Source organism: Chrysemys picta, chromosome 12 (assembly GCF_011386835.1).
Source record: "Chrysemys picta bellii isolate R12L10 chromosome 12, ASM1138683v2, whole genome shotgun sequence".
Lineage (NCBI taxonomy): Eukaryota > Metazoa > Chordata > Testudines > Emydidae > Chrysemys > Chrysemys picta.
Window position 1 is genome coordinate 8869249 of NC_088802.1, and position 110740 is coordinate 8979988.

Below are 110740 nucleotides of genomic sequence, written 5' to 3' on the forward strand. Positions count from 1 at the left end.
CCAATCAAGAAACACTTAATGGACAATGGATCTTGGAAGGCTCCAATCCACATAAGAAGTCTACATGAGGACGTTCAAGGTAGTATGTGAACCATGCATGCTACCTGTAAGTTCTGAGTCATGCATGGACATGTGACTTGCCCATGTGACTCCAAAACTCCATCTTGTAGCTGGTATTCTACACGGGGGGAGGGAGGGGTGTCCACCCACAAGAGAAAATCTATTTAAACCCCTGGGAGATCCCTCCATTTTGTCTTCAGCTGGCTCAAGAGATAGCCTGTTCACCCCCAAGGATACCTGAGAGAAACTGGAACAAAGGACAGTATCTACAGGGGGTGTGAGTGATTGCTGGACCCAGACTAGAAGAAGGCTAGTCTGTAAAAGAAGCTTACTGGAACATTTCTGAGGGTGAGGTTTCATCTGTAATCACTTTCTTACTGTATTAGGCATAGGCTTGTATGTTTTATTTTGTTTGGTAATTTACTTTGTTCTGTCGGTCATTACTTGGAACCACTTAAATCCTACTTTTTGTATTTAATAAAATCACCTTCTACTTATTAATTAACCCAGAGTATGTATTAATGCTGGGGAGGGGGTGCAAACAGCTGTGCATATCTCTGTCAGTGCTATAGAGGGTGAACATTATATGAGTTTACCCCGCATAAGCTTTACACAGGGTAAAATGGATTTATTTGGGGTTTGGACCCCATTGGGAGTTGTGTTAGAGACAGGAACACTTCTTAAGCCGTTTTCAGTTAAGCCTGCAGCTTTTGGGGGACGTGGTTCAGACCTGGGTCTGTGTTTGCAGCAGGCAAGCGTGTCTGGCTCAAACAAGGCAAGTTTCTGGAGTCCCAAGCTGGCAGGGAAAACAGGTTAGAAGTAGTCTCAGCACATCAGTTGGCAGTTCCTAAGAGATTTTCTGTGATACAACCCATCACACATAGCCCTAAAACCCTGACACCTTAGCACCCTGCCCATAACGCTAACCCTAACACCTTCATTCTATGCCCATAACCCTCCCTATATCAGAGCCTTATCCTCCTCCCCTGGTGGCATGACAGCAGTCCTCTCTATCTGGATAGTGTCCTCAGCCTTGGAAGTCTCCATATGAATACTGTCAATGAATTCCTCGTGTGCACAGATGCTCCTCAGCCTACCCACCTCCTCCTGTAGCTCTCCCACCTGCTTCCTGAGAAAGTCCACCGGCAGACGCCTCTCACACTGGATGGTCCCCCCACAGCCTGGCTTTCTGTGAGGGGGAAAATGCAGGCCACAGTCTCTGCAAATCCAGCCAGGATCTGGGTAGAGTTATCTGTGGTTAGGCTGTCTGTCTGGATACAGGCACAGGTGGAGGAGACAGGAGCAGTGTTGGCACTGGCGATGTGGCCCTTCCTAACCATAACAATTATATTATGACTTCCCTCCAAGGTCAGCCCTACTCGCTCATTAATCACACAAGGGGAGGGTGATCCCAAGGCTGATTGAGGATGATCAAGGGAACAAAGGCTCAAACTGTCCCCAAACACACAATCCTAATTGACCCTGTAACTGAAATAACCTGAAAGAAAAACACAAACAGGCAAACAAACTCACTCACCCCAAGGTTAGTACTCGCACCTTGTTCGTTCAGCAGGGGATCTCCTTCGCCTTCTCTCAAACTCCCCTGTTGGCGGTCCCCTTCTTGGGGTCCAGGTTGTTTCCAGCATAGGTGGGGGTGGAGAAAGGCCCCCTCATGCTGCAGCTGTTCCTTATGTTAGACCCTTGGCCCATGTGCCTGGTAGGCACTAGCACAGGCATGTCCTGGTGGGCTTTGCTGAGTCACTGTGCACAAGCAGCCCCCAAGTCACAGTGATCGAGCTGTTCCCACTGTGTGGTGCTTGCATAGTTGAGTCATACAGTGGATTAATGGGTGGTCAACACCCACCCGGGCAGGGGTTTTTGTGTGTCACTAGCAAAATTATAGCGTATTTTAGTAACAACCATACAGCACAATCTCATAACTTTATACACACTAGTGATACCCATATTTGGACAGAACAAGGGATTTCAGCGGATCGTGACCGTTCATATACCATGCTTTGTATGAAACATCACAACCATGTATGAATGATGACTATGGGGGTTCCAGGGTGTCGGTCTGAGGTACGGTGTGTCACACGCTCCCCAAAGCGCTTACCCTGAGCCCTACCACTGAGACCCCAAATGTATCCCCAACCCTAACCCCCCCCCACTGCTAGTGCCTGAATCCTATCCCTTAATCCTGTCCCGCAACCCATACACTGACACCTAATTGTAACCCTATTATTCTTCTTATCCCATGACCCTACCACCTCACCCAGCCTCCCACCCTCTTGTCCTGCCCCCTTCTACATGCTGCCCCATCCCCACTAATGCTTACCAAGAACCCCACTATTTTACCCCACACCCAGTCCTACTCTATAAGCCTGTTGCCTCTCCTGTAACCCCAACTGCATCACCCTAACCCTGAACTTAACAGTTCCAGCCATCCAACCACTTAACTCTAACAACCAACCAGAACTGCCGAACTCCAGTTATTGACCCTAACACCCTAATTATAACTCTGCTCCCCAAATCTGACCACCTGACCCTAACTCTTAAACTTTTAACCTTTAAACTTACCCCTAGCCACCCTACCTTACAAGACTGTTGCCTCTCCTGCAGGCATAACCATCCTACCCTAATCCAGAACTTAACGGTTCCAGCCAACTCCATCACCCTAATACTTAACCCTAACACCCAATGGGACCTGGAACCCCTGAGCTCCAATTCCCAACCCTAACACCCTATTTATAACGTGGCTCCCCAGATCTGACTACCTGACTCTAACTCTTAAACCTGTAACCCTTAAACCTACTCCTAATCACCCTGACCCTCAGCTCTCCTCACAACCACAGCTGGCTTCAGACCCCAGATTTTAGGTCTGAGCCAACCCGAAGCCCAACCCCACTTCTTTCCTTGCCTATCCAGATTGTAAACCCAGCACGGCCTGGCCCAGCCCACCTGCAAAGTGCCACTCACCCTGCCAGAACAGGAGAAATAATAATAGATACAGCAGTTAACGATGGAAGAAATGATGGTTCAATGCTTCTTCAACTGAGCTCTGAGTTGATCTGAGAGAACTGAGCCATGGGGAATGCTGGAAGTTGGGATCTGGGTGGCTTGCCTTTCCAGGGGATGGCCGTTCTGCAAGAGTTGTGCCAATCTCATGTGCTCTAGGGGTCTGTGCTACCAGCCCTGGTTACTGGGACAATGATTAGGTGGTTGAACATGGGCCTTTTCCCCTCTACGGGACACTAGATCTGATGTGAGGAGGGGGAGGGAAGGGGGAACCAGCTGGTTCAGGGGATGGGGAAATGGACATGGGGGCCTTTACGCTCTTGAGGGCTCTGATTCCAGATTTTGTCATTCCCATCAGTGTGCACTGAGTTGTGGAGGCTCAGACCAAGCCCCAGGTGGGCCAGAGCCCCTGTCCCAAACTCCACCAGCCGCTGAGCAGGGAGGCTGAGGGATGATTGGACTACAGAGTCCCTGCCCCTCAGAGGGGATCTGTGCAGGGATGGGGGTCATGGGGAGGGGGTGCTGTGTGCATGTGGAGCACTCTCCCTATCCCTATACCCACTTAGCCTCCTCCCCATACCCTGCCAGCTGGCTGAGAAAACATCTGTCTCTGAGGCTTGTATTGTATAATGGCCCACAAATGTCATCAATAAACCACCAATTTCCTTAGACTCCCTGGTGTGTACTCTTCTTCCTCACAGTCCACTGAGCACCATCAAGGAGGGGATTGGGGCTAGTGGGTTAGAGCACAGAGGGTGGGGGTCAGGATTCCTGGGTTCTCTCCCAAGGACTGGGAGGGGAGTGGTCTCTAGTGGTTAGAGCAGAGGGGGGCTGGGAGTTAGGACTCCTGGGTGTTATCACTTGTCTGGGGATGAGAGGGGGGTCTAAGGGTTAGAGATGTGTGAGCTGGAAGTCAAGCCGCCTGGGTTCTATCTCAGACCTTGGAGGGCATTGAGGTCTAATTGGTTAGACTGGGGAGGCTGGGAGTCAGGACTCCTGGGTTCCATATCTTTGGGTGCAGAGTGTGATCTCTACACTTTGTCATTTGCCTCTTCAAACACCAGAGCAGCATGTCTTTGTTCCCCATTATCTCAACACAACTCCCATTGTGCCCACTCTCTCCTGCTCAGGAGCAGCTAATCAACCTCACACACCAGGGTTCTGTCTCCTGACTGAATATGCTTTAATGCACTGGGGATGGAGGAATTGCTGAGGGAGGGTCAATCCATGGATTCCCAGCTGGTTCATTAGCAGGATCCTCGTGAATGAATCGCAGGCACTAACAGGAACGGGATCCTGTGGTGTGCAGGGAGGGTTCGATTGTAATTGCTCAGCTCTTCATTCACGACCCCCCGGGCTGGGCACGTCTGCTCCTGTGGGACACACAGCGAGTGGGGTTAACAGCAGCGGGGATGAGCTCAGACTAGGCGGGGGTTGGTCTACTTGTAAACAGGAGGGGAGACCTGCAGGGGAAACCAGGTGCTGCACAGGCTCAGTATGGGACGCTCACCCCTTACGGTCAGTGCTAATCTCCATGCACTGGGGGTGCTTTTTTGCAAAGAGCGGCATGGGGGGGGCAGGAGAGGGCTGTCCTCCCACATTTAGTGCCCCCCAGTGCTGTATTCTAGCAGTAGGGAATGCTGTTCTGCTGGAGTTCCCATGTTTCCAGCATCTGTAACCCCAGGGTCCAACATGCAAGGTTCTGTTCTGCCTTCCATAAGAAGCCCCCTGGCACACAGGATTCCCAGTGGCTATTGGCTTCTCCTTGAATCCCTGTCTTACACAGTTACTCAGAAGCTGCATCCCTCCCAAGAGCCAGCTGCATGTCATTCTTTCACTGCTGCCTTTCCCTTCCGTGTCATTACAGGCCACTTACCCTCAGCCCAGAGGGTCCTTCCCTCAATCCCCACCTCCCTACTGGGAATCCCTCTGTCTGAGCTCATTCCTCCTCCCCTGAAATGGGGGCTACATGGGGAGACCTTGGAGAGGAAGCATGGTTGTCATCCTCCTACCCAGCAACAGAAGATGGGGTAGAACCTGGGGCTGCCCCAGAGCAGATGGGATCTGGAGTTCCCAGGATATGCAAGTTCTACCCCAGACAGGAGAATGGAGCATCTCTTGGAGACCAGAAGCTCCCATGGAAATGGGAATGTGAGCTGGGATCTTTTGCTTCTAGAGGGGAGCCATCTCCAATCCAGCCCAAGGGTGGCTGAGAGGGGTGGGGAGAGACGGGGCCTTTCCCCTCTAGGGCTGCCATCCTCTCATCCCGCTGATGCTCACCTGGGGCCTTTGGTTTCTCTGACAGCAGTGATGCCAAGAATTCACAGCACGAGGCAGGTGATGCTTTCTCAGCTTCGGGTGGCTTCAGGCTGAGGCGCTCAAAGTTCTGCTTTGCGGGATCGTAGGTGGGCCACAGCTGCTCACTGCCCTCCCCCACCATGGGTTTCCTGCATGGAAAATGAACATGCCCCACTAAGGTTAGTACTGTGGCTTGGTGGGGACAGGAACCTGCCCCAACTGGTGTCTAACATCCCAGATGCAGGGATGATTATGAGCCAACTTGAAAAGTTTGGCCTCTTTCCAAAATGGCTGCCATCCCATGTTGCTGCAAATGAGAGTGAAGCCAGAGGCTGCCCTCAGTTAAGATGGGTGCTGCCTCCCGGTCTTTTCATATGGGGTGATGCTACAGGTTGCCCTTTATAAACACGGCCACTTTGTTCCATTCTTCTCCATGAGATTAAAGCCACAGGCGGCCCTAAGTAATAATGGCTGCCATTGGCCTGTGACCCTTTATAAAATGAGACTTCCCCAGGGAAGATGGCCACTGTTTTCCATTGTTTGCAATGGGACTGAAGCCAGGCTTCCCTCAGAGAAGATGGGCATCCTTTGTGCTTGCAGACAGGAAAGGGCAGTGTGGGGAGCAGAGCAACATGCGGGGTGAAGGGGGCATGGATAGGGAATGTGGGTGCATAGATAGGAGGATCTGAACTGGAAGGGAGTGTCAAGTTTTGCTCTTACTTAAGATGGTGTCTCTCACTTGTCCTTTCAACTAGGATGCTGCCCTTGCAAAAAATGGCCATCATATCTCACTGTGATCAAGGAGACTGAAGCCACAAGCTGCCCTGAGTCAGCTGCCATTTGCCTATAGCCCTTGCACATGGCAGCCAGGTTGTCCCTAGGCCAGATGGCCACCACCCACCATTGTTCTTAAGGAGGCAGAAGCCACAGGCTGCCCTCAAGGAAGATGGCCTCCCTGAACATGAAGACTGGCAACTAGCAGGGACGTTGCCTGTAGGAAAGATGTTGGAGGCAGCCTGCTGGTAGCTGTAATTTGCAGACCTCCCAGGTGCTCTATGCAGTGCCCAAAGCGGCACAGTCAGGGATTTCCCCATGTTTGATGCTCACAGCCTGTGTCACATTGGTTGTGGGACTGCGGGGATGTGAACAGGGTCTGTGTGAGAACACATGGGGGAGGGGTGAGAGAGTGGCCCTCCTTAGAGTCATAGATTCCAGGACCAGAAGAGACCATTGTGATCATCTAGTATAACCTCCTGTATAACACAAGCCACAGGAGTTCCCAAAATAATTCCTAGATCAGTGGTTCTCAAATTTGTTCCGCCGCTTGTGCAGGGAAAGCCCCTGGCGAGCCGGGCTGGTTTGTTTACCTGCCGCATCCGCAGGTTCGGGTGATTGTGGTTCCCAGTGCCCGCTGTTTGCTGCTCCAGGCCAATGGGAGCTGCTGGAAGTGGCACGGGCCAAGGGACATGTTTTTTCCCCAGATTTATTTATTGAACGCTTCTGCCTTTTCTGCATTACCATTTCCATCTAGTAATGGACCAATTCTATTGTGAGGATTCTTTTTGTTCCTAATATCATCAAAGAACCCCTTATTGTCCTAAATGCTGCTGGCCATAGATTTCGCCATGTGCCTCTTTGCTTCCCTTATCAATTTTCTACAGTTCCTAATGTCTGATTTATACTCATTACTATAAACTTCTCCTTTCTTCCATTTGTGGTATATTATGTTTTTGTTTTTCACAGCTGCCATCCCTTCCCTAATCTGGGAAGAAATTAGCCCACGCTGGGTGATTAGGACCAGAATGGGGAATATTGAAGAGGATTTTTTTGGGGGGTTGCTTGCTTATTTTTGTTGCAAGGGATCATGTCTTTTTATCTATGCTCTACTGTATGCTTAACAGTTACATTGCCACAGTTTTCTTAAGCAGAGACTGCCACAGCTATGCTGACCTAGTCCATAGGAAAGCTGTATTTATGTTGATGGAAAGATGCTTTTGTCAATGTAGCTCCCGTTTTTGGGGAAGGTGATTCTTCCCAACTACTGAAGCAACCCCGTTTGCTGCTGCAGGCTGTACTGACATGATGAGCTGACGTAGCCAGGCCTGTATAGTGTTTGTAGCATAAACATCCCCTGAGTTTGTGTGGCAGGGCTGGGAAAGGGCAGGCAGAGCTTTGAGATCATTCACTACTAGCTGAAAACCTTGTTTCCTTGAATGAGAGTGGGTGTGTTCATAGGACCAGTGACATCCTGATGTGGGAAGAAGGGAATTATCCCTAACCTTTAACCAGGGGGCTCGGATTATATGTCCCTGAAATAAGTTCAGCTCTAGGTCAGGGGCTTCACCCAAATAGATTATCAGTTTTTCAAAGAGACCCCTTCTTTGCCATGGCATTGAGCCGGGTGTTCCTGGATGTTGCGGACACCTGGCCAAAGAGTTACAGTTGCTCCCATGGTCTGGATCGGGGAGACAAGAGGATTGTGGGGGATTTCCTTACCCGCTCCAGGTGTACACTGCAAAGTAATGCATTGCCCTGCGGCTCAGCGCTACCTCAGCCTCTGTGTGGTTGGATCCTACCACGGATGCCAGGGTCCCGAACTCATAGGGCATCTCAGAGCCCTGTGGCACCTCCATCCATTCAGGTGCAGACAAGCCGCTGCTACGGTGGGCGAAGTGGTAGGCGTACACGGGATTTCCAGCCTCTGTCTGAAGGAAATACATTCTGCTGCAGTTATGCCTTTCACCCACCAGGGGCTGCTGTGCCACCAAAACAGAGAGCAGCCAGTCCCGGGCCAGCCCCAGCTGTGGATAGGGAGGAGAAGAGGTTGCCTTCCACACAGTACCATGCTGGTGGGTCCAGGTCGGAAGGCACAGGATATGGGGGGGAGGGGTGGACAGTGAGGGGCACATGAGGCTGCTGGGGGGGGTCACAGAGTGGGGTTCATAAGGGCTAGTGGGGGGACTGATTGGGGGTCTGAAACACATGGGGACATGGGGCAGAGAGGGGCTGAGGGGGAGTGCAGGGCAACCTGGGGACAGGGGCAGGAGGGTGCAGGGACACATGGAGGAAGGGGGTGGTTGAGTGGAAGCACAGGGCCACATGTGGAAGGGGTGGCTGAGTGGAGGTAGAAGAACACACGGGTGTGTGTGTGTGTAGGTCCACATGGGGACAGTGGCAGATGTGCCTGACTGAATGAGAGAGGCTATGGGTCAGCCAGGGTCTGCCTGGGAGAGGCTCCCTAACAATCCCTCCCTGCCCCCCAAAAAACCTGGTCTATACTTCTCCCACCCACACCCAACAACCCTCCAAGTTCACACCCAGTCTCCTTCCCAGCAATTACTTCCCTCTCCCTCTGACCTCCGTGACCCCTGACTCCCCCAAGCCTTTGCACTGCTTCTGAGGGGGCTGAGAAATACATCTCTGTATTGTAGTGTAAATGAATTATTACTCAGAGTTGTGTATTAATATGCCTAGTAAGGAATAGATTTGTCAAAAAACATTTCCTGAATCTCTTTTGTTGTCTGTATTGCTACATACATACCTGCCTTCAGGTATTTTGAAAGAAATTACCAAAATAATTGAAACAGGTGTGATTATATTGTGTTATTTTGCCAAATAAAATTTGCAGAATTTTAAAATATTTTGCACTGAATTATTAGTTTTTTGGTGCAGAATTTTTAATTTTTGGTGCAGAATTCCCCAGGAGTAAAGGGGAGAGCACCCCCCAGTGAGCCTCCCCCCACTCACTGCAGCACAGCGCCCCCAACAGCATGCTAGGGTATTGGGGTTAGCACTGACTTCGAGGGGAGAGCACCTCCTACCGAGCCCTGCTCCCTACCACCTAGTGCCTCCTAGCACCAGGCTGGGACATTTGGGTCAGCATTGACTGCAAAGGGAGAGGACCTCCTATTGAGTGTCCCCATTCCTTCTGAACAGTGCCCTTTAGTGCCCTGCTGGGGCATGGAGAACAGCACCGACTGTCAGGGAACAGCGTCCCTTCATGTAGCATCTGCAGACTTTTGGAGGTTTCCATTTGAAATTCTGCCCATGCTGCAACCTTCTTAGCTTGTGAGAACTGCTCCAGGCGAGATCCTGGTTCTGACATTATGTGGTTGAATTATGATCATTGTTGACAGCTCTGGAAATGTTCGTTCCTCTTGAGGGATGGGTCTGAAATTGCCCTAAGGTCCCTGGGTTCCTTCTCATAGTCACTCGGCACTAGGGTTTTGTTATTTCTAGTTGCCACCGTTGGTCACAGTTGACCTAAGTTGCGTGAGTCACGAAGAAAGCTGAGCACACATTACTTAGTCTTGGCAAAACTCAATGTTTATTTCTTTATAATTTTGAGTGATATTATTCATGTTCATTTTAAGCCCTTTCTTCAATATTTATTCATTTAAACTTTAGGGAAAGGTGGGGATGGGTCAGACAGTTATTTAATGTCAGTTTAGCTCGAAAAAGACTAAGTTCAAGTTTTATAAACTGTTACAACACAAATTGTTAACATCACATCTCAAAAGATACAAAGTAAATAGCTTTAAACAAAACTCTACTATGTTTCCAAGCAGCATTTTCCTTACTTTGCCCATCTGTACATTTCAATTATTACTGATGGAAATATTTTTTGTCACTTTGTGCATGCTCAGTGAAATCGATGTTTAGCAACTTTTATCGATATATTTGAACCCTTCCAAGCCTAATATCACTGCACTACCTTGAGGATAGATATCTGGGGTAACAACAGGGGAGAGAAACTTCTGCTGGGTGGGACTGAGGGGAATCGGCAGTGCTGTGGGATGAAGGGAGCCCAGAGCTGGGATAGCAGCGACATGGGGGGAGGAGGGGGGTCAAGATTGAGGGGAATTGGCAGAGCTGTGGGGAGTGGGGGGAGCTGAGGGCTGTGAGGGGATAGCAGGGGGCTGCGGGTCTGGAGTGAGTAGATATTAGGTGAGTTATTTCCTGGGGCTAATTTACTTTATCCCCATCCCTTTTCCTGAGGAAAGGTTAAAAACACGGGGCATTTTTATTCTTGAGAAGTGAAGACTGAGGGGGAACCCAATAACAGTCTTCCAATATGGTCAGGGCTGTTATAAAGAGGACAGTGACCAATTGTTCTCCATGTCCACTGAAGGTAGGACAAGGAGTAATGGGCTTAATCTGCAGCAAGGGTGTTTAGGTTAGATAATGGGAAAAACTTTCCATCTCTAGGAGTAGTTAAGTTCTGGAATAGGTTTCCAAAGGCCAGCCTGGAGTCCCTGTCTTTGGAAGTTTTTAAAAATAAGTTGGACGAACACCTATCAGGAATGGTCTAGGTTCACTTGGTCCTGCCACAGTGCAGGGGCCTGCACTCGATGACTTCTCAAGGTCCCTTCCAGCCCCACATTTTTATAAGTCTATGATTAACCCATTCTGGATCAGAACCCTTTTAAACACCAATAAGGACCCAGAAAAATCAGTTCTGAAGGTGTGCAAGGGACCAAAAGGATCCACATAAGACAACCAACTTAGAATAACACTATGCCACAGGAAATCTCTTCCAACCCTAACTTCAAGTTCCCGTTCTGGGCAATAAGCACCTTTGTTGATAGACTGGCACAGAACGCTCGGTTCCAAAGAGACACCAGACCAAAATGATACACAAAATACAACAAACTGAGAATAACTCTATGCCATAGAAAACTGCTTCTGAACATGCCGTCAATTGCCTGTCCCTGTGAATAAACAGCTTTATTGATAAAATCGCCAAGGGCGCACTGTTCTGAAGTGGTACAGAGGGCAAAAATGATACACATAACACACTAAGAATGACACTATCCTGCAGAAAATCTCTTCCAATCCCACCCAGAAGTGCCCATTTCCAGCTCTAAACCGCGTTGTGAATAAGCCTTCAGAACCGAGCATTCTGGGTGGTTTTATTAATAAGGCTATTTACGGAGCGGAGCACTTTATTGAAGGTGGGTTCTGCAGAGGTTTTTTGTAGTACGGAGTTGTTCTCAGAAAGGTGTATTATGTCTATCTTTTTAGTCACTAGAGGCTCTTTGGAACCGAGTATCCATGTCGGTATTATCAATAAAGCTATTATAGCCTGGCGTCAGCAAGTGAAGGTGTTTAGAAGAGGTTTTCTGTAGCGTAGCATTGTTCTCAGTTAGTTGTGCTGTGTGTGTTATTCTGGTCTCCTGAGTGGCTTCAGAACCAAGTGCTCTGCGTCTTTTTGGTGTTAAAATGGTTCTGTCCCAGAACGGGTCAAGGACAGCAAGTTATACGTCTGTTCTCTTTAGTAAACTATTGTTCTTGAGTGTCCCTATCAGTAGGTGCTGGGTTTTGCACCAATTTTATTGGTTAAAATGCCACTCTGGCTCATTCCGACTTTTCCACGGTCAACAAGGAAAGCGCCAGCAGCTTGTTTGGATCAACAGGAGAACAAACACGATGGGGATAAATGAAATTAGCCACAGGGAAAATGCCAGCAGACATCTACTCATTCCTGAACTGGAGCCCACTGCTATCCCAATGCTAAGATACCCCAACTGCCCACAGCTCTATTGATGATGTTCAATCCCCACCCACAGCCCCCTGCTATCCCTGACCTGGGCTCTTCTCCCACAGCTCTGCTAGTGCCCCTCAGTCATGACCTCCAGCCCTCTGCTATACTAGCCCTGTGCTCCCCCCTTTAGCAACTCTGCTGGTGCCCCTAAATCCCACCCTGCATCACCCCCCTCCCTGCTGCTACTCCAGATATCTATGCTAAATCTCTTGTAGTGTTATTAGGCTTTCAAGGATTAGAATATATTGGCAAATATTGCTAAACATTGGTTTCACTGTGCATGCACAACTGGATGAAAACATATTTCCATCAATAATAATTGAGATTTACAGATAGGTGAAGTAAGGAATATGCTGTTTACTTTGTATCTTTTGAGTTTTATTAGATTCTGAAATGTTACATTTTTGTATCTCACCTGTCATTAAATAACTGTCTGCCCCCCAAGCCCCATAATTTCACAGAACGGTGAAAATTTAAATTTATAAAAATTGAAAAACAATCTTAAAAATGAACATTGATATTACCCACCTGAAATTATAGAGCAACAAACATTGAGTTCTGCCAAGCCTAAGTAATATTTACTCAGTGTTCTGATGTAACTCTCCCAACTTAGGTCAATTGCGACCAATGTTGGCAACTAGAAATAACAAAACCTCTCTTGGCAAGTGAGTATGAGAAGAAACCCAGGGCCCTTAGGGCAATTTCAAATCCATCCCCCGAGAGGAATGAACATTACCCGAGCTGTCAATAATGATCTTGACCCAACCACATGTTCTCAGAGCCGGGATCTCTCACAAGCACAGCTGGTTCTGGCAAGGGCAGGATGTCTAAACGAGACCTCAGAAGGTCAGCAGGTGCTACCGGGGGCAAGGTAGGGGGGAAGTCTCACCTGACAGTCAGTGCTTATTCTGATACCCCAATGATGAATAAAGGGGCTCTGTGGTACAGGCAGCAGGGTGGGAATCTCAGTAGGGGGCAGTCTTCCCTGGCAGTGAGTCCTGGTTCGAAAGCCCTAGTGTGGTGCTAGGGATTGTTGTGCTGCAGGGAGTGGGGTGGGAGCTCACTAGGGGGTGCTCCCCTTGCAGTCATTGCAGACCCCAATGCCCCACTCTGTCATTGTACATCCCCTGGCACTTTCTCTCCTCAGTGAGGTATGAACCCTGTTTTCCTGGCAAAATATCACCTTCAGCAAGTCTATTCTTCCCCCTCCTCTAAAATCCACTGGTGCTTTGTTTGGACACAGGATCCTTCTGCAATGAAAGTTTTTGAGACATTGGGATGAACCAGTATGGGTGCTGTAGGAAGGGTAAGTTTCAGCTGATTGAATGCATGCTGGGCCTCAGGAGACCAATGGAACTGGGCATTTTTCTGGAGGAGAGTGGTCAATTTCAATTTGTTTTGAAAAGTTCAGGATAAATCATTGATAAAAGTTGGCAAATACCAGGAAGTGTTGCAGGTCGCATACTCTCTGGGGGGGGGGGGAGGAGGGGGGAAGGGTGGAGGGGCCGTGGCGGGTCAGCCAATCTTGGAAAGCTTGGGTCCATATGGATCCTTTCTGCAGATAAGATGAAGCTCAAGAACTCTGGGGAGGCCTGATTAAAAGCACACTTGCTAGCTTGGTGTAAAGGCCATGTTACCATAAGTCATTGGTCCCCAATGCGGTGCCCGCGGGCGCCATGGCACCTGCTGGGGCATCTATGTGCACCCACCTACTGACAAGGGAGCGCCCCGCCGCTGAGGAGCCCAGCCACCGGACAAGCAGCCGCCGAAATGCCGCTGAGAAGCGGCACCGCCAAGAAGCATCGCCACCGAAATGCCGCTGCTTCTCAGCGGCATTTTGGCAGCGACGCTTCTTGGCATTGCTGCTTCTCGGTGGCATTTCGGCGGCTAGTCGTCTGGTGCCCACCACACTGAAAGGTTGGGGACCACTGCCGTAAGTATTCCAGGACCATTCGGACATGAGCAGGGTAGTCGGAGAAAATCAATATGTTGTCTAGGTAGACTACTACATACTGGTCCAATATCTCTCAGGACATATTGTTTATGAAGTGTTGGAAAGTGGCCGGGGCATTGGTCAACCCAAAAGGCATTACGAGATATTCATAGTGTCCATAGAATATTTGGAAGGCAATCTTCCCACTTGTACCCTTCCCTGATTTGCACAAGGTTTTATGCCTGCCAGAGGGCCAACTAATTGAAAATACAGACATCCCCCATGTGATCCAGCAACTCAGGAATTGGGGTAGTGGGTAACAATTCTTGATAGTTCTCTGATTCAATGCATGGTAATCAATGCTGAGTTTGGGACTGCCTTCTTTTTTCTTGCCAAAAAGTCTTGTTGTGCCAGCTGGTGAGATTGACTTGTGGATGAACCCTTGGGCCACGTTCTACTGCAGGTACTTCTGGAGTGCTGTGAGCTCGTATTCTGACATGGCATATGTTCTTCTAAAGTGTATTTTTCCTCCCAGATGCAGTTCTTTTGGGCACTCATAGTCCTGGTGTGGAGATGGAGTTTCCACATTCTTTTTTCCAAAAAGACCAGTGTAGTCTTGGCATTTGCAGGGGAATCATAGAATATCAGGGTTGGAAGGGATCTCAGGAGGTCATCTAGTCCAACCCCCTGCTCAAATCAGGACTAATCCCCAGACAGATTTTTGCCGCAGATCCCTAAATGGCCCCTTCAGGGATTGAACTCACAACCTTGGGTTTAGTATGTCAATGCTCAAGCCACTGAGCTATCCCTCCCCCGAAGTTCAGATGTAGTTTCATCAGAAGGTTTTGCCTGGATAGCTGCTCCCATCTGATGTTTTTTACGTCCAGATGCTGGCACACTAGCCCTGGGTTACCAACTGTTCTGATGAGAAGCAGGCTTCCTGTGCTTGCCACCAAATGAACAGATTGTGGAGGACCAGCTATGAGATGCCGAGGATGAGGGGAAAGTGTGGTGAATGGATCACACCTAATTGTAACATTTCTGTGTGCCCGTGAATCATGGCCTCCAGGGGAGCTTTTTCTTCCGTTCCTGGACCAGAAGACAAGGGGGAACATTCAATAGTCTCTATATGGTCAGGAGTGGCCTTGGGTTGCAGGGGAATCTGCAGAATCTGGGCTGCCTCTGCATTGATGAAGCTGTTTGCTGTCCTCGAGACAGTGAGGGCTGATAAGGTGGGATTTTGCAGGGACACCCCGGCTATGTGAAACTGGATGTTCACCTGCAAGTGGGGATCTCTCGAGCGGGGCTCTGGATGAGTTCCAGTCAAGATCAAAGTGTGGGGGAGTTCTTTTCCTTAGAGCCCAGAGCTGGGATTGCAGAATGTGTGAGTAAGGATTGAGGGCTGCTGTGGGCAGCCCAGGGCTGTCAGGGGATAGCCGGGAGCTGTGGCTCAGGAGTGAGTAGGTGTTAGGTGAGGTTTTTCTGAGGCGAATTTGATTTATTTCCATCCTGTTTGTTTTCCTGTTGGTCCAAATAAGCTACTGGCTCTTTCTCTGTATGATCACCCTCTGGGAAGTTCCTGCCTACTGGGTTCCCAGGCCTCAGAACTGGATCTGACACTTCCGGGTGCTATTTACACCGGGAAGCTGTTGTCTCTTTGTGCTGGGGAATTGTGTCTCCCTAGCTCAGCGTCGGCTAGTGACCTGGAGAAGCCCAGCATGGCCTGGGCTCTGCTCCTCACAGCCGCTGGCCTGCTGTGCTTCGTACTGGGGGGAAAAGTCTTGGGGAGGGGTGGCACCACTCAGCCCATACAGAGTCTCGGGGACAGCTTTGGCTGGCTCGGCCCCTGGGGCTGGGAGGGGGATTCTGCTGCAGCAAGTACCACACAGGGCTGAGCTGGCTGCAGGAGGCACAAAGGAGGGGGCTGTGCGCAGATGGGCACCACCTCTCTCCCTCCCCGCATATCTCTATCTCCCCCCATCTCGTCCATCTCTCTGATTCCCCTTTCATGTGCATTTGGACCCTATGGCAGAGGGCTGGCAGTGCAGGGAATGCACCATCACAATCCCCCAGGTTGGCTCTGTGCCAAAGGGGGAAACCTGCACAGCCAAGGAGGGCCAGATCTGCACCATCATCACAGTCATTCAGTGTGAGTCTGAGACACCCCCATCCTTCCACCCTATGGGCCTTCATTTACACACAAACTCCCATGGTCATCACATCAGCAGGGAGAGAACCCAGGACCTTTGGCACCACAGCAGAGAGCTGTCACTTGGACTGAAGAGATAGCTCTGTTAGCTGGCAGCTGTGGTAGGCCTGTTATCTGATAGGGGACCACTGCTAGAGGACGTGTGTGTGTGTGTGTGTGTGTGTGCGCGCGCGCAATGCCCATTCCAGTCGCTAGCAGGGGAATTACACTGAACTCATGCATCAGTCCCCATTCCAGCCCTGCACTATCACACCGTGTTTCGGTTGGATGGTAGGAGGATGCCTCTGCCCCGATGTGACGTTGGCCAGGATATAATCTGGACTGGTGAATAGCTGTGTACGGTGGTTTTTGCACTGCTTTGCTGTGTAAGCTTCCACTCCTGGTCTGCTCACACACAGCCTCCAGCATGTAAATTAAACCTAGTTTTAGCATGTGAGTGGTATGGCCAGCCACTCATGAATTACACTGCAGAACAACACCTGCAAATTCCCTGTCCTAGACTTTCTCCCAGGAATGTACATCTTGTACGGTCCTGTCCTCTCCTGGAAAATACAAGCTCCTATAAAGTCTGTCATTTTATGAAAAGAGAATGATGTGCACAAATCCTGTTATCTCAAATGGAATTTCCCAAACTCTTCAATCCAAACATTCTGCTTTCGATAAAACAGTAAAATAAGTTTATTAACTACAGAAAGATCAATTTTCAGTGACCCAAGAAAATAAGAAAATAAAAGCAAAACACAACTAATGCCCTACTTAACAAGCTAAGTGAATTCAAAGCTCAAAGCTCGCTCACCAGTCTTCCTGGCTGAATCTCTTTCAGTCAGGATCTCTGCCCCAGTCTAGTGCTGCTTCCTTTGTTCTCCAGGTGTTGATGCCAAGGATAGAGAGAAAGGGAGTGATGACTTTGGACAGTTCCTCTCCTTTCTTATAGTTCCTTCTCTTCTTTGTGAGTCAACTCCAGCTAAGGGTCAGGAGGCAGGAAGTCTGTGTGGATGGGAACCCCCAACCTGTTTCTTTCTCAAGATGTAGATTTTTCGCCAACACCCTCTTTCCAGCCAAAGAATGGCAATTTTATGACTGCTCTCTAGATTTAGAATATGTTTTAGTAACATCATACGGTAGGATCTTATAACATTACATACAGTGTTGCCACATATTTTACCAGGACAACAATGATAAGAAAATTATGAGTTTTTAAATGACACCTCATAAGAACATAAGAACAGCCATAGTGGATCAGACCAAAGGTCCATCTAGCCCAGTATCCTGTCTTCCGACTGTGGCCAATGCCAGATGCCCCAGAGGGAATGAACAGAACAGGGAATCATCAAGTGATCCATCCCCTGTCACCCATTCCCAGCTTCTGGCAAACAGAGGCTAGGGAGACCATCCCTGCCCATCCTGGCTAATAGCCACTGATGGACCTGTCCTCCATGAACTTATCTAGTTCTTTTTTGAACCCTGTTATAGTCACAAGGCATACTTTGTACACGATTTATCATAGTCCTATGAAAGGGGTAAACATAAGAGTACGTAGTGTCACAGCGGGGTCCCAGGGTGGCAGGTGCCCTGGGTGTCTCATCCAGATTATTTTAGAACAGGTGATGCTGTGTAGATGAATATTGGTGGATGGATTAAGGTTAGGGTTGAGGTTAGAGGTGGAGCTGGTGGCAAGGCAAGTAGCCGGTTCAGGGCTGGGCCGTCTAGGAGATATTGTCAATGCCTGGGACTGAATTTGTCCGTGCCACCTCTGCAACTGGCTGTGTGCACTACAGCCACCTGTGCTGCACATTTCAGGGAGTGATGGAGTCTTACATGATGATGCAAAGTTATGGCTCCAACACTGTCTATAACCCCAATTACTGCAGGAACAAGAATTTCTGCAACAAAATGCCTTTTTCGCACAGGAGCCCCCAATGCCTCAGCTCACGTCCCAGCACTGACACATTAACCCTATGCCCATAGCCATAACCCTAATACTGATACCTTAACCCTATGCCCATAGCCCTAACCCTAATACTGACATCTTAACCCTATGCCTATAGCCCTAACCCCAACACTAACATTGTAACCTTATGTCCATACCCCTAACCCTAGCACTCACCTTAACCCTATGCCCATAACCCTAACCCTAATTCTGGCACCTTAACCCTATCCCCATAGCCCTGATACTGAAACTGTAACACTGCCCCGGTAGCTTTAACAGTTATACTCCATCCATACCCCTTACAATACAAACCTATCCTTAACCCACCCCACGGCTAGTGCCCGAATCCTATCGCTTGATCCTGTCCCTCAACCCTTATACTAACACCTTAAGTCTCACCCTAGTATGCGCCTCTTATACAATAACCTATGACCCTATTACCTTACCCAACGTCCCAGCCCTCTCCCTCTGGGTGTGAGGCTGGGAACAGACATGCTGGGGTTATGCAGCAGGAATATGCTGCTGAGAGAAGAGCTGAGAACAGGAACACTTGATGCACAGTCTGAGAAATGGGGGGCTGGAAGGAGCCCCCCAAAGTCATCCACTCCAGCAGCTCCCTGCACTGAGGCAGGGCCTAGTAAACCTAGACCTCCCAGCCAAGGGTTTGTCCAACCTAGCCTTAAGCACCCACATAGCCCAGCCTCTCCAGTGCTGGGAAGAGGGACGGGAACGACGGTGGCATGGAGGGAGGGAGCAGCTCACATATTTTGTCACTGGCTGTGTTCATCTCCCTGGGGTGAGGACATCTCACTGAGATGCTAATGCCAGCGCACACCTGTCTGAGCCTGCTACACTTTCCACATCCTCCCGTGCTGAGGAGTTGTGCCTAGCAGAGACGTGGCTGCTGGTTAATTTCATACAGTGGGATAGCGGAGCTCTGTAGTGGCCCTGGAGAGGGTAGAGAATTGGACTCAGTGGCCCTGTGATCTGTCCTTTCCTTGGCCATGCTTCTGCTGGCTGATGCTGGGTCAATCATGTCCCCTTTCTGTGCGACAATGGGGCAGGACGAGCACACCGCCTGGGAGAAGGAAAGCTCGAATTTCAAAAAAGAAGGTCAGGCCGGGTGGCTAGTTTGCAATAGTTATGTCAATCCCACATGCTCTAGGGGTCTGCACCACCAGCTCCAGCTTCCAGGACAATGATTAGGTGGTGGGATATGGCCCTTTCCCCCTAGGGGCGGCTGGTCCTGACTCAGCCCCAGAATGAGTCGGGGACTGGCTGGCTCAGGGCAAGGGGAAAGAGATATGGGACCTTTACCCTGTGGGGGGCTCTGGTTCCAGATTTTGTCATTCCCATCAGTGCGCAGTGAGTTGTGGAGGCTCAGCCTGTTGCCCCAGAATTTGACATTCCTGCGTGTACCCCAGAATTTTATAGTACTGCAGTCAGCCCCTCTTGTGTGTTCAACCACTGCCAGCTGAAAATGAAACATCCCATAGCTAGGAAAATCTTAGGCCTTTGTGAGGCAAGGCTAAAGAACTGCATGCTTGCAGTTTGCTAATCCGAACGGGAGGATGGGACAGAAATTTAACGGATTATAAGTATGGAAGAGAGTGAGTGAAGAATTCCTTGGCTGTAAGTGCCCTGGCATATGGTTGTTAGGACTAGAAATACTAGAAATGTTTTGAGATAACGAGTAGTTTGTTGAAATGAGAATTGGTGATGTAGTAGAGGTTACTATGCTGACCCTCTAGGGGTCACTGGCTCCGTGCTTTCTTTAAAGTTAGCTACAAAAGATTAGACAAAAGGATTTGCTTTGGAGCAGTCTGAGGAAGTTTTCTCTGGGCAAGGACCTGATGTCTAAGCTAAGCTCTCCAGCAGTAAGAAGGAAGAGAGCGCCTGCCGGAAGCCTGGCTGCTGATTCCACCAAATCATTTCATCACGCTAGGTAAATATAAATGTTTTGAAATGCTCTAAACCTTTTGGGGTGTGTGTGTGTGTGTGTGTGTGTGCGCACACTCCTGCTTGTGTCAATTACCCCTAGATGAGCTGTGCTCCCACTGATTTATTCCTGAAACCACCTGGAAAGAAACAGGTAAGTTACCACGGCTTTGGGTTCTGAGAAACAGAGCGTAACAAGCCCAGCCCCCCAGGTGGGCAGGTGCCCCATCCCAAACTTCGCCAGTCCTAGAGCAGGTGGGCTGAGAGCTGATTGGACCACATATTCCCGGCTCCACAGAAGGGATCTGTGCAGGGATGTGGGTTGTGGGGACGGGGCACTGTGTGCGTGTGGGGAGCTCTCCCTGTGCCTCCTCTCCTCCCCATCTGGGGGGGCAATTGTCATCTGCGCTGCCAGCTAGCTGGTTATAAATCTGTCTCTGTTGCCTGTATCCTATAATTGCCAATTTCCCGACACTTCCTGGTACATATGGCTCTTCCTCACTGACCACTCGCTACGGGGGGCAGGCGGTGGAGTGGATTAGAGCAGGGGGCTTGGAGCCAGGACTCCTGGGTTGTAGCCCAGCTCGGAGAGGGGAGTGGGGTCTAGTGCGTTAGAGGGGGGCGGTCGGGCAGTCTGGACTCCTGGGTTCTCATTTGGGCTCTGGATACACCGTGTGATCTGTAGGCTTTGTCATCTGCCTCTTCAAACCCCAGAGCATCATTTACCTCCCCGTATAACATTTGTTCTCCGTTATCTCACCACTTAACTTCCACACACACCCAAGACACTCACACACACTCTCTCTGTCCCCCCTACTCAGGAGCAGCTAATCAACCTCACAGACCAGGATATTTTCTACACACTAAATATGCTTTAATGCACTGGAGGTGGAGGAGTTGCAGAGGGAGGGCCAATCCGTGGGTTCCCAGGAGGTTTATTAGCAGGATCCTTGTTACTGAATGAGCAGGCGCTATCGGGCACTGGATGCTCTTGGCTGCAGGGAGGGTTTCTTCAGGGGATTGTAATTGCTCAGCTCTTCATTCACAGCCCCCCGGGCTGGTCACGTCCGGACTCTGCTTCTGCGGAACACACAGCAAGTGAGGTTAAGAGCAGCGGGGATGAGCTCAGACTATGCAGTGACTGGTCTAGTTGCAAATGGGAAGGGAGACTTGCAGGGGAAACCAGGCGCTGCACAGCTTCAGTGTGGGGTGCTCTCCCCTTATGGTCAGTGCTAATCCCTGTGCACAGGGGGCGCTTTGCTGCAAAGAGCAGCATGGGGGGCTCAGCAGGAGACTATCCCCGCAGTCAGTGCTTTCCCCCTCCCCCGACAGTGCTATATTCTAGCAGTTGGGGATGCTGTGCTGGTGGAGTTCCCGTGTTTCGTAGCATCTGTGACTGCCGGTGTCCAACGTGCAAGGCTCTGTTCTGCGACCCATAAGAGGTCCCCTGGCACATAGGATTAGCAGTGGCTACTGGATTCTCCTTCGCTCCCTGTGCTACACAGTGACACAGAGGCTGCGCCCCTCCACAGAGCCAGTTGTGTTTCTTTCTTTCATTGCCTCTTTTCTCTTCAGTGACATTACAGGCCACCTGCCCCCAGTTCCCTCTGTCACTGGATCCATTCCTCCATTCCCACTCACCCTGCTGGGAATCCCTCTCTGAGCTCAAGCCCCCTTGGCTGGAATGGGGGCACTTGGGGTTGGGCGGGTACAGGAAACACGGGCGTCATCATCCTACCCAGTGAAGATGGGTCAGAACCTGTGGCTCCCTGCAGCAGATGGGTTGTGGAGTCCTCAGGGGATGTGAGATCCCCCCCAGGCAGGAGAATGGGGAACCTCTAGGAGGCCAGGAGATCCCATGGAAATGGGAATGTGATCTGGGGTCCTTCCCCTTTGTGGGGCGCCAGCTCCAATCCAACCCCAGGAGTGAGGGGGGGAGTAGCTGGCTCAGAGGGAGGGGGAACACCAGACCGTTCCTCTCTAGGGATGCTGTCCGCTCACCCTGCTGATGCTCACCTGTGGGGCTCAGCTTCTTTGCGAGCAGCGATGCTAGGAGGCTGCAGCGTTGCCTGAGGGGCATCTCCTTAATCTGGGCCGAATTTATTTTGACGTGGAAGACGTTTTGCTTTTTGGGGTCATAGTGGGTCCACTTCCTTCCCTTGCCCTCATCCCCTGTAAGCATCCTGAGGAGAAATTAAACACACCACATAGAGGTTAGTACCTGGGCTTGGAAAGGCTGAGAACTTGCTCCTGCCAAAGTGTGACATCCTGGAGGCAGGGGTCATTAGGAGCCAATTTGCAAAGTTTGGCTCCTTTCCAAAATGGCTGCCATCCCCTGTTGCTTCCAAAAAGTATGAAGACACAGGCTGCCCTAAGTTAAGATGGCTGCTTCCGCCTGTTCTCCACATATGGGGTGATGCTACAGGTTTCCCTTTATAAAAATGGCTGCTATTTCCCATTGATCTTGATGACATTGAAGCCACAGGCTGCCATGAGTCATGATGGCTACCATTGGCCTACGGCCCTTTCCAAAGAGAGACAGTCCCTAGGAAAGATGTCCACCGCTTCCCATTGTTTGGACAGGGACTGAAGCCACATTTCCCTCAGGGAATATGGACTTCCTTTGTGCTCAGAGACATTGGAAGGGGCAGAGTGGGGAACTGAACAATATCTGTGTGTCGGGGGTGGGGGGGACAGGGAAGGCCACTGACGTGTGAGGGATTATGGGGGCACCAATAGGAGGCTATAAACAGAAAGGTTGTCTGAAGCCACCATTTGCCTTCATTTGAGATGGCCTCACTCACTTGTACTAACTTTAGTAGCTTCTATGTAAAATATGGAATAGAAAAAGTGTTATCATCCCCATGCAATGAAACTATAGTATCTGGTTTTTCCCCAAATACAGAGCAGAATTATTTATTGAACAATTCTGCCTTTTCTGCCTTACGATTGATAATTCTGCCATTTCCAGCTAGTAATGGACCAATCTCATAGTCAGAATTCTAGTTTCCTAATATATTCAAAGAACTCCTTATTGTCCTTAACTCTGCTGGCCATAGATTTCTCTGTGTGTCTCTTTGCTTCTCTTCTCAATTTTCTACAATTCCTAATGTCTGATTTATATTCATTACTATCAGCTTCCCCTTTCTTCTATGTGTTGGATATTATCTTTTTAATTTTCACAGCTGTCTCCTTCACTTCCCTAATTTGGGAATGAACGGATCCAAACTGGGTGGTTAAGATGGAAACGGGGAATGTTTGAATTTTAAAGATTTCTTTTGGAGTCTTGCTTGCTTGTTTTGGGTGGAAGGGAGTATCGATTGGTAGCTAAGGCCAGGTGTAGGCTTAAATGTTAAATTGCCACAGTTATCTCAGTTAGAGATGTGGAAAAAGCCACACACCTGACTGCCACAGCTGTGTGACCTAGCCCCTAGGGTAGCTGTAGTTATGTGAATGGAAAGGCGTTATTGTTAATTTTGCTTCTGATTTTTGGGCAGGTGATGTTCCCCCACTGATGGAGGAACCCCTTTTGTTGCTGCCAGGGCCGGCTCTAGGATTTTTGCCGCCCCAAGCAAAAACAATTTTGGCTGCCCCCCCCACGTTTTTTTCTTACCCCACCCCCGGCCCCGCCTCAACTCCGCCCCTTCCCCAAATCCCCAGCCCTGCCTCCTCCCCCCAGGCTCTCAAGCCTGGGAGGGAGGGGGAGCAGCGGCGTGCAAATCAGCTGTTTCGCGTGCTGTGGCCCCTCGTGATCTCCCCCTCCCTTCCAGGTTTGAGAGCCTGGGAGGGAGGGCGAGCAGCGGCGCATGAATCATTGAGGTGAGCTATGGCGGCCGGGGCACATTTTTAGGGGCAGCAGGGGCGGCATTCTGGCGCCGGCCATGTCGCCCCTAAAAATGTGCCGCCCCAAGCACCAGCTTGTTTTGCTGGTACCTAGAGCGGGCCCTGGTTGCTGCAGGCTGTATTGACATGATGAGCTGACGTAGCCAGGGCTGTATAGTGTTTGGAGCATGGACACATCCTCTCAGCTTGTATGGCCAGGCTGGGAATGGGCAGGCAGAGCTTTGAGATCATTGGCTACTAGCTAAAAGCCATGTTTCCTTGAATGAGGATGTGTGTATTTGTGGGATCACCGATATCCTGGTGAGGGAAGAAGGAAATTATCACTAACTTGGACTCAGGGAGCTAAGATTTTACCTCCCTGAAGTAAGATCAGCTCCAGGTCATGAGCTTCAACCAGTTAGATTAACTATTTTCCAAAGAGACCTATGCTTTGCCATGGCATTGAGACGGGTCTTCCTGGATGTTGTGTTCCCCTGGCCAAAGAGTGACAGCTGCTCTCATGGTCTGGCTCAGGGGATCAGAGGATAGTGGGGGATTCCCTTACCCGGTCCTGGCAAACTCCGCAGTCCACTGCATCACCGTGCGGCTCAGCACTTCCTCAGCCTCTGTGTGCGTGGAGTTGGCTCCTGCCAGGGACCACAGAGTTCCGAACTGATAGGGGAGCTCAGAGCCATGTGGCACCCCTGTCCATTCTGCTGTAGACAATCCACTGGGGCGCTGGTTGAAGCTGTAGGCAAACACGGGATTGCCGGCCTCTGCTTCTCGCCTAGCCAGCTCGGCTACTGGGCACACAATGGCGTAGTCACCAGCAATTTGTTCCATGGCCCATCGATACTGTGCCTTTCCTTGCTTCTCCCCCTCCTGGCTGTACCACCAAGCCACAGCCTGGACGGCTTCTTCTGGTGCCCCTGGCACGATGAGCTTCAACACCTGCAGTAGCTCCTCCATACCGACATTGCTGGCGTTCTGCAGGTGTAAGGTGGGGGCACCAAAGAGTAGTAGGTAGGAGCCTTCGTTGGCAGTGAAACCAGCTGCGATGGGTATAGGCTGGCTCTGCTTAGCCTGCAGGAGTCTTGATGGTGAATCAGGAAGGAAATCCCCATCTGTTGTTGGAACAAAGGGAAACCCCAGCAGATCCCTGTGGTGCAAGACGGAGAACTCGTGTTTGGGGAACTCCCCAGGTTCCTTCCCCTGCAGGCAGCCCACCAGGGCCGTGTCATCGCTATCGGTGCATCCCAGCAACTGGCCCAGCCTGTGGCCTCTCTCCTTGGCCTCCTCAAGCGAAATCCAAGCCCAGGGTGCTGTCGGGGATCCACTCTGCAGCATGGCGCGGGTGAAGAGGGGCCGGCTCCCCGGGGAGAGGAGGTGGAAGCCGACTGATGCAGCCCCAGAGCCATGGCCCGAAAGCATCACGTGGGCTGGCTCCCCTCCAAAGGCGGCTGCATTATCCCGCAGCCAGTGCAGTGCCAGGCGCTGGTCCCACAAGCCGGCGTTCCCCGGGGCGGCCGGGGGCAGAGACAGGAAGCCCAGCGCCCCCAGCCGGTAGTTCATGGAGGCCACGATCACGTTCTCAGTGGCGGCTAAGAAGCGCCCGTCATAAATCTTGAGGGAGGCTGCACCTGAGAAGAACCCACCACTGTGGATCCAGATGAGGATGGGGGCCGGTGCAGGGGGCCGGGGATGGGGCACCCAGATATTGAGGAAGAGGCAGTCCTCAGACTGCGGCCTTGTGGGTGTGAATAATTCGTCCTCAGGGTAAGTAGGAATTGGATGCTGGTGGCAGACATTGCCGAAGCTGGTGGTCTCCAGGATTTGGCTCCAGGGCTGGTGGGGAAGCGGTTTCTGGAAGCGCAAGGTCCCCACGGGGGGCTCGGCGTAGGGGATGCCCAGGAAGGCCGTCACTGTGCTGGAGCCGGCCTGGAGGCGCTTGCCCCGGATGGGGCCACTGGTGGTGAGCACCACGGTGCCATCGTCATCGGAGCCAGAGTTGAAGCCCGGCAGGGAGAGGAGGAGCAGGCAGGGGAGCGCAGGGAGGAGTCCCAGCATTGCAGCAGCTGGAAGGGAAACCACCCCCCGGAGGGAGTTATAAGAAACGGGATCTGGGGTTTTTCCCTTCTAGAGGGCACTGGCTCCCTTCCAGTCCCAGCCACCTAAATCCAGACAGCAGGAGGTAGCTCCCTACATCAGCCTAGATCCCCGTTAAGAAATACAACCCCCTGGTCTTTTCTGTTCATGCTCCAGCTCCCTGCTGAGCTCCCTGATCAGCATCAACCATAAGAACATAAGAACGGCCACACTAGGTCAGACCAAAGGTCCATCTGGCCCAGTGTCCTGTCTTCCCACAGTGGCCAATGCCCGGTGCCCCAGAGGGAATGAACAGAACAGGTGATTATCAAGTGATCTATCCCCTGTTGCCCACTCCCAGATTCTAGCAAACAGAGGCTAGGGACACCATCCCTTCCCATCCTGGCTAATAGTCATTGGTGGATCTGTCTTCCATGAACTTATCTAGTTCTTTTTTGAAAACTGTTATAGTCTTGGCGTTCACAACGTCCTCTGGCAAAGAGTTCCACCAGCTGACCCTATCTCTAAGAGGGCAGTGGGGTCTAGTGGACTAGAGTGGGGGAGGAGAGGGGGCTGGGAGTCTGTACTCCTGGTTTCCCTCCCCAGCTCTAAGAGTGGGGTCTGTGGAAATTGTAGTAGATGGGTAATGATTTAGATTGATCCCAATTCCCGCTGTTCTTCCACTTCATTCACTCTCTGGACCCCTCTGTCCCTAGCTCTGAGGCAGTGGGGTCCTGGGTGGCACAGACTCACCTGCCCTACTCCTGGGCACACTCACAGTCGTGTCTCTCGGTTCAGCACGAAGGTGAACGGGAGATGCTGGAGCAAATGGGAAGCCTCCAATGCTTAGAATAACAGCCAGGGAGCAACCACTGGGGCTTATTTATCCTCAAATCTGTGTCCTCATGAGGCTGTGCACACACAGGGGGAGGGGGATCTGGTCCGGCCGGGTGGGACTGCTGGGGAGGAGCCAAGGTGTTTGGAAACAGACACCCAGTTGGGTAAACAGCATAAGAGCTTTAGGGACAGAACAGCCGTGATTGCTCAACTGCAGCCACCTCTGGGGTGGGGCAGCTGGGTACCAGGAAGTGATTCAGGAATCCTGTATCCAAAGAAAATATAAGTGGATTTTAGATGATGGGGCAGAATGGAATAACTGAAGAGAGTGTTTGGCCTAGTGACTGGGGAAACATACCCCAGTGATGAGAGAAAGTGCTTGGGGATGTTTAGTGAGAAGCAGGGCCAATGAGTTGGTTGTTTCTAATGTGAAATCCAGCTCTCCCTGCAGCACAGCACCATGCTGGGGCATTTGGTTCAGCCCCGACTCCAAGGGGTACTCCTGGGGAATTCTGCGGCACTAGAACGCACAGAATTCATGTGCCACGCAGAATTTTTTTCCCCACAGGAAATACATTCTGCTGGGGTATTTGGGTCAGCATTGACTGCAAGGGGACTGTGCCCCCTAGTAAGCTCCCACCTTGCTCCTTGTAGCTCAGCGCTCCCCTACACCATGCTAGGGCAGGCCCATCCCTTCTGCACAGCACCCCTTAGTGCCACACTGGGACATTGGGGACAGCACTGAGTGTATGGGAAAAGCATCCCTCCTTAACCCCTGTAGCCTATGCAGAATTTTGGTAGTTGACTTTTGAAATCCTGCCCATGCTGCAGCCCTCTTAGCTTGTGAGAGCCACTCCAGGTGAGATCCTGGTTCTGACGACATATGGTTGGGTCATGAACATTATTGACACTCGGGGCTTGTTTGTTCCTCCTGAAATTGCCTATGGTCCCTGGGTTGCTTCTCACAGTCACTTACCAACAGGCCTTTTGTTGTTTCTAGTTGCCAGCATTGGTCACAGGTTGGTCACTATTTACCTAAGTTGGGTGAGTGACTGCAGAACACTGAGCGCCTATTACTTAGGCGTGTCAGAACTCAATGTTTATGCTTTATAATTTTGATGGATATGTAGGGCAGTTTGGCTGGAGCTCGTACCCCTCCGGGGTGGCGGGGAGCCAGACCGCCTCGCTACTTTGGTCAGGGGTGTCGGGGAATTAGCCTGGCTTGTGGCGAACGGTCAGTAGCTCAGGCCCTCAGGCAGGAGTTCAGCAAACAGGTTAAGTATTAGCAGTCCCAGGCCCTGGGTCAGGGCAGGTCAGCAAACAGTGAGTGGCTCAGGCCCTCAGGCGGAAGCTGAGCAAACAGGTTCAGTATTAGCAGGCCCAGGTCCTGGGTCACGGCAGGTCAGCAAACAGTCAGTGGCTCAGGCCCTCAGGCAGGAGACAAGCAAACAGGTTCAATATTAGCAGGCCCAGGCCCTGGGTCAGGGCGGGGCAACAAACAGTCAGTAGCTCAGGCCCTCAGGCAGGGGCTGAGCAAACGGTTGAACAGCAAACCCCAGGCTCCTGGCTCTGAGCAGCCGAGGAGACGGGGAGACTGCCAGCTGCAAGATGGGTGGCAGAGGAGACGCAGGGCCACCCACTCCATTGTGTCCCAGCCCGGGGCCCTAACAGTGGCAGAAGGCCCGCTGCTGTGTCAGTGGGGATCCTGACCTCAACACACTGACATGGGCTCTGGTAGTGTTGCAGCCAGACTAGAGTCTGCTCCCCCGGGCTATTTCCTACCTCCCCCGTTAGAGGTACCTGGATCCGGATGGCATCCCACATGGGGTAACACACCATGGGCTCCTCGGGGTAGCTGGCGAGCGGTTGGTTTGGCAGGTTCTTGGGGTAACTGTCAAACGGCAGGCCTGGCAGTTCCTCAGGGTAATGGGCGAGCGGTAGGCTTGGCAGCCTCTCTGGGCTCAGGCTAGCATCAGGCGTTGGCTGGTCTGGCCAGCCCTCGGGTCGCCCGTCGATCGCCGTGGTCTCCCAACTGGGAGCTATGCCACAGGCGTCTGGTCTCTCCAGTGGCTGAGTTTCAAGTGAGCTCTGGGGTCAGGCTTTTATACTTCCTGTCCTCTGAGGGGTGGGTGCAGGGTTTCCTGGCTCTGTCCACTTTGGTGTCCAGAGAGGCTCATCCCCTCTGGGGTGGTGGGGAGCCAGACCCCCCTTAAGTCTGGCTTCCGCTCCTCGTGGCTGGACTCTTCCACACCTCCCAGGCATGACAGGAAGTCAGCATTAGCATGGTCCTTGCCTGCCCTACGGTGAACCGTAAAGGCATAGGGCTGGAATGCCAGGTACCATTGCTGTATTCTCATATTATTGTCTTTCATTTTATTCATGCACTGAAGCGGGGCGTGGTCAGTGACTAGGGTGAACGGGGCTCCAAGCACGTAGTAATGTAGGGCATCACAAGCCCATTGCACTGCCAGGGCCTCCTTCACCACCGCGTGGTTCTTCTCCTGCGGAAACAATTTCTGGCTAATATATAAGACCGGATGGTCTTCCCCATCTATCTCTTGGGACAGGACGGCGCCCAGTCCTATCTCTGAGGCGTCCGTTCGGAGGACGAAGTCCCGGTTGAAATTTGTGCTTTAGAGGACCAGTTCACGGCAGAGACTTGTTTTGAGTTCCTGAAAGGGGTCTTCCCATTCCTGGGTCCAAATCACACATCGAGGGCTGTAATTGGTTAAAAGGCCGGTCAACGGTGCGGCGACAGATGCAAAATGAGGAATAAAATGCCAATAATAGCCGGCAAGCCCCAAGTACTGTCACACCTGATGCTTTGTGGTGGGAGGGGGGCAGGCTGCCAGGGCCAGGACCTTTCCCATTAGGGGCTTCACTTGTCCGTTCCCTATAGTGTAGCCCAGATAAGTAGTCTCTTGCCATCCTATGCGGCATTATTTGGGTGGGCTGTCAACCCGTCCACCCGCAGGGATCTCAGGACTGCAGCTACCCGTACCAAATGATCCTCCCAGTGGCGGCTGTAGACGATCACATCGTCCTAGTAGGTGGCCGCATAGTCTCGATGGGGTTGGAGGACACGGTCCATCAGCCGCTGAAACATGGAAGAGGCTCCATGGAGGCCGAAGGGCCTCCGGGTGAATTGGTACAGACCTGTTGGAGTGGCAAACGCGGTCTTATCCATCGAAGCGGGGTCAAGGGGAATCTGCCAGTAGCCCTTGCTGAGGTCAAGTGTGGTGAGGAAGCGAGCTTCCCCTAGCCAGCCAAGCAGCTCATCTACGCGCAGCATAGGATATGCGTCAAATTCGGAAATGGCGTTGATGCGTCGGAAGTCCCTTTGGGATTGGGTACTAGCACTGTCGGACTACGCCATTCACTCTGTGAGGGTTCAATTATGCCCAGCTCTAGCATGGCTTGTACCTCTTCCTCAACGACCTACTGCATGCGGTCCAGCAAGGGTCTGGTCCTTTCTCGGATCACTACCCCAGGTTCTGTCTGAATGGAATGATAGACCAGGGTTGTGTAGCCTGGCTGGCCAGTGAAGGTTCACGGGAACGCCTGCAGGAGGCACCGGGTTTGCTTGCGTTGTTCGTCCGTGAGGGTCTCTGCAAGCATGGGCCCCTTGGTGTTCTGGGTCAGGGTGGCATGGGGGCCCAGTTCTGGCTCCGGCGGGTAGGGGTTAATTAATAAGCCCTCACGCTCCCATCAGGGCTCCAGGAGGTTGACATGGTACCGCTGGCTTTTCTTATGTCGGTCCGGTTGGTTGACATCATAGGTGACGGGCCCCACCTTCCGGACCACGTCGTAGGGGCCCTGCCAGCGGGACAGTAGCTTGGACCCGCTCGAGGGCAGGAGAAGCAGGACCCAGTCTCCATTGTTAAAGTCGTGGCTCTGCGTGTCTCGGTTATAGGTTGGGGCTTGAGCCCTGATCCATGAGAATCTCCCAGGGCAGGCCTACACGAGCAAAGACTTTCACTAGCTCGCCCGCAATGGTTCAGGCGGTGATGCTCCGCAGGTGTACTGCCTCCAAGAAATGGGTAGAATAATCTACTAGGACCAACACATACTGAAATCGCACGGTGCTTTTCGGGAGGGACCCCACCAAGTCCATGGCCACGCGTTCGAAGGGCGTTTCGGCGATGGGCATGGGAATCAACTGAGCCTTGGGTGTCCGCGGGGGTGCGGCTAGCTGTCACTCTGGGCAGGAGTTACAATAGTTCCCTACTTCCTGATGCACGCTGGGCCAGAAGAACCATGTCAATATCCGTGCTAGAGTCTTCTCGTGGCCCAAGTGCAAAGCATCCGGGATGTCGTGGGTGAGTTTCATTACTGCCCGCCTGTGACACGAATAGTCGGATTTTGGCACTGGGGTAGGGTCGTACGTCGCCGTGAATGCATTGTAGACAGATCGCCCCCAGGCGTGGGTCAGCCTGGAGGCCTAGGCTTTGGCAAACCAGCATCTGGCCACAGCCTGAGTCAATTAGGGCCACGATTAGGCAATCCTCGACAACCACTGGCACAGTAATCTTGGCGGCTTGTGAGCGTTGTGCGCGGGCTTCTCCCGTGCAGAACTATCTGAAGCTACAATCCATGTCGGTGCAGTCTTGCTGCAAATGGCCATATTTCCCACAGGAAAAACAGGGTCCGATATCCGAGCGCCCAGGCCGGGACACTGTTCCCGCCTGGCCCCTGTGGGGGGGCTTTGGTTGGTCCCTCGGACATCTGGTTGAGGTGCCGGGCTTGTAAAACTTGGACCTCGACAGGTTGGGGTCGGGGCTCCGGGCCCCGTGACGGATTTCATGGTTTGCTCCTGGTGGCCCCCCTTTTCTCTGGGTTAGGGCACTCTGGTCCTGACGGGGCAGCTCGAGTGATTGGTCGCACTGGTGCTTCGGTGGTGAGGAAATCCTCCATCAGTGTGATGGCAGCAGTTAATGTCATAGGCCGATGGCGGAGGACCCAGGCCCTTCCTTACAATGGGAGTATATGGACAAATTGCTCCAGAATAATTTGTTCAATAAGCTCATCCAGGGTTCGCCCTTCAGGTTGTAGCCACCGCTTGCAGGCTTCCCTCAACTCTTGGGCTGCCATCTGTAGGGTAGACTAAGCTCCGGAAGCACTGTTGGAAGGTCTCCGGGTTAACGTCCAGGGCATCTAAGATAGCCGCCTTTACCCAGGTGTAATCCCGTGCCACGTCCGTAGACATGCCCCGATATACGGTTTGGGCGGTTCCGGTCAGATATGGGTCCAAAATGTAGCCCATTGGTCTTTGGCCCAGCCTGCGACTAACGGCACCCTTTCAAAAGTCACCAGAAAAGCTTTTGGGTCGTTGTTGGGGCCCATCTTTGTCAAGGGGAGGGATAGCTCAGTGGTTTCAGCAGTGGCCTCCTAAACCCAGGGTTGTGAGCTCAATCCTTGAGGGGGCTACTTAGGGATCTGGGGCAAAATCAGTACTTGGTCCTGCTAGTAAAGGAAGGGGGCTGGACTTGATGACCTTTCAGGGTCTCTTCCAGTTCAATTTATTTTACCAGGTGGATGAGGCTTTTTTTAAACAACTAACAAAATCATCCAAAGCCCAAGATTTGGTGGTGATGAAGGACTTCAACTATCCAAATATATGCTGGGAAAATAACACAGCGGGGCACAGACTATCCAACAAATTCTTGGACTGCATTGCAGACAACATTTTATTTCAGCAGGTTGAAAAAGCTACTGGGGGGAAGCTGTTCTAGACTTGATTTTAACAAATAGGGAGGAACTCATTGAGAATTTGAAAGTAGAAGGCAGCTTGGGTGAAAGTGATCATGAAATCATAGAGTTTGCAATAATAAGGAAGGGTAGAAGGGAGTACAGCAAAATAGAGAGAATGGATTTCAGGAAGGCGGATTTTGGTAAGCTCAGAGAGCTGATAGGTAAGGTCCCATGGAAATCAAGACTTAGGGGAAAAACAACTGAGGAGAGTTGGCAGTTTTTCAAAGAGACACTATTAAGGGCCCAAAAGCAAGCTATTCCGCTGGTTAGGAAAGATAGAAAATGTTGCAAAAGACCACCTTGGCTTAACCACCAGCTCTTGCATGATCTAAAAAATAAAAAGGAGTCATATAAAAAATGGAAACTAGGACAGATTACAAAGGATGAATATAGGCAAACAACAGAGGAATGCAGGGGCAAGATTAGAAAGGCAAAGGCACAAAATGAGCTCAAACTAGCTACAGGAATAAAGGGAAACAAGAAGACTTTTTATCAATACATTAGAAGCAAGAGGAAGACCAAAGACAGGGTAGGCCCACTGCTCAGTGAAGAGGGAGAAACAGTAACAGGAAACTTGGAAACGGCAGAGATGCTTAATGACTTCTTTGTTTCGGTCTTCACTGAGAAGTCTGAAGGAATGCCTAACATAGTGAATGCGAATGGGAAGGGGGTAGGTTTAGCAGATAAAATAAAAAAAGAACAAGTTAAAAATCACTTAGAAAAGTTAGATGCCTGCAAGTCACCAGGGCCTGATGAAATGCATCCTAGAATACTCAAGGAGCTAACAGAGGAGGTATCTGAGCCTCTAGCTCTTATCTTTGGAAAATCATGGGAGACGGGAGAGATTCCAGAAGACTGGAAAAGGGCAAGTATAGTGCCCATCTACAAAAAGGGAAATAAAAACAACCCAGGAAACTACAGACCAGTTAGTTTAACTTCTGTGCCAGGGAAGATAATGGAGCAAGTAATTAAGGAAATCATCTGCAAACACTTGGAAGGTGGTAAGGTGATAGGGAATAGCCAGCATGGATTTGTAAAGAACAAATCGTGTCAAACCAATCTGATAGCTTTCTTTGATAGGATAACGAGTCTTGTGGCTAAGGGAGAAGCTGTGAATGTGGTATACCTAGACTTTAGTAAGGCATTTGATACTGTCTCGCATGATATTCTTATCGATAAAAGAGGCAAATACAATTTAGATGGGGCTACTATAAGGTGGGTGCATAACTGGCTGGATAACCGTACTCTAGGGTGACCAGATCACCCAGGTCAAATATCGGGATGCGGGAGGGGGGAGGGGCAGAGCAAAAAAACAACCACCCCCGCTTCCTCCCTCCGCAAGCGCTGGGGGGAGGCCCCGGAGATGCAGGGGGAGCGCGGGGCCGGGGTGAGTGAGAGTCCAGCCTGGCCCCGAGCGCAGGCAGGACTCAGTCAGACGGTACCTGGAGGGAGAGTGCGGGGGGCGGCCAGCGGGGCCAGGCGGCGGCTGTTCTCCCCACCTGGGCAGCGGGACTCGGGAGCAGCCGCTGCTGCACCTCCCACTGCTGCGGGAGGAGGAAGCAGCCCCTGGCCAAGCTCGGTGGCTGCGCCTCTGGTGCCTGCGAATCCCTCGAGCCCAGGCTTGTTGCAGGGACCCATCAGCACGCAAACTCTGCGCGCCCAGCCCCTGGCCAGTCGCATCTGGGCTGGCTGCCCAGCTGGTGAAATCCCGCGACAGCCCCAGAGTGGGGGCAGCAGGCTCCAGCCCCCCCATCCCGCTCGGGTCCCAAGGAGAACGAATGGGGCTGGGCTGCCGATGCCTCTGCCCCGAGGCCGCCAGGTACTGCACCAGCTGGGCAGCCAGCCCAGACACGACTGGCCAGGGGCTGGGCGCAGCGTGCATGCTGCTGGATCCCCACAACAGGCCCGGGATCGGGCCCGGGCGCCAGAGCCGCAGCCACCGAGCGCCATGGCCATTTCCTCCGGCCGCGGCAGTATGAGCTGCAGCAGCGGCTGCTGCTGAGTCCCACTGCCCAGGTGGGGAGAACAGCCGCCCCCTGGCCCCACGGGCTGCCCCCCTACTCTCCCTTCAGGTACCGCCCGACTGAGTCCTGCCTGCGCTTGGGGCCAGTCTGGAGTCTCACTCACCCTGGCCCCGTGCTCCCCCTGCATCTCCGGGGCCTCCCTCCAGCGCTTGTGGAGGGAGAAGGAATGGCGTACTTGGGGAAGAGGCGGGGATTTGGGTAGGGAGCCAATGGAGGAAGGAGGGGACAGAGTTGAGGTGGGGGGCGCGAGCCCTTCCGGGCTCCGGAGCCTTTGCTTGTTTGTCCAGTGTCCCGACCTAACATTGGTCGGGACGCGGGACAGACAAGCAACTATAGGGACAGTCCCGATAAAATCAGGACGTCTGGTCACCCTATCGTATTCAGAGAGTTGTTATTAATGGTTCCCAATCCTGCTGGAAAGGCATAACAAGTGGGGTTCCTCAGGGGTCTGTTTTGGGACCGGCTCTGTTCAATATCTTCATTAACGACTTAGATATTGGCATAGAAAGTAGGCTTATTAAGTTTGCAGATGATACCAAACTGGGAGGGATTGCAACTGCTTTGGAGAACAGGGTCATAATTCAAAATGATGTGGACAAATTGGAGAAATGGTCTGAGGTAAAGAGGATGAAGTTTAAGAAAGACAAATGCAAAGTGCTCCCCTTAGGAAGAAAAAATCAGTTTCACACATCCAGAATGGGAAGAGACTGTCTAGGAAGCAGTACGGCAGAAAGGGATCTAGGTGTTATAGTGGACCACAAGCTAAATAGGAGTCAACAGTGTGATGCTGTTGCAAAAAAAGCAAACATAATTCTGGGATATATTAACAGGTGTGGTTGTGAGCAAGACAGGAGAAGTCATTCTTCCGCTCTACTCTGCGCTGGTTAGGCCTCAACTGGAGTATTGTGTCTAGTTCTGGGCACCGCATTTCAAGAAAGATGTGGAGAAATTGGAGAGGGTCCAGAAAAGAGCAACAAGAATAATTAAAGGTCTTGAGAACATGACCTACGAAGGAAGGCTGAAAGAATTGGGTTTGTTTAGTTTGGAAAAGAGAAGACTGAGAGGGGACATGATAGCAGTTTTCTGTTATCTAAAAGGGTGTGATAAGGAGGAGGGAGAAAACTTGTTCACCTTAGCCTCTAAGGATAGAACAAGAAGCAATGGGCTTAAACTGCAGCAAGGGAGGTTTAGGTTGGACATTAGAAAAAAGTTCCTAACTGTCAGGGTGGTTAAACACTGGAATAAATTGCCTAGGCAGGTTGTGGAATCTCCATCTCTGGAGATATTTAAGAGTAGGTTAGATAAATGTCTATCAGGGATGGTCTAGACAGTATTGGCTCCTGCCATGAGGGCAGGGGACTGGACTCAACGACCTCTCAAGGTCCCTTCCAGTCCTAGAATCTATGAAAAACCGGATGGGAGGGGCCAGGCTGGGGGGTCCAGTGGCACCCACAGGCTGGGGCTCAGCACGACGGGGTAGCAAGTTCACCAACTGCTGCAGGCATTGCTGCTGGTGGTCTTGGTTATAGCGTCCCAGCTCCAAAATCAGCTCTTGCTGTTGGGTCCCGAGCTGCTGGACCAGCTGCTGCTGCTGCTGGGGCTGGGCGGCCTGCTGCTGCTATTGGCTTTCGGCTAAGAACTTAATAAGCTTGTCCATATCCATGGTTGCTCAGACACGCTCCTCCGCATATCCCTTCTCACAAAGATCGGGGGATTGCTGCCCACATTCTCCACCATGTGTAGGGAGGTTCGTCCGGGGCTCATCCCCCTCTGTGGCGGTGGGGAGCCAGACCGCCTCGCTACTATAAGCAGAGTCAGGATGAGCTCTACCCTGATATCTGGTGGTGAATTGTGGCGAGTTGTGGAAAAGAACTTCAGGGGCTGATCTTGTTTGCATGGGCACACCCACCCCACCTAGCATGAGCCCACAGCAGCCCAAATGGTCATTTTGGCTGCTGTGGGATCCCCAGTTTCTCTGTTATTGGGGCAGGAAGAATAAAGTGTTGTTACCCTGATTATGTGAATCAAGGACAATGAAACTGTTTTATGACAGAGGAACTCGCCATCAACTAAGTAGCACTCACTAGACAAGGGACATGGGTTCCAAAACCTAGTGAATGGAAAGAGTCTGAGGACAAGTGATGTGTATGTGATGATATGGGCCTCCCTTTTGAGGATCTGAAATTCTAAGTGTACCTTCTCTTCTCTCTACTGTGGAATATCACTAGGAGTCTAGTTACAGGCTGCTGAGCTGAATTCATGTTGGGCCCATGGTGCACCAGCACTGAGGCTCCCTACTACAAGCTGAAATCATTGAGTGCTGGGGGGCCTGAAGCTATGTTGCCGAGTGGCTGGCGAAGTGGAGCAGTTAGCGGGACGACTGGAACGGCTTGCGGGACAACTGGTGGAGTGGAGCAGTTTGTGGAATGGCTGGAGCGGCTGGTGGAGTGGCTTGTGGTGAAGGCTGCAGCAGAACCCCATGGAGAGATGGGGCAGTCGGCCTCGGACCAGGTAAGGTAAGGTGCCCCTTAACACTGCTGTACCGCCCCCTCCACGGCTGGGAGGTAAAACTCTGCAGATGAACTTTTGAAATCTGGGGCTGCACTGACCAGGGACAGAGACTTTTGCGTTGTTGGACTTTTGGGTGATTTTTGGGTTGCTGGACTTAAGACCCTGAGGGGAAAAGGACACTGCCAAACTTACTTGGGGGTGGGTCTTTTGCTCATGGTTTGTGTTAGGAATCCTGTTTCTAGTGTTTCCCCAACATAATGCCGCATTGTTTCACTCCTTTATTAAAAGGATTTTGCTACAATAAGGCTCAGTGTTTGCGAGAGGGGAAGTATTGACTCTTAGAGGCACCCGGGGGGGTGGTATGTAATTGTCCCAGGTCACTGGATGCGGGCTCGAGCAGATCCGGTTTTGCCTTGTGTTATTGAAACGGAACACCTAGATACTGAATCCGGCCCTTGTTGCTGCCAACTCAGACGGGCAGAAGTGTCAGGGAACCAGCTTGGCTGTGCGGCAAACAGTCAGTGGCTCAGGCCCTCAGGCAGGAGATGAGCAAATAGGTTCAGTATTAGCAGGCCCAGGCCCTGGGTCAGGGCAGGTCATCAAACAGTCAGTAGCTCAGGCCTTCAGGCAGGGGCTTAGCAAACAGTTGAACAGCAAACCCCAGGCTCCTGGCTCTGAGCAGCCGAGGAGAGGGGGAGACGGCCACCCGTGAGGTGGGTGGTAGGGGGGACGCCGGCCCACCCACTCCACTGCGTCCCAGCCATGGGCCCTAGCAGCAGCAGAAGACCCGCTGCTGTGTCAGTGGGGATGCTGGCCGCAACACACGGACATTGGCTTTGGCAGTGCTGCAGCCAGACTAGGATCGGCTGCCCCAGGGCTACATCCTACCTCCCGCTCTAGAGGTACCTGGATCTGGACGGTGTCCTCCATGGGGTCACACACAATGGGCTCCTCGGGGTAGCTGGCGAGTGGTTGGTTTGGCAGCTCCTCAGGGTAACTGGCCAACGGCAGGCCTGGCAGTTCCTCAGGGTAATGGGCGAGCGGTAGGCTTGGCAGCGTCTCTGGGCTCGGGCTAGGATCAGGCATTGGCTGGCCTGGCCAGTCCTCGGGTCGTCTGCCGATCACCGTGGTATCCCCACTGGGAGCTAGGCATCTGGTCTCTCCGGTGGCTGAGTTTCAAGTGAGCTCTGGGGTCGGGCTTTTATACTTCCTGTCCTGCGCCTTGACCTCTGAGGGGCGGGTGCAGGGTTTGCTGGTTCTGCCCACTTTGGTGTCCAGAGAGGCTTGTCCCCTTCCTGGGCGTTGGGGAGACAGACCTCCTCGGTACGGGATAATATACATGTTTAGTTTGAAGCCTTTTTCCAATTTTTATTAATTTCAACTTTCAGGAAATTGTGGGGCAGGGGCAGACAATTATTTAAGGACAGTTTAGACTGAAAAAGATAATGTTTTGCGTACTTTGCCCATCTGTAAATTTCAATTATTATGGATGGAAATATTTTTGTCGGGCTCTGCGTGTGTGGTGAAATCGGTGTTTAGCAGAAATCACTGATGTATTTTAATCCTTCCAAGCCTAATATCACTGCAAGAGATTTACACAGATATCTGGGGGTCACAACAGGGGAGGGGAATTTCTGCTGGGTGGGGCTGAGGGGAACAGTCAGAGCTGTGGAGAGAGCCCAGAGATGGGATAGCAGGGCGCAAGGTGTCGGGACTGAGAGGCACAGTCAGAGCCTGGGCGCCTCCCATGGCTGGGATAGGGAAGGATTGGGATGGATGGGACTTGGATATGTGTTGGGGGGATCCCAGGACTGCTCTAGCAGGCTTCTGTGGGTCAACATTATGGGGCACCAGAAGAGCTGTGTGGGAAATCCAGGGCAGGGATAACAGTGGGCTGTAGATTGGGATAGAACAGCATTAATAGAGCTGTGGGGAGTGGGGGGATCTTAGTGCCAGCACACACCTAGCTGAGCCTGCTACACTTTCCACATTCTCCCGTGTTTAAAACCACTATGGCTTATTGTTAAAATGCAACTTAGTCAGCAAGCTGTAAATTGGCCAGTCAGCAAACTCAGCTTGATCGAGGCAGGAGGGGAGGGGGTTTTGGGGTGCCACAGAAGGGGCAGCTTGACCCTGCGTCCTTCCTGATAAGAATTGTGTTGAAGTTGCTGATAAATGCATTTTAAAAGAGCAGGAATGTCTATTGGGGTCTCGGAGCTGCAGACTCTGGAAAAAACCACACCTAGTTAATCAATAATCAGAAGGAACCTCTTGCTTGAAACTGCTTACTTAACAAGTTTTCTTTAAGGGACATGTCATTGTATTACTAATGTATAAATAAGGGGGAAAAGCTTGAGATAGGTGGGACTCTTCAGCAGGGCCGGCTTTAGCAAGAGCCGCGCCGCGGGGACGGGGAGCCGAGCCGCGCCGCGGGGACGGGGACGGGGGGGAGCCGAGCCGCGGGGACGGGGACGGGGAGGAGCCGCACCGCGGGGACGGGAGGGGCGGGGGGGGACCCGAGCCGCGGGGGGGATGGGGGGACCCGAGCCGCACCGTGGGGGGGTGATGGGGACGGGGGGGACCCGAGCCCCGCCATGGGGGCTGCGCCGGGGGGGGGGACTCGAGCCGCGGGGACCGGGCCGGGGCCGGGCTGGAGCCAAGCCAGGCCAGAGCCGCTGGGGCCTGCGGGAACGGGCCGCGCTACCCCGGAGCCCTTCTCCCGCCCCCACCCCAGCTTACCTCGTGCTGCTGGCCCACCCCTGCTTCGTCTCAGACTAGATTTGCGGGAAGCAGGGGAGGGGGCGGGGCGTGCAGGGCAGGGGAGGAGGGGGAAGTGAGCTGGGGGCGGGGTGGAGAGCTGCAGCGCGGGGCCCTCTTGGCGCGGGGCCCAATTCAGCCGAATCGGCTGAATCGGCCTAAAGCCGGCCCTGCTCTTCAGGACTAGTCTCTCCCTCTGGATGCATCTTGTATTCCCCAGCGGCAGACGGGCTGCCACTGTGCCACTCGAAAACCACACTCAGCTTTGATAATTATCAAGGGTTGGGTGTGTTTTACTAATCTTGTTAGAGATGTGTGTAAGTGCTTGAGACTAGTAAAGTTTAGCTTTAAGTGAAAGCACTCTTGCTTTGTCCTGTTTGGCCAGCCATCTATCGGTCGTACGGTCGTGTCTCCCCTGACACCTCCTCGCACAGAGTAAAGTTACCAAGAGCTTTGGGTTGAAAGAACCCCGGGTAACACCAGGACAATGATTAGGTGGTGGGATATGGCCCTTTCCCCCTAGGGGCGGCTGGTCCTGACCCAGCCCCAGAGTGAGTCGGGGACTGGCTGGCTCAGGGGAGGGGAAAGAGATATGGGACCTTTATCCTGTTGGGGGCTCTGGTTCCAGATTTTGTCATTCCCATCAGTGTACAGTGAGTTGTGGAGGCTCAGCCTGTTGCCCCAGACTTTGATATTCCTGCGTGTACCCCAGAATTTTATAGTACTGCAGTCAGCCCCTCTTGTGTGTTCAACCACTGCCAGCTGAAACTGAAACATCCCATAGCTAGGAAAATCTTAGGCCTTTGCGAGGCAAGGCTGAAGAACTGCATGCTTGCAGTTTGCTAATCCGAACGGGAGGATGGGACTGTCTCTGTTGCCTGTATCCTATAATTGCCAATTTCCCGACACTCCCTGGTATGTATGGCTCTTCCTCACTGAGCACTTGCTACCGGGGGCAGGCGGTCCAGTGGGTTAGAGCAGGGGGCTTGGAGCCAGGACTCCTGGGTTTTAGAGGGGAGTGGGGTCTAGTGCATTAGAGGGAGGCGGTCGAGCAGTCTGGACTCCTGGGTTCTCATTTGGGCTCTGGATACACCGTGTGATCTCTAGGCTTTGTCATCTGCCTCTTCAAACCCCAGAGCATCATTTACCTCCCCATATAATCTTTGTTCTCCGTTATCTCACCACTTAACTTCCACACCCCCCCAAGACACTCACACACACTCTCTCTGTCCCCCCTACTGAGGAGCAGCTAATCAACCTCACAGACCAGGATACTGTCTACACACTAAATATGCTTTAATGCACTGGAGGTGGAGGAGTTGCAGAGGGAGGGTCGATTGAGGGTTCCCAGGAGGTTTATTAGCAGGATCCTTGTTACTGAATGAGCAGGCGCTATCGGGCACTGGATGCTCTTGGCTGCAGGGAGGGTTTCTTCAGGGGATTGTAATTGCTCAGCTCTTCATTCACAGCCCCCCGGGCTGGTCACGTCCGGACTCTGCTTCTGCGGGACACACAGCAAGTGAGGTTAAGAGCAGTGAGGATGAGCTCAGACTATGCAGCGTCTGGTCTAGTTGAAAATGGGAAGGGAGACTTGCAGGGGAAACCGGGCGCTGCACAGGTTCAGTGTGAGGTACTCTCCCCTTATGGTAAGTGGTAATACCTGTGCACCAGGGGGCGCTTTGCTGCAGAGAGCGGCGTGGGGGGCTCAGCAGGGGACTATCCCCGCAGTCAGTGCTTTCCCCCTCCCCCCACAGCGCTATATTCTAGCAGTTGGGGATGCTGTGCTGGTGGAGTTCCCGTGTTTCGTAGCATCTGTGACTCCCGGTGTCCAACGTGCAAGGCTCTGTTCTGCGATCCATAAGAGGTCCCTGGCACATAGGATTCCTAGTGACTACTGGATTCTCCTTCGCTCCCTGTGCTACACAGTTACACAGAGGCTGCGCCCCTCCCCAGAGCCAGTTGTGTTTCTTTCTTTCATTGCCTCTTTTCTCTTCAGTGACCTTACAGGCCACCTGCCCCAGTCACCTCTCTCATTGGATCCATCCCTCCATCCCCCATCTCACCCTGCTGGGAATCCCCCTCTGAGCTCAAGCCCCCTCGGCTGGAATGGGGGCACTTGGGGTTGGGCGGGTACAGGAAACACGGGCGTCATCATCCTACCCAGTGAAGATGGGTCAGAACCTGTGGCTCCCCGCAGCAGATGGGTTGTGGAGTCCTCAGGGGATGTGAGATCTCCCGCAGGGAGGAGAATGGGGAACCTCTAGGAGGCCAGGAGATCCCATGGAAATGGGAATGTGATCTGGGGTCCTTCCCCTCTATAGGGCGCCAGCTCCAATCCAACCCCATGAGTGAGGGGGGAGTGGCTGGCTCAGAGGGAGGGGGAACACCAGACCGTTCCTCTCTAGGGATGCTGTCCCTGCTGATGCTCACCTGTGGGGCTCGGCTTCTTTGCAAGCAGTGATGCTAGGAGGCTGCAGCGTTCCGTGAGGGGTGTCTCCTCAATCTGGGACGACTTTATTTTGATGTGGAAGAAGTTTTGTTTTGTGGGGTCGTACTGGGTCCACTTTCTGTCCCTGCCCTCATCCTCTGTGATCATCCTGGGGAGAAATTAAACACACCACATAGAGGGTAGTACCTGGGCTTGGAAAGGCTGAGAACTTGCTTCGGCCAAAGTGTGACATCCTGGAGGCAGGGGTCATTAGGAGCCAATTTGCAATGTTTGGCTCCTTTCCAAAATGACTGCCATCCTCGATTGTTTCCAAAATGCATGAAGACACAGGCTCCCTAAGTTAAGATGTCTGCTTCCGCCTGTTCTCCTCATATGGGATGACACTACAGGTTTCCCTTTATAAAGATGGCTGCTATTTCCCATTGATATTGAGGACATTGAAGCCACAGGCTGCCATGAGTCATGATGGTTACCATTGGCCTATGGCCCTTTCCAAAGAGAGACCCCCCTTGGGAAAGATGTCCACTGTTTCCCATTGTTTGGACTGGGACTGAAGCCACACTTCCCTCAGGGAATATGGACTTCCTTTGTGCTCAGAGACATTGGAAGGGGCAGAGTGGGGAACTGAACAATATGTGTGTGTCGGGGGGGGGACAGGGAAAACCACTGAAGTGTTAGGGATTATGGGGGCACCAATATGAGGCTCTAAACAGGAAGATTGTCTGATGCCACCATTTGCCCTCATTTAAGATGGCCTCTCTCACTTGTACTAACTTTAGTAGCTTCTATGTAACATATGGAATAGAAAAAGTGTTATCATCCCCATGCAATGAGACTATAGTACCTGGTTTTTCCCCAAATACAGAGCAGAATTATTTATTGAACAGTTTTGCCTTTTCTGCCTTACGATTGATAATTCTGCCATTTCCAGCTAGTAATGGACCAATCTCATAGTCAGAATTCTAGTTTCCTAATATATTGAAAGAACTCCTTATTGTCCTTAACTCTGCTGGTCATAGATGTCTCTTTGCTTCTCTTCTCAATTTTCTACAATTCCTAAAGTCTGATTTATATTCATTAGTATCAGCTTCCCCTTTCTTCTATGTGTTGGATTTTATCTTTTTAATTTTCATAGTTGTCTCCTTCAATTTGGGAGTGAACGGATCCAAACTGGGTGGTTAAGATGAAAACGGGGAATGTTTTAATTTTAAAGATTTCTTTTGGAGTCTTGCTTGCTTGTTTTGGGTGGAAGGGAGTATCTATTGGTAGCTAAGGCCAGGTGTAGGCTTAAATATTAAATTGCCAGTCCGGTCCGGCATACCGGCAAGAGTCAGTATGCAGTGCTGGACCGCACCGGCTTCCGCGGCAGGGATTTAAAGGGGAGCCCAGAGCCCTTTAAATTCCGCCCGCAGCTGTGGCGGCTGGGCTGGGGCCAGTATTTGAAGGGCTCAGGGCTCCCGGCAGTGGCGGGAGCTCCGGGCCCTTTAAATCCCGGCCCCAGCCCGGCAAGGCTCGGGGCTCCCCGCAGCCGCAGGAGCTCCGGCCTTTTGAATCCACGCCCGAGCTGCAGGGCCGGCTCCAGGCACCAGCTTAACAAGCAGGTGCTTGGGGTGGCCAAGGGTGAGGGGCGGCACCAGCGGCAATTAGGGGGCGGCAGGTGCCTGACTCCCTCTAGGAGCGAAGGACCTGGCGCTGAAGTGTTGCCGCTGATAGTGGCTTTTTTTTTCCCAATTACCTCTGCCGATTGTGATCGCGGCTTTTTTTTTTTTTTGCTTGGGGCGGCAGAAATGCTGGAGCCGACCCTACCGAGTTGGCTGCCGGGCTGGGGCCGGGATTTAAAGGGATTGGAGCTCCCTTCCGCTGTGGGGAGCCCAGAGCCCTTTAAATCCCGCCCGAAGCTCCGGCGTCTGGGCTGGCACCGGGATTTAAAGGGCTCGGGGCTCCCCGCACCGGGAGGAGCACCGGGCCCTTTAAATCCCGGACTCCGCCCGGCAAGGCTCGGGGCTCCCTGCAGCTGCGGGAGCTCCGGCCTTTTGAATCTACGCCTGAGCCGGTTGCCGGGCTGGGGCCGGGATTTAAAGGGCTCAGAGCTCCCCTCCGCTGTGGCGAGCCCAGAGCCCTTTGAATCCTGCCCGCGGCTCTGGCGGCTGGGCTGGGGCCGGGATTTAAAGGGCTCGAAGCTCTGCGGCGGCCGGAGCCCCGGGCCCTTTAATTTGCCCCTGGGCCCCGGGGGCTCCCAGCCACCTCAGGACTCCGGCAGTACCGGTAAGTCCTGTAAGTTACTTTCACCCCTGCCTGTATAGTGTTTGTAGCATGGACATCCCCTGAGCTTGTGTGGCCGGGCTGTGAAAGGGCACGCAGAGCTTTGAGATCATTGGCTACTAGCTAAAAGCCATGTTTCCTTGAATGCGGATGCGTGTATTTGTGGGATCACCGACATCTTGATGAGGGAAGAAGGGAATTATCACTAACTTGGACTCAGGGGGCTCAGATATAACCTCCCTGAAGTAAGATCAGCTCTAGGTCATGGGCTTCAACCAGTTAGATTAACTATTTTCCAAAGAGACCTATTCTTTGCTATGGCATTGAGCCGGCTCTTCCTGGATGTTGTGTTCCCCTGGCCAAAGAGTGACAGCTGCTCTCATGGTCTGGCTCAGGGGATCAGAGGATAGTGGGGGATTCCCTTACCCGGTCCTGGCGAACTCCGCAGTCCATTGCATCATCGTGCGGCTCAGCACTTCCTCAGCCTCTGTGTGCGTGGAGTTGGCTCCTGCCAGGGACCACAGAGTTCCGAATTGGTAGAGGAGCTCAGAGCCATGTGGCACCCCTGTCCATTCTGCTGTAGACAATCCACTGGGGCGCTGGTTGAAGCTGTAGGCAAACACGGGATTGCCGGCCTCTGTTTCTAGCCTAGTCAGCTCGGCTACTGGGCACACAACGATGTAGTCACCAACAATTTGTTCCATGGCCCATCGATACTGTGCCTTGCCCTGCTTCTCCCCCTCCTGGGTGTACCACCGAGCCACAGCCTGGACAGCCCCTTCTGGTGCCCCTGGCACCATGAGCTTCAACACAAGCAGCAGCTCCTCCATACCGACGTTGCTGGCGTTCTGCAGCTGTAAGGTGGGGGCAGAAAAGAGTAGCAGGTAGGAGCCTTCGTTGGCAGTGAAACCAGCTGCGATGGGTATAGGCTGGCTCTGCTTAGCCTGCAGGAGTCTTGATGGTGAATCAGGCAGGAAATCCCCATCTGTTGTTGGAACAAAGCGCAGCCTCAGCAGCTCCCTGTGGCGCAAGATGGAGAACTCGTGTTTGGGGAACTCCCCTGCTTCCTTCCCCTGCAGGCAGCCCACCAAGGCCATGTCATCGCTATCGGTGCAGCCCAGCAGCTGACCCAGCCTCTGGCCTCTCTCCTTGGCCTCCTCAAGCGAACTTGAAGCCAAGGGTCCTGTCGGGGATCCGCTCTGCAGCATGGCGCGGGTGAAGAGGGGCCGGCTCCCCGGGGAGAGGAGGTGGAAGCCGACTGACGCAGCCCCAGAGCCATGGCCGGAAAGCATCACGTGGGCTGGATCCCCACCAAAGGCGGCTGCATTGTCCCGCAGCCAGCGCAGCGCCAGGCGCTGGTCCCACAGGCCGGCATTCCCCGGGGCGGCCGGGGGCAGAGACAGGAAGCCCAGCGCCCCCAGCCGGTAGTTCATGGAGGCCACGATCATGTTCCCGGTTGCAGCTAAAAAGCGCCCATCATAGATCTCAACGGAGGCTGCCCCGGTGAAGAACCCACCGCCGTGGATCCAGATGAGGATGGGGGCTGGTGTAGGGGGCCGGGGATGGGGCACCCAGACATTGAGGAAGAGGCAGTCCTCAGATTGCGGCGTTGTGGGTGTCAATAATTTGGTCTCAGGGTAACTAGGAAGCGGAGGCTGGTGGCAGACATTGCCGAAGCTAGTGGTTTCCAGGATTTGGCTCCAGGGCTGGTGGGGAAGCGGTTTCTGGAAGCGCAAGGTCCCCACGGGGGGCTCGGCGTAGGGGATGCCCAGGAAGGCCGTCACGGTGCTGGAGCCAGCCTGGAGGCGCTTGCCCCGGATGGGGCCACTGGTGGTGAGCACCACGGTGCCGTCGTCATTGGAGCCAGAGTTGAAGCCCGGCAGGGAGAGGAGGAGCAGGCAGGGGAGCGCAGGGAGGAGTCCCAGCATTGCAGCAGCTGGAAGGGAACCCCCCCCAGGAGGGAGTTATAGGAAACGGGATCTGGGGTTTTTCCCTTCTAGAGGGCACTGGCTCCCTTCCAGTCCCAGCCACCTAAATCCAGACAGCAGGAGGTAGCTCCCTACATCAGCCTAGATCCCCGTTAAGAAATACAGCCCCCTGGTCTTTTCTGTTCATGCTCCAGCTCCCTGCTGAGCTCCCTGATCAGCATCAACCATAAGAACATAAGAACGGCCACACTAGGTCAGACCAAAGGTCCATCTGGCCCAGTGTCCTGTCTTCCCACAGTGGCCAATGCCAGGTGCCCCCGAGGGAATGAACAGAACAGGTGATTATCAAGTGATCTACCCCTGTCGCCCACTCCCAGATTCTGGCAAACAGAGCCTAGGGACACCATCCCTGCCCATCCTGGCTAATAGTCATTGGTGGATCTGTCTTCCATGAACTTATCTAGTTCTTTTTTGATCCTTGTTATAGTGTTGGCATTCACAACGTCCTCTGGCAAGGAGTTCCACCAGCTGACACTATCTCTAAGAGGGCAGTGGCGTCTAATGGACTAGAGCAGGGGAGGAGAGGGGGGCTGGGAGTCTGTACTCCTGGTTTCCCTCCCCAGCTCTAAGAGTGGGGTCTTTGGAAATGGTAGTAGATGGGTAATTATTTAGATTGATCCCAATTCCCGCTGTTCTTCCACTTTATTCACTCTCTGGACCCCTCTGTCCCTAGCTCTGAGGCAGTGGGGCCCTGGGTAGCACAGACTCACCTGCCCTTCTCCTGGGCACACTCACAGTCGTGTCTCTCGGTTCAGCACGAAGGTGAATGGGGGATGCTGGAGCAAACGGGAAGCCTCCAATGCTGAGAATAACAGCCAGGGAGCAACCACTGGGGCTTATTTATCCTCAAATCTGTGTCCTCATGAGGCTGTGCACACACAGGGGGATGGGGATCTGGGCCGGCCGGGTGGGACTGTTGGGGAGGAGCCAAGGTGTTTGGAAACAGACACCCAGTTGGGTAAACAGCATAAGCGGTTTAGGGACAGAACGGCCATGATTGCTCAACTGCAGCTACCTCTGGGGTGGGGCAGGTGGGTACCAGGAAGTGATTCAGGAATCCTGTGTCCAAAGAAAATATAAGTGGATTTTAGATGATGGGGCAGAATGGAATAACTGAAGAGAGTGTTTGGACAGGTGACTGGGGAAACATACCCCAGTGATGAGAGAAAGTGCTTGGGGATGTTTAGTGAGAAGCAGGGCCAATGAGTTGGTTGTTTCTAATGTGAAATCCAGGATTCATTGCAGCACAGCACCGTGCTGGGGCATTTGGGTCAGCCCCGACTCCAAGGGGTACTCCTGGGGAATTCTGCGCCACTGTAACACGCAGAATTCATGTGCCAATTTTTTCCCCCACAGAAAATACATTCTGCTGGGGTATTTGGGTCAGCATTGACTGCAAGGGGACTGTGGGGTCAGCAATGACTGCAAGGGGACTGTGCCCTCTAGTAAGCTCCCCCCTCCCGCATCCCGATATTTGACCTGGGTGATCTGGTCACCCTAGAGTACGGTTATCCAGCGGGGGAACACTGAGCGCATATTACTTAGGCGTGTCAGAACTCAATGTTTATGCTTTATAATTTTGATGGATATGTAGGGCAGTTCGGCTGGAGATCGTACCCCTCCGGGGTGGCGGGGAGGCAGAGCGCCTCGCTACTTTGATCAGAGGTGTCGGGGAATTAGCCTGGCTTGTGGCAAACGGTCAGTAGCTCAGGCACTCAGGCAGGAGTTCAGCAAACAGGTTAAGTATTAGCAGGCCCAGGCCCTGGGTCAGGGCAGGTCAGCAAACAGTCAGTGGCTCAGGCCCTCAGGCGGAAGCTGAGCCAACAGGTTCAGTATTAGCAGGCCCAGGCCCTGGGTCAGGGCGGGGCAACAAACAGTCAGTAGCTCAGGCCCTCAGGCAGGGGCTGAGCAAACGGTTGAACAGCAAACCCCAGGCTCCTGGCTCTGAGCAGCCGGGGAGACGGGGAGACTGCCAGCTGCAATGTGGGTGGCAGGGGGACACAGGCCCACCACTCCATTGCGTCCCAGCCCAGGGCCCTAGCAGTGGCAGAAGGCCCGCTGCTGTGTCAGTGGGGATCCTGACCGCAACACACTGACATGGGCTCTGGTAGTGTTGCAGCCAGACTAGAGTCGGCTGCCCCCGGGCTACTTCCTACCTCCCCCGTTAGAGGTACCTGGATCCGGATGGCATCCTACACGGGGTAACACACCATGGGCTCCTCGGGTAGCTGGCGAGCGGTTGGTTTGGCAGCTCCTTGGGGTAACTGGCAAACGGCAGGCCTGGCAGTTCCTCAGGGTAATGGGCGAGCAGTAGGCTTGGCAGCGTCTCTGGGCTCAGGCTAGCATCAGGCTTTGGCTGGTCTGGCCAGTCCTCGGGTCGGCCGCGGTCTCCCAACTGGGAGCTACGCCACAGGCGTCTTGTCTCTCCAGTGCCTGAGTTTCAAGTGAGCTTTGGGGTCGGGCTTTTATACTTCCTGTCCTGCGCCTTATCCTCTGAGGGGTGGGCGCAGGGTTTACTGGCTCTGTCCACTTTGGTGTCCAGAGAGGCTCATCCCCTCTCGGGTGGTGGGGAGCCATACCCCCCTTAAGTCTGGCTTCCGCTCCTCGTGGCTGGACTCTTCCACACCTCCCAGGCATGACAGGAAGTCAGCATTAGCGTGGTCTTTGCATGCCCTATGGTGAACCGTAAAGGCATAGGGCTGGAATGCCAGGTACCATTGCTGTATTCTCATATTATTGTCATATTATTGTCTTTCATTTTATTCATCCACTGAAGCGGGGCGTGGTCAGTGACTAGGGTGAACGGGGCTCCAAGCACGTAGTAATGTAGGGCATCACAAGCCCATTTCACCGCCAGGGCCTCCTTCACCTCCGCGTAGTTCTGGCTAATATATAAGACCGGATGGTCTTCTCTATCTATCTCTTGGGACAGGACGGCGCCCAGTCCTATCTCTGAGGCGTCCGTTTGGAGGACGAAGTCCCGGTTGAAATTTGGGCTTTAGAGGACCAGTTCACGGCAGAGACTTGTTTTGAGTTCCTGAAAGGGGTCTTCCCATTCCTGGGTCCAAATCACACATCGAGGGCTGTCCTTGGTTAAAAAGGCCATTCAACGGTGCGGCGACAGATGCAAAATGAGGAATAAAATGCCAATAATAGCCGGCAAGCCCCAAGTACTGTCACACCTGATGCTTTGTGGTGGGAGGGGGGCAGGCTGCCAGGGCCAGGACCTTTCCCATGAGGGGCTTCACTTGTCCGTTCCCTATAGTGTAGCCCAGATAAGTAGTCTCTTGCATCCAATGCGGCATTATTTGGGTGGGCTGTCAACCCGTCCACCGGCAGGGATCTCAGGACTGCAGCTACCCATACCAAATGATCCTCCCAGTGGAGGCTGTAGATGATCACATCGTCCAAGTAGGTGGCCGCATAGTCTCGATGGGGTTGGAGGACACGGTCCATCAGCTGCTGAAACATGGAAGAGGCTCCGTGGAGGCTGAAGGGCCTCCGGGTGAATTGGTACAGACCTGTTGGAGTGGCAAACGCGGTCTTCTTCATCGAAGCAGGGTCAAGGGGAATCTGCCAGTAGCCCTTGCTCAGGTCAAGTGTGGTGAGGAAACGAGCTTCCCCTAGCCAGCCAAGCAGCTCATCTACGCGCAGCATAGGATATGCGTCAAATTCGGAAATGGCGTTGACGCGTCGGAAGTCCCTTCGGGCTTGGGTACTAGCACTGTCGGACTATGCCATTCACTCTGTGAGGGTTCAATTATGCCCAGCTCTAGCATGGCTTGTACCTCTTCCTCAACCACCTGCTGCATGCGGTCCGGCAAGGGTCTGGTCCTTTCTCGGATCACTACCCCAGGTTCTGTCTGAATGGAATGATAGACCAGGGTTGTGTAGCCTGGCTGGCCAGTGAAGGTTCACGGGAACGCCTGCAGGAGGCACCGGGTTTGCTTGTGTTGTTCGTCCGTGAGGGTCTCTGCAAGCACGGGCCCCTCGGTGTTCTGGGTCAGGGTGGCATGGGGGCCCAGTTCTGGCTCCGGCGGGTAGGGATTAATTAATAAGCCCTCACGCTCCCATCAGGGCTTCAGGAGGTTGACATGGTACCACTGGGTTTTCTTATGTCGGTCCGGTTGGTTGACATCATAGGTGACGAGCCCCACCTTCCGGACAACGTCGTAGGGGCCCTGCCAGCGGGCCAGTTGCTTGGACCCGCTCGAGGGCAGGAGAAGCAGGACCCAGTCTCCATTGTTAAAGTCGTGGCTCTGCGTGTCTCGGTTATAGGTTGGGGCTTGAGCCCTGATCCATGAGAATCTCCCAGGGCAGGCCTACACGAACAAAGACTTTCACTAGCTCGCCCGCAATGGTTCAGGCGGTGATGCTCCGCAGGTGTACTGCCTCCAAGAAATGGGTAGAATAATCTACTAGGACCAACACATACTGAAATCGCACGGTGCTTTTCGGGAGGGACCCCACCAAGTCCATGGCCACGCGTTCGAAGGGCGTTTCGGCGATGGGCATGGGAATCAACTGAGCCTTGGGTGTCCGCGGGGGTGCGGCTAGCTGTCACTCTGGGCAGGAGTTACAATAGTTCCCTACTTCCTGATGCACGCTGGGCCAGAAGAACCATGTCAATATCCGTGCTAGAGTCTTCTCGTGGCCCAAGTGCAAAGCATCCGAGATGTCGTGGATGAGTTTTATTACTGCCCGCCGGTGACACGAGTAGTTGGCTCTGGGATTCTCCAGTGCGCAGCTCCCGTTCTACCCGATAGAACCAATCCTGTCACAGTTTGAAGTGTGACCACTGCTTCGCCCGGTGCGGGTCAATGTCGGCCCCATCGACCGTGGCTAGTCGCTCGTAAGCGTGACTGAGGCTGGGATCTGCCCTTTTGTTATGACAAAAGTCAGTGTGAAGCAGGGGTTCAGCAGCAGCTTCTGGATGGGAGCCATCTGGCTCTTCTTCCCGTCTGTTGGGGTCTGGTGCCTCCTCCCCCTCTGACTGGGTCTCAGGGAGGCTCGCTTCCAGTACTGGGGTAGTTGCGGGCCTCTCGTCAGCATTGGAGCGGACGACTTCCAGGAAAATTGGCCAGTCCCGCCCCAGGATCACCGGGTAGGCGAGACGAGGAACCAGGTCGACCATGGATCGCGTGACTCCATCCACGGTCAGTCGGACTTGGGGACTGGGGTAGGGTCGTACGTCGCTGTGAATGCATTGTAGATGGATCGCCCCCAGGTGTGGGTCAGCCTGGAGGCCTAGGCTTTGGCAAACCAGCGTCTGGCCACAGCCTGAGTCAATTAGGGCCATGATTAGGCAATTCTCGACAACCACTGGCACAGTAATCTTGGCGGATTGTGAGCTTTGGGCGCGGGCTTCTCCCGTGCAGAACTATCTGAAGCTACAATCCATCTTGGTGCAGTCTTGCTGCAAATGGCCATATTTCCCACAGGAAAAACAGGGTCCGATATCCGAGCGCCCAGGCCGGGACACTGTTCCCGCCTGGCCCCGGGGCGGGGCTTTGGTTGGTCCCTCGGGCATCTGGTTGAGGTGCCGGGCTTGTCAAACTTGGACCTCGACAGGTCGGGGTCGGGGCTCCGGGCCCCGTGACGGATTTCATGGTTTGCTCCTGGTGGCCCCCCTTTTCTCTGGGTTAGGGCGCTCCGGTCCTGGCGGGGCAGCTCGAGTGATTGGTCCCACTGGTGCTTCGGTGGCAAGGAAATCCTCCGTCAGTGTGATGGCAGCAGTTAAGGTCGTAGGCCGATGGCGGAGGACCCAGGCCCTTCCTCACAATGGGAGTATATGGACAAATTGTTCCAGAATAATTTGTTCAATGAGCTCATCCAGGGTTCACCCTTCAGGTTGTAGCCACCGCTTGCAGGCTTCCCTCAACTCTTGGGCTGCCATCCGGGGTCAGGCCCTGTAGGGTAGACCAAGCTCCGGAAGCACTGTTGGAAGGCCTCCGGGTTAACGTCCAGGGCATCTAAGATAGCCGCCTTTACCCAGGTGTAATCTCGTGCCACGTCCGTAGACATGCCCCGATATACGGTTTGGGCGGTTCCGGTCAGATATGGGTCCAAAATGTAGTCCATTGGTCTTTGGCCCAGCCTGCGACTAAGGCCACCCTTTCAAAAGTCACCAGAAAAGCTTTTGGGTCGTTGTTGGGGCCCATCTTTGTCAAGGGGAGGGATAGCTCAGTGGTTTGAGCAGTGGCCTCCTAAACCCAGGGTTGTGAGCTCAATCCTTGAGGGGGCTACTTAGGGATCTGGGGCAAAATCAGTACTTGGTCCTGCTAGTAAAGGAAGGGGGCTGGACTTGATGACCTTTCAGGGTCTCTTCCAGTTCAATTTATTTTACCAGGTGGATGAGGCTTTTTTTAAACAACTAACAAAATCATCCAAAGCCCAAGATTTGGTGGTGATGAAGGACTTCAACTATCCAAATATATGCTGGGAAAATAACGCAGCGGGGCACAGACTATCCAACAAATTCTTGGACTGCATTGCAGACAACATTTTATTTCAGCAGGTTGAAAAAGCTACTGGGGGGAAGCTGTTCTAGACTTGATTTTAACAAATAGGGAGGAACTCATTGAGAATTTGAAAGTAGAAGGCAGCTTGGGTGAAAGTGATCACGAAATCATAGAGTTTGCAATTCTAAGGAAGGGTAGAAGGGAGTACAGCAAAATAGAGAGAATGGATTTCAGGAAGGCGGATTTTGGTAAGCTCAGAGAGCTGATAGGTAAGGTCCCATGGAAATCAAGACTTAGGGGAAAAACAACTGAGGAGAGTTGGCAGTTTTTCAAAGAGACACTATTAAGGGCCCAAAAGCAAGCTATTCCGCTGGTTAGGAAAGATAGAAAATGTTGCAAAAGACCACCTTGGCTTAAACACCAGCTCTTGCATGATCTAAAAAATAAAAAGGAGTCATATAAAAAATGGAAACTAGGACAGATTACAAAGGAGGAATATAGGCAAACAACAGAGGAATGCAGGGGCAATATTAGAAAGGCAAAGGCACAAAATGAGCTCAAACTAGCTACAGGAATAAAGGGAAACAAGAAGACTTTTTATCAATACATTAGAAGCAAGAGGAAGACCAAAGACAGGGTAGGCCCACTGCTCAATGAAGAGGGAGATGCTTAATGACTTCTTTGTTTCGGTCTTCACCGAGAAGTCTGAAGGAATGCCTAACATAGTGAATGCTAATGGGAAGGGGGTAGGTTTAGCAGATAAAATAAAAAAAAGAACAAGTTAAAAATCACTTAGAAAAGTTAGATGCCTGCAAGTCACCAGGGCCTGATGAAATGCATCCTAGAATACTCAAGGAGCTAACAGAGGAGGTATCTGAGCCTCTAGCTCTTATCTTTGGAAAATCATGGGAGACGGGAGAGATTCCAGAAGACTGGAAAAGGGCAAGTATAGTGCCCATCTACAAAAAGGGAAATAAAAATAACCCAGAAAACTACAGACCAGTTAGTTTAACTTCTGTGCCATGGAAGATAAGGGAGCAAATAATTAAGGAAATCATCTGCAAACACTTGGAAGGTGGTAAGGTGATAGGGAATAGCCAGCATGGATTTGTAAAGAACAAATCGTGTCAAACCAATCTGATAGCTTTCTTTGATAGGATAATGAGTCTTGTGGATAAGGAAGAAGCTGTGGATGTGGTATACCTAGACTTTAGTAAGGCATTTGATACTGTCTCGCATGATATTCTTATCGATAAAAGAGGCAAATACAATTTAGATGGGGCTACTATAAGGTGGGTGCATAACTGGCTGGATAACCGTACTCTAGGGTGACCAGATCACCCAGGTCAAATATCGGGATGCGGGAGGGGGGGAGGGGCAGAGCAAAAAAACAACCACCCCCACTTCCTCCCTCCGCAAGCGGTGTAGGGAGGCCCCGGAGATGCAGGGGGAGCGCGGGGCCGGGGTGAGTGAGAGTCCAGCCTGGCCTCGAGCGCAGGCAGGACTCAGTCAGGCGGTACCTAGAGGGAGAGTGTGGGGGGCGGCCAGCGGGGCCAGGCGGCGGCTGTTCTCCCCACCTGGGCAGCGGGACTCGGGAGCAGCCACTGCTGCACCTCCCACTGCCGCGGGAGGAGGAAGCGGCCGCTGGCCAAGCTCGGTGGCTGCGGCTCTGGAGTCTGCGAATCCCCCGAGCCCAGGCCTGTTGCAGGGACCCAGCAGCACGCAAACTGCGCGCGCCCAGCCCCTGGCCAGTCGCATCTGGGCTGGCTGCCCAGCTGGTGCAATCCCGCGACAGCTCCAGAGTGGGGGCAGCAGGCTCAAGCCCCCCCATCCCGCTCGGGTCCCGAGGGGAACGAATGGGGCTGGGCTGCCAATGCCTCTGCCCCGAGGCCGCCAGGTACTGCACCAGCTGGGCAGCCAGCCCAGACGCGACTGGCCAGGGGCTGGGCGCAGCGTGCATGCTGCTGGGTCCCCACAACAGGCCCGGGATCGGGCCCGGGCGCCAGAGCCGCAGCCACCGAGCACCATGGCCATTTCCTCCGGCAGCGGCAGTATGAGCTGCAGCAGCGGCTGCTGCTGAGTCCCACTGCCCAGGTGGGGAGAACAGCCGCCCCTGTCCCCACGGGCTGCCCCCCTACTCTCCCTTCAGGTACCGCCCGACTGAGTCCTGCCTGCGCTTGGGGCCAGTCCGGAGTCTCACCTACCCTGGCCCCGTGCTCCCCCTGCATCTCCGGGGCCTCCCTCCAGCGCTTGTGGAGGGAGAAGGAATGGCGTACTTGGGGAAGAGGCGGGGATTTGGGGAGGGAGCCAATGGAGGAAGGAGGGGGCAGAGTCGAGGTGGGGGGGCGCGAGCCCTTCCGGGCTCCGGAGCCTTTGCTTGTTTGTCCAGTGTCCCGACCTAACATTGGTCGGGACGCGGGACATACAAGCAACTATAGGGACAGTCCCGATAAAATCAGGACGTCTGGTCACCCTATCGTATTCAGAGAGTTGTTATTAATGGTTCCCAATCCTGCTGGAAAGGCATAACAAGTGGGGTTCCTCAGGGGTCTGTTTTGGGACCGGCTCTGTTCAATATCTTCATTAACGACTTAGATATTGGCATAGAAAGTAGGCTTATTAAGTTTGCAGATGATACCAAACTGGGAGGGATTGCAACTGCTTTGGAGAACAGGGTCATAATTCAAAATGATGTGGACAAATTGGAGAAATGGTCTGAGGTAAAGAGGATGAAGTTTAAGAAAGACAAATGCAAAGTGCTCCCCTTAGGAAGAAAAAATCAGTTTCACACATCCAGAATGGGAAGAGACTGTCTAGGAAGCAGTACGGCAGAAAGGGATCTAGGTGTTATAGTGGACCACAAGCTAAATAGGAGTCAACAGTGTGATGCTGTTGCAAAAAAAGCAAACATAATTCTGGGATATATTAACAGGTGTGTTGTGAGCAAGACAGGAGAAGTCATTCTTCCGCTCTACTCTGCGCTGGTTAGGCCTCAACTGGAGTATTGTGTCTAGTTCTGGGCACCGCATTTCAAGAAAGATGTGGAGAAATTGGAGAGGGTCCAGAAAAGAGCAACAAGAATAATTAAAGGTCTTGAGAACATGACCTACGAAGGAAGGCTGAAAGAATTGGGTTTGTTTAGTTTGGAAAAGAGAAGACTGAGAGGGGACATGATAGCAGTTTTCTGTTATCTAAAAGGGTGTGATAAGGAGGAGGGAGAAAACTTGTTCACCTTAGCCTCTAAGGATAGAACAAGAAGCAATGGGCTTAAACTGCAGCAAGGGAGGTTTAGGTTGGACATTAGAAAAAAGTTCCTAACTGTCAGGGTGGTTAAACACTGGAATAAATTGCCTAGGCAGGTTGTGGAATCTCCATCTCTGGAGATATTTAAGAGTAGGTTAGATAAATGTCTATCAGGGATGGTCTAGACAGTATTGGCTCCTGCCATGAGGGCAGGGGACTGGACTCAACGACCTCTCAAGGTCCCTTCCAGTCCTAGAATCTATGAAAAACCGGATGGGAGGGGCCAGGCTGGGGGGTCCAGTGGCACCCACAGGCTGGGGCTCAGCACGACGGGGTAGCAAGTTCACCAACTGCTGCAGGCATTGCTGCTGGTGGTCTTGGTTATAGCGTCCCAGCTCCAAAATCAGCTCTTGCTGTTGGGTCCCGAGCTGCTGGACCAGCTGCTGCTGCTGCTAGGGCTGGGCGGCCTGCTGCTGCTATTGGCTTTCGGCTAAGAACTTAATAAGCTTGTCCATATCCATGGTTGCTCAGACACGCTCCTCCGCATATCCCTTCTCACAAAGATCGGGGGATTGCTGCCCACATTCTCCACCATGTGTAGGGAGGTTCGTCCGGGGCTCATCCCCCTCTGTGGCGGTGGGGAGCCAGACCGCCTCGCTACTATAAGCAGAGTCAGGATGAGCTCTACCCTGATATCTGGTGGTGAATTGTGGCGAGTTGTGGAAAAGAACTTCAGGGGCTGATCTTGTTTGCATGGGCACACCCACCCCACCTAGCATGAGCCCACAGCAGCCCAAATGGTCATTTTGGCTGCTGTGGGATCCCCAGTTTCTCTGTTATTGGGGCAGGAAGAATAAAGTGTTGTTACCCTGATTATGTGAATCAAAGACAATGAAACTGTTTTATGACAGAGGAACTCGCCATCAACTAAGTAGCACTCACTAGACAAGGGACATGGGTTCCAAAACCTAGTGAATGGAAAGAGTCTGAGGACAAGTGATGTGTATGTGATGATATGGGCCTCCCTTTTGAGGATCTGAAATTCTAAGTGTACCTTCTCTTCTCTCTACTGTGGAATATCACTAGGAGTCTAGTTACAGGCTGCTGAGCTGAATTCATGTTGGGCCCATGGTGCACCAGCACTGAGGCTCCCTACTACAAGCTGAAATCACTGAGTGCTGGGGGGCCTGAAGCTATGTTGCCGAGTGGCTGGCGAAGTGGAGCAGTTAGCGGGACGACTGGAACGGCTTGCGGGACAGCTGGTGGAGTGGAGCAGTTTGTGGAATGGCTGGAGCGGCTGGTAGAGTGGCTTGTGGTGAAGGCTGCAGCAGAACCCCATGGAGAGATGGGGCAGTCGTCCTCGGACCATGTAAGGTTCCCCTTAACACTGCTGTACCCCCCCTCCCCGGCTGGGAGGTAAAACTCTGCAGATAAACTTTTGAAATCTGGGGCTGCACTGACCAGGGACAGAGACTTTTGCGTTGTTGGACTTTTGGGTGATTTTTGGGTTGCTGGACTTAAGACCCTGAGGGGAAAAGGACGCTGCCAAACTTACTTGGGGGTGGGTCTTTTGCTCATGGTTTGTGTTAGGAATCCTGTTTCTAGTGTTTCCCCAACATAATGCCGCATTGTTTCACTCCTTTATTAACAGGATTTTGCTACAATAAGACTCAGTGTTTGCGAGAGGGGAAGTATTGACTCTTAGAGGCACCCGGGGGGGTGGTATGTAATTGTCCCAGGTCACTGGATGGGGGCTCGAGCAGATCCGGTTTTGCCTTGTGTTATTGAAACGGAACCCCTAGATACTGAATCCGGCCCTTGTTGCTGCCAACTCAGACGGGCAGAAGTGTCAGGGAACCAGCTTGGCTGTGCGGCAAACAGTCAGTGGCTCAGGCCCTCAGGCAGGAGATGAGCAAATAGGTTCAGTATTAGTATCAGGCCCTGGGTCAGGGCAGGTCATCAAACAGTCAGTAGCTCAGGCCTTCAGGCAGGGGCTTAGCAAACAGTTGAACAGCAAACCCCAGGCTCCTGGCTCTGAGCAGCCGAGGAGAAGGGGAGACGGCCACCCGTGAGGTGGGTGGTAGGGGGGACGCCGGCCCACCCACTCCACTGCGTCCCAGCCATGGGCCCTAGCAGCAGCAGAAGACCCGCTGCTGTGTCAGTGGGGATGCTGGCCGCAACACACGGACATTGGCTTTGGCAGTGCTGCAGCCAGACTAGGATCGGCTGCCCAGGGCTACATCCTACCTCCCGCTCTAGAGGTACCTGGATCTGGACGGTGTCCTCCATGGGGTCACACACAATGGGCTACTCGGGGTAGCTGGCGAGTGGTTGGTTTGGCAGCTCCTCGGGGTAACTGGCCAACGGCAGGCCTGGCAGTTCCTCAGGGTAATGGGCGAGCGGTAGGCTTGGCAGCGTCTCTGGGCTCAGGCTAGGATCAGGCATTGGCTGGCCTGGCCAGTCCTCGGGTCGTCTGCCGATCACCGTGCCGTACTTCCTGTCCTGCGCCTTGACCTCTGAGGGGCGGGTGCAGGGTTTGCTGGTTCTGCCCACTTTGGTGTCCAGAGAGGCTTGTCCCCTTCCTGGGCGTTGGGGAGACAGACCTCCTCGGTACGGGATAATATACATGTTTAGTTTGAAGCCTTTTTCCAATTTTTATTAATTTCAACTTTCAGGAAATTGTGGGGCAGGGTCAGACAATTATTTAAGGACAGTTTAGACTGAAAAAGATAATGTTTTGCGTACTTTGCCCATCTGTAAATTTCAATTATTATGGATGGAAATATTTTTGTCGGGCTCTGCGTGTGTGGTGAAATCGGTGTTTAGCAGCAATCACTGATGTATTTTAATCCTTCCAAGCCTAATATCACTGCAAGAGATTTACACAGATATCTGGGGGTCACAACAGGGGAGGGGAATTTCTGCTGGGTGGGGCTGAGGGGAACAGTCAGAGCTGTGGAGAGAGCCCAGAGATGGGATAGCAGGGCACAAGGTGTCGGGACTGAGAGGCACAGTCAGAGCCTGGGCGCCTCCCATGGCTGGGATAGGGAAGGATTGGGATGGATGGGACTTGGATATGTGTTGGGGGGATCCCAGGACTGCTCTAGCAGGCTTCTGTGGGTCAACATTATGGGGCACCAGAAGAGCTGTGTGGGAAATCCAGGGCAGGGATAACAGTGGGCTGTAGATTGGGATAGAACAGCATTAATAGAGCTGTGGGGAGTGGGGGGATCTTAGTGCCAGCACACACCTATCTGAGCCTGCTACACTTTCCACATGCTCCCGTGCTGAGGAGCTGCGCCTAGCGGAGATGTGGCTGCTGGTTAATTTCATACAGTGGGATAGCGGAGCTCTGGAGTGGCCCTGGAGAGGGTGGAGAATTGGACTCAGTGGCCCTGTGATCTGTCCCTTCCTCGGCCATGCTTCTGCTGGCTGATGCTGGGTCAATCATGTCCCCTTTCTGTGCGGTAATGCGGCAGGCAGGGCTCATCGGGTGGTCCGCCTGGGAGAAGGAAAGCTCGAATTTCAAATAAGAAGGTCGGGCCCGCTGGCTAGTTTGCAAGAGTTATGTCAATCCCACATGCTCTAGGGGTCTGCACCACCAGCTCCAGCTTCCAGTGTACGGGGAGACTTTGGCAAACCAGTAAAGTGTTTAAAACCACTATGGCTTATTGTTAAAATGCAACTTAGTCAGCAAGCTGTAAATTGGCCAGTCAGCAAACTCAGCTTGACCGAGGCAGGAGGGGAGGGGGTTTTGGGGTGCCACAGAAGGGGCAGCTTGACCCCGCGTCCTTCCTGATAAGAATTGTGTTGAAGTTGCTGATAAATGCATTTTAAAAGAGCAGGAATGTCTATTGGGGTCTCGGAGCTGCAGACTCTGGAAAAAACCACACCTAGTTAATCAATAATCAGAAGGAACCTCTTGCTTGAAACTGCTTACTTAACAAGTTTTCTTTAAGGGACATGTCATTGTATTACTAATGTATAAATAAGGGGGAAAAGCTTGAGATAGGTGGGACTCTTCAGCAGGGCCGGCTTTAGCAAGAGCGGGGCCCGATTCCTGGGGGCGGGGCTTGCTGCAAGCCCCGCCCCCAGGACCTGAGCCGCGCCGCGGGGACGGGGACGGGGACGGGGGGGAGCCGAGCCGCGGGGACGGGGACGGGGAGGAGCCGCACCGCGGGGACGGGGGAGGGAGCGGGGGGGGGACCCGAGCCGCGCCGCGGGGACGGGGGAGACGGGGGGGGACCCGAGCCGCGGGGGGACCCGAGCCGCGCCGCGGGGGGGATGGGGACGGGGGGACCCGAGCCCTGCCATGGGGGCTGCGCCGGGGGGGGGGACCCGAGCCGTGGGGACCGGGCGGGGCCGGGCTGGAGCCAAGCCAGGCCAGAGCCGCTGGGGCCTGCGGGAACGGGCCGCGCTACCCCGGAGCCCTTCTCCCGCCCCCACCCCAGCTTACCTCGTGCTGCTGGCCCGCCCCTGCTTCGTCTCAGACTAGATTCGCGGGAAGCAGGGGAGGGGGCGGGGCGTGCAGGGCAGGGGAGGAGGGGGAAGTGAGCTGGGGGCGGGGTGGAGAGCTGCAGCGCGGGGCCCTCTTGGCGCGGGGCCCAATTCAGCCGAATCGGCTGAATCGGCCTAAAGCCGGCCCTGCTCTTCAGGACTAGTCTCTCCCTCTGGATGCATCTTGTATTCCCCAGCGGCAGACGGGCTGCCAGTGTGCCACTCGAAAACCACACTCAGCTTTGGTAATTATCAAGGGTTGGGTGTGTTTTACTAATCTTGTTAGAGATGTGTGTAAGTGCTTGAGACTAGTAAAGTTTAGCTTTAAGTGAAAGCACTCTTACGTTGTCCTGTTTGGCCAGCCATCTATCAGTCGTACGGCCGTGTCTCCCCTGACACCTCCTCGCACCAAGAGCTTTGGGTTGAAAGAACCCCGGGTAACACCAGGACAATGATTAGGTGGTGGGATATGGCCCTTTCCCCCTAGGGGTGGCTGGTCCTGACCCAGCCCCAGAGTGAGTCGGGGACTGGCTGGCTCAGGGGAGGGGAAAGAGATATGGGACCTTTACCCTGTTGGGGGCGCTGGTTCCAGATTTTGTCATTCCCATCTCTGCGCAGTGAGTTGTGGAGGCTCAGCCTGTTGCCCCAGACTTTGCTATTCCTGCGTGTACCCCAGAATTTTATAGTACTGCAGTCAGCCCCTCTTGTGTGTTCAACCACTGCCAGCTGAAACTGAAACATCCCATAGCTAGGAAAATCTTAGGCCTTTGCGAGGCAAGGCTAAAGAACTGCATGCTTGCAGTTTGCTAATCCGAACGGGAGGATGGGACTGTCTCTGTTGCCTGTATCCTATAATTGCCAATTTCCCGACACTCCCTGGTATGTATGGCTCTTCCTCACTGAGCCCTTGCTACCGGGGGCAGGCGGTCCAGTGGGTTAGAGCAGGGGGCTTGGAGCCAGGACTCCTGGGTTTTAGAGGGGAGTGGGGTCTAGTGCATTAGAGGGAGGCGGTCGGGCAGTCTGGACTCCTGGGTTCTCATTTGGGCTCTGGATACACCGTGTGATCTCTAGGCTTTGTCATCTGCCTCTTCAAACCCCAGAGCATCATTTACCTCCCCGTATAATCTTTGTTCTCCGTTATCTCACCACTTAACTTCCACCCCCCCAAGACAGTCACACACACTCTCTCTGTCCCCCCTACTGAGGAGCAGGTAATCAACCTCACAGACCAGGATACTGTCTACACACTAAATATGCTTTAATGCACTGGAGGTGGAGGAGTTGCAGAGGGAGGGTCAATCCGTGGGTTCCCAGGAGGTTTATTAGCAGGATCCTTGTTACTGAATGAGCAGGCGCTATCGGGCACTGGATGCTCTTGGCTGCAGGGAGGGTTTCTTCAGGGGATTGTAATTGCTCAGCTCTTCATTCACAGCCCCCCGGGCTGGTCACGTCCGGACTCTGCTTCTGCGGGACACACAGCAAGTGAGGTTAAGAGCAGTGAGGATGAGCTCAGACTATGCAGCGTCTGGTCTAGTTGAAAATGGGAAGGGAGACTTGCAGGGGAAACCGGGCGCTGCACAGGTTCAGTGTGAGGTACTCTCCCCTTATGGTCAGTGCTAATCCCTGTGCACCAGGGGGCGCTTTGCTGCAGAGAGCGGCGTGGGGGGCTCAGCAGGGGACTATCCCCGCAGTCAGTGCTTTCCCCCTCCCCGCACAGCGCTATATTCTAGCAGTTGGGGATGCTGTGCTGGTGGAGTTCCCGTGTTTCGTAGCATCTGTGACTCCCGGTGTCCAACGTGCAAGGCTCTGTTCTGCGATCCATAAGAGGTCCCCTGGCACATAGGATTCCTAGTGACTACTGGATTCTCCTTCGCTCCCTGTGCTACACAGTTACACAGAGGCTGCGCCCCTCCCCAGAGCCAGTTGTGTTTCTTTCTTTCATTGCCTCTTTTCTCTTCAGTGACCTTACAGGCCACCTGCCCCAGTCACCTCTCTCATTGGATCCATCCCTCCACCCCCACTCACCCTGCTGGGAATCCCCCTCTGAGCTAAAGCCCCCTTGGCTGGAATGGGGGCACTTGGGGTTGGGCGGGTACAGGAAACACGGGCGTCATCATCCTACCCAGTGAAGATGGGTCAGAACCTGTGGCTCCCCGCAGCAGATGGGTTGTGGAGTCCTCAGGGGATGTGAGATCTCCCGCAGGGAGGAGAATGGGGAACCTCTAGGAGGCCAGGAGATCCCATGGAAATGGGAATGTGTTCTGGGGTCCTTCCCCTTTGTGGGGCGCCAGCTCCAATCCAACCCCAGGAGTGAGGGGGGAGTGGCTGGCTCAGAGGGAGGGGGAACACCAGACCGTTCCTCTCTAGGGATGCTGTCCGCTCACCCTGCTGATGCTCACCTGTGGGGCTCGGCTTCTTTGCGAGCAGCGATGCTAGGAGGCTGCAGCGTTCCGTGAGGGGTGTCTCCTCAATCTGGGATGACTTTATTTTGATGTGGAAGAAGTTTTGTTTAGTGGGGTCATACTGGGTCCACTTTCTGTCCCTGCCCTCATCCTCTGTGAGCATCCTGGGGAGAAATTAAACACACCACATAGAGGTTAGTACCTGGGCTTGGAAAGGCTGAGAACTTGCTTCGGCCAAAGTGTGACAGCCTGGAGGCAGGGGTCATTAGGAGCCAATTTGCAACATTTGGCTCCTTTCCAAAATGACTGCCATCCTCGATTGTTTCCAAAATGCATGAAGACACAGGCTGCCTTAAGTTAAGATGTCTGCTTCCGTCTGTTCTCCTCATATGGGATGACACTACAGGTTTCCCTTTATAAAGATGGCTGCTCTTTCCCATTGATCTTGATGACATTGACTCCACAGGCTGTCATGAGTCATGATGGCTACCAATGGCCTATGGCCCTTTCCAAAGAGAGACCCCCACTAGGAAAGATGTCCACTGTTTCCCATTGTTTGGACTGGGACTGAAGCCACACTTCCCTCAGGGAATATGGACTTCCTTTGTGCTCATAGACATTGGAAGGGGCAGAGTGGGGAACTGAACAATATGTGTGTGTGTCGGGGGGGGGGGACGGGACACAGGGAAAACCACTGAAGTGTTAGGGATTATGGGGGCACCAATAGGAGGCTCTAAACAGGAAGATTGTCTGATGTCACCATTTGCCCTCATTTAAGATGGCCTTTCTCACTTGTACTAACTTTAGTCCCTTCTATGTAACATATGGAATAGAAAAAGTGTTATCATCCCCATGCAATGAGACTATAGTACCTGTTTTTTCCCCAAATACAGAGCAGAATTATTTATTGAACAGTTTTGCCTTTTCTGCCTTACGATTGATAATTCTGCCATTTCCAGCTAGTAATGGACCAATCTCATAGTCAGAATTCTAGTTTCCTAATATATTGAAAGAACTCCTTATTGTCCTTAACTCTGCTGGCCATAGATTTCTCTATGTGTCTCTTTGCTTCTCTTCTCAATTTTCTACAATTCCTAAGGTCTGATTTATATTCATTACTATCAGCTTCCCCTTTCTTCTATGTGTTGGATATTATCTTTTTAATTTTCACAGCTGTCTCCTTCATTTCTCTAATTTGGGAGTGAACGGATCCAAACTGGGTGGTTAAGATGAAAACGGGGAATGTTTTAATTTTAAAGATTTCTTTTGGAGTCTTGCTTGCTTGTTTTGGGTGGAAGGGAGTATCTATTGGTAGCTAAGGCCAGGTGTAGGCTTAAATGTTAAATTGCCACAGTTATCTCAGTTAGAGATGTGGAAAAAGCCACACACCTGACTGCCACAGCTGTGTGACCTAGCCCTTAGGGTAGCTGTAGTTATGTGAATGGAAAGATGCTATTGTTAATTTCGCTTCTGATTTTTGGGCAGGTGATGTTCCCCCACTGCTGGAGCAACACCATTTGCTGCTGCAGGCTGTACTGACATGATGAGCTGACGTAGCCAGGCCTCTATACAGACGTGAAAGTAAGCCAGTCCAGTCCGGTCCGGCATACCGGCAAGAGTCAGTATGCAGTGCCGGACCGCACCGGTTTCCGCGGCGGGGATTTAAAGGGGAGCCCAGAGCCCTTTAAATTCCACCCGCAGCTCTGGCGGCTGGGCTGGGGTCGGGAATTAAAGGGCTCGGGACTCTGCGGCGGCCAGAGCCCTGGGCCCTTTAATTTGCCCCTGGGCCCTGGGGGCTCCCAGCCACCTCAGGACTCCAGCAGTACCGGTAAGTCCTGTAAGTTACTTTCACCCCTGCCTGTATAGTGTTTGTAGCATGGACATCCCCTGAGCTTGTGTGGCCGGGCTGCGAAAGGGCACGCAGAGCTTTGAGCTCATTGGCTACTAGCTAAAAGCCATGTTTCCTTGAATGGGGATGCGTGTATTTGTGGGATCACCGACATCTTGGTGAGGGAAGAAGGGAACTATCACTAACTTGGACTCAGGGGGCTCAGATATAACCTCCCTGAAGTAAGATCAGCTCTAGGTCATGGGCTTCAACCAGTTAGATTAACTATTTTCCAAAGGGACCTGTTCTTTGTCATGGCATTGAGCCGGGTCTTCCTGGGGATCAGAGGATAGTGGTGGATTCCCTTACCCGGTCCTGGCGAACTCCGCAGTCCATTGCATTATTGTGCGGCTCAACACTTCCTCAGCCTCTGTGTGCGTGGAGTTGGCTCCTGCCAGGGACCACAGAGTTCCGAACTGGTAGGGGAGCTCAGAGCCATGTGGCACCCCTGTCCATTTTGCTGTAGACAATCCACTGGGGCGCTGGTCGAAGCTGTAGGCAAACACGGGATTGCCGGCCTCTGTTTCTCGCCTAGCCACCTCGGCTACTGGGCACACAACGATGTAGTCACCAACAATTTGTTCCATGGCCCATCGATACTGTGCCTCACCCTGCTTCTCCCCCTCCTGGCTGTACCACCGAGCCACAGCCTGGACGGCCCCTTCTGGTGCCCCTGGCACCATGAGCTTCAACACAAGCAGCAGCTACTCCATACCGACGTTGCTGGCGTTCTGCAGCTGTAAGGTGGGGGCAGAAAAGAGTAGTAGGTAGGAGCCTTCGTTGGCAGTGAAACCAGCTGCGATGGGTATAGGCTGGCTCTGCTAAGCCTGCAGGAGTCTTGATGGTGAATCAGGCAGGAAATCCCCATCTGTTGTTGGAACAAAGGGCAGCCTCAGAAGCTCCCTGTGGCGCAAGACGGAGAACTCGTGTTTGGGGAACTCCCCTGCTTCCTTCCCCTGCAGGAAGCCCACCAGGGCCGTGTCATCACTATCAGTGCAGCCCAGCAGCTGGCCCAGCCTCTGGCCTCTCTCCTTGGCCTCCTCAAGCAAACTCGAACCCAAGGGTCCTGTCGGGGATCCACTCTGCAGCACGGCGCGGGTGAAGAGGGGCCGGCTCCCCGGGGAGAGGAGGTGGAAGCCGACTGACGCAGCCCCAGAGCCATGGCCGGAAAGCATCACGTGGGCTGGATCCCCACCAAAGGCGGCTGCATTGTCCCGCAGCCAGCGCAGCGCCAGGCGCTGGTCCCACAGGCCGGCGTTCCCCGGGGCGGCCGGGGGCAGAGTCAGGAAGCCCAGCGCCCCCAGCCGGTAGTTCATGGAGGCCACGATCATGTTCCCGGTTGCAGCTAAAAAGCGCCCATCATAGATCTCAACGGAGGCTGCCCCGGTGAAGAACCCACCGCCGTGGATCCAGATGAGGATGGGGGCTGGTGCAGGGGGCCGGGGATGGGGCACCCAGACATTGAGGAAGAGGCAGTCCTCAGACTGCAGCGTTGTGGGTGTCAATAATTTGGCCTCAGGGTAACTAGGAAGCGGAGGCTGGTGGCAGACATTGCCGAAGCTGGTGGTGTCCAGGATTTGGCTCCAGGGCTGGTGGGGAAGCGGTTTCTGGAAGCGCAAGGTCCCCACGGGGGGCTCGGCATAGGGGATGCCCAGGAAGGCCGTCACTGTGCTGGAGCCAGCCTGGAGGAGCTTGCCCCGGATGGGGCCACTGGTGGTGAGCACCACGGTGCCGTCGTCATCGGAGCCAGAGTTGAAGCCCGGCAGGGAGAGGAGGAGCAGGCAGGGGAGCGCAGGGAGGAGTCCCAGCATTGCAGCAGCTGGAAGGGAACCCCCCCCCAGGAGGGAGTTATAGGAAACGGGATCTGGGGTATTTCCCTTCTAGAGGGCACTGGCTCCCTTCCAGTCCCAGCCACCTAAATCCAGACAGCAGGAGGTAGCTCCCTACATCAGCCTAGATCCCCGTTAAGAAATACAGCCCCCTGGTCTTTTCTGTTCATGCTCCAGCTCCCTGCTGAGCTCCCTGATCAGCATCAACCATAAGAACATAAGAACGGCCACACTAGGTCAGACCAAAGGTCCATCTGGCCCAGTGTCCTGTCTTCCCACAGTGGCCAATGCCAGGTGCCCCAGAGGGAATGAACAGAACAGGTGATTATCAATTGATCTATCCCCTGTCGCCCACTCCCAGATTCTGGCAAACAGAGCCTAGGGACACCGTCCCTGCCCATCCTGGCTAATAGTCATTGGTGGATCTGTCTTCCATGAACTTATCTTGTTCTTTTTTGATCCTTGTTATAGTGTTGGCATTCACAACGTCCTCTGGCAAAGAGTTCCACCAGCTGACACTATCTCTAAGAGGGCAGTGGGGTCTAGTGGACTAGAGCGGGGGAGGGGAGGGGGGCTGGGAGTCTGTACTCCTGGTTTCCGTCCCCAGCTCTAAGAGTGGGGTCTGTGGAAATGGTGGTAGATGGGTAATTATTTAGATTGATCCCAATTCCCGCTGTTCTTCCACTTTATTCACTCTCTGGACCCCTCTGTCCCTAGCTCTGAGGCAGTGGGGCCCTGGGTAGCACAGACTCACCTGCCCTTCTCCTGGGCACACTCACAGTCGTGTCTCTCGGTTCAGCACGAAGGTGAATGGGGGATGCTGGAGCAAACGGGAAGCCTCCAATGCTGAGAATAACAGCCAGGGAGCAACCACTGGGGCTTATTTATCCTCAAATCTGTGTCCTCATGAGGCTGTGCACACACAGGGGGAGGGGGATCTGGGCCGGCCGGGTGGGACTGTTGGGGAGGAGCCAAGGTGTTTGGAAACAGACACCCAGTTGGGTAAACAGCATAAGCGGTTTAGAGACAGAACGGCCATGATTGCTCAACTGCAGCTACCTCTGGGGTGGGGCAGGTGGGTACCAGGAAGTGATTCAGGAATCCTGTGTCCAAAGAAAATATAAGTGGATTTTAGATGATGGGTCAGAATGGAATAACTGAAGAGAGTGTTTGGCCAGGTGACTGGGGAAACATACCCCAGTGATGAGAGAAAGTGCTTGGGGATGTTTAGTGAGAAGCAGGGCCAATGAGTTGGTTGTTTCTAATGTGAAATCCAGGATTCATTGCAGCACAGCACCGTGCTGGGGCATTTGGGTCAGCCCCGACTCCAAGGGGTACTCCTGGGGAATTCTGCGCCACTGTAACACGCAGAATTCATGTGCCACGCAGAATTTTTTTCCCCACAGAAAATACATTCTGCTGGAGTATTTGGGTCAGCATTGACTGCAAGGGAACTGTGGGGTCATGTAGTGAGTCGGTGTGGCTCCCCTCCTGCCCGGAAGAGGGAGCCCACGTGCAGGCACCAGAGTGGGTGGGACCACCACCGCCTGTCCCCGCCCCCCGGAAGTCAAGGGGCGGGACAGGAAGTATAAAGGCCGGCCGCCAGAGCTCAGTCGGCGGCCAGCCACCAGAGGGAGCTCCCGGCCAGGAGACCATCGAAGACCGAGGCCTGGACCCTAGCTGGCCTGAACTACCCCGGGCCCGCTACGAGGAGGAGCCGCCGGAGCCCGTTCACGCCCGCCACTGGGAGAATCCCTGGGAACCGCACCCCACTAACCCTGAGGGTGAGACTGGACCCGAACCCCTTCGCCCCTGCTGCTATCCAGAGGAGCCGCCTGAGGACCATTGGCTGGACTTCCCGGCAGAGCTACCGGACTTGCCGCCGAGCCCGGGCAGAGAGGAGCCCATGCAGATGGACTGGCCCGATCCCGGCGCGACGAACGAGGTAGGCTTTGAGGGGGATCATGGAAGCAGCCCGGGGGTAGCCGACCCCGGTCCGGCTGTAACCGAGTGTGAGCCTATGTCAGTGTGTTGCGGTCTGGATACCCCACTGACCAGCAGCGGCAGCAACTGCTGTTAGGGCCCCAGGCTGGAACGCAGTGGAGTGGGTGGGCCTGCGTTCCCCCCCCCTGCCACCCTCCGCATGGGTGGCAGGCTTCCCCCTCACCCAACGCTCGGCTACGGAAGCCTAGGCGTGCCTTACCTGAACGGTTTATCCGCTCAGCCCCTGCAAACAAGGGCCTGAGCCTAACTGTGTTTGCCCCGCCCTGATCCAGGGCCTGGGCTTTGAACTATTTGCTCGCTCAGCCCCTGCAAACAAGGGCCTGAGCCTAACTGTGTTTGCCCCGCCCTGATCCAGGGCCTGGGCTTTGAACTATTTGCTCGCTCAGCCCCTGCAAACAAGGGCCTGAGCCTAACTGTGTTTGCCCCGCCCTGATCCTGGGCTTTGAACTATTTGCTCGCTCAGCCCCTGCAAACAAGGGCCTGAGCTAACTGTGTTTGCCCCGCCCTGATCCAGGGCCTGGGCTCTGAACTGTCTGCTCGCTCAGCCCCTGCAAACAAGGGCTTGAGCCTAACTGTGTTTGCCCCGCCCTGATCCAGGGCCTGGGCTTTGAACTATTTGCCCGCTCAGCCCCTGCAAACAAGGGTCTGAGCTAACTGTGTTTGCCCCGCCCTGATCCAGGGCCTGGGCTCCTGAACTGCTTGCTCGCTCAGCCCCCTGCAGTCAAGGGCCTGAGCTTTAACGGTGGTTGCTCCGACTCTGCACCAAAGAGCCGGAGTTTCGGGACTAACTGACTGCTTGTTCCCACAGTAGTGAGTCGGTGTGGCTCCCCTCCTGCCCGGAAGGGTCGAGCCCCGGCTAGAACCTACTACAGGTCAGCATTGACTGCAAGGGGACTGTGCCCTCTAGTAAGCTCCCACCTTGCTCCTTGTAGCTCAGCGCTCCCCAACATCATGCTAGAGCAGCACCACCCCTTCTGCACAGCACCCCTTAGTGCCACACTGGGACATTGGGGACAGCACTGACTGTATGGGAAAAGCATCCCTCCTTAACCCCTGTAGCATATGCAGAATTTTGGTAGTTGCTTTTTGAAATCCTGCCCATGCTGCAGCCCTCTTAGCTTGTGAGAGCCACTCCAGGTGAGATCCTGGTTCTGACAACATGTGGTTGGGTCATGAACATTATTGACATTCTGGGCATGTTTGTTCCTCCTGAAATTGCCTATGGTCCCTGGGTTGCTTCTCACAGTCACTTACCAACGGGCCTTTTGTTGTTTCTAGTTGCCAGCATTGGTCACAGGTTGGTCACTATTTACCTAAGTTGGGTGAGTGACTGCAGAACACTGAGCGCCTATTACTTAGGCGGTCAGAACTCAATGTTTATGCTTTATAATTTTGATGGATATGTAGGGCGGTTCGGCTGGAGCTCGTACCCCCCCGGGGTGGCGGGGAGCCAGACCGCCTCGCTACTTTGGTCAGGGGTGTCGGGGAATTAGCCTGGCTGTGGCGAACGGTCAGTAGCTCAGGCCCTCAGGCAGGAGTTCAGCAAACAGGTTCAATATTAGCAGGCCCAGGCCCTGGGTCAGGGCGGGGCAACAAACAGTCAGTAGCTCAGGCCCTCAGGCAGGGGCTGAGCAAACGGTTGAACAGCAAACCCCAGGCTCCTGGCTCTGAGCAGCCGAGGAGACGGGGAGACTGCCAGCTGCAAGATGGGTGGCAGAGGAGACGCAGGCCCACCCACTCCATTGCGTCCCAGCCTGGGGCCCTAGCAGTGGCAGAAGGCCCGCTGCTGTGTCAGTGGGGATCCTGACCTCAACACACTGACATGGGTTCTGGTAGTGTTGCAGCCAGACTAGAGTCGGCTGCCCCCGGGCTACTTTCTACCTCCCCCGTTAGAGGTACCTGGATCCGGATGGCATCCTACACGGGGTCACACACCATGGGCTCCTCGGGTAGCTGGCGAGCGGTTGGTTTGGCAGCTCCTTGGGGTAACTGGCAAACGGCAGGCCTGGCAGTTCCTCAGGGTAATGGGCGAGCAGTAGGCTTGGCAGCGTCTCTGGGCTCAGGCTAGCATCAGGCGTTGGCTGGTCTGGCCAGTCCTCGGGTCGCCCGTCGATCGCCGTGGTCTCCCAACTGGGAGCTACGCCACAGGCGTCTGGTCTCTCCAGTGGCTGAGTTTCAAGTGAGCTCTGGGGTCAGGCTTTTATACTTCCTGTCCTCTGAGGGGTGGGTGCAGGGTTTCCTGGCTCTGTCCACTTTGGTGTACAGAGAGGCTCATCCCCTCTGGGGTGGTGGGGAGCCAGACCCCACTTAAGTCTGGCTTCCGCTCCTCGTGGCTGGACTCTTCCACACCTCCCAGGCATGACAGGAAGTCAGCATTAGCGTGGTCCTTGCCTGCCCTATGGTGAACCGTAAAGGCATAGGGCTGGAATGCCAGGTACCATTGCTGTATTCTCATATTATTGTCTTTCATTTTATTCATCCACTGAAGCGGGGCGTGGTCAGTGACTAGGGTGAACGGGGCTCCAAGCACGTAGTAATGTAGGGCATCACAAGCCCATTTCACTGCCAGGGCCTCCATCACCACCGCGTAGTTCTTCTCCTGAGGAAACAATTTCTGGCTAATATATAAGACCGGATGGTCTTCCCCATCTATCTCTTGGGACAGGACGGCGCCCAGTCCTATCTCTGAGGTGTCCGTTCGGAGGACGAAGTCCCGGTTGAAATTTGGGCTTTAGAGGACCAGTTCACGGCAGAGACTTGTTTTGAGTTCCTGAAAGGGGTCTTCCCATTCCTGGGTCCAAATCACACATCGAGGGCTGTCCTTGGTTAAAAGACCGGTCAACGGTGCGGCGACAGATGCAAAATGAGGAATAAAATGCCAATAATAGCCGGGAAGCCCCAAGTACTGTCACACCTGATGCTTTGTGGTGGGAGGGGGGAAGGCTGCCAGGGCCAGGACCTTTCCCATGTGGGGCTTCACTTGTCCGTTCCCTATAGTGTAGCCCAGATAAGTAGTCTCTTGCATCCAATGCGGCATTATTTGGGTGGGCTGTCAATCCGTCCACCGGCAGGGATCTCAGGACTGCAGCTACCCGTACCAAATGATCCTCCCAGTGGCGGCTGTAGACGATCACATCGTCCAAGTAGGTGGCCGCATAGTCTCGATGGGGTTGGAGGACACGGTCCATCAGCAGCTGAAACATGGAAGAGGCTCCGTGGAGGCTGAAGGGCCTCCGGGTGAATTGGTACAGACCTGTTGGAGTGGCAAACGCGGTCTTCTCCATCGAAGCGGGGTCAAGGGGAATCTGCCAGTAGCCCTGGCTGAGGTCAAGTGTGGTGAGGAAACGAGCTTCCCCTAGCCAGCCAAGCAGCTCATCTACGCGCAGCATAGGATATGCGTCAAATTCGGAAATGGCGTTGATGCGTCGGAAGTCCCTTCGGGATTGGCTACTAGCACTGTCGGACTATGCCATTCACTCTGTGAGGGTTCAATTATGCCCAGCTCTAGCATGGCTTGTACCTCTTCCTCAACGACCTGCTGCATGCGGTCCGGCAAGGGTCTGGTCCTTTCTCGGATCACTACCCCAGGTTCTGTCTGAATGGAATGATAGACCAGGGTTGTGTAGCCTGGCTGGCCAGTGAAGGTTCACGGGAACGCCTGCAGGAGGCACCGGGTTTGCTTGTGTTGTTCGTCCGTGAGGGTCTCTGCAAGCACGGGCCCATCGGTGTTCTGGGTCAGGGTGGCATGGGGGCCCAGTTCTGGCTCCGGCGGGTAGGGATTAATTAATAAGCCCTCACGCTCCCATCAGGGCTTCAGGAGGTTGACATGGTACCGCTGGGTTTTCTTATGTCGGTCCGGTTGGTTGACATCATAGGTGACGAGCCCCACCTTCCGGACCACGTCGTAGGGGCCCTGCCAGCGGGCCAGTTGCTTGGACCCGCTCGAGGGCAGGAGAAGCAGGACCCAGTCTCTATTGTTAAAGTCGTGGCTCTGCGTGTCTCGGTTATAGGTTGGGGCTTGAGCCCTGATCCATGAGAATCTCCCAGGGCAGGCCTACACGAGCAAAGACTTTCACTAGCTCGCCCGCAATGGTTCAGGCGGTGATGCTCCGCAGGTGTACTACCTCCAAGAAATGGGTAGCATAATCTACTAGGACCAACACATACTGAAATCGCACGGTGCTTTTCGGGAGGGACCCCACCAAGTCCATGGCCACGCGTTCGAAGGGCGTTTCGGCGATGGGCATGGGAATCAACTGGGCCTTGGGTGTCGGCGGGGGTGCGGCTAGCTGTCACTCTGGGCAGGAGTTACAATAGTTCCCTACTTCCTGATGCACGCTGGGCCAGAAGAACCATGTCAATATCCGTGCTAGAGTCTTCTCGTGGCCCAAGTGCAAAGCATCCGAGATGTCGTGGATGAGTTTTATTACTGCCCGCCGGTGACACGAGTAGTTGGCTCTGGGATTCTCCAGTGCGCGGGTCCCGTTCTACCCGATAGAACCAATCCTGTCACAGTTTGAAGTGTGACCACTGCTTCGCCCGGTGCGGGTCAATGTCGGCCCCATCGACCGTGGCTAGTCGCTCGTAAGCGTGACTGAGGCTGGGATCTGCCCTTTTGTTATGACAAAAGTCAGTGTGAAGCAGGGGTTCAGCAGCAGCTTCTGGATGGGAGCCATCTGGCTCTTCTTCCCGTCTGTTGGGGTCTGGTGCCTCCTCCCCCTCTGACTGGGTCTCAGGGAGGCTCGCTTCCAGTACTGGGGTAGTTGCGGGCCTCTTGTCAGCATTGGAGCGGACGACTTCCAGGAAAATTGGCCAGTCCCGCCCCAGGATCACCGGGTAGGCGAGACGAGGAACCAGGTCGACCATGTATCGCGTGACTCCATCCACGGTCAGTCGGACTTGGGGACTGGGGTAGGGTCGTACGTCGCTGTGAATGTATTGTAGACGGATCGCCCCCAGGTGTGGGTCAGCCTGGAGGCCTAGGCTTTGGCAAACGAGCGTCTGGCCACAGCCTGAGTCAATTAGGGCCATGATTAGGCAATTCTCGACAACCACTGGCACAGTAATCTTGGCGGATTGTGAGCTTTGGGCGCGGGCTTCTCCCGTGCAGAACTATCTGAAGCTACAATCCATCTCGGTGCAGTCTTGCTGCAAATGGCCATATTTCCCACAGGAAAAACAGGGTCCGATATCCGAGCGCCCAGGCCGGGACACTGTTCCCGCCTGGCCCCGGGGCGGGGCTTTGGTTGGTCCCTCGGGCATCTGGTTGAGGTGCCGGGCTTGTCAAACTTGGACCTCGACAGGTCGGGGTCGGGGCTCCGGGCCCCGTGACGGATTTCATGGTTTGCTCCTGGTGGCCCCCCTTTTCTCTGGGTTAGGGCGCTCCGGTCCTGGCGGGGCAGCTCGAGTGATTGGTCCCACTGGTGCTTCGGTGGCAAGGAAATCCTCCGTCAGTGTGATGGCAGCAGTTAAGGTCGTAGGCCGATGGCGGAGGACCCAGGTCCTTCCTCACAATGGGAGTATATGGACAAATTGCTCCAGAATAATTTGTTCAATGAGCTCATCCAGGGTTCGCCCTTCAGGTTGTAGCCACCGCTTGCAGGCTTCCCTCAACTCTTGGGCTGCCATCCGGGGTCAGGCCCTGTAGGGTAGACCAAGCTCCGGAAGCACTGTTGGAAGGTCTCCGGGTTAACGTCCAGGGCATCTAAGATAGCCGCCTTTACCCAAGTGTAATCCCGTGCCACATCCGTAGACATGCCCCGATATACGGTTTGGGCGGTTCCGGTCCGATACGGGGCCAAAATGTAGCCCATTGGTCTTTGGCCCAGCCTGCGACTAAGGCCACCCTTTCAAAAGTCACCAGAAAAGCTTTTGGGTCGTTGTTGGGGCCCATCTTTGTCAAGGGGAGGGATAGCTCAGTGGTTTGAGCAGTGGCCTCCTAAACCCAGGGTTGTGAGCTCAATCCTTGAGGGGGCTATTTAGGGATCTGGGGCAAAATCAGTACTTGGTCCTGCTAGTAAAGGAAGGGGGCTGGACTTGATGACCTTTCAGGGTCTCTTCCAGTTCAATTTATTTTACCAGGTGGATGAAGCTTTTTTTAAACAACTAACAAAATCATCCAAAGCCCAAGATTTGGTGGTGATGAAGGACTTCAACTATCCAAATATATGCTGGGAAAATAACACAGCGGGGCACAGACTATCCAACAAATTCTTGGACTGCATTGCAGACAACATTTTATTTCAGCAGGTTGAAAAAGCTACTGGGGGGAAGCTGTTCTACACTTGATTTTAACAAATAGGGAGGAACTCATTGAGAATTTGAAAGTAGAAGGTAGCTTGGGTGAACGTGATCACGAAATCATAGAGTTTGCAATAATAAGGAAGGGTAGAAGGGAGTACAGCAAAATAGAGACAATGGATTTCAGGAAGGCGGATTTTGGTAAGCTCAGAGAGCTGATAGGCAAGGTCCCATGGAAATCAAGACTTAGGGGAAAAACAACTGAGGAGAGTTGGCAGTTTTTCAAAGAGACACTATTAAGGGCCCAAAACCAAGCTATTCCGCTGGTTAGGAAAGATAGAAAATGTTGCAAAAGACCACCTTGGCTTAACCACCAGCTCTTGCATGATCTAAAAAATAAAAAGGAGTCATATAAAAAATGGAAACTAGGACAGATTACAAAGGATGAATATAGGCAAACAACAGAGGAATGCAGGGGTAAGATTAGAAAGGCAAAGGCACAAAATGAGCTCAAACTAGCTACAGGAATAAAGGAAAACAAGAAGACTTTTTATCAATACATTAGAAGCAAGAGGAAGACCAAAGACAGGGTAGGCCCACTGGTCAGTGAAAAGGGAGAAACAGTAACAGGAAACTTGGAAACGGCAGAGATGCTTAATGACTTCTTTGTTTCGGTCTTCACCGAGAAGTCTGAAGGAATGCCTAACATAGTGAATGCTAATGGGAAGGGGGTAGGTTTAGCAGATAAAATTTAAAAAAAGAACAAGTTAAAAATCACTTAGAAAAGTTAGATGCCTGCAAGTCACCAGGGCCTGATGAAATGCATCCTAGAATACTCAAGGAGCTAACAGAGGAGGTATCTGAGCCTCTAGCTCTTATCTTTGGAAAATCATGGGAGACGGGAGAGATTCCAGAAGACTGGAAAAGGGCAAGTATAGTGCCCATCTACAAAAATGGAAATAAAAACAACCGAGGAAACTACAGACCAGTTAGTTTAACTTCTGTGCCAGGGAAGATAATGGAGCAAGTAATTAAGGAAATCATCTGCAAACACTTGGAAGGTGGTAAGGTGATAGGGAATAGCCAGCATGGATTTGTAAAGAACAAATCGTGTCAAACCAATCTGATAGCTTTCTTTGATAGGATAACGAGTCTTGTGGCTAAGGGAGAAGCTGTGGATGTGGTATACCTAGACTTCAGTAAGGCATTTGATACTGTCTCGCAGTATCTTAAGTGCCTATACACAAATGCAAGAAGCCTGGGAAACAAGCAGGGAGAACTGGAAGTCCTGGCACAGTCAGGGAACTATGATGTGATTGGAATAACAGAGACTTGGTGGGATAACTCACATGACTGGAGTACTGTCATGGATGGATATAAACTGTTCAGGAAGGACAGGCAGGGCAGAAAAGGTGGGGGAGTTGCGTTGTATGTAAGAGAGGAGTATGACTGCTCAGAGCTCCGGTATGATACTGCAGAAAAACCTGAGAGTCTCTGGATAAAGTTGAGAAGTGGGAGCAACAAGGGTGATGTCGTGGTTGGAGTCTGCTATAGACCACCAGACCAGGGGGATGAGGTGGACGAGGCTTTCTTCTGGCAACTAGCAGAAGTTGCTAGATCGCAGGCCCTGGTTCTCATGGGAGACTTTAATCACCCTGATATCTGCTGGGAGAGCAATACAGCGGTGCACAGGCAATCCAGGAAATTTTTGGAAAGCGTAGGGGACAATTTCCTGGTGCAAGTGCTGGAGGAACCAACTAGGGGCAAAGCTTTTCTTGACCTGCTGCTCACAAACAGGGAAGAACTAGTAGGGGAAGCAAAAGTGGATGGGAACCTGGGAGGCAGTGACCATGAGATGGTCGAGTTCAGGATCCTGACACAAGGAAGAAAGGAGAGCAGCAGAATATGGACCCTGGACTTCAGAAAAGCAGACTTTGACTCCCTCAGGGAACAGATGGGCAGGATCCCCTGGGAGAATAACATGAAGGGCAAAGGGGTCCAGGAGAGCTGGCTGTATTTTAAAGAATCCTTATTGAGGTTGCAGGAACAAACCATCCCGATGTGTAGAAAGAATAGTAAATATGGCAGGCGACCAGCTTGGCTAAACAGTGAAATCCTTGCTGATCTTAAACGCAAAAAAGAGGCTTATAAGAAGTGGAAGATTGGACAAATGACCAGGGAGGAGTATAAAAATATTGCTCAGGCGTGCAGGAGTGAAATCAGGAAGGCCAAATCACACTTGGAGTTGCAGTTAGCAAGAGATGTTAAGAGTAACAAGAAGGGTTTCTTCAGGTATGTTAGCAACAAGAAGAAAATCAAGGAAAGTGTGGGCCCCTTACTGAATGAGGGAGGCAACCTAGTGACCGAGGATGTGGAAAAAGCTAATGTACTCAATGATTTTTTTGCCTCTGTCTTCACGCACAAGGTCAGCTCCCAGATTGCTGCACTGGGCAGTACAGCATGGGGAGAAGGTGACCAGCCCTCTGTGGAGAAAGAAGTGGTTCGGGACTATTTAGAAAAACTGGACGTGCACAAGTCCATGGGGCCGGATGCGCTGCATCCGAGGGTGCTAAAGGAGTTGGCGGGTGAGATTGCAGAGCCATTAGCCATTATTTTTGAAAACTCATGGCGATCGGGGGAGGTCCCAGATGACTGGAAAAAGGCTAATGTAGTGCCCATCTTTAAAAAAGGGAAGAAGGAGGATCCGGGGAACTACAGGCCAGTCAGCCTCACCTCAGTCCCTGGAAAAATTATGGAGCAGGTCCTCAAGGAATCAATTATGAAACATTTAGAGGAAAGGAAAGTGATCAGGAACAGTCAGCATGGATTCACGAAGGGGAAGTCGTGCCTGACTAACCTAATTGCCTTCTATGATGAGATAACTGGCTCTGTGGATGAGGGGAAAGCAGTGGATGTGTTATTTCTTGACTTTAGCAAAGCTTTTGATACTGTCTCCCACAGTATTCTTGCCACCAAGTTAAAGAAGTATGGGCTGGATGAATGGACTGTAAGGTGGATAGAAAGCTGGCTAGATCGTCGGGCTCAACGGGTAGTGATCAATGGCTCCATGTCTAGTTGGCAGCCGTTTTCAAGTGGAGTGCCCCAAGGGTCGGTCCTGGGGCCGGTTTTGTTTAATATCTTTATTAATGATCTGGAGGATGGTGTGGACTGCACTCTCAGCAAGTTTGCAGATGACACTAAACTAGGAGGCGTGGTAGATACACTAGAGGGTAGGGATCGGATACAGAGGGACCTAGACAAATTAGAGGATTGGGCAGAAAAAAACCTGATGAGGTTCAACAAGGACAAGTGCAGAGTCCTGCACTTAGGACGGAAGAATCCCATGCACTGCTACAGACTAGGGACCGAATGGCTAGGTAGCAGTTCTGCTGAAAAGGACCTAGGGGTCACAGTGGATGAGAAGCTGGATATGAGTCAACAGTGTGCTCTTGTTGCCAAGAAGGCTAACGGCATTTTGGGCTGTATAAGTAGGGGCATTGCCAGCAGATCGAGGAACGTGATCGTTCCCCTTTATTCGACATTGGTGAGGCCTCATCTGGAATACTGTGTCCAGTTTTGGGCCCCACACTACAAGAAGGATGTGGAAAAATTGGAAAGAGTCCAGCGGAGGGCAACAAAAATGATTAGGGGTCTGGAGCACATGACTTATGAGGAGAGGCTGAGAGAACTGGGATTGTTTAGTCTCCAGAAGAGAAGAATGAGGGGGGATTTGATAGCAGCCTTCAACTACCTGAAGGGGGGTTCCAAAGAGGATGGAGCTCGGCTGTTCTCAGTGGTGGCAGATGACAGAACAAGGAGCAATGGTCTCAAGTTGCGGTGGGGGAGGTCCAGGTTGGATATCAGGAAATACTATTTCACTAGGAGGGTGGTGAAACACTGGAATGCGTTACCTAGGGAGGTGGTGGAGTCTCCTTCGTTAGAGGTTTTTAAGGTCAGGCTTGACAAAGCCCTGGCTGGGATGATTTAGCTGGGAATTGGTCCTGCTTTGAGCAGGGGGTTGGACTAGATGACCTCTTGAGGTCCCTTCCAACTCTGATATTCTATGATTCTATGATATTCTTATCGATAAAAGAGGCAAATACAATTTAGATGGGGCTACTATAAGGTGGGTGCATAACTGGCTGGATAACCATACTCTAGGGTGACCAGATCACCCAGGTCAAATATCGGGATGCGGGAGGGGGGAGGGGCAGAGCAAAAAAACAACCACCCCCGCTTCCTCCCTCCGCAAGCGCCGGAGGGTGGCCCCGGAGATGCAGGGGGAGTGCGGGGCCGGGGTAAGTGAGAGTCCGGCCTGGCCCCGAACGCAGGCAGGACTCAGTCAGGCGGTACCTGGAGGGAGAGTGCGGGGGGCGGCCAGCGGGGCCAGGCGGCGGCTGTTCTCCCCACCTGGGCAGCGGGACTCGGGAGCAGCCGCTGCTGCACCTCCCACTGCTGCAGGAGGAGGAAGCAGCCCCTGGCCAAGCTCGGTGGCTGTAGCTCTGGTGCCCGCGAATACCCCGAGCCCAGGCTTGTTGCAGGGACCCAGCAGCACGCAAACAGCTCCAGAGTGGGGGCAGCAGGCTCCAGCCCCCCCATCCCGCTCGGGTCCCGAGGGGAACGAATGGGGCTGGGCTGCCGATGCCTCTGCCCCGAGGCCGCCAGGTACTGCACCAGCTGGGCAGCCAGCCCAGACGTGACTGGCCAGGGGCTGGGCGCAGCATGCATGCTGCTGGGTCCCCACAACAGGCCCGGGATCGGGCCCGGGCGCCAGAGCCGCAGCCACCGAGCGCCATGGCCATTTCCTCCGGCCGCGGCAGTAGGAGCTGCAGCAGGGGCTGCTGCTGAGTCCCGCTGTCCAGGTGAGGAGAACAGCCACCCTCTGGCCCCACGGGATGCCCCCCTACTCTCCCTCCAGGTACCGCCCGACTGAGTCCTGCCTGCGCTTGGGGCCAGTCCGGAGTCTCACTCAGCCTGGCCCGTGCCTCCCCTGTGTCTCCGGGGCCTCCCTCCAGCGCTTGTGGAGGGAGAAGGAATGGCATACTTGGGGAAGAGGTGGGGATTTGGGGAGGGAGCCAATGGAGGAAGGAGGGGGCAGAGTCGAGGTGGGGGGGCGCGAGCCCTTCCGGGCTCCAGAGCCTTTGCTTGTTTGTCCAGTGTCCCGACCTAACATTGGTCGGTACGCGGGACAGACAAGCAACTATCGGGACAGTCCCGATAAAATCAGGACGTCTGGTCACCCTATCGTATTCAGAGAGTTGTTATTAATGGTTCCCAATCCTGCTGGAAAGGCATAACAAGTGGGGTTCCTCAGGGGTCTGTTTTAGGACTGGCTCTGTTCAATATCTTCATTAACGACTTAGATATTGGCATAGAAAGTACGCTTATTAAGTTTGCAGATGATACCAAACTGGAAGGGATTGCAACTGCTTTGGAGAACAGGGTCATAATTCAAAATGATGTGGACAAATTGGAGAAATGGTCTGAGGTAAAGAGGATGAAGTTTAAGAAAGACAAATGCAAAGTGCTCCCCTTAGGAAGAAAAAATCAGTTTCACACATCCAGAATGGGAAGAGACTGTCTAGGAAGGAGTACGGCAGAAAGGGATCTAGGGGTTATAGTGGACCACAAGCTAAATAGGAGTCAACAGTGTGATGCTGTTGCAAAAAAAGCAAACATAATTCTGGGATACATTAACAGGTGTGTTGTGAGCAAGACATGAGAAGTCATTCTTCCGCTCTACTCCACGCTGGTTAGGCCTCAACTGGAGTATTGTGTCTAGTTCTGGGCACCGCATTTCAAGAAAGATGTGGAGAAATTGGAGAGGGTCCAGAGAAGAGCAACAAGAATGATTAAAGGTCTTGAGAACATGACCTACGAAGGAAGGCTGAAAGAATTGGGTTTGTTTAGGTTGGAAAAGAGAAGACTGAGAGGGGACATGATAGCAGTTTTCAGTTATCTAAAAGGGTGTGATAAGGAGGAGGGAGAAAACTTGTTCACCTTAGCCTCTAAGGATAGAACAAGAAGCAATGGGCTTAAACTGCAGCAAGGGAGGTTTAGGTTGGACATTAGAAAAGAGTTCCTAACTGTCAGGGTGGTTAAACACTGGAATAAATTGCCTAGGGAGGTTGTGGAATCTCCATCTCTGGAGATATTTAAGAGTAGGTTAGATAAATGTCTATCAGGGATGGTCTAGACAGTATTGGCTCCTGCCATGAGGGCAGGGGACTGGACTCAACGACCTCTCAAGGTCCCTTCCAGTCCTAGAATCTATGAAAAACTGGATAGGAGGGGCGAGGCTGGGGGGTCCAGTGGCACCCAGAGGCTGGGGCTCAGCAGGACGGGGTAGCAAATTCACCAACTGCTGCAGGCATTGCTGCTGGTGGTCTTGGTTATAGCGTCCCAGCTCGAAAATCAGCTCTTGCTGTTGGGTCCCGAGCTGCTGGACCAGCTGCTGCTGCTGCTGCTGGAGCTGGGCGGCCTGCTGCTGCTTTCGGCTAAGAACTTAATAAGCTTGTCCATATCCATGGTTGCTCAGACACGCTCCTCCGCAGATCCCTTCTCACAAGGATCGGGGGATTGTGCCCACATTCTCCACCACGTGTAGGGAGGTTCAGCCGGGGCTCGTCCCCCTCCATGGCAGTGGGGAGCCAGACCGCCTTGCTACTATAAGCAGAGTCAGGATGAGCTCTACCCTGACATCTGGTGGTGAATTGTGGCGAGATGTGGAAAAGAACTTCAGGGGCTGATCTGGTTTGCATGGGCACACCCACCCCGCCTAGCATGAGCCCACAGCAGCCCAAATGGTCACTTTGGCTGCTGTGGGATCCCCAGTTTCTCTGTTATTGGGGCAGGAAGAATAAAGTGTTGTTACCCTGATTATGTGAATCAAGGACAATGAAACTGTTTTATGACAGAGGGACTCGCCATCAACTAAGTAGCAATCTCTAGACAATGGACATGGGTTCAAAACCTAGTGAATTGAGAGAGAGAGAGAGTGTGTGTGAGTCCTGAAATAACAAGTGCACCTTCTTCTCTCTCTACTGTGGAATATCAGTAGGAGTCTAGTTACAGGCTGCTGAGCTGCATTCATGTTGGGCCAATGGTGTACTACCACTGAGGCTCCCCTACTATAAGTTGAATTCACTAAGATCTGAGGGGCCTGAAGCTATGTTGCTGAGAGGCTGGCGAAGTGGAGCAGTTAGCGGGACGACTGGAACGGCTTGCGGGACAGCTGGTGGAGTGGAGCAGTTTGTGGAATGGCTGGAGCGGCTGGTAGAGTGGCTTGTGGTGAAGGCTGCAGCAGAACCCCAGGGAAAGACAGGGCAGTCAGCCTCAGACCATGTAAGGTGTCCCTTAACACTGCTGTGCCCCCCCTCCCCGGCTGGAAGGTAAAACTCTGCAGATAAACTTTTGAAATCTGGGGCTGCACTGACCAGGGACAGAGACTTTTGCGTTGTTGGACTTTTGGGTGATTTTTGGGTTGCTGGACTTAAGACCCTGAGGGGAAAAGGACGCTGCCAAACTTACTTGGGGGTGGGTCTTTTGCTCATGGTTTGTGTTAGGAATCCTGTTTCTGGTGTTTCCCCAACATAATGCCGCATTGTTTCCCTCCTTTATTAAAAGGATTTTGCTACAATAAGACTCCGTGCTTGCGAGAGGGGAAGTATTGACTCTTAGAGGCACCCGGGGGGTGGTATGTAATTGTCCCAGGTCACTGGATGGTGGCTCGAGGAGATCCGGTTTTGCCTTGTGTTATTGAAACGGAACCCCTAGATACTGAACCCGGCCCTTGTTGCTGCCAACTCAGATGGGCAGAAGTGTCAGGGAACCAGCTTGGCTGTTCGGTAAACAGTCAGTGGCTCAGGCCCTCAGGCAGCAGCTGAGCAAATAGGTTCAGTATTAGCAGGCCCAGGCCCTGGGTCAGGGCAGGTCATCAAACAGTCAGTAGCTCAGGCCTTCAGGCAGGGTCTTAGCAAACGGTTGAACAGCAAACCCCAGGCTACTGGCTCTGAGCAGCCGAGGAGAGGGGGAGATGGCCACCCGCGAGGTGGCTGGCAGGGGGGACGCAGGCCCACCCACTCCACTGTGTCCCAGCCATGGGCACTAGCAGCAGCAGAAGACCCGCTGCTGTGTCAGTGGGGATCCTGGCCGCAACACACGGACATTGGCTTTGGCAGTGCTGCAGCCAGACTAGGATCGGCTGCCACAGGGCTACATCCTACCTTCCGCTCTAGAGGTACCTGGATCTGGACGGCGTCCTCCATGGCGTCACACACAATGGCCTCCTCGGGGTAGCTGGCGAGCAGTTGGTTTGGCAGCTCCTCGGGGTAACTGGCCAACGGCAGGCCTGGCAGTTCCTCAGGGTAATGGGCGAGCAGTAGGCTTGGCAGCGTCTCTGGGCTCGAGCTAGCATCAGGCGTTGGCTGGCCTGGCCAGTCCTCGGGTCGGCCGCCGATCACCGTGGTCTCCCCACTGGGAGCTACGCCACAGGCATCTGGTCTTTTATACTTCCTGTCCTGAGCCTTGACCTCTGAGGGGCGGGTGCAGGGTTTGCTGGTTCTGCCCACTTTGGTGTCCAGAGAGGCTTGTCCCCTTCCTGGGCTTTGGGGAGAGAGACTGCATCGCTACAGGATAATATCGTTTGAAGCCTTTTTCCAATTTTTATTAATTTCAACTTTCAGGAAATTGTGGGGTAGGGGCAGACAATTATTTAAGGACAGTTTAGACTGAAAAAGATAATGTTTTGCGTACTTTGCCCATCTGTAAATTTCAATTATTATGGATGGAAATATTTTTGTCAGGCTCTGCGTGTGCGGTGAAATCGATGTTTAGCGACAATCACTGATGTATTTTAATCCTTCCAAGCCTAATATCACTGTAAGAGATTTACACAGGTATCTGGGGGTAGCAACAGAGGAGGGGAATTTCTGCTGGGTGGGACTGAGGGGAACCGTCAGAGCTGTGTTGGGAGCCCAGAGATGGGATAGCAGGGCGCAACGTGTTGGGATTGAGAGGCACCGTCAGAGCCGGGACACCTCCCATGGCTGGGATAGGGAAGAATTGGGATGGATGGGACTTGGAGATGTGTTGGGGGGAATCCCAGGACTGCTCTAGCAGGCTTCTGTGGGTCAACATTATGGGGCACCAGAAGAGCTGTGTGGGGAATCCAGGGCAGGGATAGCAGTGGGCTGTAGATCGGGATAGAACATCATTAATAGAGCTGTGGAGAGTGGGGAGATCTTAGTCTTGGGATAGCATTGAGCTGTGGTTCAGGAGTGAGTAAGGACATAAGAAGATAAGAACAACCACACTGGGTCAGACCAAAGGTCCAACTAGCCCAGAATCCTGTCTTCCAACAGAGGCCAATACCAGGTGCCCAAGAGGGAATGAACAGAACAGGGAATCGTCAAGTGATCCATCCCCTGTCGCCTGTTTCCAGCTTCTGGCAAACAGAAGCTAGGGACTCCATCCCTGCTCATCCTGGCTAATAGCCATTGATGGACCTATCCTCCTTCAATTTATCAAGTGCTTTTTTGAACCTTGTTATAGTCTTGGCCTTCACAACATCCTCTGGAAAAGAGTTCCACAGGTTGACTGTGCGTTGTGTGAAGCAAAACATCCTTTTCTTTGTTTTAAATCTGCTGCCTATTAATTTCATTGGGTGACCCAAGATAAGTAGATGTCAGCTGAGGTTTTCCCTGTGGCTAATTTCATTTATCCCCATCTTCTTTGTTCTCCTGTTGATAGGGTGACCAGGTGGGATGAAGAAAATATCGGGACACATGGGGTGGGGAGTTCCGCCGGCAGAGCAAAAAGAAAAACAGAGGAGTCCCAGTCAGGATGCAGGACAAACGCCTAAATATCGTGACAGTCCCGATTTTATCGGGACATCTGGTCACCCTACCTGTTGATCCAAACAAGCTGCTGGCGCTTTCCTTATTGACCGTGGAAAAGTTGGAATGAGCCAGAGTGGCATTTTAACCAATAAAATTGGTGCAAAACCCAGCATCTACTGATAGAGACACTCAAGAAGAATAGTTTACTAATGAGAACAGATGTATAGCATGTGACTCCTTCCTTGGTTGTAAGTGCCCTGGCATATGGTTGTTAGGACTAGAAATACTAGAAATGTTTTGAGATAACGAGTAGTTTGTTGAAATGAGAATTGGTGATGTAGTAGAGGTTACTATGCTGACCTTCTAGGGGTCACTGGCTCCGTGCTTTGTTTAAAGTTAGCTACAAAAGATTAGACAAAAGAATTTGCATTGGAGCAGTCCGAGGAAGTTTTCTCTGGGCAAGGACCTGACATCTAACTCTCCAGCAGTAAGAAGGAAGAGAGCGCCTGCCGGTAGCCTGGCTGCTGATTCCACCAAATCATTTCATCACGCTAGGTAAATATAAATGTTTTGAAATGCTCTAAACCTGTGTGTGTGTGTGTGTGTGTGCACGCACACTCCTGCTTGTGCCAATTACCTATCAGACAGATGAGCTGTGCTCCCATTGATTTATTCCTGAAACCACCTGGAAAGAAACAGTTAAGTTACCATGGCTTTGGGTTCTGAGAAACCCAGTGTAACAAGCCGAGCCCCCCAGGTGGGCAGGTGCCCCTATCCCAAACTCCACCAGTCGTGGAGCAGGTGGGCTGAGAGCTGATTGGACCACATATTCCCAGCTCCACAGAGGGGATCTGTGCAGGGATGTGGGTTGTGTGGACGGGGCGCTGTGTGAGTGTGGGGAGCTCTCCCTGTTCCTCATCTCCTTCCCGGGAATTTGGGGGGGCAATTGTCATCTGCGCTGCCCTCGAGCTGGTTATAAACCTGTCTCTTTTGCCTGTATCCTATAATTGCCAATTTCCCGACACTCCCTGGTATGTATGACTCTTCCTCACTGAGCACTCGCTACCGGGGGCAGGTGGTCCAGTGGGTTAGAGCAGGGGGCTTGGAGCCACGACTCCTGGGTTGTAGCCCAGCTCGGAGAGGGGAGTGGGGTCTAGTGCATTAGAGGGAGGCGGTCGGGCAGTCTGGACTCCTGGGTGCTCATTTGGGCTCTGGATACACCGTGTGATCTCTAGGCTTTGTCATCTGCCTCTTCAAACCCCAGAGCATCATTTAACTCCCCGTATAGTCTTTGTTCCCCATTATCTCACCACTTAACTTCCACACACCCCCAAGACACTCACACACACTCTCTCTGTCCCCCCTACTCAGGAGCAGCTAATCAACCTCACAGACCAGGATATTTTCTACACACTAAATATGCTTTAATGCACTGGAGGTGGAGGAGTTGCAGAGGGAGGGCCAATCCGTGGGTTCCCAGGAGGTTTATTAGCAGGATCCTTGTTACTGAATGAGCAGGCGCTATCGGGCACTGGATGCTCTTGGCTGCAGGGAGGGTTTCCTCAGGGGATTGTAATTGCTCAGCTCTTCATTCACAGCCCCCCGGGCTGGTCACGTCCGGACTCTGCTTCTGCGGGACACACAGCAAGTGAGGTTAAGAGCAGTGAGGATGAGGTCAGACTATGCAGCGTCTGGTCTAGTTGCAAATGGGAAGGGAGACTTGCAGGGGAAACCAGGCGCTGCACAGGTTCAGTGTGGGGTACTCTCCCATTATGGTCAGTGCTAATCCCTGTGTTCCAGGGGGCGCTTTGCTGCAGAGAGCGGCATGGGGGGCTCAGCAGGGGACTATCCCCGCAGTCAGTGCTTTCCCCCTCCCCCCACAGCACTATATTCTAGCAGTAGGGGATACTGTGCTGGTGGAGTTCTCGTGTTTCGTAGCATCTGTGACTCCCGGTGTCCAAGGTGCAAGGCTCTGTTCTGTCTCCCATAAGAGGTCCCTGGCACACAGGATTCCTAGTGACTACTGGTTTCTCCTTTGCTCCCTGTGCTACACAGTGACACAGAGGCTGCGCCCCTCCCCAGAGTCAGTTGTGTTTCTTTCTTTCATTGCCTCTTTTCTCTTCAGTGACCTTACAGGCCACCTGCCCCAGTCCCCTCTCTCATTGGATCCATCCCTCCACCCCCACTCACCCTGCTGGGACTCCCCCTTTGAGCTCAAGGCCCATCGGCTGGAATGGGGGCACTTGGGGTTGGGCGGGTACAGGAAACATGGGCGTCATCATCCTACCCAGTGAAGATGGGTCAGAACCTGTGGCTCCCCGCAGAAGATGGGTTATGAAGTCCTCAGGGCATGTGAGATCTCCCCCAGGCAGGAGAATGGGGAACCTCTAGGAGGCCAGGAGATCCCATGGAAATGGGAATGTGATCTGGGGTCCTTCCCCTTTGTGGGGCGCCAGCTCCAATCCAACCTCAGTAGTGGGGAGGAGTGGCTGGCTCAGAGGGATGGGGAACACCAGACCGTTCCTCTCTAGGGATGCTGTCCGCTCACCCTGCTGATGCTCACCTGTGGGGCTCGGCTTCTTTGCGAGCAGCGATGCTAGGAGGCTGCAGCGTTCCGTGAGGGGCATCTCCTTAATTTGGTCCGACTTTAGTTTGACGTGGAGGAAGTTTTGTTTTGTGGGGTCATAGTGGGTCCACTTCCTTCCCCTGCCCTCATCCCCTGTATGCATCCTGGGGAGAAATTAAACACACCACATAGATGTTAGTACCTGGGCTTGGAAAGGCTGAGAACTTGCTCCTGCCAAAGTGTGACATCCTGGAGGCAGGGGTCATTAGGAGCCAATTTGCAAAGTTTGGCTCCTTTCCAAAATGACTGCCATCCTCGATTGTTTCCAAAATGGATGAAGACACAGGCTGCTTTAAGTTAAGATGGCTGCTTCCGCCTGTTTTCCTCATATGGGATGACACTACAGGTTTCCCTTTATAAAGATGGCTGCTCTTTCCCATTGATCTTGATGACATTGAAGCCACAGGCTGCCATGAGTCATGATGGTTACCATTGGCCTATGGCCCTTTCCAAAGAGAGACCCCCACTAGGAAAGATGTCCACTGTTTCCCATTGTTTGGACTGGGACTGAAGCCACACTTCCCTCAGGGAATATGGACTTCCTTTGTGCTCAGAGACATTGGAAGGGGCAGAGTGGGGAACTGAACAATATGTGTGTGTGTCGGGGGGGGGGGACAGGGAAAACCACTGAAGTGTTAGGGATTATGGGGGCACCAATAGGAGGCTCTAACCAGGAAGGTTGTCTGAAGCCACCATTTGCCCTCATTTAAGATGGCCTCACTCAGTTGTACTAACTTTAGTAGCTTCTATGTAACATATGGAATAGAAAAAGTGTTATCATCCCCATGCAATGAGACTATAGTATCTGTTTTTTCCCCAAATACAGAGGAGAATTATTTATTGAACAGTTTTGCCTTTTCTGCCTTACGATTGATAATTCTGCCATTTCCAGCTAGTAATGGACCAATCTCATAGTCAGAATTCTAGTTTCCTAATATATTCAAAGAACTCTTTATTGTCCTTAACTCTGCTGGTCATAGATTTCTCTATGTGTCACTTTGCTTCTCTTCTCAATTTTCTACAATTCCTAATGTCTGATTTATATTCATTAGTATCAGCTTCCCCTTTCTTCTATGTGTTGGATATTATCTTTTTAATTTTCACAGCTGTCTCCTTCACTTCCGTAATTTGGGAGTGAACGGATCCAAACTGGGTGGTTAAGATGAAAACGGAGAATGTTTTAATTTTAAAGATTTCTTTTGGAGTTTTGCTAGCAAGAGTCAGTATGCAGTGCCGGACCGCACCGGCTTCCGCGGCGGGGATTTAAAGGGGAGCCCAGAGCCCTTTAAATTCCGCCCGCAGCTGTGGCGGCTGGGCTGGGGCCAGGATTTGAAGGTCTCAGGGCTCCCCGCAGCAGCGGGAGCTCCGGCCTTTTGAATCCACGCCCAAGCCGCAGGGCCAGCTCCAGGCACCAGCTTAACAAGCAGGTCCTTGGGGCGGCCAAGGGAGAAGGGCGGCACCAGCGGCAATTAGGGGGCGGCAGGTCTCACTCCCTCTAGGAGCGAAGGATCTGGCGCTGAACTGCTGCCGCCGATCGCGGCTTTTTTCCCCCCAATTGCCGCTGCCGATTGTGATCGCGGCTTTTTTTTTTTTTTTGCTTGGGGCGGTAGAAATGCTGGAGCCGACCCTACCGAGTTGGCTGCCGGGCTGGGGCCGGGATTTAAAGGGATTGGAGCTCCCTTCCACTGTGGGGAGCCCAGAGCCCTTTAAATCCTGCCCAAAGCTCCGGTGGCTGGGCTGGCACCAGGATTTAAAGAGCTCGGGGCTCCCCGCACCGGAAGGAGCTCTGGGGCCCTTGAATCCCGGCCCCAGCCCGGCAAGGCTCGGGGCTCCCTGCAGTTGCGGGAGCTCCGGCCTTTTGAATCTATGCCTGAGCCGGTTGCCGGGCTGGGGCCGGGATTTAAAGGGCTCAGAGCTCCCCTCCACTGTGGGGAGCCCAGAGCCCTTTGAATCCTGTCCGCGGCTCTGGCGGCTGGGCTGGGTCCGGGATTTAAAGGGCTCGAGGCTCTGCGGCGGCCGGAGCCCCGGGCCCTTTAATTTGCCCCTGGGCCCTGGGGGCTTCCAGCCACCTCAGGACTCCGGCAGTCCTGTAAGTTACTTTCACCCCTGCCTGTATAGTGTTTGTAGCATGGACATCCCCTGAGCTTGTGTGGCCGGACTGTGAAAGGGCAGGCAGAGCTTTGAGATCATTGGCTACTAGCTAAAAGCCATGTTTCCTTGAATGTGGATGCGTGTATTTGTGGGATCACCGACATCTTGATGAGGGAAGAAGGGAATTATCACTAACTTGGACTCAGGGGGCTCAGATATAACCTCCCTGAAGTAAGATCAGCTCTAGGTCATGGGCTTCAACCAGTTAGATTAACTATTTTCCAAAGAGACCTGTTCTTTGCTATGGCATTGAGCCGGCTCTTCCTGGATGTTGTGTTCCCCTGGCCAAAGAGTGACAGCTGCTCTCATGGTCTGGCTCAGGGGATCAGAGGATAGTGGGGGATTCCCTTACCCGGTCCTGGCGAACTCTGCAGTCCATTGCATCATCGTGCGGCTCAGCACTTCCTCAGCCTCTGTGTGCGTGGAGTTGGCTCCTGCCAGGGACCGAAGAGTTCCAAACTGATAGGGGAGCTCAGAGCCATGTGGCACCCCTGTCCATTCTGCTGTAGAAAATCCACTGGGGCGCTGGTTGAAGCTGTAGGCAAACACGGGATTGCCGGCCTCTGTTTCTCGCCTAGCCACCTCGGCTAGTGGGCACACAACGATGTAGTCACCAACAATTTGTTCCATGGCCCATCGATACTGTGCCTCACCCTGCTTCTCCCCCTCCTGGCTGTACCACCGAGCCACAGCCTGGACGGCCTCTTCTGGTGCCCCTGGCACCATCAGCTTCAACACCTGCAGCAGCTCCTCCATACCGACGTTGCTGGCGTTCTGCAGCTGTAAGGTGGGGGCAGCAAAGAGTAGTAGGTAGGAGCCTTCGTTGGCAGTGAAACCAGCTGCGATGGGTAGAGGCTGGCTCTGCTTAGCCTGCAGGAGTCTTGATGGTGAATCAGGCAGGAAATCCCCATCTGTTGTTGGAAGAAAGGGCAGCCTCAGCAGCTCCCTGTGGCGCAAGATGGAGAACTCGTGTTTGGGGAACTCCCCTGCTTCCTTCCCCTGCAGGCAGCCCACCAAGGCCATGTCATCGCTATCGGCGCAGCCCAGCAGCTGCCCCAGCCTCTGGCCTCTCTCCTTGGCCTCCTCAAGTGAACTCAAACCCAAGGGTGCTGTGGGGTATCCACTCTGCAGCAAGGCGCGGGTGAAGAGGGCCCGGCTCCCCGGGGAGAGGAGGTGAAAGCCGACTGACGCAGCCCCAGAGTCATGGCCGGAAAGCATCACGAGGGCTGGATCCCCACCAAAGGCGGCTGCATTGTCCCGCAGCCAGCGCAGCGCCAGGCGCTGGTCCCACAGGCCGGCATTCCCCGGGGCGGCTGGGGGCAGAGACAGGAAGCCCAGGGCCCCCAGCCGGTAGTTCATGGAGGCCACGATAATTTTGCTGCTAAAAAGCGCCCATCATAGATCTCGAGGGAGGCTGCCCTGGTGAAGAACCCACCGCCGTGGATCCAGATGAGGATGGGGGCTGGTGCAGGGGGCTGGGGATGGGGCACCCAGACATTGAGGAAGAGGCAGTCCTCAGACTGCGGCGTTGTGGGTGTCAATAATTTGGTCTCAGGGAAGTAGGAAGCGAAGGCTGGGGGCAGACATTGCCGAAGCTGGTGGTTTCCAGGATTTGGCTCCAGGGCTGGTGGGGAAGCGGTTTCTGGAAGCGCAAGGCCCCCACGGGGGGCTCGGCGTAGGGGATGCCCAGGAAGGCCGTCACTGTGCTGGAGCCAGCCTGGAGGCGCTTGCCCCGGATGGGGCCACTGGTGGTGAGCACCACGGTGCCGTCGTCATCGGAGCCAGAGCTGAAGCTCGGCAGGCAGAGGAGAAGCAGGCAGGGGAGCGCAGGGAGGAGTCCCAGCATTGCAGCAGCTGGAAGGGAAACCCCCCCCCTCCCCAGGAGGGAGTTATAGGAAACGGGATCTGGGGTTTTTCCCTTCTAGAGGGCACTGGCTCCCTTCCAGTCCCAGCCACCTAAATCCAGACAGCAGGAGGTAGCTCCCTACATCAGCCTAGATCCCCATTAAGAAATATAGTCCCCTGGTCTTTTCTGTTCATGCTCCAGCTCCCTGCTGAGCTCCCTGATTAGCATCAACCATAAGAACATAAGAACGGCCACAGTAGGTCAGACCAAAGGGCCATCTGGCCCAGTGTCCTGTCTTCCCACAGTGGCCAATGCCAGGTGCCCCAGAGGGAATGAACAGAACAGGTGATTATCAAGTGATCTATCCCCTGTCGCCCACTCCCAGATTCTGGCAAACAGAGCCTAGGGACACCGTCCCTGCCCATCCTGGCTAATAGTCATTGGTGGATCTGTCTTCCATGAACTTATCTTTTCTTTTTTGATCCTTGTTATAGTGTTGGCATTCACAACGTCCTCTGGCAAAGAGTTCCACCAGCTGACACTATCTCTAAGAGGGCAGTGGCGTCTAATGCACTAGAGCAGGGGAGGAGAGGGGGGCTGGGAGTCTGTACTCCTGGTTTCCCTCCCCAGCTCTAAGAGTGGGGTCTGTGGAAATGGTAGTAGATGGGTAATTATTTAGATTGATCCCAATTCCTGCTGTTCTTCCACTTTATTCACTCTCTGGACCCCTCTGTCCCTAGCTCTGAGGCAGTGGGGCCCTGGGTAGCACAGACTCACCTGCCCTTCTCCTGGGCACACTCACAGTCGTGTCTCTCGGTTCAGCACGAAGGTGAATGGGGGATGCTGGAGCAAACGGGAAGCCTCCAATGCTGAGAATAACAGCCAGGGAGCAACCACTGGGGCTTATTTATCCTTAAATCTGTGTCCTCATGAGGCTGTGCACACACAGGGGGAGGGGGATCTGGTCCGTCCGGGTGGGACTGTTGGGGAGGAGCCAAGGTGTCTGGAAACAGACATCCAGTTGGGTAAACAGCATAAGCGGTTTAGGGACAGAACGGCCATGATTGCTCAACTGCAGCTACCTCTGGGGTGGGGCAGGTGGGTACCAGGAAGTGATTCAGGAATCCTGTGTCCAAAGAAAATATAAGTGGATTTTAGATGATGGGGCAGAATGGAATAACTGAAGAGAGTGTTTGGCCAGGTGACTGGGGAAACATACCCCAGTGATGAGAGAAAGTGCTTGGGGATGTTTAGTGAGAAGCAGGGCCAATGAGTTGGTTGTTTCTAATGTGAAATCCAGGATTCATTGCAGCACAGCACCGTGCTGGGGCATTTGGGCCAGCCCCGACTCCAAGGGGTACTCCTGGGGAATTCTGCGCCACTGTAACATGCAGAATTCATGTGCCACGCAGAATTTTTTTCCCCACAGAAAATACATTCTGCTGGGGTATTTGGGTCAGCATTGACTGCAAGGGGACTGTGGGGTCAGCATTGACTGCAAGGGGACTGTGCCCTCTAGTAAGCTCCCACCTTGCTCCTTGTAGCTCAGCGCTCCCCAACCCCATGCTAGAGCAGCACCACCCCTTCTGCACAGCACCCCTTAGTGCCACACTGGGACATTGGGGACAGCACTGACTGTATGGGAAAAGCATCCCTCCTTAACCCCTGTAGCATATGCAGAATTTTGGTAGTTGCTTTTTGAAATCCTGCCCATGCTGCAGCCCTCTTAGCTTGTGAGAGCCACTCCAGGTGAGATCCTGGTTCTGACAACATATGGTTGGGTCATGAACATTATTGACATTCTGGGCATGTTTGTTCCTCCTGAAATTGCCTATGGTCCCTGGGTTGCTTCTCACAGTCACTTACCAGCGGGCCTTTTGTTGTTTCTAGTTGCCAGCATTGGTCACAGGTTGGTCACTGTTGACCAAAGTTGGGTGAGCGACTGCAGAACACTGAGCGCATATTACTTAGGCGTGTCAGAACTCAATGTTTATGCTTTATATTTTTGATGGATATGTACGGCGATTCGGCTGGGGCTTGCACCCCTCCGGGGTGGCGGGGAGCCAGACCGCCTCGCTACTTTGGTCAGGGGTGTCGGGGAATTAGCCTGTCTTGTGGCGAACGGTCAGTAGCTCAGGCCCTCACGCAGGAGTTCAGCAAACAGGTTAAGTATTAGCAGTCCCAGGCCCTGGGTCAGAGCAGGTCAGCAAACAGTGAGTGGCTCAGGCCCTCAGGCGGAAGCTGAGCAAACAGGTTCAGTATTAGCAGGCTCAGGTCCTGGGTCAGGGCAGGTCAGCAAACAGTCAGTGGCTCAGGCCCTCAGGCAGGAGACAAGCAAACAAGTTCAATATTAGCAGGCCCAGGACCTGGGTCAGGGCAGGGCAACAAACAGTCAGTAGCTCAGGCGCTCAGGCAGGGGCTGAGCAAACGGTTGAACAGGAAACCCCAGGCTCCTGGCTCTGAGCAGCCGAGGAGACGGGGAGACTGCCATCTGCAAGATGCGTGGCAGAGGAGACGCAGGCCCACCCACTCCACTGCGTCCCAGCCCGGGGCCCTAGCAGTGGCAAAAGACCCGCTGCTGTGTCAGTGGGGATCCTGACTGCAACACACTGACATTGGCTCTGGTAGTGTTGCAGCCAGAGTAGAGTCGGCTGCCCCCGGGCTACTTCCTACCTCCTCCGTTAGAGGTACTTGGATCCGGATGGCATCCTACACGGGGTCTCACACCATGGGCTCCTCGGGGTAGCTGGCGAGCGGTTGGTTTGGCAGCTCCTTGGGGTATCTGGCAAACGGCAGGCCTGGCAGTTCCTCAGGGTAATGGGCGAGCGGTAGGAATGGCAGCGTCTCTGGGCTCGGGCTAGAATCAGGCGTTGGCTGGTCTGGCCAGTCCTCGGGTTGCCCGCTGATCACCGTGGTCTCCCCACTGGGAGATACGCCACAGGCGTCTGTTCTCTCCAGTGGCAGAGTTTCAAGTGAGCTCTGGGGTTGGGCTTTTATACTTCCTGTCCTGCGCCTTGACCTCTGAGGGGCGGGCGCAGGTTTTGCTGGCTCTGTTCACTTTGGTGTCCAGAGAGGCTCATCCCCTCTGGGGTGGTGGGGAGCCAGACCCCCCTTAAGTCTGGCTTCCGCTCCTCGTGGCTGGACTCTTCCACACCTCCCAGGCATGACAGGAAGTCAGCATTAGCGTGGTTCTTGCCTGCCCTATGGTGAACAGTAAAGGCATAGGGCTGGAATGCCAGGTACCATTGCTGTATTCTCATATTATTGTCTTTCATTTTATTCATCCACTGAAGCAGGGCGTGGTCTTTCTTATGTCAGTCCGGTTGGTTGACATCGTAGGTGACGGGCCCCACCTTCCGGACCACGTCGTAGGGGCCCCGCCAGCGGGACAGTAGCTTGGACCCGCTCGAGGGCAGGAGAAGCAGGACCCAGTCTCCATTGTTAAAGTCGTGGCTCTGCGTGTCTCGGTTATAGGTTGGGGCTTGAGCCCTGACCCATGAGAATCTCCCGGGGCAGGCCTACACGAGCAAAGACCTTCACTGGCTCGCCCTCAGTGGTTCGGCTGGTGATGCTCCGCAGGTGTACTGCCTCCAAGAAATGGGTAGCATAATCTACTAGGACCAACACATACTGAAATCGCATGATGCTTTTCATGAGGGGCCCCACCACGTCCATGGCCACGCGTTCAAAGAGCGTTTCGACGATGGGCATGGGAACCAACTGGGACTTGGGTGTCCGCGGGGGTTCGGCTAGCTGGCACTCTCGGCAGCAGTTTCAATAGTTCCCTACTTCCTGATGCACGCTGGGCCAGAAGAAGCATGTCAGTATCTGGGCTAGAGTCTTCTTGTGGCCCCAAGTGCCCAACAGCCGGGATGTCGTGGGCGAGTTTCATTCCTGCCCGCCGGTGACACGAGTAGTTGGCTCTGGGGTTCTCCAATGCGCGGGTCCCGTTCTACCCGATAGAACCGATCCTGTCCCAGTTCGAAGTGTGGCCATTGCTTCGCCCGGTGCGGGTCAAAGTCGGCCCCATCGACCGTGGCTAGTCGCTCGTAAGCATGACTGAGGGTGGGATTTGCCCTTTGGTTACGACAAAAGTCAGTGTGAAGCAGGGGTTAAGCAGCAGCTTCTGGAGGGGAGTCCTCTGGCTCTTCTTCCCATCCGTTGGGGTCTGGTGCCTCCTCCCCCTCTGACTGGGTCTCAGGGAGGCTCCCTTCCAGTACTGGGGTAGTTGCGGGCCTCTCGTCGACATTGGAGCGGAGGACTTCCAGGAAAATTGGCCAGTCCCACCCCAGGATCACCGGGTAGGCGAGCCAAGGAACCAGGTCGACCATAGATTGTGTGACCCCATCCACGGTCAGTTGGGCTTGGGCACTGGGGTAAGGTGGTATGTTGCCGTGAATGCATTGTAGACGGATCGCCCCCAGGCGTGGGTCAGCATGGAGGCCTAGGCTTTGGCAAACGAGCGTCTGATCACAGCCTGAGTCAATTAGGGCCATGGTTAGGCAATCCTCGACAACCACTGGCACAGTAATCTTGGCGCCTTGTGAGGGTCGGGCGCGGGCTTCTCCCGTGTAGAACTATCTGAAGCTACAATCCATCTCGGTGCAGTCTTGCTGCAAATGGCCATATTTCCCACAGGAAAAACAGGGTCCGATATCCGAGCACCCAGGCCGGGACACTGTTCCCACCTGGCCCCTGGGGGTGGCTTTGGTTGGTCCCTCGGGCATCTGGTTGAGGTGCCAGGGCTTGTCAAACCTGGACCTTGGCAGGTCGGGGTCGGGGCTACGGTCCCCATGACGGATTTCATGGTTTGCTCCTGGTGGCCCCCCTTTTCTTTGGGTTAGGGCGCTCCGGTCCTGGCGGGGCAGCTCGAGTGATTGGTCCCACTGGTGCTTCGGTGGCAAGGAAATCCTCCGTCAGTGTGATGGCAGCAGTTAAGGTCGTAGGCCGATGGCGGAGGACCCAGGCCCTTCCTCACAATGGGAGTATATGGACAAATTGCTCCAGAATAATTTGTTCAATGAGCTCATCCAGGGTTCGCCCTTCAGGTTGTAGCCACCACTTGCAGGCTTCCCTGAATTCTTGGGCTGCCATCTGGGGTCGGGCCCTGTAGGGTAGACCAAGCTCCGGAAGCACTGTTGGAAGGTCTCTGGGTTAACGTCCAGGGCATCTAAGATTGCTGCCTTTACCCAGGTGTAATCCCATGCCACGTCCGTAGACATGCCCCGATATACGGTTTGGGCGGTTCCGGTCAGATACGGGGCCAAAATGTAGCCCATTGGTCTTTGGCCCAGCCTGCGACTAACGCCACCCTTTCAAAAGTTACCAGAAAAGCTTGTGGGTCGTCGTTGGGGCCCATCTTTGTCTACTGGATGGGAGGGGCCAGGCTGGGGGGTCCAATGGCACCCGCAGGATGGGGTAGCAAGGTCACCAACTGCTGCAGGCATTGCTCTTGGTGGGCTCGGTTCTGGTGTCCCAGCTCCAAAATCAGCTGTTGCTGTTGGGTCCCGAGCTGCTGGACCAGCTGCTGCTGCTCCTGGAGCTGGGCGGCCTGCTGCTGTTGTTGGCTTTCCTCTAAAAACTTAATAAGCTGCACCATATCCATGGTTGCTCGGGCACGCTCCACCGCAGATCCCTTCTCACAAGGATCGGGGGATTGCTGCCCACATTCTCCACCACGTCTAGGGCGGTTCGGCCGGGGCTCGTCCCCCTCTGTGGCGGTGGGGAGCCAGACTGCCTCGCTACTATAAGCAGAGTCAGGATGAGCTCTACCCTGACATCTGGTGGTGAATTGTGGCGAGTTGTGGAAAAGAACTTCAGGGGCTGATCTTGTTTGCATGGGCACACCCACCCCACCTAGCATGAACCCACAGCAGCCCAAATGGTCACTTTGGCTGCTGTGGGATCCCTAGTTTCTCTGTTATTGGGGCAGGAAGAATAAAGTGTTGTTACCCCGATTATGTGAATCGAGGACAATGAAACTGTTTTATGACAGAGGGACTCGCCATCAACTAAGTAGCATTCCGTAGACAAGGGACATGGGTTCCAAAACCTAGTGAATTGAGAGAGTCTGGGGACAGATATTTGTATATGATGGTATGGGCCCCTTTTTGAGAACCTGAAATACCAAGTGCACCTTCTTCTCTCTCTACTGTGGAATATCACTAGAAGTCTAGTTACAGGCTGCTGAGCTGAATTCATGTTGGGCCAATGGTGTACTACCACTGAGGTTCCCCTACTATAAGTTGAATTCACTAAGAGCCTAAATTACTGAGTGTTGTGGGGGGTCCTGAAGCTATATTGCTGAGCGGTTGGAGGAGTGGAGCAGTTTGCAGGATGACTGGAACGGCTCAAGGGACAGGTGGTGGAGCGGATCAGTTCATAGAACGGCTGGAGAGGCTCGCGGGATGGCTGGTGGAGCGGAGCGGCTGGTGGAGTGGCGTGTGGTAAAGGCTGCAGCAGAAGCCCATGGAGAGATGGGGCAGTCGGCCTTGGATGACGTAAGGTGTCCCTTAACACCGCTCTACCCCCCGCCCCTCTGGGCTGGGAGGTCAAACTCTGCAGATCAACTTTTGAACTCTGGGGCTGCACTGACCAGGGACAGAGACTTTTGGGTTGTTGGACTTTTGGGTGATATTTTGGGTTGCTGGACTTAAGACCCTGAGGGGAAAAGGACACTGCCAAAGTTACTCGGGGGTGGGTCTTTTGCTCACAGTTTGTGTTAGGAATCCTGTTTGTGGTGTTTCCCCAACATAATGCCACATTGTTTCCCTCCTTCATTAAAAGGATTTTCCTACACTCAGACTCCGTGCTTGCGAGAGGGGAAGTATTGCCTCTTAGATACGCCCGGGGGGTGGTATGTAATTGTCCCACTGGGTGGGGGCTCGAGCCGCTGTTGCATTGTGTTATTGAAATGGAACCCCTAGTTACTGAACTCGGCCCTTGTTGCTGCCAACTCAGACGGGCAGAAGGGTTACACTACTTTGGTCAGTTGTGTCAGGGAACTAGGTTGGCTGGGCGGCAAACAGTCAGCAGCTCTGGCCCTCTGGCGGGGGCTGAGCAAACAGGTTCAATATTAACAGGCCCAGGCCCTGGGTCAGGGAGGGGCAACAAACAGTCAGTAGCTCAGGCCCTCGGGCAGGGGCTGAGCAAACAGTTGAACAGTAAACCCCAGGCTCCTGGGGAGATGGGGAGATGGCCACCTGCCAGGTGGGTGGCATGGGGGACGCAGGCCCACCCACTCTACTGTGTCCCAGCTCGGGGCCCTAGCAGCGGCAAAAGACCCGCTCCTGTGCCAGTGGGGATCCTGACCGCAGCACACTGACATTGGCTCTGGCAGTGCTGCACCCAGACTAGGGTCGGCTGCCCCCGGGCTACTTCCTACCTCCCGCTCTAGAGGTATCTGGGTCTGGACGGTGTCCTCCATGGGGTCACACACCAAGGGCGGTAGCTGGGAGCGGTTGGTTTGGCAGCTCCTCGGGGTAACTGGCAAACGGCAGGCCTGGCAGTTCCTCAGGGTAATGGGAGAGCGGTAGGCTTGGCAGCGTCTCTGGGCTCGGGCTAGCGTCAGGCGTTGGCTGGTTTGGCCAGTCCTCGGGTCGGCCGCCCATCGCCGTGGTCTCCCCACTGGGAGCTACGCCACAGGCATCTGGTCTCTCCAGTGGCGGAGTTTCAAGTGAACTCTGGGGTCAGGTTTTTATACTTCCTGTCCTGTGCCTTCACCTCTGAGGGGTGGGCGCAGGGTTTGTTGGCTCTACCCACTTTAGTGTTCAGAGAGGCTCATCCCCCTCCGGGGCGTTGGGAGACAGACTGCCTCACTACAGGATAATATCGATGTTTAGTTTGAAGCCTTTTTCCAATTTTTATTAATTTCAACTTTCAGGAAACTGTGGGGCAGGGTCAGACAATTATTTAACGACAGTTTATACTGAAAAAGATAATGTTTTGCGTACTTTGCCCATCTGTAAATTTCAATTATTAAGGATGGAAATATTTTTGTCAGGCTCTGTGTGTGCGGTGAAATCGATGTTTAGCGACAATCACTGATGTATTTTAATCCTTCCAAGCCTAATATCACTGTAAGAGATTTACACAGGTATCTGGGGGTAGCTACAGAGGAGGGGAATTCTGCTGGGTGGGACTGAGGGGAACCGTCAGAGCTGTGTTGGGAGCCCAGAGATGGGATAGCAGGGCGCAACGTGTTTGGATTGAGAGGCACCTTCAGAGCCGGGACATCTCCCATGGCTGGGATAGGGAAGGATTGGGATGGATGGGACTCAGAGATGTGTTGGGGGGATCCCAGGACTGCTCTAGCAGGCTTCTGTGGGTCAACATTATGGGGCACCAGAAGAGCTGTGTGGGGAATCCAGGGTAGGGATAGCAGTGGGCTGTATATCGGGATAGAACATCATTAATAGAGCTGTGGAGAGTGGGGGGATCTTAGCACTGGGATAGCATTGAGCTGTGGTTCAGGAGTGAGTAAGGACATAAGAAGATAAGAACAGCCATACTGGGTCAGACCAAAGGTCCAACTAGCCCAGAATCCTGTCTTCCAACAGAGGCCAATACCAGATGCCCCAGAGGGAATGAACAGAACAGGGAATCATCAAGTGATCCATCCCCTGTCGCCCGTTCCCATCTTCTGGCAAACAGAAGCTAGGGACTCCATCCCTGCCCATCCTGGCTAATAGGCATTGATGGACCTACCCTCCATGAATTTATCTAGTGCTTTTTTGAACCCTGTTATAGTCTCCACAACATCCCCTGGAAAAGAGTTCCACAGGTTGACTGGTCGTTGTGTGAAGCAATACATCCTTTTCTTTGTTTTAAACCTGCTTCCTATTAATTTCATTGGGTGACCCAAGATAAGTAGGTGTCAGCTGAGGTTTTCCCTCCGACAGATTTCATTTATCCCCATCTTCTTTGTTCTCCTGTTGATAGGGTGACCAGATGGGATGAAGAAAATATTGGGACACATGGGGCGGGGAGTTCCGCCGGCAGAGCAAAAAGTAAAACAGAGGAGTCCCAGTCGGGATGCAGGACAAACGCCTAAATATCTTGACAGTCCTGATTTTATCGGGACATCTGGTCACCCTACCTGTTGATCCAAACAAGCTGCTGGCGCTTTCCTTATTGACCATGGAAAAGTCGGAATGAGCCAGAGTGGCATTTTAACCAATAAAATAGGTGCAAAACCCAGCATCTACTGATAGAGACACTCAAGAAGAATAGTTTACAAATGAGAACAGCCGTATAACATGCTGTCTGTGACCCGTGCTGGGCCAGAACCATTTTAACTCTAAAACAACCCAGAGCACTTGTTTCTGAAGCCGCTCAGGAGATCAAAATGACACACACAGCACAACTAACTAAGAACAACGCTACGCTACAGAAAACCTCTTCTAAACACCTTCACTTGCTGACGCCAGGCTATAAATAGGTTTATTGATAATACGAACATGGATACCAGGTTCCGAAAAGGCTCTAGTGACTAAAATGATGGGCATGGTACAACTATCTGAGAAGAACTCTATACTACAAAAAACTGCAGAATTCACCTTCAGGTGCCTGCTCCAGTCAGTAAATAGCCTTATTAATAAAAGCACCTCAATGCTTGGTTCTGAAGCTTTATTTAGAAAGCTGTTTATGGTCTAATATGGGCACTTGTAGGTGGATTTGGAAGTGATTTTCTGTAGGATAGTGTCACTCTTAATTAGTGTGTTATGTGTATCATTTTTGCCCTCTGTACCACTTCAGAACAGAGTGCCCTTGGCGATTTTATCGATAAAGCTGTTTATTGACGGGGCAGGCAATTGATGGTATGTTTCGAAGCAGTTTTCTATGGCATAGCGTTATTCTCAGTTTGTTGTATTATGTGAATCATTTTGGTCCCCTGTGCCTGTTTGGAACCGAGCGTTCTGTGCCGTTCTATCAACAAAGGTGCTTATTGCCCAGAACGGGAACTTGAAGTTGGGTTTGGAAGCGATTTTCTATGGCATAGTGTTATTCTATGTTGGTTGTCTTATGTGGATGCTTTTTGTCCCCAGTACGTCTTTGGAACCGATTGTTCTGGGTCCTTATTGGTGTTCATAATGGTTCTGGGCCAGAATGGGTTAATCATAGACTTATAGAAATGTGGGGCTGGAACGAACCCCCAAAAGTCATCCAGTCCAGCAGCTCCCAGCACTGAGTCAGGGCCTAGTAAACCTAGACATTCCCAGCCAGGGTTTGTCCAACCTAGCCTTAACCACCCCCATAGCCCAGCCTCTCCAGCGCTGGGAAGATGGACGGGAATGACGGTGGCATGGAGGGAGGAAACAGCTCACATATTTTGTCACTGTCTGTGTTCATCTTCCTGGAGTGAGGACATCTCACTGAGATGGCAATGCCAGCGCAAACCTGTCTGAGCCTGCTACACTTTCCACAGGCTCCCGTGCTGAGGAGCTGCGCCTAGCGGAGATGTGGCTGCTGGTTAATTTCATACAGTGGGATAGCGGAGCTCTGGAGTGGCCCTGGAGAGGGTGGAGAATTGGACTCAGTGGCCCTGTGATCTGTCCTTTCCTTGGCCATGCTTCTGCTGGCTGATGCTGGGTCAATCATGTCCCCTTTCTGGGCGGTAATGCGGCAGGCCGGGCTCATCAGGTGGTTCGTCTGGGAAAAGGAAAGCTCGAATTTCAAATAAGAAGGTCAGGCAGGGTGGCTAGTTTGCAAGAGTTATGTCAATACCACATGCTCTAGGGGTCTGCACGACCAGCTTCAGCTTCCAGTGTACGGAAAACTAGAAAAGTTTAGGTTTAAGTGAAAGCACTCTTGTGTTGTCCTGTTTCAGCCAGCCATCTATCGGTCGCATGGCCTTGTCTCCCCTGACACCTCCTTGCACAGAGTAAAGTTACCAAGCGCTTTGGGTTGAAAGAACCCCGGGTAACACCAGGACAATGATTAGGTGGTGGGATATGGCCCTTTCCAACTAGGGGCGGCTGGTCCTGACCCAGCCCCAGAGTGAGTCGGGGACTGGCTGGCTCAGGGCAAGGGGAAAGAGATATGGGACCTTTACCCTGTTGGGGGCTCTGGTTCCAGATTTTGTCATTCCCATCAGTGCGCAGTGAGTTGTGGAGGCTCAGCCTGTTGCCCCAGACTTTGATATTCCTCCGTGTACCCCAGAATTTTATAGTACTGCAGTCAGCCCCTCTTGTGTGTTCAACCACTGCCAGCTGAAACTGAAACATCCCATAGCTAGGAAAATCTTAGGCCTTTGCGAGGCAAGGCTAAAGAACTGCATGCTTGCAGTTTGCTAATCCGAACGGGAGGATGGGACAATAATTTAACTGATTATTAATATGGAAGAGAGTGAGTGACTCCTTCCTTGGCTGTAAGTGCCCTGGCATATGGTTGTTAGGACTAGAAATACTAGAAATGTTTTGAGATAACGAGTAGTTTTGAAATGAGAATTGGTGATGTAGTAGAGGTTACTATGCTGACCCTCTAGGGGTCACTGGCTCCGTGCTTTGTTTAAAGTTAGCTATAAAAGATTAGACAAAAGAATTTGCATTGGAGCATCCCGAGGAAGTCTTCTCTGGGCAAGCACCTGATATCTATGTTCTCCAGCAGAAAGAAGGAAGAGAGCGCCTGCCGGAAGCCTGGCTGCTGATTCCGCCATACCATTTCATCATGCTAGGTAAATATAAATGTTTTGAAATGCTCTAAACCTTTTGGTGTGTGTGGGTTGTGGGGACGGGGCGCTGTGTGAGTGTGGGGAGCGCTCCCTGTTCCTCATCTCCTTCCCGGGAATTGGGGGGGCAATTGTCATCTGCGCTGCCCTCGAGCTGGTTATAAACCTTTCTCCTTTTTGCCTGTATCCTATAATTGCCAATTTCCCGACACTCCCTGGTATGTATGACTCTTCCTCACTGAGCACTCGCTACCGGGGGCAGGTGGTCCAGTGGGTTAGAGCAGGGGGCTTGGAGCCACGACTCCTGGGTTGTAGCCCAGCTCGGAGAGGGGAGTGGGGTCTAGTGCATTAGAGGGGGGCCGTCGGGCAGTCTGGACTCCTGGGTTCTCATTTGGGCTCTGGATACACCGTGTGATCTCTAGGCTTTGTCATCTGCCTCTTCAAGCCCCAAAGCATCATTTACCTCCCTGTATAATCTTTGTTCCCCGTGATCTCACCACTTAACTTCCACACAGCCCCAAGAACCTCTCACACACTCTCTCTGTCCCCCCTTCTCAGGAGCAGCTAATCAACCTCACAGACCAGGATATTTTCTACACACTAAATATGCTTTAATGCACTGGAGGTGGAGGAGTTGCAGAGGGACGGTCAATCCGTGGGTTCCCAGGAGGTTTATTAGCAGGATCCTTGTTAATGAATGAGCAGGCGCTATCGGGCACTGGATGCTCTTGGCTGCAGGGAGGGTTTCTTCAGGGGATTGTAATTGCTCAGCTCTTCATTCACAGCCCCCCGGGCTGGGCAAGTCCAGACTCTGTTTGTGCAGGACACACAGCAAGTGAGGTTAAGAGCAGTGGGGATGAGCTCAGACTATGCAGCGTCTGGTCTAGTTGCAAATAGGAAGGGAGAACTTGCAGGGGAAACCAGGCGCTGCACAGGTTCAGTGTGAGGTGCTCTCCCCTTATGGTCAGTGGTAATCCCTGTGCACCAGGGGGCGCTTTGCTGCAGAGAGCGGCATGGGGGGCTCAGCTGGGGACTATCCCCGCAGTCAGTGCTTTCCCCCTCCCCGCACAGTGCTATATTCTAGCAGTAGGGGATGCTGTGCTGGTGGAGTTCCCGTGTTTCGTAGCATCTGTGACTCCCGGTGTCCAACGTGCAAGGCTCTGTTCTGTCTCCCATAAGAGGTCCCTGGCACACAGGATTCCTAGTGACTACTGGATTCTCCTTTGCTCCCTGTGCTACACAGTTACACAGAGGCTGCGCCCCTCCCCAGAGTCAGTTTTGTTTCTTTCTTTCATTGCCTCTTTTCTCTCCAGTGATCTTACAGGCCACCTGCCCCAGTCCCCTCTCTCATTGGATCCATCCCTCCACCCCCACTCACCCTGCTGGGACTCCCCCTCTGAGCTCAAGGCCCCTCGGCTGGAATGGGGACACTTGGGGTTGGGCGGGTACAGGAAACACGGGCGTCATCATCCTACCCAGTGAAGATGGGTCAGAACCTGTGGTTCCCTGCAGCAGATGGGTTGTGAAGTCCTCAGGGCATGTGAGATCTCCCCCAGGCAGGAGAATGGGGAACCTCTAGGAGGCCAGGAGATCCCATGGAAATGGGAATGTGATCTGGGGTCCTTCCCCTTTGTGGGGCGCCAGCTCCAATCCAACCCCAGGAGTGGAGGGGAGTGGCTGGCTCAGAGGGAGGGGGAACTCCAGACCGTTCCTCTCTAGGTATGCTGTCCGCTCACCCTGCTGATGCTCACCTGTGGGGCTCGGCTTCTTTGCGAGCAGCGATGCTAGGAGGCTGCAGCGTTCCGTGAGGGGTGTCTCCTCAATCTGGGACGACTTTATTTTGACGTGGAAGAAGTTTTGTTTTGTGGGGTCATACTGGGTCCACTTTCTGTCCCTGCCCTCATCCTCTGTGAGCATCCTGGGGAGAAATTAAACACACCACATAGAGGTTAGTACCTGGGCTTGGAAAGGCTGAGAACTTGCTCCTGCCAAAGTGTGACATCCTGGAGGCAGGGGTCATTAGGAGCCAATTTGCAAAGTTTGGCTCCTTTCCAAAATGACTGCCATCCTCGATTGTTTCCAAAATACATGAAGACACAGGCTCCCTAAGTTAAGATGTCTGCTTCCGCCTGTTCTCCTCAAATGGGATGACACTACAGGTTTCCCTTTATAAAGATGGCTGCTCTTTCCCATTGATCTTGATGACATTGAAGCCACAGGCTGCCATGAGTCATGATGGTTACCATTGGCCTATGGCCCTTTCCAAAGAGAGACCCCCACTAGGAAAGATGTCCACTGTTTCCCATTGTTTGGACTGGGACTGAAGCCACACTTCCCTCAGGGAATATGGACTTCCTTTGTGCTCAGAGACATTGGAAGGGGCAGAGTGGGGAACTGAACAATATGTGTGTGTGTCGGGTGGGGGACGGGGACAGGGAAAACCACTGAAGTGTTAGGGATTATGGGGGCACCAGTAGGAGGCTCTAACCAGGAAGACTGTCTGATGCCACCATTGGCCCTCATTTAAGATGGCCTCTCTCACTTGTACTAACTTTAGTAGCTTCTATGTAACATATGGAATAGAAAAAGTGTTATCATCCCCATGCAATGAGACTATAGTATCTGTTTTTTCCCCAAATACAGAGCAGAATTATTTATTGAACAGTTTTGCCTTTTCTGCCTTTTGAATCCACGCCCAAGCCGCAGGGCCAGCTCCAGGCACCAGCTTAACAAGCAGGTGCTTGGGGCGGCCAAGGGAGAGGGGCGGCACCAGCGGCAATTAGGGGGCGGCAGGTCCCTGACTCCCTCTAGGAGCGAAGGACCTGGTGCTGAACTGCTGCTGCCGATCGCGGCTTTTTTTTCCCCAATTGCCGCTGCCGATTGTGATCGCGGCTTTTTTTTTTTTTTTTTTTGCTTGGGGCAGCAGAAATGCTGGAGCTGACCCTACCGAGCTGGCTGCCGGGCTGGGGCCGGGATTTAAAGGGATTGGAGCTCCCTTCCACTGTGGGGAGCCCAGAGCCCTTTAAATCCCGCCCGAATCTCCGGTGGCTGGGCTGGCACCGGGATTTCAAGGGCTCGGGGCTCCCCGCACCGGAAGGAGCTCTGGGCCCTTTAAATCCCGGCCCCCGCCCGGCAAGGCTTGGGGCTCCCTGCAGCTGCGGGAGCTCCGGCCTTTTGAATCTATGCCTGAGCCGGTTGCCGGGCTGGGGCCGGGATTTAAAGGGCTCAGAGCTCCCCTCCGCTGTGGGGAGCCCAGAGCCCTTTGAATCCTGCCCGCGGCTCTGGCGGCTGGGCTGGGGCCGGGATTTAAAGGGCTCAAGCCTCTGCGGTGGCCGGAGCCCCGGGCCCTTTAATTTGCCCCTGCGCCCTGGGAGCTCCCAGCCACCTCAGGACTCCGGCAGTACCGGTAAGTCCTGTAAGTTACTTTCACCCCTGCCTGTATAGTGTTTGTAGCATGGACATCCCCTGAGCTTGTGTGGCCGAGCTGTGAAAGGGCAGGCAGAGCTTTGAGATCATTGGCGACTAGCTAAAAGCCATGTTTCCTTGAATGAGGATGCGTGTATTTGTGGGATCACTGACATCTTGATGAGGGAAGAAGGGAATTATCACTAACTTGGACTCAGGGGGCTCAGATATAACCTCCCTGAAGTAAGATCAGCTCTAGGTCATGGGCTTCAACCAGTTAGATTAATTATTTTCCAAAGGGACCTGTTCTTTGCCATGGCATTGAGCCTGCTCTTCCTCGACGTTGTGTTCCCCTGGCCAAAGAGTGACAGCTGCTCTCATGGTCTGGCTCAGGGGATCAGAGGATAGTGGGGGATTCCCTTACCCGGTCCTGGCGAACTCCGCAGTCCATTGCATCATCGTGCGGCTCAGCACTTCCTCAGCCTCTGTGTGCGTGGAGTTGGCTCCTGCCAGGGACCACAGAGTTCCGAACTGGTAGGGGAGCTCAGAGCCATGTGGCACCCCTGTCCATTCTGCTGTAGACAATCCACTGGGGCGCTGGTCAAAGCTGTAGGCAAACACGGGATTGCCGGCCTCTGTTTCTCGCCTAGCCACCTCGGCTACTGGGCACACAATGATGTAGTCACCAACAATTTGTTCCATGGCCCATCGATACTGTGCCTCGCCCTGCTTCTCCCCCTCCTGGCTGTACCACCGAGCCACAGCCTGGACGGCCTCTTCTGGTGCCCCTGGCACCATGAGCTTCAACACCTGCAGCAGCTCCTCCATACCGACGTTTCTGGCGTTCTGCAGCTGTAAGGTGGGGGCAGCAAAGAGTAGTAGGTAGGAGCCTTCGTTGGCAGTGAAACCAGTTGCGATGGGTATAGGCTGGCTCTGCTTAGCCTGCAGGAGTCTTGATGGTGAATCAGGCAGGAAATCCCCATCTGTTGTTGGAAGAAAGGGCAGCCTCAGCAGCTCCCTGTGGCGCAAGATGGAGAACTCGTGTTTGGGGAACTCCCCTGCTTCCTTCCCCTGCAGGCAGCCCACCAGGGCCGTGTCATCGCTATCGGTGCAGCCCAGCAGCTGGCCCAGCCTCTGGCCTCTCTCCTTGGCCTCCTCAAGTGAAATTGAACTCAAGGGTCCTGTCGGGGATCCGCTCTGCAGCATGGCGCGGGTGAAGAGGGGCCGGCTCCCCGGGGAGAGGAGGTGGAAGCCGACTGACGCAGCCCCAGAGTCATGGCCGGAAAGCATCACGTGGGCTGGATCCCCACCAAAGGCGGCTGCATTGTCCCGCAGCCAGCGCAGCGCCAGGCGCTGGTCCCACAGGCCGGCGTTCCCCGGGGCGGCCGGGGGCAGAGACAGGAAGCCCAGCGCCCCCAGCCGGTAGTTCATGGAGGCCACGATAATGTTCCCGGTTGCAGCTAAAAAGCGCCCATCATAGATCTCAAGGGAGGCTGCCCCGGTGAAGAACCCCCCGCCATGGATCCAGATGAGGATGGGGGCTGGTGCAGGGGGCCGGGGATGGGGCACCCAGACATTGAGGAAGAGGCAGTCCTCAGACTGCGGCGTTGTGGGTGTCAATAATTTGGCATCAGGGTAAGTAGGAAGCAGAGGCTGGTGGCAGACATTGCCGAAGCTGGTGGTTTCCAGGATTTGGCTCCAGGGCTGGTGGGGAAGCGGTTTCTGGAAGCGCAAGGCCCCCACGGGGGGCTGGGCATAGGGGATGCCCAGGAAGGCCGTCACTGTGCTGGAGCCAGCCTGGAGGCGCTTGCCCCGGATGGGGCCACTGGTGGTGAGCACCACGGTTCCGTCGTCATCGGAGCCAGAGCTGAAGCCCGGCAGGGAGAGGAGGAGCAGGCAGGGGAGAGCAGGGAGAAGTCCCAGCATTGCAGCAGCTGGAAGGGAACCCCCCCCCAGGAGGGAGTTATAGGAAACGGGATCTGGGGTTTTTCCCTTCTAGAGGGCACTGGCTCCCTTCCAGTCCCAGCCACCTAAATCCAGACAGCAGGAGGTAGCTCCCTACATCAGCCTAGATCCCCATTAAGAAATATAGTCCCCTGGTCTTTTCTGTTCATGCTCCAGCTCCCTGCTGAGCTCCCTGATCAGCATCAACCATAAGAACATAAGAACAGCCACAGTAGGTCAGACCAAAGGTCCATCTGGTCCAGTGTCCTGTCTTCCCACAGTGGCCAATGCCAGGTGCCCCAGAGGGAATGAACAGAACAGGTGATTATCAAGTGATCTATCCCCTGTCGCCCACTCTCAGATTCTGACAAACAGAGCCTAGGGACACCGTCCCTGCCCATGCTGGCTAATAGTCATTGGTGGATCTGTCTTCCATGAACTTATCTAGTTCTTTTTTGATCCTTGTTACAGTGTTGGCCTTCACAACGTCCTCTGGCAAAGAGTTCCACCAGCTGACACTATCTCTAAGAGGGCAGTGGGATCTAGTGGACTAGAGCGGGGGAGGAAAGGGGGGCTGGGAGTCTGTACTCCTGGTTTCCCTCCCCAGCTCTAAGAGTGGGATCTGTGGAAATGGTAGTAGATGGGTAATTATTTAGATTGATCCCAATTCCCGCTGTTCTTCCACTTCATTCACTCTCTGGACCCCCTGTCCCTAGCTCTGATGCAGTGGGGCCCTGGGTAGCAGACTCACCTGCCCTTCTCCTGGGCACACTCACAGTCGTGTCTCTCGGTTCAGCACGAAGGTGAATGGGGGATGCTGGAGCAAACGGGAAGCCTCCAATGCTGAGAATAACAGCCAGGGAGCAACCACTGGGGCTTATTTATCCTCAAATCTGTGTCCTCGTGAGGCTGTGCACACACAGGGGGAGGGGGATCTGGGCCGGCCGCGTGGGACTGTTGGGGTGGAGCCAAGGTGTTTGGAAACAGACACCCAGTTGGGTAAACAGCATAAGAGCTTTAGGGACAGAACGGGCGTGATTGCTCAACTGCAGCCACCTCTGGGGTGGGGCAGGTGGGTACCAGGAAGTGATTCAGGAATCCTGTGTCCAAAGAAAATATAAGTGGATTTTAGATGATGGGGCAGAATGGAATAACTGAAGAGTGTGTTTGGCCAGATGACTGGGGAAACATATCCCAGTGATGAGAGAAAGTGCTTGGGGATGTTCAGTGAGAAGCAGGGCCAATGAGTTGGTTGTTTCTAATGTGAAATCCAGCATTCACTAGGGTTACCGTACGTCCGGATTTTCCTGGACATGTCCGGCTTTTTGGGGTTCAAATCCCCGTCCGGGGGTAAATCCCAAAAAGCCGGACATGTCCGGGAAAATTGGGACATGTGGGGCCGGCGGTGCTGGGCCGGGGGCCGGGGCCGTTGGGCCGGAGTCCGGGGCTGGGCTCGGGGCCGGGGCCGCTGGGCCCGGGGCCAGGGCTGGGCCGGCAGTGCTGAGCCGGGGGCCGGGGGCCGGCGATGCTGGGCCGGGGGCCGGGGCCGGGTGCCGGCGGTGCTGGGCCGGGGCCGGGTGCCGGCGGTGCTGGGCCGGGGCCGGGTGCCGGCGGTGCTGGGCCGGGGCCGGGGCCAGGCCGGCGGTGCTCGGCCGGGGGCCGGGGCCAGGCCGGCGGTGCTGGGCCGGGTGCTGGCCGGGGCCGGCACCCCAGGGTCCGAGCCGACCAAGGCTGGAGACGCCGGGGGGCCAGACTGGACCGCGCCTCCTCCCCTCACCCCCGCTCTTACCTGCTTCAGGCTTCCCGCGAATCAAATGTTTGCGGGAAGCAGGGGAGGGGCGGAGTTGGGGCGGGGACTTTGGGGAAGGGGTGGGGTTGGGGTGGGGGCGGGGCAGGGGCGGAGCCGGTGCCCCGTTGAGTGTCCTCTTTTTGGACACTCAAAATATGGTAACCCTACTGTGACAATGCGGTTCTGGCGGAACCCAACTGAGAGTGCCAACTCAGGACAAATTGCTAAAACAGGGCAGTTACAGCTCAAGGCTGGGGTTTTTCCACCTCTAAGGCAAACCAAACCAGCCAGATTAGGAGGACTTCGGTCTCATCCCACTGGCTAACCGCAAGTCTCACAAGCAATCTCCTTAGACACTCCAGTTTCCCAGTATTACCACCAGGGCCACACGTTATGGGGACAAATGGTTATGAAAACCAATACCCCAGTAAAAGAAAAAGGTTCTCCTGATCTCAAAGGACCAAGCCCCAGACGCAGGTCAATATACAAGTC

General features: G+C 53.5%; 3 protein-coding genes and 2 pseudogenes across 3 annotated transcripts; all 5 read right to left on the reverse strand.

Annotated features, from left to right (window-relative positions):
• Positions 1-20845: 20845 nt before the first annotated feature.
• Positions 20846-25834, reverse strand: LOC135974718 (acetylcholinesterase-like). The gene is made up of 3 exons (XM_065563221.1): positions 24318-25834; positions 21947-22113; positions 20846-21010 (listed from the first exon to the last, which is right to left on the reverse strand). The coding sequence occupies exons 1-3, from the start codon at positions 25817-25819 to the stop codon at positions 20973-20975; spliced, it is 1707 nt and encodes a 568-aa protein (XP_065419293.1). The 5' UTR covers positions 25820-25834; the 3' UTR covers positions 20846-20972.
• Positions 25835-44850: 19016 nt separating this feature from the next.
• LOC135974717 (acetylcholinesterase-like) lies at positions 44851-46356 on the reverse strand. Its single transcript, XM_065563220.1, has one exon. The coding sequence runs from the start codon at positions 46354-46356 to the stop codon at positions 44851-44853; it is 1506 nt and encodes a 501-aa protein (XP_065419292.1).
• An 18856-nt stretch (positions 46357-65212) lies between these two features.
• LOC103307468 (acetylcholinesterase-like) lies at positions 65213-66718 on the reverse strand (annotated as a pseudogene).
• Positions 66719-89944: 23226 nt separating this feature from the next.
• LOC135974580 (acetylcholinesterase-like) lies at positions 89945-91442 on the reverse strand (annotated as a pseudogene).
• Positions 91443-106935: 15493 nt separating this feature from the next.
• Positions 106936-108441, reverse strand: LOC101936618 (acetylcholinesterase-like). The gene has a single exon (XM_042847298.2). It carries the CDS (start codon positions 108439-108441, stop codon positions 106936-106938), a length of 1506 nt encoding a protein of 501 aa, XP_042703232.2.
• Positions 108442-110740: the final 2299 nt, after the last annotated feature.

Bases quoted from the DNA above. Each gene is read 5' to 3' on its own strand.
- LOC135974718 (XM_065563221.1), bottom strand. From the start codon at position 25,819: ATGCTGGGACTCCTCCCTGCGCTCCCCTGCCTGCTCCTCCTCTCCCTG. The intron at 22,114-24,317 runs GTAAGGGAATCC...ATTTCTCCTCAG, and splicing joins GCGGAGTTTGCCAGGACCGG to GATGCTTACAGGGGATGAGG. The intron at 21,011-21,946 runs GTGAGCATCAGC...TGTGTTCCGCAG, and splicing joins AAAGAAGCTGAGCCCCACAG to AAGCAGAGTCCGGACGTGAC.
- LOC101936618 (XM_042847298.2), bottom strand. From the start codon at position 108,441: ATGCTGGGACTTCTCCCTGCTCTCCCCTGCCTGCTCCTCCTCTCCCTG.
- LOC135974717 (XM_065563220.1), bottom strand. From the start codon at position 46,356: ATGCTGGGACTCCTCCCTGCGCTCCCCTGCCTGCTCCTCCTCTCCCTG.